This window comes from Anolis carolinensis, chromosome 1 (genome assembly GCF_035594765.1).
Source record: "Anolis carolinensis isolate JA03-04 chromosome 1, rAnoCar3.1.pri, whole genome shotgun sequence".
NCBI classification, from domain to species: Eukaryota; Metazoa; Chordata; class Lepidosauria; order Squamata; family Dactyloidae; genus Anolis; species Anolis carolinensis.
The window spans coordinates 140,621,395-140,729,732 of record NC_085841.1 but is presented as its reverse complement, the minus strand read 5'-3'; the positions used below and the strand labels follow the sequence as shown (position 1 = coordinate 140,729,732).

General features: G+C 39.7%; 4 protein-coding genes and 1 non-coding gene across 14 annotated transcripts; 1 reads left to right on the top strand and 4 right to left on the bottom strand.

Moving 5' to 3' along the window:
* Nucleotides 1-2,556: 2,556 nt before the first annotated feature.
* allc (allantoicase) lies at nucleotides 2,557-17,556 on the bottom strand. 2 transcript variants are annotated; one of them, XM_008118768.3, is made up of 12 exons: nucleotides 17,450-17,556; nucleotides 14,694-14,836; nucleotides 14,344-14,394; nucleotides 13,522-13,609; nucleotides 12,573-12,698; nucleotides 11,571-11,650; nucleotides 10,289-10,421; nucleotides 7,864-8,019; nucleotides 5,846-5,919; nucleotides 5,563-5,671; nucleotides 4,249-4,370; nucleotides 2,557-3,549 (listed from the first exon to the last, which is right to left on the bottom strand). In XM_008118768.3, exons 2-12 carry the CDS (start codon nucleotides 14,781-14,783, stop codon nucleotides 3,400-3,402), a joined length of 1,179 nt encoding a protein of 392 aa, XP_008116975.2. In that variant the 5' UTR covers nucleotides 14,784-14,836; nucleotides 17,450-17,556; the 3' UTR covers nucleotides 2,557-3,399. The 2 variants fall into 2 exon arrangements, with proteins under 2 accessions (XP_008116975.2, XP_003226123.3); XM_003226075.4 differs by lacking the exon at nucleotides 17,450-17,556 and adding an exon at nucleotides 16,640-16,841.
* A 7,060-nt stretch (nucleotides 17,557-24,616) lies between these two features.
* colec11 (collectin subfamily member 11) lies at nucleotides 24,617-55,979 on the bottom strand. Of its 6 annotated transcripts, none has more exons than XM_008118767.3 (7): nucleotides 55,544-55,961; nucleotides 50,995-51,144; nucleotides 44,982-45,053; nucleotides 34,455-34,526; nucleotides 32,599-32,652; nucleotides 29,891-29,986; nucleotides 24,617-29,735 (listed from the first exon to the last, which is right to left on the bottom strand). In XM_008118767.3, the coding sequence occupies exons 2-7, from the start codon at nucleotides 51,131-51,133 to the stop codon at nucleotides 29,326-29,328; spliced, it is 843 nt and encodes a 280-aa protein (XP_008116974.2). In that variant the 5' UTR covers nucleotides 51,134-51,144; nucleotides 55,544-55,961; the 3' UTR covers nucleotides 24,617-29,325. The 6 variants fall into 6 exon arrangements, 4 of the variants coding, with proteins under 4 accessions (XP_008116974.2, XP_003226116.2, XP_062839315.1 ...); XM_003226068.4 differs by having other exon boundaries at nucleotides 24,617-29,717; nucleotides 55,544-55,868; XM_062983245.1 differs by lacking the exon at nucleotides 44,982-45,053 and having other exon boundaries at nucleotides 55,544-55,979.
* A 6,934-nt stretch (nucleotides 55,980-62,913) lies between these two features.
* Nucleotides 62,914-74,428, bottom strand: rps7 (ribosomal protein S7). The gene is made up of 7 exons (NM_001286012.1): nucleotides 74,402-74,428; nucleotides 71,982-72,063; nucleotides 70,770-70,841; nucleotides 69,237-69,380; nucleotides 68,355-68,419; nucleotides 64,754-64,904; nucleotides 62,914-63,040 (listed from the first exon to the last, which is right to left on the bottom strand). Exons 2-7 carry the CDS (start codon nucleotides 72,054-72,056, stop codon nucleotides 62,963-62,965), a joined length of 585 nt encoding a protein of 194 aa, NP_001272941.1. The 5' UTR covers nucleotides 72,057-72,063; nucleotides 74,402-74,428; the 3' UTR covers nucleotides 62,914-62,962.
* Nucleotides 70,452-70,673, bottom strand: LOC134295781 (small nucleolar RNA SNORA73 family). Its single transcript, XR_010002387.1, has one exon. It is a non-coding gene; the product is annotated as a small nucleolar RNA SNORA73 family (small nucleolar RNA).
* A 3,757-nt stretch (nucleotides 74,429-78,185) lies between the features above and the next one.
* Nucleotides 78,186-93,196, top strand: rnaseh1 (ribonuclease H1). Of its 4 annotated transcripts, NM_001286008.1 has the most exon segments (9): nucleotides 78,351-78,522; nucleotides 79,580-79,689; nucleotides 83,484-83,552; nucleotides 85,082-85,297; nucleotides 88,378-88,477; nucleotides 90,269-90,323; nucleotides 90,511-90,595; nucleotides 91,108-91,232; nucleotides 92,743-93,196. In NM_001286008.1, coding segments are annotated over 9 exon segments (972 nt in total). In that variant the 5' UTR covers nucleotides 78,351-78,391; the 3' UTR covers nucleotides 92,824-93,196.
* Nucleotides 93,197-108,338: the final 15,142 nt, after the last annotated feature.

Genomic DNA, 108,338 nt, shown 5'->3' with positions numbered 1-108,338 from the left:
CGTTTCGCCCACATCTATGGCAGGCATCCTCAGAGGTTGTGACATCTGGTAGAAACTAGGCAAGTGGGGTTTGTATATCTGTGGAAGGTCCAGGGTGGGAGAAAGAACTCTTGTCTGTCTGAGGCAAGTGTGGGTGGTGCAATTTGCCACCTTGATTAGCACTTAATGGCTTTTCAGCTTCAAAGCCTGGCTGGTTCCTGCCTGGGGGAATCCTTTGTTGGGAGGTGTTGACTGGCCCTGAATGTTTCCTGTCTGGATTTTCCCTGTATTCAGAGTGTTGTTCTGAATACATCCAGTGGTGCAGTGGGTTATAGCACTGAGCTGTTGAACTTGCTGACCAAAAGGTCAGTGGTTCAAATCCAGGGAGGTGTGATCTTCCACTGTTAGCCCCAGCTTCTACCAACCTAGCAGTTCAAAAACATGCAATATGAGTAGATCCAATGTGTACCACTCCAGCAGGAAGGTAATGACATTCAATGAAGTCAGGTTAGCCACATGATCTTGGAGGTGTCTACAGACAACGCCGGCTCTTCGGCTTCAAAATGAAGTTGAGCACCAACCCCCGGAGTCGGATACAATTAGACTTAATGTCAAGGGAAAATCTTTACCTTTACCTACAGAGTGGTGTTCTTTATTTTCTGTCCTGATTTGAGAGTTTTAAATATTGGTAGCCAGATTTTGTTCATTTTCATGGTTTCATCCTTTCTGTTGAAATTGTCTACATGCTTGTGGTGGATTTCAGTGGCTTCTCTGTGTAGTCTGACATGGTGGTTGTTAGAGTGGTTGTTACATCAAGGGAACCACTGATCACATAGGGTAGCTGATGAAGAAACACAACCTACAAACTATCTACAGACCCACTAAGAAAATCCAACAAATGCCCCATTCACCAAAGGACAAGAGGGATCCTCTCACCTCTGCAGGAGTCTCCCGTATACCATGCAGCTGTGGACAAGTCTACATAGGGACCACCAAATTCAGCATTGCCCAAACATGAATTAAGGAACATGAAAGGCACTGCAGACTCAGACACTACTAGCCCAGAAGTGGCGTACCAAAGAAATCCCGTCCATTGACTCTTGGATTATAAAATTAAGAGATTATATGGATATGGACTCAGTGACCTTTCTGCTAAAAAATCAAAATAGAAGACACAAGACGGACTGGTCACCGGTAAAAGAGTACCTCCAGATCAAATGGCAGATATTATTTGAATAGAGTGTTCTGATGAGCAAGGAGATTAATAATAGTCAGAACAAGAGTGGGAAAGGTAGTAAGAATTTTAAAGAGCTTGGTAGGAAATATGGAAATAATTATCCCTGTGGAATTGACCGGAGGACCCTTTCCCTTCCTTTCTTTTTCTTTTTTCTTTTATTTCTTTTTTCTTTTTTCATATACATACATACATATATATATATATATATATATATATATATATATATATAGGTAATGGAATCACAGCACCGGACAAAACAACTAAACTAAACGCCCCACAACCTTGAAAATTGACAGCACAATCTTTCATCCACGCCTCTACGTTCAAACAACAAAAAGAAAAGTAAAATTAAGTCCTAGCCACAGCAACGCGTGGCCAGGCACAGGTAGTGTGTGTGTGTGTGTGTGTATATGTATGTATGTGTGTATATATATATATATATATATATATATATATATATATATCTTTTTCTTCCTCTCCTAGATCAATGCCCACTATGTATTAGGTTTAGGTATCATAGTTGGATATGTATTGCTTTAGTTGTATATCAAAACCTGGTTGTTTTACTTTTATAGATAGATAGATAGATAGATAGATAGATAGATAGATAGATAGATAGATAGATAAATATTTTCTCATCTGTAATCCCCTTGCCCTTTATGTACACTCATTTTTTTAATAAAGATCATTACAAAAAAGAAAAGAAAGGCACTGCAGACTAATCCAACTGGAGAAGTCAGCCATAGCAGAGCACTGGATGAACCAACCTGGACACAGCATATGATTTGAGAACACAGAAATGCTGGACCACTCTAAAAACCACCATCTCAGACTACACAGAGAAGCCATTGAAATCCACAACCATGTGGTCAATTGATATCATTCTTCTCAGATGCCTCGCCCTCCTCATTTTCTCACGGACCCCTTTCCCAATCTTGCCACCATTTTAACTCCAAAGCGGAGGACTCCTCCTTCCCCATCATTGAGTTCATTTCTGTCCTGATATTACAAGGACTAGCTCTGCCTCCATGCCTCCTTTTGCACTTACAGTCCCTGAGGGCATCTCCACTGTAGAATTAATGCAGTGTGATACCACTTTAGTTGCCATGGCTCAATGCTATGGGATCCAGGGAGTTTTATTTTAATGAGGCTCCAGCACTCTGAGGCAAGGTTCCATAGCATTGAGCCCTGTTAGTTAAAGTGGTGTCAAAGTGCATTTATAGTGAAAATGCACCCACAGTCTTTGGCTGAGTGATCTGCTGTTTAACGACCAAAATTTTGTTCCATAATGATATGGAGTTGAAACCTAAAATATGAAATAATCAATGTGCACACTAAAGGACTTGTAAATATATCTTTATTATAATATAATCCATAAAGGAAAAGGTTATACACAAAGCCATAGCAAAGCACATCCCTAAGTGTGGGCAAAAAAATAAAACACTGATTGTAGTACACAAACTCCAAGTATATTCAAATGCCCAACTGGCCAGATGAAACCATTTCTTTGCTATTACTGTACTTCAATTAGAATCTGTAAAGCTTCTTAACATAAGTACGTTTCTTCCCACTTTCCACAGGAATGACCTCAAAGCATTAATAGAAATAGGCTATAAATCCTTCCACACATAACATCATATTGATCATACATTTTGTTTTTCCAGGTTTTGATATGAGTAACGCATTTTAACAAATTGTCTCCTAAGGATGCACCTACACTATAAAGTTAATGCAGTTTGACACCACTTTTAAATGCTGTGGCTCAGTGCTATGGAATCCTCAGAGTTTTAGATTCATGAGGTCTACAGCATTTTTGGCCAAAAATTGCTGGTACCTCACGAAATGCCAGGATTCCATCACACTGAGTCATGGAGGCTAAAGTGGTGTCAACCTGAATTAATTCTACAGCATAGATGCACCCCTAGACAACAACACTCCCCCAATATTACTTATATATGTTTTATGTATACATGAGGTTATCTTATCACTACTTAACATATAACACAACTTCCCTTATTAGACAGCCTATAAGCAAAAATGCATTTTTTTCATTCAACTGCAGTAATGTTGTTATTTGTTAACAACTGTGTTTGAACTAACAATGAGGAGGAATAACTAAGTGATGATACACATAAAGAGGAACACATTCAGTTTTGTATAGCATTTTTCTCTGAAGATTTCTACTACTTCTCGTCAGACAGAACTCGTGGAAAGCCCCAGAGACGCATCCTACTTATACCTCCATCCGGAACAAGAGTGAGTCTCACATGAGTAAAGGCTTCCAGCACCTCTATGATGGTAGCATCAAAAAAGTGTCTCTTGTGGGGTTTAAGCTGTGGAATAGAAAACCATGCTAAACTCAAAACAATTCAATAATGTGTTCTACTAGCTGTCCTTGCATCATCAACTTTATTTTCCTGGTACTGATATTTAGGGTTGCCAGCTTTTCAAAATTAATAAGGGAGAGCCAACATTCACAACATGTAAGGGTTACAATCAGAAAGCAGCTATTGATATGTTTGTGTTCTGCTTAAATACCAAGTGGAAGTATTGATTTTGGCTCACTCGGCCATGTATTTCTCCATAAAATTGACGTCATCCCTATTCATAAATTACAAGATGCAAACATTTTTTGGTTTCATAATGGACTCATAACCCCAAATATGGATTTTGTTTGAGGGGATTCTCTAGCTGTCTCTATGGAAATAAAAACTTTCCTGCTCCCAAACGGGGCATTCTTTCTAATAAGGGACACCAGCCATTTCTACCTGGAACACAATTTTGGACCATAAATAAGGGATATCTCTTTTAATAAGGGACACCTGGCAATTTATGGAAATTGCATAATTGTAGTTTTTCTAAGAATATATATATTCAGAAATCTGTATCCCTCCTGCTGCCCGATGTCGTTATTCCTAATTTCCATCAATCTCAGCCAATAGGCTAACAGTGGGAACTAGAAACCAACAGCTAAACTTATCACTCATGTATTTTTAAAAATAGCTGTATCGTCTTCAGTTGATCAATCTTACCTTGGTTACAGGCAGCAAAATCTTCCATTTAGGGCCATATTTCCATTTTTGTTCCAAATAGATTTTTTCTTCTTGTATACTCAAAAGGCAGGCTTCAAGTTTAAAGGTATCTGGAAAATTTCCTAATAGATTTTTAAAGCATGCAAAATGTGATAGGTTATTACCATATAAATTACAGTTTCAATTCTATACATCAATTTGGGCAATGACCATTGTGAGGCCACATTTTTGTCCCCTCATTCTATTTTTGAGCTAAAGAAAGTATCAGACCTAGAGAATGTGGAAGCACTTTGCTACAAACCAGAAGTGACTATGGGGGCAGGGCCTATTCCCAAGAGCGTGAGACAGGGCTGAGCCTCTGTATACCTCCCCTGAGGCACTTGTTAGAACACAGGGTATAGAGGTCCAGCCCTGTCAGGCACTTGAGAAGAGGCCTCACCCCCTCCTCTAGCCCCGCCTCCTGTGTCTTGGCAGGCTCCACAGGACAGGGATAGAAGCTCAGCCCTGCCTCAGAGCTCGTAACTCCGCCCATCCCAGTCCTGTCTGCCCATTTGTGGCCCCGCCCACCTCCCCCTCCAAGCCCTGCATCTTGGACTAGGAGAGAGGCTCAGCCCTGCCCTCTTGAGCAGGAGCCACGCCATCCCTTTAAGCCACGCCTGCCTTTCCAGGGGGGTGCTGGGTAGTATTTTTTCTGGAAAGTGGGCAGTAGGCCAAAATAAGTTTGGGAACCACTGGTGTAGAAGTAATACAGGCTCCTTCTATGATGCCATATAATCCAGATTATCAAATCAGATAATCTGCATTATCTGCTGTGAGGTGGATTATATGTGGCTACACTGCTGTATAATCCAGTTCAAAGCAAGAAATCTGGATTTTATATGGGTGTGTAGATGGGGCCTGTGTTTGACCGCACTATAAAAACCTCTACACCTGGTTTGGGCAAACTTGGGCCCTCCAGGTGTTTTGGATTTCAACTCCCACTATTACTAATAGCTAGTAGGCTGTTAGAAATTGTGGGAGTTGAAGCCCAAAACACCCGGAGGGCCCAAGTTTGCCCAAGCCTGTTTTACGCCAACTGATTTATCAGGAAAGTCCCACTGAATTTGGTGAAATCATGTGCAAGAAAACACACATTGGAGTTTGCTGTATAGGCTACCTTTTCAAATACAGAATTAAGATAATGAGTGCTGTGGACACTTAGTTGCAGAACACCATCTGATAAAATATCGTTGCTCCTAAATTTTAGAAGACAGCAGCAATAAATTAAAGGGCAGCAATAAATTCTTTACAGAGCTCTAAAAACAGTTAAATTACCTTTGAAATAAGTAGTGTCTATTTCTATATGGGTTATTAGACCTGAATGGCCCAGTCGAAAGACTGCCCATTCACTACCTGGAATAAGGAGGGCCCCTTTGTCATCAACCTAAGAGGAAGCAGAAAGGAATAACAGGAAGTCAAACAAACACAACATCCACACACTAGAGAGCAAATCATATTATATGTAGCGTCATGGTCCTGGAATCGTTCCCTCTCATAATATGTACAATTACTGTATTTAGAAGTTTGCTATTAATTGTTCAAACTTAGGCTTTCTTACTTTCAAAACTGGGGGTCTTTCCAAATTTCTTCTTGTTTCCCATCCATCCTTCATGGACTTTGGTCTTCCTATTCCTACAAAAAAGCAGGTGATATCTAATAAAGTGGACTTCAATATTTTTAGCTATATATAACCTGGAATTGTTTCTACCAGTTTTGAACAGGCTGATTTACTTCTGAAAATAGAAGTGCTACAAGTTCATGTAACTTGTGCATCAAATAGATTTAGTAGTTTATTAATAATTGATTTATCAAACACTGCTTTGCATAGTTCTGCTTCCTTTAGGTTTACCCAGCTCCAAGAAGCACTGTTGTGAATGGAGATAGCATTTCATGGAGTGTGCCTATGATGAATAGAAATGTATTTTAAAGGGACTTTTGTCATCAGACATGTATCATTGATACAGTCTTATGCTTTCATATTAAATAATTTGAAGTCTAGTTTTATGACTATGGCTAGAATTATGTTTGTGCATTGATGATGGTGTTGAATTTATTAATTCTTCTTTGTCTCTCCCATGGAGGGGTAGAAAACAACAATATATTGAAGTAACATACACAATAAGGTAAAAGCACCTAACTCGTTAAAGCATCTGTTTAAAAGAACACATATACTTAATACATTTTAAAATAATAATACAAGATTTAAAATTCATAATTTAAAAATAATCTGGGCATTTACAAAGAGATAGGTTGTTATTACTATCTTCAATTGAAACAGAGTATTCAGCTGTTGAGTACTCCTTTGGCAAGTCATTCCACAATTCATATTATGACTTCTATGGTAGTTACAGAAGGAAGTATCCTGAATCTCTTTCATGCATTGACCCCTTCTACCTGCATAACTAGCTGTCACGGGGTCCAGTGCTACTCAACATCTTTATCAATGATTTGGATGATGGAAGAGAAGGTATGCTTATCAAATTTTCAAATGACATCAAATTGGGAGGGTCAGGAGGACAGGATCAGAATCCAAAACTACCATAACAGATTGGAGAGCTGACCAAAACTTAAAAAAATGAATCTCAGCAGGGAGACATATATTGACTACACGTAGGCAATAAAAATGAAATGCACACAAAAAGGATTGGTGACACCTGGCTTGAAAACAGTCCATATGAAAGGGATGTAGAAGTCTTGGTAGACCACAATCTGAATGAGTGAATAGCGCGATATGGCACCTTAAAAACCCAATGTATTCTAAGTTGCACCAATAAAAGTATAGTGTCGAGATCAAGGGAATAAATAGTCCCACTATATTCTGCTTTGGTCAGACCTCATCTGGAATAATATTGTGTTCAGTTCTAAGCAGCACAATTCCAGAGGGATATCGACAAGCTGGAATGTGTCCAGAGAAGGGCAATCAAAATGATCCAAGGCTTGGAAACCAAGCCCTATGAGGACGGCTTAGAGAGCCAAGTATGTTTAGCTTGGAGAAAAGAAGGCGGATAGGGAACATGATAGCTGTGTTTAACTATTTGAAAGGATGTCACATTGAGAAGGGGCAAGTTTGTTTTCTGCTGCTCTGAGGACTAGGAAGCTGAACAATGGATTCAAATTGCAGGTAGAGTAGACCACAACAGGAAGAACTTTCTGTCAGTGAAAGGCATTTGGCAGAGAAATATGTTGCCTCGGAGCATGGAGTAGTGTTTTTTTCTGAAGGTTTTTAAGCAGAGGCCATTTCTTGGGGTGCTTCAATTGTATGTTCTTACATGGCTGGGGGTTTGACTGATGGCCCTTGTGGTTTCCATCACTTTGATTCTATTATCCTTCAGAGGTCTAGATGGATGGCCTTTCTTGTGTGCATCCCTCTGCAGAAATACATCTGGATGTTGCCTAGATATTAGCATGGGCACCAGCAGAAGGATGTTGGATGGCGTGAAAGAAACAACAGAAGTTGGCCTGGCACAGCTTTACATTCTGCCAACTAATTCAAGATATTGGCTAGTATAGTATTGTATATGTTACATTAAATAAAATCAAAACAATGGCAGTAATGAAGGTGCAATTTTTTCTTACCTAAGATATTTTGTGGGTGACCCAACTGAGCATCACTGTAGCCAACACAGATACCTCCATTCACCATTGCAGCCAAATCACTAAGATGATTCAGGCCAGAAAGTGACCTGTCTCTCAGCATTGTGCCATAGATTTTTAAGCGTGCAATACCACCGTCTAGGGAAAGAAATCATTCTTAATTTATGATATGGAAGGAAAAAAACTATAGCTGTAATTTAATTGGACGAATTAATAACTATGTACACTGCTATATAATTTAATCGTTATGTTATAAAACAGAGTTTATGAATAATGCAAATATTATAACTACCGAGGGAAGGGACAATAATAGCATAGCCAACACAGCTTCCCTAGCTATGTATCTTTTGAATGAGAAGAGCTTCATCAGGGAAATCCTAACCTAGGCAGACCATGGGCCCTTCCACACAGTCCTATAAACCAGAATATCAAGGCAAATAATCACACAATATCCGTTTTGAACTGGGTTATCTGAGTCCACACTGCCATATATTTCAGTTCAAAGCAGAAATTGTGGGATTTTATTCAGCTGTGTGGAAGGGATCGATGTGGGCAATGTGTTGGGACTGATCTATCAGGTTAGCCTGGTGTAAATCTGGTCCGAGGCTATTGTCCTTATAGCCTAGGACTGTATTGGCTACACTGGACTGTTACCTCCTCCATGTCACTACCACTCCTACTGGCCACAGAGCTCCAGTCAAGTGTTGTGGACACCATGGTTGCACTACTGATATCAGAGTGGGCAACCATGTGATCAGTGAAGCTTCCACATTCTAGCATCACAGACATGACATACAATGGCCAGGCACTTGGTCAGATTTCCATGGCTATCTGGGAGCAGTGGTGGCGAGCTAGGAGTGGTGAATTAGTTATGACTGGGAATAGTTTTGCAGAAATTGTGGGTCTGGGGACTTGAAAAAAGAAAGGGAGATGTGTAAAATGTGGGAGCAAAAGGTGAATGACAGATAATGCAATTTCCTACTACTGGTAACTTAGTTATCTGTTACATTTGTCAAATTCTATGCTACTGTTTTACACCTCAGATAATTTGTGGGTTATTTGTTTATTCCATGAAGAATCTGGGAGTCAGCAATGCATTCAGCAATGTTTTTACATTTTGCCATTGTTTTATGAAAGCCGTTACTTTAAAACAGACATGATTTTCTCTGTATTTAGTTTACTCAGCAATAAATTCAATTTGTTTATAAGGTCTACTGCACAAGACAAAAAAGGATTATTTTGAAAGTGTTCATGCACCATAATAGTGCATTTTTAAAACTATGTATTTATTCAAAGTATATTCCACCTTTCTTCTGACACGAAACTCATTGTTGCACTGAATTCTGAGTCTGCAGCACAACAGACCAAAACACAAAAGCTGATGATGCATCCCAACAGTTCAGGAGGTGTGCAAGGCAGGGCCTTCCACTTTTCAGCCTTGCCTGAAGTCAACAAGGACCCCAGTGCAATACTGCAGCTACAGAATATTGACATTAATTCTGTAGTCAAAGGAAATAGCCCCAATGGATGCCAACTTAAAATAGAATATTTATTTACTAGTGCGCATTCTTATAAAGCTTTAGAGGAAACCGCAGAGTTAGTCTAGGAAAGAAAATACTGGAAGAGTATTAATGCTAACATTGGATTGCTGATTTATTCTTGGGACTGTCAGTGTGCAATCTATGCCCACAGCCATTCAGGTTCCTTTCATAATGATTGAGTAAAGCCCACTTTGTCCACTCTTTTATTACAAGTTCATCATATTCACTCTTGGTTATGTTGTTGTTGTTAATGGTAGTGGTGTCTGTCTTCATGTTGATTCTGACTTACGGAGAACCTAAGGTGAACCTATGATGTGATTTTCTAAAGCTGAGATTGTGTTACTACCCAAGGTCATGAAGTGGGATTCCATGGCCAAGCAGGGAACTGAACTATAATCTGATGCTCAAACCATCATAGCATGCTAACTCTGCTTTATTTTGTAGTGTGAGTTAAATTTTGCTCCATCATTCCAATAGTTCATACTAGGTATTAGACATATACAACTCCTCATACACATACATATTCAAGGGTCTGTATAATAGTGAGAAACACAAATCTTAGAATTACGTTTAGATTGCCATTATCTGTTGATAGATAGGACTGGGTGGAACTAAACTTTCAAACAAGTATCTTGGATCACAAACTACAGATCTTCTTGTTATTGTCATCGTGTGTCTTCAAGTAGTTTCTGACTTGTGATCCTAAGGCAAACTTATCAAAGGCTTTTCTAGGGGTGAGAGTGTGTGACTCCCCTAACATCACCTGATGAGTTTCCATAGGTGAGCAAAGAATTGAACTCTGGTCTTCAAACTTGTAGTTCAATACTCAAACCACTGCACCACTCTAGTTCTCATATAAATCTTACCTGGATATATATTTAGTCTTAGATGTGTCCACCTTTCCTTCGAAGTCACAGAAAAATAGTTATGACCAAGATCAAGATTTCCAGACTTTATTTCTGACATGGGAACCAAGAAAGTCCATTCATCTGATCGCATCTGAAAATAAATATTAGTCTCTTGTTTTTACAACAGTGATAACTTTATTTAGAGTTATTTTAATACATCAGATATAATATGATCCTATGTATTTAAGCTTTTATGGGGCTGCGGTGGTGCAGAGGATTAAACCGCTAAGCTGCAGAACTTGCTGACCAGGAAATTGGCAGTTTGAATTCGCTGGACGGGGTGAGCTCCTGTTGTTAGCCCCAACTTCTGCCAACCTAGCAGTTTGAAAACATGCAAATGTGAGTAGATCAATAGGTACCACTTTGGCGGAAAGATAACGGTGCTCGATGCAGTCATGCAGGCCATATTACCTAGAAGGTGTCTACAGACAACGTTGGCTCTTCAGCTTAGAAATGGAGATTTATTTCCATCATTTCTATCCTGCCCTTCTCACCCGAGGTAAGATGAGAGATGAGAACCAACCCCCAGAGTCGGACACGACTAGACTTAATGTCAAGGGGAAATGTGGAGGGTCAACTACAGGCAGTTCCCAGGTTACAAACAAGATAGATTCAGGAGGTTTGTTTTTAAGTTGAATTTGTGTACATTGAAACAGGTATATTTTTAAATGTAACTCCAATCAAATAAATTCGCTTTGGATAGCATAGGGAAGCATTAACCCTCCCGTGATGTTTGCTTTGCTGTCTGTATTCCTGTTCAGAAGATTTCATTTCACATTCTGTGCCTGTGACAACTGGATTTTGAAAAATTTGACTTGTTGTGGAAACAAAGATTGGTGAAAAAGCTTCAGCTGAGACTCCTTTTCCCCATTTTTATTTATTTCATGTCAAAAGCACTGAATAATACATAAGTTTGAAAGTGATAAAATAAAGGAATCACAAGCAGCTAAATAGTTTTAGACCAAAACCGGGCAACAGGAACCAGATTGTCCGTAGCTTTAAGCATCTTGAGGCAGGACATTGTGGGCAAGCATACATATGTGGAGTTGTTTGTTCTACTCCACAGTCCCTTTTCCCCATGATAACAACTCTTTCAGGGTTGAATTTCCCTTCCGAGAGGCAGATTTCTCTCACTTCCTGTTGTCTCACCCCCATTCTTAACTATGAGTCATAAGCAAGCCAGATGTTTGTAACTTGGGGGCTGCCTGCATAGTCTTTCTGCTTCCCAGGGTCACAATACCTCCTTGGCAACCTTCAACTCTTCATTTGAAGCTGCAGTCCCTATTCTGCTCCCTCTTGGTTGCAGTGCTGGTAACTCCTCTGCAATGACAGGGTGTCCAATAAAATCTTATCAGAGAACAGTCAGAATCCAGCCTGTTTATACTGTATGCCTTCTTCCCAAAAACTAATGTTTTGCAACAGAGATAAGGAATATTTGGCCCTCTGGATGTTTCAGACTTCCAGAAGTCCTAACCATCCATAAATGACAGACGCTTGTGTAAGTTATAGTCCAAAATAAGCAGAAGGCCACAGTTTTCCAACTGTAGTTTAGAATGGCTGTTATAGCATACCCAATCATGCAAGAAATGGAATATCAAACATACAGCTGAAGTTTACTTTGGAGAACTGAAACTTGAATTAGATAGATGAAAAATACATCTGTGTCCTGCTCAGGGACACTGACAAAATTACCCACTTCCTTGCCAGGTTTTCAAAATAGCAGTAAGGGACAGTCAAAATACATGATATTCAGGACTCACAATCAGTTGTTATTAACAAGTTTGTGTGCACAATGTAAATACCAAATAAAAGTCTTGATTTTAATTAACATGCCATACATTTTCCTCCACATTTATATGTTACGTTGTGCACACATTTCTTTCTTTTTGAAAGGCTCGCTGCACATAGGAAGCAGCATTGTATTTATTAGACAATGGTCTCAAAATACACAATATTCTACTGCACTACATGTCCCAATGCATTATGTGTCCTGATGCATAACATGCCCCAATACACAATGGGAGCCTTTACTGCACAATGAAACATCTTGCATGGTGTCCTGTTGTATACCACTGCAATTCATTGGCATGGTTGTATATCATGTCAGTGATCATCATCAAGTTGTGCATCATAACCCCTGATGAAAGATCTAGACTTTGTCTCATAGCACTCTCATTCACAGGAACTGGGCCTTCATTCTTAAAATAAAGTTCTCTGTGAAAATTCTTAAGATCTTAGTTACCTGGCTTCAAGCATGCAGCTTGGACAGATATCTGAGGAGCACAGTTTTCAGTCAGATACGATGTGTCCACCTCAATCCCGTAAATGATACCTGGCACTCCTAGCTGAATGATACACCAATCATGACCTAAAAAACAAAGGCATCTTTTAAAGGACAGCACATGAACTAGTGCTCATTTAGATTAGCATAAGTTTGAGAAATGAGAAATTGTTAATGCAATATACAGTGAGTCTTTGGTTTTCACGGAAGTTTGGTTCCAATAAAGTAATAACTCCTAGAACAGTGATGAGGAACTTATTAACCTCCAGGTGTTGTAAAGCTGTCATTGTTAGCTGTGGCATTGAGGGATGTTAAAATCCAACATCTAAAACATGACAAATGACATGTTTAACACAGCCAGCTATGAGACAGTTATCAGAGACATCTCAATTGCTCTTCATATGCAGTTCCATCTAGTTAGCAGCACTCTTTCACCTACTCCGTACTGATTTATCACAATTTGTTTCTTACTTTTTAGCACTCCATACATTTTGGATATCAGCTTCCAGAATCCTTGATCTATGTTATCTAGGGCCTCTAAAAGTGCAACACATTTACAAGACCAAAGGGTTAACAAAAAAACAAAAAAAATGTAGATTGTTGACTGTCAGCTCTTTTAAATACGAGTTTATCCTAATATAAAAACTACTGATTGAGTTTTCTTCTTCCTTCAATTTTTTCACTGATTTGCCTACTTGTTGGAAAGTGACAATTATACATGAGAATCGACTATCAATCACATATTAAAAATGAATTTACTGGCAAAAGTATCTATAATTTAGGAAGGTCCTTCAAACTTTGCTGATCCATAGTTTCTATTATATGATAATGGAAGCCTCAATAGATTCCATTCAGTCTTTGCAAAGCTTGGCTTTTTATTTGCGACTTACCTACTAAAACAATGCTTTACCTGGAATCCGTCTCCTCCTGGTTTCCCATCCATCCCTCCACTTCCCATAGTCAGTGAATAGGTCTGCATGGAATACTGGCCTTGGTTTCTAAACAAACATATAACAGTCCAAATGGCTAAAAATCAATTACATCAAGACATCGGTTATAAACAAGTAATTTAACAAATTTTCACGTAATTAGAATATGCTTTACTACATCAAGTTACTGGGATTATTTGTGCTCATTTGGCACTCATGGGTACCAAAGGAATGAATTGGGCTATTCTAATAAATTCTCAAATGCATTCTCTTACTCAAATGTTAAAGCTATTTTCTGCCGCTTGACTACTCACTGCTTGAAAAAGTACAGACTCTCCAATAATTCACAAAGCAAACCTGGGGCATGTGTAACCAAGCAATACTGAATGGCAAAATTCAGTATTTTGTCAAGATAGCAAAAGTAATTAATGAAGAATGTACAAGATCACAAAGGATGTAAAAGTTTGCTTTTGAACTGAGAACACAGCAAAGGAACAGGTTTCAAACCCGCCTCTCCTCTTTCCACTACTGAGTTGAGAACAAATTTTGATTTTTAAACTCATTTTGCAGCAATGAATTCAGATGAGGATTAAGGGGGGGAGGAAGAGGAGGAGGAATCTGGGACATTTAAAAGAAGTTGAAAATGGGACAACAGAGGATTAATCAGAACAGTCCCTATCAAATTGGGACAATTGGGCAGCAAACACATAATAGTCTTCATGGTGCCCATTATTGGCCTTTATGAATGGCATGCATTATAATTTGGTTAGAATCCAAAGGAGGTCCGTATGTACTTTACCTACCTTTAAGAGATTTTCTGCTGGAGCAAAAAAGTCATCTGTAGCAAATAAAATCTGTATAAAACAAATCGGAATTAGGAATTGTGAACAGAAACTTATTTACTAACAGCATCTGATCTAACTTATGAACTGCTAGCCATTTTATTTCACATTTGCACGGGTTTACATGCAGAAGTTCCCAACTCTCCTGCAATACAGAAAATAGTGCTCATCTTGATTTCTGTTGATAAACAGCATACTAGAAATAATTCATTAAACAACTGCTATTTTCCATCATTTTGTAAAATTATCAAAGATAACCATTATCTGCATTGTTAAAACTTGCTTGTTTAAACAAATTTCATTGAAGGTACCTTTCCTCCTACAGTTTCACAGCCCAGATTATTCAGATGCAGAAAGTCAGGCATGACACAAGGCTTTCCTTCTTTGTTGTGAGCTGTCATTTCACCCCAAAAGTTGCAGTTCCAATTATACTGGTTTTTTTTCAAGTGTTCCTCTGAAAGAAAATAAAAATAAAATGAGGCTACCCACACACCTAGTGAAGGAAGAGATTTTCTGAATCTTGGGTTGCTGTGAGCTTTTCGGACTGTATGACTATGTTCCAGTAACATTATTTCCTAAAGTTCCAAATCTCAGAGGCTTGTTCAGAGGTCTGTTGGAAATGAGGCAAGTGGTGTGTGTATGTGTGTGTGTGTGTGTACACCCCAGATATATATACATCCCACTTGCCTCATTTCCAACAGACCTTTGAGCAAACCTCTGAGGATGCCTGCCACAGATGCAGTTGAAACCTTAGGAGAGAATGCTGCTGGAACATGGCTATACAGCCCAAAAAACTCACAGCAACCCAGTGATTCCAGCCATGAAAGCCTTTGACAACACATTTTGAATCTTGTCTTTCACTTGATGGAAAATATCTTAAATCTTAGCAAGTTCTGATTTATTATCAATTGGATCTATATTAATTTTCAATTAATACATTAATTTTCACAAATTTAAAAATTATGTTTATTTATATTGGCGAGGCTCATCAGGTAAAGCTGAGAAAATTCAGTTAAGGAAAGCTCCTTGTTTCTTCCTCTATAGCCACCTATTGATATGTAATGTGCCTTCAAGTCACCTGTTGACTTATGCCAACACATGCATTTCATAGGGTAGTTTTGGTACCTTTCTCTGAGATATTGCCTATAGCACCTGGTATTCATTGATGGTCTCCCATTCAAGTACTAACCAGGACAGATTCTGCTTAGCTTCCAAGATCATACACAGTCTGGTGCCTTTTGGATATTTATGTCCCCCTCAAAAGAAAATGGAAACTTCTGAATAAACCTTGCTAAGAACACCCAAGATAGCATGACCTCTGACTGTGGGCCCTTCCACATAGGCATATAATCCAAAATATCAAGGCTGAAAATCCTACAATATCTGATTTGAATTGGGTTATCTGACTCCACACTGCCGTATATCCCAGTTCAAAGCAGATAATATGGGATTTTATTCAGCTGTGTGGAAGGGGCTTGTAATTGCAAGAGACAGTCCAAAATATTTTCTCCATTTTCAACTGTTTTTAAAATATCCCAATTTATCTCTCCTCTTCCCAATTTCCCCTTTTGTCTTCAAATTATTTTCATTGCTGCAAACCAAGTTCTGGTAAGTGCAAAAATAGTTAGCATTCAATTTGCTGGGGAAGAAGAGGCGGCAGAATCATGCTCTTCCTAGAAGTCGCAAAAATCAACTGCTACACACTTTCATAGTTTTAATTTTTACCTTTTGGACCCTTCCCAAAATTGGTCCAAAATGTGGGACCTGTCAGGTGTTTACCTGAGGTGTCCAAATTTGTCTGGTTGTCAGGTTGTCCCTTCAATTTATACATTAAATTAAGAATTTCCCCACCCCTAGTATCTATAAATCGACAGGCAACTCAAAAATACAGACATACAAATGTATCACTTTACACTTACGTTAAACTGCTTTTGTCCATGTATCCAAATTCTGTTAGGACTCTTTGAAATCAGATTAAGTAATGAATATCTTAAACAGAGTAGGTACCATCTACAAATTGGCTACCTCCTCAATACTCTATAGCTAGTCCAGATCATGTACAACGGCTCAAAAAGCAATTATTCTAATACTGATTCTTGTATGAACCCAACTGCTTACTTTACTACATTATACAAACCATTTATTCCAACTTTCTGCTGCCTGCTTAATTAGTAAACTGAACTTTAGAAGTACTTTATTGTTGTAGTGTGCTATCAAGTTATTTCTGACTTTTGTGATCCCAAGGAAAGCCTCTTACCAAGTTTTCTGGGGGTGAGAGTATGTGACCAAGGTTATCCCGTGGGTTTGCATGGCTGAGCGAGGAATCAAACTCTGGAGTCATTGTCCAATGCTTAAATCACTATGTTACATAATATCCTCCTACAAAATAATATCCGAATATCTGATATGGTGTACTCTGAGTGTTCAATTAAACTTTGAAGAGAGCAGGCAGGGAATCCAGCTTGGTGACACTGGACCAGTCATACCATCTCAGCCGTAGGGAACGGAATTGGCAAACTTCCTCTAAAGAAATCTTGCCAAGAAAACTAGGAAAAGGTCACCAAAGGTTGGAATCAATTTCAAAGCCCTGAACATCCATCTTCTCACTAAATCATGGCTGGCTGTTATATTAGTGATGAAAAGGTTATGGAATCAAATCATTTCAGAATTTTCTCTCAAAGTAGGAAACAATTTACTAATTCTGCTGTATAGTCTTAACAATTCTAACAGTTCTGCCTATGTCAAAGGCTTTCATAGCTGGAATCACTGGGTTGTTGTGCATTTGCCAGGATGTATGGCTATGTTTCAGAAGCATTATCTCCTGACGTTTCGCCCACAACTATGGCAGGCATCCTCAGAGGTTGTGAGGAATATACCCCAGAACATCTGAGGATGCCTGACATAGATGTGGGCGAAACGTCAAGAGAGAATGCTTCTGGAAGATAACCATACAGCCCGGAAAATACACAACAACCCAGTTCTGCCTATCTTTGGCATAAGAGCTCAAGTAAACATTTCATTTCACGATACTTCCAAAAAAAAGTAGATTAAAACTGATTAAACTTACTCTTTTTGCCAGTTTTGCCTCTCAGAACCTCTGAGGAATCTGCAGTGGGAATAGATTAATGTTTTAAAGGGGTTGGTTTTCAACCCACAATCTAAAACAAGCACATTGCAAAACCAGTGAGCAATCATTAAGTTTTATTGATTCTGTAAAAGATTCCTCTCCGTCCCACTCATCTTACGCAAGCAAGATGTAAAAAGAGTGGGCAATTTCCCACTAATGAAATGTTCTTATTATAGCTTGACAATTCATTAGTGCACAGCGCCAGTGTAGTGTTTTGAGCATCATACTTTGACTCTGGAGAGCAGGATTCAGTGCCACACTTGTCCTTGGAAACTTACTGAGTGACCTAGGGCAAGTCACACTCTCTCATCCTCAGAGGAGAGGAAAGGCAAAACCACCCCATGACAAATCTTGCCAAGGGGACCTTGTAATTGGTTCATTTTAGGGTCTCCACATTCAGAACCGAGTTGAAGGTGAACAGCGACAGCATTCAGTGGTGATGTTTGTTATTATTGTGATTCAGGGAGCACATCTGAAATCAACCTAGTGCATTCCAAGGTGAATGGCATTCGTAATAAATTTTGGTACACATTTTTGTGTACTATGAGCTTTACCTGCACAAACTTTACTCCTGGAATCATGCCTGAAACAGAAGATATCTGCATATCAGCCACAGAGCTATCATTCCCTTGCAGCATGATACAACCTTCAAAAGAACCATGTTGGGGTGTGTGTGCATGCGTGCGCACACACACACACACAAACACACACACACACATATATATCCTCACCCGATCTGCTGAAATAGGACACAAGACCCCACTTTTTTTTACTCTAGTTTTCTATTAATGGAGATTGCCAGACTTGACTCCAAAGGCCAGGAAATTCCCAAGGTCCCAAAAATAGCATGGCAAAAAGTCCACGGCCTCAGACTATGCTGCCATTCTTTCCTTGGAAAAAGCAGTAAAAAGCACCAGTATCATTGAAATAAGAGTAGCCAGTTTTTATATACAAAAATCACTTTGTTATAATTAGGTAAACACCCTGCCGTTCCACACATAAAATACAGAAAAGGGCAATATATTGCTAGTTTTGCAAAAAAAACAGAGAGAAGACAGGATTCACCAATCGATGACAACAAAACAAAGGTTAAAAGCTTTTAAAGAAATATCCAGCTAAACAAAATACTCAGGAAAGCAAGAATCGTGTAGATAATATGAAATATATATACAGTAAAGTCTCACTTATCCAACGTTCTGGATTATCCAATGCATTTTTGTAGTCAATGTTTTAAATACATCGTGATATTTTGCTGCTAAATTCGTAAATACCGTAATTACTACATAGCGTTGCTGTGTATTGAACTACTTTTTCTGTCAAATTTGTTATATAACATGATGTTTTGGTGCTTAATTTGTAAAATCATAACCTAATTTGAGGTTTAATAGGGTTTTCCTTAATCCCTCCTTATTATCCAACATATTCGCTTATCCAACATTCTGCTGGCCCCTTTATGTTGGATAAGTGAGACTCTACTGTACAGAGAGAGAGAGAGAGAGAGAGAGAGAGAGAGAGAGAGAGAGAGAGAGAGAGAGAGAGAGAGAGAGAGAGAGAGAGAACCATAAAGAACAATAACTACATAATTGCAAATCAAAATGGTATCAACTGGAGCAACTTGGCATAAATAAATGTTTTGCTCCAAACCAGTTATCTGTGGTTTGCTTGACTTTTATTAACAAGAAAAACACACAAACTTATCAATAGTCTAAAACAGCTTTGTGCAGACAGCTACAAATAAAAATAATTTGTTTCAGCTGAACATATTTTGATTCAATCAGCAGGAGTTGACAGATTAGAGAAAAAACATTTCTCCATGGGTGGAAGAATCAAGAGTCTCTGTGACAGGTTTGTCCTATCAGGAGCAAATGATCTAAATGTGGATTTAAAGCCACATATTTGGTTATCAAGGGGGGAAATCCTCTCTTCAAAGATAAGGAGTATAAGTCAGAGACAATGATAGATGACATGTTAAAAAAACAAGTTGAGTAAAAGTATTTTATGAAAGAGAGGGGGGCTGTTATAGACTCAACAACAGATTATTTTCTCAGGAAATCAGAAGTATTCAATAATTTCAAAGGGCTCCAAATGTTTCCCATACCCCTAGTTTTCCCCATATCCCAGTACTGCATTGGGGCAATGCAACCAGATTTTTGTATGTCTAATATAATTTGCACCTCATAACTTTCTTTTCTTCTTGTTGAAACTTTTTCAGCATACCATAATTTGACAAACCTGTTTGAAATCAAGGATGTGTTTTCCTAACAGAACCTGTTTGTTAGCTGTTCTATGTCAACAAACGTGGATCTTTCTTCTTTCTTCCTTTTTTCTGCTGTAATAGACCAATACAGCTACTTCATTTCAAAATATATCCAAGCAGATTTTAACAGTCTTGTCAATGCAGACTATATTACAAGTACACTCTATGTTATATATAACATTCATAACAATATAACAATTGTATTGTCCGCAATTCAATTGTTGTCCCAAAAAATGAAAAAAAAATCTGCAAACTCTGGGACACACACTATAATTACAGCAAATTATGTGGTATATTGACCATGACAGTGTGAATATGACTCCCCTCCCTACCAAATGATTTATTCCAGAATTGGAAACATACCACTTGCTTCATTATAAAGTAACATTAAAAATCCTTTTTTTTCTTTTTTTTCGGCCAAACAACAAATAAAAGAGATCGTTCTAAATTGTTTGCTTGCTCCACAGACACATGCTTTTGATAACGCCAGTGGTTTCATACTTTGTCTTTGCAGAGACTTTTTCCTTGTCCATTCATGTGCTGTCAACATGGCAATAAATAAATAAATCCCAAAATATATTCTAGGAGGCATACTAATTCCACACATTACACTGATCAAGTCTGCATCACTTCATCAACTTGTGTGAATCAAGTGCATGCTTGATAAAATACCCACTTAGTCACAGACTAATAGAATAATAGAGTTGGAAGTGACCCCATGGGCCATCTAGTCCAACCCCCTGCCATGCAGGAAAAGCGCAAAGTGCCCCACCCCAACAGATGGCCATCCAGCCTCTGTTTAAAAGCCTCCAAGGAAGGAGCCTCTGCCACACTCCAATGAAGAGATTTCCACGGTTGAACAGCTCTCATGGTCAGTAAGTTTTTCCTAATGTTCAGGTGGAATCTCCTTTCCTGTAATTTGAAGCCATTGCTCCTAGTCCTAGTCTCCAGGGCAAAGGAAAACAAGCCTGCTCCCTTCTCCTTATGACATTCTTTCAAATATTTATACATGGCTATTATGTCTCCTCTTAACCTTCTCTTCTGCAGGCTAAACATACCCAGATCTTTAAGATGTTCCTCACAGGGCATGGTCTCCAGACCCATTGGCTTTTTAAGCTGTTGCATCACACTGTTGACTCATGTTGCACATTTCTGGAAGTGATAGGAGTGACCCCAACATTAGGTACAACAAGAAGCATGAATGTCACACATGTTAAGCATTCCTCATCATGTATGGGGAATTTGGAGAGTTGTAATCTGACAAAGTCATTTTTCCATACTCTATAATTGCCACTCTCTTATCACAATATGGTTGTGTTTGAATCTTCAGCTGTTCAGGTTCTTGTTCATGATTTGCCTTTCTTTCTACTAGGCTGTATAAGAACTCTTTATAACACATTCAAAATTTGTCAGGAATGTTATCTTCTTCTTTTTTTAAAATCTCATATTCCTTGTAAGTGGTGGATGCTCTTTAGATACGAAATTGGTTGTGTAAATTTTATGGAAGGAAAGCAAAGAGCTATGGGAAGACTAATGCAACCATATTTGTGGAAATGTACTGCAAAATAAATGCATGTGAACAATACAGAAATAAAACAAAACGATCAACACATATAAAATTTCATCAGAAGATGGCTAAGAGATATAAATCTCGCTGTTGAAAGAAACTGATAGCAAGGCAATTGTATTATTCACTGCCATTTTAAATTGAAAAATGTCTCAACTAAATGCTATATCATATTAGATTCATTATTAATTTTTCTTTTAAAGGACATGCCTTTGTATAATAACACCATGTAACATGATTTTTGTCCCTGAGTTATAAATGTCATTTCCTAATTGGTTCTTTGAAAAAAAAAACATAGAAAAGGACATCCTGCAGCACATTTTGCTGTAGTTTTTCAATGAATATCTCATTGAGTTTCAACCAATTCAGCATAGTTTGTGGCAGCCAGAAAAATAAAGTTTCTGGAGTATAACAACTACTTTCAAAGTAAAATTAAACAGGAAATAACATTTTCACACCAGGAACAGATTTTTTTTCAAATTTTGTTACATAGTGTAATGCTACATAAAATGAACTTTTAAAATACTTTATCTTCCTACTGACATTTTGCCTTTAATTCCATTTTTAATTAGACCCTTTATAATATGCCATCTATATATAATCTTGTGCTCCAATAAATTATGTGACAAAAGTTTCAAATCATATATATTAACATTGAGGAAAATTTACACTGTCAGTTACTCATTCGTAACTGTCCAGCAGGATTCTGGTTCATGTACATAAAATTAAGCATATAATATGATGCTTGAAATATGCAGGTATTTATATGCATATATGGAAATTCACATTAAACAGAAACTCTGCCTATGCAGCAGCAACAGGCAATCAGTTGTACTTACACTATACTACTGGTATAAGTAAAATAAGGTACTGTACTCACTTATCGTAGGGGTTATGTTCCAGGACCACCCGCAAAAAGTGAAAATCCGTTAAGTAGGGACGCTATATTGTGTTGTTTACAATGTCACTGGCAAGTAGCATCTTTATACTATTATTTTAGTGTTTATTTAAAAACCGTGAAACAGTGAGGGTGAGAAAAGAGAACTGCGAAGTAATGAGGGAACATTGTATTTCAAAGCAGCCACCCATTGCTTACTGTAAGGCAGTTGCATCCTAAAATGAGCCACTGGGGGAAGCATGATATCATGGAAATGTTAAGATACACATTGATATAGTTAAAACGTGTTACCAAACCTGGAGTCTTCAAATTCTGTAGGATTACAATTCCCATAATTCCCCAGCTGGCATGAGGGGGGGGGGGTCTGTGGGATGCACTGTGACAAAGTTGGAGGGGACTTGATTGGGAAAGGCTGGGTCAGGCTGTATCTTTCTTTTGTCAGCTATGCTTCAAAATTTAGATTGGATCTACACTACCCTATAGCCCAGGATCTGATCCCAGGTTATGTTTATCTCAATTTATCTGGCAGTGTAGACTCATATAATCTAGTTCAAAGCAAATAATCTGGGTTCAGATCCTGGGATATAGGGCAGTGTAGATCCAACCATAGATATATCTGAAGTGTGTTTCATGGATGTGTTAGAATGACAACGTCTGTGGTTCGAAATCTGATGGGAATAGTCCCATATTAATTCACCAGGGCACATAATGCAGGTGTACTGACATATGCACCAGACTGCAGAGACCCAGTTGGCATCCTACACTAAGTACCTTCTCCTTTTCGGGTAGGATGCCATTTGCTTCATGGACATGCCGGAGAATTGTCTTCTACAACTAAGAATGGGAACTTTGCTAAGTAAAATGGTAATCCTGTAAATATCAGTACATATCAGTACTCTGGTGAGACATAGGTTAATACAGCATTGACACCTCACTCTTTCATGCAGTTGGTTCTTCTTTAGTTATTCATGTGAGTTGAGACCTTATAACATGGAGCATTTTCCCCATTCATCTCCATTTCAAGGAAGAAGAGGCATGGAACCCATCACATGACATTTCCCTACTTCCGGCTGTCATCTGTTCCCCTTCATCCTTGAAATGGAGTTGAAGCATGCTGAAAAGAGGGAGTTCAGAACACGGGTGAGTAATCATGTTCTGAGCCCCTGGCATGCACCAGAACCATCACTAATGCTGAAAAATACATGTGATGGGATCTGAAAGTTTCACCCATGTTCTTGAGGAACCAGCATGCAATGCATATGTAGATGCTTACAATCCAAGCCACAACTTATTCTTTGGTTAAGACATCGCTGAAGATTTCTGGTCATTTGCTTTTCAGATGCATTTTTCAATGTATGATGTGAGCATTGTGTTTATAGTAATTGTCATAACCTTAAAACTCATCAAATCCTAGGCAAAAGCCTCAGGCTTTGGTGTGAGTATTACCTGTATCCAAGTTGGAGGCGGGAGTCCTTTGTGAATTTTGGGGATGAACTGGAACTTTTTAAAACCAAGGCACAATGTGGGTTTTTTAATCCTCCTCTTCTGGGATTTTTCAATACAGGCAGAAGTAAAGTTAAGCATTCATTATCTCCATTTCTCCTGAAATTCCTGGGCAATTCCACTAATGACATATTGAAAAGGGGTGCATGAACTTTCCAATTTCTCTGTGGTCTTCCTTTTGGCATTTTGTCCCCACACTACTCTTCAAGCATGCAAGAAATACAGGACTCAAATTCAGTATGACTGTAATGTGGGCTGCGACTCAGGAACAAAATAGCCCAACTTCTCCCAGAACTGCTGGTTGACTGGAAGAACTTTTAAATCTAAAGCTATCTTAAAATGGACAAAATTCATACTTACTATCCCTTCTTGCCATTTACAAAGAAGCTACTCCAGAAGGCCAGGAAATAGTCATGAAGAAAATGGATTGAGATTTGGGCCCCTTCTACACTGTCATATAAAATCCAGATTATCTGCTTTAAACTGGATTATACATTAATGTAGACTCATATAATCCAGTTCAAAGCAGATAATGTGGATTATCTGCTTTGATAATCTGAATTAGATGTCAGTGTAGAAGAGGCTGTGGAAAACTACAGCTCAAGAGATGTATCTAAAACTGGGAAGAAGTCTGGAAAACTTTTCAAAATGATTTCAGTAGGAAACAGCTGTAAAAGACCCTTTCCTTCCATGAATTTATAAAAAGAAATTTGTCTAAGTCACTGTACATCTCAGGGGAGAGATATATATAAAGGCTAAAAGTTTATATGCTGCAGAGCTAAATTCCCAGGATATGTTCCCAGGACACATAGTAATGTTAAAGTATGGGAATTTGTGGCAAGATGTACTTACGCCAAGTAAAAAAAGCTCACAATAAAAATGTTGAAATGAAATTGTTTATTTTCTTAAACATAAACTGATGCAATGATTTCAGATCATAGAATACTTTCTGAGAGCAAAAACAATGATATAAACAAGAGCCATTATTAACTGCAATGCTGTCAATTAATTTGTCATTAGCATTCAGTTCCTAGCTGGGAGCTTACTGGAAGCACATGTATTAAATTATACTTGGTGTACTTTCATGATTCCAACCGAGGACACTGTGTGATGTGATAGTACAGAAGCAAATATTAGATAAACAATACAATGTATATATCATCGGTGTTTATGAGTAGGAAATTAAATCAAATGGACATTTTAAATCATACACCTTTTGTCGCACTTCTGAAGCCCCTTTGGCCCCTTCTACACTGCCATATAACTCAGATTATCAAAGCAGATAATCCAGTTCAAAGCAGATAATCTGGATTTTATATGGCAGTGTAGAAGGGGCCTAGGTTTTGGCACCTAGAATGTTACTATGACAGAATACATCTTAGGCTGGATATCTCAGGATCTGATCTATATCTCAGGATCTGATCTCAGATTATCTGCTTTAAACTGGATTATATGAGTCTACACTGCCAGATAATCTGGGATAAGGAGCTGCAGTGTCACAATAGGTTAAATCCTTGTGCTGTCTGAACTGCTGACCTGAAGATCGGTGATTCGAATCCATGAGACGGAGTGAGCTCCCATCTGTCAGTCCCAGCTTCCCATGCAGGGACATGAGAGAAGCCTCCCACAGGATGGTAACACATCTGGGTGTCCCCTAGACAATGTCTTTGTAAGTCAATTCTCTCACACCAGAAGTGACTTGCAGTATATTCTCAATTTGCTTCTTATACAATAAAAAATCTCAGATAAGCAGGTAATGTAGGATCTGGGATATAGGACAGTGTAGATCCAGCTTAAATTGACTTACATTTCACACTTAATGTTAATTTTTTTTTCTGTTTAATTGCTGCATTATCAATCTTGGCAAACCTGTTGAATTGATACCCAATGAATAGTGCTGGGACATATTTGACTTTAGATTTGTTTGTGTTGTTGAAAGTGTCCTTTAGCTTTTCAGTGAAAATAAAAAGTAACTTTAATTTTAACAACTTCAAGTATATATATTTTGGGCTCTTCCAGACAGGGCAGAAATCCGAGAGAAAGTAGGCTACTTTAACCAACTTTATCCCAGATTTGTGTCCCCATCCCAAGCCAAATCCCAGGCTTTCCCTTAGGGGGTGGCTAGATGCCATCCCAGGTCAGCCAAAGGTTAACCTGGGATGGCATCCAGCCCCTCTCCAACCTCCCACTTTCCCCAAAGACCTTACCCGAGGGGCCTGCCAGCAGTGCAGGTCCCTCAGGATACTCCTGACACATCATTGTCATGTGCTGGAAGCTCTCTTTGGAAGGGCTATATCCTCTGCAGGCCACTCGGGTAAGTTGGGGGGGGGGGGGACAATGGGGGGCTAGGAGGGGAGAGGGGGTGCTATCCTGCTCCATCAGGCTCTTAGAGCCCAAAGAACTGGGATTGCTGTGGAGATTGACCCCAGTGACCGAGGAAGCAATCCCGGGAGTCAACCCCCACAGGGCCCTCACCTGGAAAGATCCAGATCTTAGCTTAAGGTCCTGATCTTTCCAGGTGTTTTATTAATCCAGAGCAAACTGGGAAATCCCAGTTTTCTCCAGATTAATTTGCTTTTACCTGAGGCATCATTTGGACGCTTCAGGGAAAAAACCAAGACAGGTCCCACATTTTGTGCCTGTCTGGAAGGGCTCTTTATTTGTATTTAGGATAGAAGAAAATTCAGTTGGATTATGGTAAGACTTCTTGTTGTAAAGGCCTCGGTAATCACAATTATAACAACAGAACTGCATGAGAAGTTAATGGGCAACCTAAAGGTGTAATAACCACCATCCATGCTCACAAGGGGAGTAGATGGATAATATTCTCTACGACCCCATCTACATTACCATGAATCCAGATTATCTGCTTTGAACTGAATTATAAAGCAGTGTAGATTCATATAATCCAGTTCAAAGCAAATAATCTGGATTCAGAAATTAGATTATATGGCAGTGTAGATCCATGTTACATTAAGTAAACCTGCTGCCACTTAATAGCTTCCATTTTATTTAGCTCTATGAGTGCATCAACACTATAGAATTAATACTGTAGTTTGACAACACTTTAATTACCATGGCTCAGTGCTATGGAATCATGGGAGTTTTACAGTCTTTGCCTCACCAAACTATAAATTGCAGGATTCCACAGCACTGAGCTATGGCACTTAGAGTGGTGTCAAATTGCATTTATTTTGCAGTACAGAAGCACCCTATATCTATACTGAAAAGCTAAAGGACAAATTTCCAAACGTTTTTTTTTCTCTGATAGCAGGTAACAAACACTTTTTCAATTTCATAATAATGGGCTGAGACTGCTTTGATTTTTATTTAACTGCAACAACTTGCAAGCATGCAATTAAAATCAGGTAGCCCTTTATCATCTACTTGTTTGTCCTCTTGATTCCAGTGGATAAAATGGAATCAAGGTAGAATTGGGTTGCTGAGACTATGTAAAGCCTGAACAGGAGAAAATTGGTAAATCATTCTGGTCATCGAACATCTATATTTAAGAATACACAAGGAAACCAGGAAGTTGCTTTATGTTCTCTGTAAATAATCTTGGATTTGTTTTTCCAATTCTGTTCCAACATTATGCTCAATTAAATCAATTTTATTAGACAATGAAACCTAATTTGGTTAGTACAGCATGCCCACATTTGCAAATAGTTGTTCTTCAGTATAATGAAAGACCTGAGAAAATAGTGTTGATTTTCAGAAAATAATAAATGCTCTTTTAAAGATCATTTAAAATTATGGAACAGCATAAAAATACATTTCAGTGCGGGAATTTAATGTTAACAACATCAATTATTTTTAAAAAGAGATACCAGAGGTGCAACTTCAAAAATAAAATCCTAACATCTAATGCTTTCCACCATAGTTGTACATCTCCATTAATCTCAACAAAGATCCAGTACACATCACCTGTTCAAAGACCAACAAGTAATAATCCAGTACAAAGCTAAGAAATTTAAAGTTTGTGTATATTTAACCTTGCATTACATTATGGCTGTATTTCTTTACAGTCATGCAAATCATGTATGTTCATTCTGATCATCCCTTCTGAAGGGTAAATTTGATATTTAAAATACCCAGATTATATTTACACCTGTACAATACAAATATCATATACTTCTAAAAATATCACTATAATACTCTATCAATGAAGTATATTTAAGGTAGGATGTGGAGTAGACTGAAGGACAAGCATCCCCTTGTTGACAATTGTAAAGCTTATTCATTCCTCAGTGTTGCTGGTGCTAATGTATTTCATCCTTACATATGCTAATTTCTATCAGGATTTTGGCCTGTTCTTTTGACATATAATCCATCAAGAAGTTCTTTCATCAAAGCCCTCTTGAAATAAAATGTGGATTCTTATTTCAATACGTTTTACCAAAGAGAACTTCCCAATAGATTGTGCTGAGCCAATCTCCTGCAGATGATAGATGGTTTCAAAGATGCTCCTCTCTGTTTGGTGGAGAAGTAGACATTAGTAGTTAAATGTATTTATACCATTTTTTCCGAGCAGCTCAAGGTGGGACACACAGCACTTATTTTTTCCCACTTTTCTCTCCATGATAAAAGTAAAAGTGGTCAAGGTTGAGTCAGCCAAAGTTATCCAGTGAGTTTCATGGCTCAGTAGGGACCAAAACCTGGATCTCCCAAGTCTCAACACAATACTGAGTATGCTATCTAATGGGTCTCCACTGGTTTTCCACCCAACTGCTACATGTATGCATCTATGAAATGGGTCTGTCCTTCTTGCTAACACACCAGTCTATATAAAACACACTCCTTCCCCCTTTATTAAAGGGAGAAATGCGGTACTACATGTATTGAACACACAAATGACTAAGTGTCAACATGCTATGCCCACTTCATACAACAAGCCGTCCATATTACACGCTTCACCATGCAAATAGAAGTGCCGTTGAAAACGCCAACACCGTCCTTTAAAACACAACACATTAGTGCCAAATGTAATAAAGAAAATCCATGGTATAGTCATACCATACCCTAAAATGGTATTGAGAAGCTTTGAGACATGCTACTCTTTGATCTTGTTGAGCTTCTGCATAGTCCTTTGGCTCAATCTTGTTTTGTAATTCAGCTACCACAATTTCTAACATCTGGTAAGATGGCCAGGATTTTTCGAAGTTGAAGTCCAAAATAACTAGAGGACCAAAGGCTGGGAACTAGTGATCTACACGGACCATAAAATGAAGTTTCAAACTGCATTCTCTGGCAGTGTAATTGACCCTTTTCTCTCTTTTACACATACACACATGATGCAGACAGTATTTTTGTATGATGCGTGTGCATAAAAATAACACTACATACACAATGATAAATACTGTTCCTCTTGGTGGTTGACGGTCTTTGGAGTGCAAGTAAAATTAAGGACATACTGAGATATTTGTCCAGATCACCTTAAGGTAGGTTACTGGAAAGCTAACATCACTGGAACATGGTACAAAAATTCACAGAAAGAAATCCAAGAATGGAGCACTAATCAGGATCACATTTAGACTACAAACTGTATTCATGGTGAGTTCAGAGTAGGGAGAGTGAAAGTATGAATACTATTACACATTTTCTTTATCAAATTCACAAACAAAATTCATTGTGATGTGACAGGCAACATCGTTCCAGCCCCCAGAAGCTGTAATTTCCACGCAGTCTTCCTCATCATAAGCATTGTTTGGTTCACCATTGCTCCATTTGTTGAAGGTCTGCATGGGGGTTCGGTCTGAGTACACAAAACTGCCTTCCTTCTCAAGGTCATTGATCCCAATGAAAACGCGACTGAGGCCAGCTTGGCTGATGTAAGAAGCAATGAGGCTATTGGTGCTTTCGTCTTTGGGCATACTCAGCGTACCTCCGCGTCCTTGGCAGTAGAGCTGGGCGTCCATGTACCTCTTCTCTTCTTTCACCAGCAAGTATGTCTTATTATCCGTCTCGCGCACACCAGCGACAGCTGCGGGGGAGGGCAGTGCTGAAAAGTGAGCACTCGCATTTCTATAAACCAACTCTATGCACACCATATGGAATAGGCACAATCATCCAACTACAAAGCAAGCAAAACTCTTTTATATCTATCTGCAACTGTTTATAAAACAGTGGGAAGAATGCTCAGATGGACATCCTTACCTTTTTTAATGAATTTTAACTCAGTTGTCAGCAGGGTCACTTGGTTATCCATTTTACCAATGGCTGTCCGTAGCTGGCCACATTCACAAGGAATACCTGCAAAATCGAGGGGTAAGTACATACAGTCATTTGTACAACAGCCCTGCCATTCTTGCCAGCCCTTTAGATCACTGCACATTTCACAGCTTTGGCACACCTGTCCTATCACTCCAGGCCCTACAAGGCTTCACTGAAGGTACTAAATTCACAGACCTGGTTGAAACCTTGTCAAAATGTGAGCCAATTGCTTATGTAATTCATCCAGATTGTCACCTCATCATTAAATCTTTGTGAACTGGACTGATCAAGTTTATAGTATCCAGCAACAAGTGTGACTTTGAGGTCTCTCATTCAAAGTTGAAATCAACTTGATGACAGTTAATAATAATAATGATAATAATATAACTTTATTTTTGTATCCCGCCTCCATCTCCCCGAAGGGACTTGGGGCGGCTCACATGGGGACAAGCTCAATCAAACATGGGTTAAAAACACAATCAGCAATTTAAAGCATCATATCGACATAAAATAACATAAAACAGCATAAACAACATCAGCAGCAGTTTAGAACTTGGGTAATAATTATTACTGGACATTCAGAGGGTTAGAGTTGTGCATAGAACTCTGGCTAGGACTAATTGATTGTGTCAGACAGTCATAAGTAAGGTGGAGAGCCATGTCAGTAAAACCCTATAGAACGAGGACTATGATAAAGTGCAGTGGCTGAAAGTGGGGTATCGTTGGGTTGAGCATCTTGTGAGACTACTTACTGAAAGGCACACCGGAACATCCACGTTTCTAGGTCCTTACGAAAGGTGGACAGGGTGGGTGCCAGTCTAATCTCCCTGAGAAGGGAGTTCCAGAGCTGAAGGGCCACCACCAAGAAGGCCCTCTCCCTCATCCCCACCAACCACGCTTGAGACAGAGGTGGGAGCGAGAGAAGGGCCTCCCCAGCAAATCTTCGGGCCCGCTTAGGTTCATAGGGGAGAATGCAATTGCGGAGATAAGCAGGTCCCACACCATCTAGGGCTTTATAGGTGATGACTTGTACCTTGAATTGGGACCGGAAACTTATAAATAGCCAGTGGAGCTGTTTAAACAGGTGCGTTGACCGCTCCATATCGCTCGCTCCAGTTATTCACCTGGCAGCCGATCTTTGTAACAATTGGAGTTTCCGGGCTGTCTTCAAGTAACAATAATTGCTAATAACAATTCAGCAACTATTTCTACTGTGGTACCAGTGCATCCCAGAAATTGCTGTAATGTTGTATGCACATCTATGCACATCTAGTAACACCAACATTCATGTAATTCCATGGCAAACATTGCGTGGAGAAAATAATGATTCCATTTGAGTCATCTGAATACGGGGGAGTAATATACATGCACATGTGATTCTGCTCTTCAGAAATCCCAAAGAAAGATGTGAAGGCCCAGGAAAAAGAAAATGGGAAAAACATTTTTTCAATTTCGCCCAAATACTTATTTCTGGAAATATTGAGATTATTATAAATGTTTTACAAAATAATGACTAAAATAATTAAGCCAAAGTTTTCCCATATTTACTCCTAGAGTTGTGTCTAAACATGTCAGTCAGAGAATTATGTGTAACACTAAGTTCTGTATTACATCATTGTAATTTCTGTTCTCAAATACCTTTTCTCGGTTTTATTAATGGAATAAGTGTGTTTGTGTCTGGTTGACACTAGGGAGAACGAGAGCAAACAAAATTATTTACTAACATTGCTGCTTTTTTATTGAGGAGTTTTCCTGCTCCCAGTGAACTAGCAAAGCCAAAGAGTTCCATACAGTTCACATATTACTTGTGCTTCACAATCAGGGAGTTCCATTGTGATAGGAAACAACAATGACAAAAACAATCCCCAATCCACAGGAGATATGTCCTGAGCCACATATACACACTGTCCATACCTGAAACGGTGGATAATAGGAAACCTTATATTTGGACTGTACTTTGGTTGGAAGTATGCCATAGAATCACACTGAAGTATCTAAAGAGGCCCAAAGAACAAGGAGGGCAGAAATAGTTTTTGGAAATAGATAAGTGACACTGTGGATAGCAGAGCTATGCTGCAAATTTAAATTATAATACTGTAATTGTCTGAAAAATCTGTACTTGTCACATACCAAACATGACAGTTTTGTGCAAAAACAAAGTATACATATTGCATTATATGCTCCTAAAGCAGTGGTTCTCAACCTATGAGTCCCTAGGTGTTTTGGCCTACAACTCCCAGAAATCCCAGCCAGTTTACCAGGTGTTAGGATTTCTGGGAGTTGAAGGCCAAACCATCTAGGAACCCACAGGTTGAGAACCACTGTCCTAAAGTAACAGTCATTTGCAAAGTGTGCTAATATCACATTTTCAATTTTTTTCCAACAAAAGATTAAATCCCACACTTGCCAAAGAATGGGAGATGAAGGTTTTATTCATTTGTTTGTTATGGATTCAAGATTTCCAGATATTTTACATCTCCAGTCCCATTTACCTGTTGTACATTTAGACTCAATGTGTATTCCACCAAAGTTTTGGCATGTAGGAAATTGCTGAAGTTTTCAGTTGCTTCCCCACCATGCTTATAAGTATTGTAATACTTAATAAATAAGTATTCTGAGTTTTTAAAGAATATAATGCTGATACAATTTACCTGGATCTCCATTAGGACCAGGTGGGCCAATGTCTCCATCATCTCCTTTTTCTCCTAAGAAAGTGGGGGAAGACAAGTTAAGCTATTTAGCAAATTGTCAATGCTCTTGCTTTTATCCAAAACAAACATGCTGACATCAGAATTTTAGAACATAAATGTAAAGCCTAATAAAATTAATGCAATTCATTAAATACCTTTCAGGATCCAAATACACCAAGCTCAGATTTATTGATTAGAAACCCATAAGTTTGAGAACCAGTATGATGTTGCAGTTTGAGCGCTGGGCTGAGAGGACAATCCCTCCAAAATACTGTAAAGTAAACCTCCTGATAAGTTTCTTTAGATTTCATTAAATCAGAAACAACTTGAAGGTAACAACAACAATAACAATAAATCCATCAGCCCCATGAACAACTAAGCACTAACAAGGGAAGATTATGCATATCACAAAATGAACTTTAATCCAAGAAAGCTGATATAATAGCCTTTTCTGTATAAACAGATGCCATAATAAATCTGATTATCACTCTTTTAGGTTGTCACTAGTTTTATAACATGAGCAATTAAGAAAACCTCTATTAGAACATGGCTCACATATAAGATAACATTTCAAATGCCTAAGAAGAACACAGGTTTTCAGAGGTAGAACATTTATATTTTTTGTGTATGCTTGCAAATGGTATAATCCGAACCTGGTTCAAAATGCTGCAGTGAACCTGGACAATTCTCAGAGTGTAAACCATTATCAGGAGTGAATGGTATATACCATATATACTCGACTGTAAGCTGAGTTTTTCAGCCCTTTTTAAGGGCTAAAAAGCCCCCCTTGATTTATACTCGAGCGAGGGTCCACACCGGCTAATACTCAGGTTGGCTTATACTCGAGTATATAGGTAATCAGAGTTGGACTGTCTTATCTTATTAAAATCTTATTATCTTAAATTACAGTGTTATGTAAATATTCAAAAACATTTAACCTACCGATGCCTCAAATAATGTGCTTTTATTGGTATCTATTTTTATTTTGGAAATTTACCAGTAGCTGCTACATCACCCACCCTCATCTTATACTAAAGTCAATAAGTTTTCCCAGTTTTTTGTGGTAAAATTAGGTGCCCTGGCTTATATTTTGGTCGGTTTATACTCAAGTGGCTCAGTGTGTTAAAGCGCTGAGGTGCTGAACTTGCAGACCGAAAGATCCCAGGTTCAAACCCCGGGAGTGAGCGCCCGCTGTTAGCTCCGGCTTCTGCCAACCTAGCAGTTCGAAAACATGCAAATGTGAGTAAATCGATAGGTACCGCTCCGGCGGGAAGGTAATGGCGTTCCATGCAGTCATGCTAGCCACATAACCTTGGAGGTGTCTACGGACAACGCCAGCTCTTCAGCTTAGAAATGGAGATGAGCACCAACCCCCAGAGTCAGACATGACTGGACTTAACGTCAGGGGAAACCTTTACTTTACCTTTATATACAGTAGCTTCATTTAGAACTAGCTCCACATTGACCAAGAGACATCCACAATTTTAATAGAATTGGCATGTGTTTATAATCAGTCAAATCAGGTGCCTCAAGATCTTGAAGCTTCTTATTTGTTTACTAGATTTTAATTTTAACCTGTAAAATAGCAGAGATATCAGCAGTACTGGCTCTGGGCTTCTTTTATGAACCTTGCCATTCATAGCAGGATATCAAATTCCAATATTTGACCTTTCATGTTAACCGCAGGGAACTTTCTCATAAGTTTGTTTGTTTGGTTGCCAGAACAGACTTTTTTAAAGAAAAAGTAAACCATTTTTTATTTAAAAAATCAAATTCAACAGATTTAAAAATGTCTGTATTGTACAAAAATAAGATACCTTTTGAACCAATAGGACCAATTTTTCCATGTCTCCCTATGCTGCCTTTCAGTCCTTTGTCACCCACTTCTCCTAGAAAAAAACACAAACATATAAAGAACAAAACGTAATCTTGGGCCCCCTATGCTTCATGGCATTGAAAAAAGGTGATGGTATTTATTTTACTTGTCCTTTGTAGCTGTTGCCTATCCTAATGGCAGCAAAGGCACCTGTACGACTAGGAGAAAAAAGGGGGGAAATGAAGAGGAATTAGGCTCTGATGTTTGACTCCAGCACCCAAGCCTGGCTCTAACACCTGGCTCTGTCATCCAAACTGGGTTTTGATGACTGGAAAGAGCACCAATATCTGGCTTGGACATTTGGACATGGTTCTGACATCTGGCCCCGACATTCATACATAGTTCTCATGCCTTATTTCGACACCCAAACCCAATATTGGCTCTCAGCTCTGAAATCTTAGCCCAATTTCAACAGTTGACTTCAACATTCATGCCTGGTCTGATGTTGGCTCAGATGTCCAGCTCCAGCGTCCATACTTGGTCCCAATGTCCAACTCCAACATCCAAGCTTCACTCCAATGCCCAGATTTGACACACCATGTATCTGCGGAATCCAGACCAGGCTTTGGCATTTTAGTATCTACACCAGGCTGAAGTGTCCAGACCAGGCTGCATGGCTGGAACTAGCTTCTGTATCCTGAATTGTGTTACATAGAGATTAACAAGGGGGACATGGGGCAACAGGTTCTCTATTTGTCAGGCCCCCACAGATTCGCCATGATGTGTGGTTAATTCCATCGCCAATGTGATAAGGTCTTTAGACAGAGTTAGGGTTAAGTCAGGTCTCTGGAGCTCCATGCCTGCTGCCATAGTGACAAAAACAACTAAGGTAAAGGTGACAACCCAGTCTGGCATTAAGCGGCTTATTTAGATAGGCTCTCGGGAAGCTCTCCTGATCAAAACTTGATCACACTAGCAATTGGGAGCCATTACACATCTCTTCCATCTTGTATATAATTGGTGTTTTTCACAGTAAGGAAAAAAGAGAAAAGCGCAAGAAAAACAAGGGAGGTTTACAAATGGAGAATGCTATTTCCGAACCAAACTTTAAGAAGCAACATAAAATCTCCTGACCTACACCATCATGTTTCAAATGATATCAAGAAGATGTTTTAAAGTACAGTACACAAAAAATTCAGACCAGGCTCACCAAATCATCATCAACATGGTAATAATTTCCCCACAAATATAAACTGAGTGACGACCTCCTAATGGGCCTCGGCAGTACATTCTGGGAAAAATTACCAATCCGTTTAAAAAACTAGCTAAACAACTCTGGCCTCTGTTCACTTTAAATTTAATATGGCAATGTACAAATGTATCTTTCTAAAGCTTTCTAAACAAATCAGCTCACCTGGTGTACACATTCAATCATTGCCAAAGTATGACCAACTACCTGCCGTTGCAAGACATTTTCCATGCTATTTGGCTATTTTTTCATTGGCATATACCTGTGGTTCCACAGTGTCAAAAAAAAATAATTTTAACTAGATAGGAGGAAGAAAAGAGGAAAAATGGAAAATTTGGAAAGTATTTGCTGCGGAAAGACGTCTCTACAATGAGACACGATTAGTGGGTGGCCAGTGCTTTAGAGCAATATAAATTAAGAAGTAATTGGAAACAAAACAAAGAAGTACACTGCAACTCTGAACCCTTGGACCTCTACTAGTAGTCTTCAATATGTTGTCTGAGACAGCTGCGGTTGAAATTAAACAGCCATGTGTTAAGCCCATCAGGGAAACTTTATTTATATAAACACAATTAATTTGCTCCCTGTGACTTAATGCCCTTTCTTGTAAACATTATACAGTGCATTTAGCAATGACAGCCAACAAAGGAAGTCCCTAAGCCATTTTCACTTATCTCATAACCTCAAGAAACACAAGTAATTATTGATCTTCTCACACACTGAGTCTCATATTCCAGGCAACTTTCCCATCCTCCATTCTTGAGTTTAACTTATGACAAAACTAGAAGCCGGAATTTTACAGAGTTTTCTGTCAATGTCCTTCTGTGTAGTATGGAATATGGTTTGAGTAAGAAGGCTGCTTGACATATTACAAAATGCTTGCATTAAGACCACATTGGTCTGCCCCAACCTGGTACTTTCCAAAATTCCTGATCATTGATCATACTAACTTGGGCTCATAGGAACTGAAGTCCCAAACATCCCCAAAGGGAAGACTCTTGTATACAAAGCCACACAGTTACTGTGCAGAAGAGCAAACAAGACACTTATAGATATCTGTGTTACCTAGTGCATAGGGTGCATCTACATTGTAGAATTATTGCAGTTCGACACCAGTTTTGCTGCCATGGCTTAATGCTATGGAATTCTAGGAGCTGCAGTTTTACAGGGTCTTAGCTTCCCTGCCAAAGAGTGCTGGTGCCTCACCAAATTGCAAATCCCATGACTGGCAGTTAGAGTGGTGTCAAACTGCATTCATTCTTCTGTGTACATGCACCCATGAACAATTGATATAAGAGACTACTAGATACAAATTCCCAGTATGTATGATGACGTCCAACACATGCAAATCTGAAAGTGCATAAAGTGACCAAACCTCTGGGCTTTTACTCGCATGGGGTTCACAACCGGCATCTCCTACAGCAGCCATCCTTTTTTTTTTTCTCTTTCTGACAATACATATGAAACAGCACCAGCGGGATCTGGATGACCAAAATCTTTCTATTAGTGCTTTTAGTTTCCTGAAATGATCAGAAGCATTGTGCGAAATTCAAGACAGATCAAGCTAAGTTAAGGTTGTCACTATAGTTGTCTTAAGTCCAAAGCAAGGAATAGTTATTGCTATTCAATTACTTTTCTGGATCACGAGGACACATCAAAGTCAAAAGTAAGGTTATATGTCAGAATAATGTGGAGTTGTTCCACATCCTAGTTTCCGTACAAATGATTTTTATTGTGATTTTCTCAACGAACAAACAAATAAACAAACAAACATACATCAAGAACAAAACATTGTGATCCTACCACCATAGTCGTGTGTGTAACCGATTTGGCAGGCAGGGGGGAGGGGGGTGGGGGGGGGGGATGGGGCATGGGTGTGTGGGTTGACTTCCATTTTTGAGTCTTCTTCCATCTATTAATCAATCTTTGCTTACTCGTATCTTATTCTTTAAATAGTCCTCAAAATTAGTCCAGTCAGTAGCTTTCACAGCTGTTCCGTTCGCGCTCTTGATCAAGAAGGATAATTGGTCCATATTTTTGATTTCCAGTAGCTTTTCTAACCATAGTTCCTTTGTTGGTATTTGGGCGGACTTCCAAAGTCTAGCGACCACAAGTCTTGCTGCGGTAATAAAGAGGGTAAAGAGTTTATCTATATTGGGGTCAATCTTATCACACGGGTCATATAAACCTAGTAAGAGCAATTCTGGTTTTTTATCAAATTTAGTTTTCAGTATTGTATTACTCTCTTCTAAGACTACATTCCAAAATTTTTCTAATTTCTTACACTTCCACCACATATGGAAGTAGGATCCTATCTGGGTTTTACATCTCCAACATCTATTACTCATATTTTTGTACATTAGGCCGATCTTTTTTGGTGTTAGGTACCACCTATGTATCTGTTTGAGCCAATTTTCCTTCAAATCTACAGAATATGTATACTTAATTTTTTTATTCCAAATGGTTTCCCATTCATACATCTGAATAGGTCTTTCTATGTTCCTTGCCCATAGTATCATTGAATTTGTTACTATCACACTTTCTGTGTCCCAAGATAATAAGTTGTTATACATTATACTTATGTTTTTCTTATTTGTAAGCATGAATTTGTCCCAGAATCCCTGATCCTGCTCAAAGCCCACCAGATTGTCTCTTTTATAGGCCTCTTTAATTTGGAAGTATTGGTACCATGACACGTTTTTGTTTATTTCTTGAATCGATGCTAATTCCTTTAATTTTGGGGAATTTTTTTCTCTTTATCTATGATTAGTAATTCTCTATATGTAGGCCACTTTCTCCACCCTAATAATCTTCTGTGGTTGGCTTCTACTGGAGATAACCAAAGCGGGGTTTTAGTATAATACCTACATTTGTACTTTTCCCATATTCTCAGAAGGGCAGATCTTATAAAATGATTACCAAATTGCTTCTCAATCTTTGCTTTCTCATACCATAAATACCCGTGCCAGCCTTTTCTCAAATCATGGCCTTCCAAATTTAGAATCTTAAGTTTTTCTAATTTAGTCCAGTCTCTTAACCAACAAAGAGCGCATGCGTCATGATACAATTTGAGGTCTGGTACCTCTAATCCCCCTCTGTTCTTCCGTGAGATCATCGTACTGTATTTTATCCTTGCTTTTTTGTTCTTCCAAACGAATCTCATAACTTCTTTTTGCCAATCTTTGAATAATTTTGTGCTTCTTATAATTGGTATATTTTGGAAAAGGTAAAGTAATTTTGGGAGAATATTCATTTTTATTACTGCTATTCGTCCCATTAATGAGATATTTAAATATTTCCATTTTTCCAAATCGCTTTTAATTTCCTTCCAAATTCTGGTGTAATTTAAATCGAGTAACTGGTTATTCTTTGCTGATATCCAAATCCCTAGGTATTTTATTTTAGATGGTGTTTCCAGGCCTAAGCTGTTCTGTAGTTCTTTTTGTCTCTTTTTAGATATATTTTTAGTAAGAATCGTTGTTTTCTCTTTGTTGATTTTGAGGCCGGCAACCTTTCCAAATTCTTCGATTTTCAAGATCCACTTTTGAGTGTTCTGAATTGGGTTTTCTATGATGCAAATAATATCATCCGCAAAGGCCCGGTATTTATAGTCTTGTTTGTCTAATCTAATGCCTTGCAAGTTTGTATCTTTTTTAATTGCTTTCAGGAGGATCTCTAAGGCCATAATGAATATTAACGGCGAGAGAGGGCAACCTTGTCTCGTTCCTTTACTAATTTTAATTTTATTCGTTTCTTGCCCGTTAATTTGTATTCTCGCCCATTGGTCTTCGTAGATACTATTGATAGCGTTTTGGATTTGGATACCTAGGTCTACTTCTTGGAATAACAATTTAAAAAATGTCCAATTCAAATTATCAAAGGCTTTCTCTGCATCAACAGAAAGAAAACCCACTTCTCTTTGATTGTGTTGTTCATAAAATTCCACGGCATCTATAATTATTCTTACGTTATCATTAATAGTTCTGGAGGGGAGGAAACCTGTTTGGTCTTCTCCTATCCATCCATCCAAAAAATCTTTGAGTCTATTGGCCAGGATTTTTGTAAAGATTTTATAATCAGTATTTAAAAGCGATATAGGTCTATAGTTCCTGACCTCAGACCGGTCTACACCTTCTTTAGGTATCATTGTTATAATTGCCTCCTTCCATGATTCGGGAATGACTTGGTCTTGAAGTGCCTGATTCATTATTTTTTTTAGGAATAGGATCACTTCCGGTTGCTCTAGTTTGTAAAAACCTGCTATAAAACCATCTGGACCTGGCGTTTTATTACTGTCCAAGCTTTTTATTGCCTTGCAGATTTCTTTTTCTGATATTTCCCTATTAAGGTCCAATCTTTGTTCATCTGAGATTTTCTCCAGTTTTTGCTTACCTAAATACTCTGTTATAGACTCTGGATTTATACTATCTTTAGAATATAGATTCTCATAAAATTTTTGAAAAGCCTCTCTTATTTCCTTATCCGAATTTACTATTTTCCCCTCAATTTTAATTTTTGTGATTTGTCTATTTTGTTTCTTCTTTCTTATTAATCTGGCGAGCCACTTCCCTGGTTTATTTGCGTTATCAAACGCTTGTTGCTTAACCCATTTAATTTGTTTGGCCACCTCTTCTAGATCCCGTTTTTCTTTCATTTTAAGTAAGAGCGCTAGGTTTTTTTTTAACTCCTGATTCTTGGGGTTGGTTTTTAATTCTTTTTCTTTTCCCTCAATTTCTTTGTTCAATCTGCTCCATTCTAAATCTTTTTGCTTCCTTTTACTAGAGTTTAATTGTATAAAAAAACCCCTTGCTACTGCTTTGTATGCATCCCACACCGTTTGGGGACTTGTTTCCCCGTTATCGTTTATACTGAAATACTCTCTGGTCATAGCCTTAATTTTGTCAATGTCATGTTCCTTTTTGAGTAGGTTTTCATTTAGCCTCCACTTTTTGGGCACATACCTCTTGTTTATTACCATTATTAGTGGGCAGTGATCTGATAATTCTCTAACTAGTATGTCTATGTAGGATATTGTTGTCAGCAATGATTTGGAGGTCCAGATCATATCGATTCTGGACCATGCTTGGTGCCTGTTTGAGAAATGTGTGTAATCCTTTCTCTTTGGGTTCAATTCTCTCCACGGATCTATTAAATCATATTCATCCTTTACTGCTATAAGATTTTTTGGGAGGGAAGATGTCCCCTTCATTTTCTTCGATTTAGTTGTTTTATCTAATTCTGTATCTAAAACTCCATTAAAATCTCCAAGGAGTATCATATGGTCAAATTCTGTCTTATCAATGTTTTCTCTCAATATTTTGGAGAATTTTGTTTTGGAACCATTAGGTGCGTAGATATTACAGATCAATATTTTTTCCTTTCCAAAATCTATGGTTACCGCAATTACCCTACCTTCATTGTCTTTAAATGCTTCTTTAGCTGGAAAGTTATCATCTACATATAAAACTACCCCTCTTTTCTTTGCATTATCTGCCGCAATAAAAGATTGGCCTAGATAGCCCTTGTTTAGAAGTTTTATATGCTTGAGGTCAATATGTGTTTCTTGTATTGCTATAATATTGTATTTTTCTTTTCTTAATTTGTTAAATAATCTATTCCGTTTATTCGGCGAATTTAACCCATTAACATTATTGGAGAAACATTTTAATTGGCAACTAACTTTACTCATCTCTATGGGTTCTTTCCTCTTCCTGTTGTTCTCCCACATCCGAGTCCTCCTGATCTGTATTCAAATCCAATTCGGCCACTGTTGGGTCGTTTTGTTTGGGTGAGTCGAATCTTCTTTTCTTCGTTTCTTTCGGGTTTTTACCGCTGCCTGATGATGACGATGCTCTGTTTACGTTGACATCTTTCTTTAGTATTCTAAAGAAGTCTTTTGCTTCTTCTTCCGTAGTTATCCAAATCTTATCATCTTTGTATGTTGCCATTAGGCCTTCATATTTCTCCCATCTGTATTTAATTTGTCTCCTCTTCAGTTCATCTGTGAGGAAGTAGTATTTTCTTCTTCTGTTTAGCGTTGACTTTGGGTATTCCTTTAAAATAATCACTTTTCTCTCTTTGTACCAAATTGGGTTCCTGGCATTTCTTTTTAACACTTCATCACGTGTAGTTTTTTTCAGAAAGTGGACAATAACATCCTTAATTGCTTTGTTTTTTTTAGTAAAATTTGACTGCACCCTATAAACCCTATCTATTTGCCCACAGGCCTCTTGCTCGGTACATTGTAGGAGTTGGGCTGTTAGTTGTGTTATCACCCATCCTATGTTCTCATTCTCTTCTTCTTGCACATTTCTGTATCTCAATTGGGATTCTAAGGCTTGAAATTCTAATCTTTCCTGTATTTTTTCCAACTTGGATCCCTTTTCTTCTATGGATTCAATCTTTTCCTGTAATTTACTTTGGGTTTTATCAATCCTTCTATTTGTTATTTTCAAATCACATATGTCATTTGAGTTTTTTATAATTTCTTTCTTCATTACGCCAATCTCCTCTCTCCATTCTCTCTTTAAGTCTGCCATTTCTTCCTGAAATGTTTTATATTGCAAGTCTTGTTTCTTTGCTATCATTTGGACCTCATTCTGTAGTAGGTCCTGCTTCTCCGAGATTTTCTTAATCTCTCTTAAAATGTCTTTTAGACCCCCCTCCTCTGGGAGAGAGGACCTTCTTACATTTATTCTAGAATCCATTTTATCTTTCTCTAATTTCCACTTGGGGGTTGTCATTGCCGGGTTTAGTGGTTTAGTGGTTGTTAAGGACACAAATGGGACTGTGTATATCCGTTCTGTTACCCTAAAGTGTATAGATGACGAAGGGTCTACCACTCGATTATTTAATTAACAATTATATACAACATGCGGCCGGTTATTACTGAGAAAGTAGGATGGGCAGCCCCCCTTCTTTTCTTCTTACCGGTCTTCCGTTTGCCTTAGTTATGGGCCGCTCCTTTTGTTTGCTGTTTCGCCCTCTATTTCTCTGTACCTTCCGCGGTTCAGTAGATCCCCGCCGTGGGAGACGGCACTATGGTACTTAATTTGCTTCCATTATCTATAAATTAACTGAGATTTGCGTTGTGCCACACTAAATGGAGTCCTCACAGGAACATTCACCCCTCCTGGGTTCCTTCCTGTCTCTTCCGGGTCTTTGGAGGTTGCGCTTGCGTCAGAACCCACTTCCTGCAGATTGTTTAAAGAAGGCACTCTCTAGACTAAACAATATGGCGCCAAGGACACCGCAGCTTTTCCAAACGGCACGGATCCTCGTGGGACCTCTCCACTCCGCCTCTGCGACTCTGCAACTCTTACCCCACGGACTCCTCAGTCGCTTCCCCTTCTCTCGTCTGGCACGGAACCGCACAGGTTATTTTATTTATTATGAGTTGTTTGCTAGATTCTTAAATTGCTGGCTACCTCTTTCGGCGCTCCCGCTCGTCAAATCGCCGGCTACTGAGTTTTAAATAGTAATCGTTGTCTCGGACTATTATCTTGTGGTAGCTCTCAGCTACCCTTGTTCTCTGTTGGTTGAAAATGCCGTGACTAGGCTGGCAGATAGTGCAGGCTTGTTCCCGCTTCCCGCTTGTCGACCCGCCGATCTCGGCTCCCCGGACCCACTAGAACCTCACCCTTGAGGGGCGAGGGTCGTTGGGGCCGTCGGAGTTGCCGATGGAACCAGCGTCTCTTCCCCAATCAATCCAAGGGAGGAGAGGGAGCTTACAGCTCTACCAGGTCAGTTAAGCGGTTGGTTCAGCCAGAGCCCTGGTCGAACCCAGCCTGTCGCCATTGTCACGCCACCGGAGGTCCCACATCCTAGTTTCCAGAGTGGCAGAAAGCAAGCTTGCTCCCTCATCCCTATGACTTCCCCTCACATATTTATACATGGCTCTTATCATATCTCCTCTCAGCCTTCTCTTCTGCAGGCTAAACATGCCCAGCTCCTTCAGCCACTCCCCATAGGGCTTGTTCTCCAGACCCTTGATCATGTGAGTCACCCTCCTCTGGACACATTCCAGCTTCTCAACATCTCCCTTCAACTGCAGTGCCCAGAACTGGACACAGTATTCCAGGTGTGGCCTGACCAAGGCACAATAGAGGGGTAGCATGACTTCCCTGGATCTAGACTAAACACTATCTTTTCTTCTTATTTGTTAGACTTTTATCCTTTTTTATCTGAATAGCATACTTTGTGCAACTGTGGCTGATGCTCAAGGTATCAGGCTGGCCAACATTATCAGAGGCTGGCCTTTTATCAGAAGCTGCCCTTTGTTACACTCAGCTTAACAACACCAGGGCTGTGACCTCACAAAGGGAATATTCAGTCTCAGGATATGGCTCTGAAACTGCACGGGATAGCCCCAACCTAGCAACTGCACTTGTAGAGATAATCTACTGTTTTGCTTCAGTTTTAACAAGGGTATAACAAAAGGGCCAATAGGCTGTCAGCACATTTATTTATTGTCAATATATTTTTAACTCAAGGGCAAAGCACCTTGCAGCTTCTTAAATCTCAGAGGCCAAATAGCTTGGCCATGTTTTGGATGCCACCATATTAAATCGATAAGCACAGATAATGCATAAAGCTTTCTGTATAAAGCTCAAATATAAAAAAATCAGAAAAGCAAGGTCTGCCTTTCTGTCAGCATGAGCAAGAGGGAAAGGGGATGGCAGCACTGGTTTATGTGGATGGCAACCCTGTTTTCTTTGGAGCAGGTCATCTACACTCTGCCTGAAGCATAGGGCTGCTCCAAAGTATTGGTGAAACCTTGAAACATTTCAATGGGGGTGAAAAATATTTAGCCCAGTTAAGCACTGTAAGGCCCCATCTACATTGCCATATAAAATCCAGATTATCCACTTTGAACTGGATTATATGGCAGTGAAGACCAATATAATCAAGTTCAAATCTGACAATGTGGATGATCTGCTTTGATAATCTGGATTATATGGTAGTGTTGATCCAGCCTCAGTCTCTGGACATTATTTAAACACTCAGGAGTGACTTCTGGTCCACTTCAGGTTTTAGGACTAGTATAAACAAACGCTCAGAAAGTTTGATATAAGTGACTAGGGCCAATCCACTCTGCCATATAAAATCCAGATTATCAGCTTTCAACTGTATTTAATGGCAGTGTAAACTCATACTATCCAGTTCAAAGCAGTTAACCTGGATGATATGGCAGCGTAGATACAGCCTAAATGTCCACATCAAGATGATATATAAGGTAATATAACATAACAGGAAATATAACGTATTTAGGATTTATACCTTTTTCTCCGGGAGGGCCAACTCGTCCTGGGCGGCCTGGGGCACCCTTCTCCCCCTTTTCTCCAGCTTCCCCTAGGATGTGGTGAAATGCAAAATGAAATAAACAAAATATGCTTTATTCCTTATTCAAGCACACAGATTGATTTGGAGTGAATCCAGTGTCATCCTCACTCTATCTTGTCCTTTCATGATGTCCACCAGAGAATATCTGTATATGGGAATCTCTCCATTGAGCCTTGGTGGAGGAAATTTGCTCAGCAATCTCAGGACCCTTCTACACTGCCATATAAAATCCAGATTATCTGCTTTGAACTGGATTATATGGCAGTGTAGACTCATATAATCTAGTTCAAAGCAGATAATATGCATTATCTGCTTTGATAATCTGGATTATATGGCAGTGTAGATCTAGCCTCAGTTTTCAAAATATACCCATCTTTTATGAGAAAAGGCAGATTTTCCAGAAAGAAGGAGATTGAGATCATTGAAACACAGGGCTCTTCCACAAAACCATATAACCCAGAACATCAAGGCAGAAAATCCCACAATATCTGCTTTGAAGTGGGTTATCTGAGTGCACTGCCATATATTCCAGTTCAGAGCAGATAATGTGGGATTTTATTCATCTGTATGGAAGGGTACTCCCGGACTACCCCGTAGTGAGTCCTCACAGGCCTGGTACCCCATTAGACCCAGGCCTTTCAGGAAGGCCTGGATCGAATGGGGTTTAATTAGTTCGGATCAAACCAGGAGGCATCATTTGAATGCCTCCGGTACAACCAAAACAGGTCTCGGTTTAAAGGTCTGTCTGCATGTGCCCTTCATTAATATGTGGATTTGACATACCGCACCAACAGGCGTTCCCAATACTGTTTACTTTTGTACTAAGGCAGCTTCAGGCTGCATGTGCACTGTAGAATTAATGGAGTTTAACATCACTTTAATTGCCATGGCTCAATACTATGCAATCATGGGAGCTGTAGTATGGTGCTGCCCCCACAGTGTTTGGAAGAAAAGGCTAAAGATTAGGATTTCTCCAGACTACTATGACTCAAGTCTGCATAAGACTACCATGGCTCAATGCTATGGAATCTTGTTATTTGTAGTTTTACAAGATCCTGAGCCTTCTCTACCAAAGTGTGCTGGTTCCTCACCAAATTACCACTTCTATAGCATTGAGACCTGGAATTTAAAGTGTGTCATACTGCATTCATCCCACAGTGCAGATTCATCCTCAAACTGGTTGAACCCTCTGTCCTCTTCAAATATAGTTCTGTGTAAATGGAACATTGCTGGACTGAAGGTCAACTGTGACCAGTAGTGCTGTGGAATTCGAACAGGCACGAATGGAGGGTGAAAGGAAGAAAGGCTTCAAGAGGAAGGCACGTCAAGCCAACTCTGACCGGGACCGCCTTCCATCTGGAAACTATTGTCCTCACTATGGAAGAACATGCAGGTCAAGAATAGGTCTTTACAGTCATCTACAGACCCATTGCCAAGACCCTACACTTGGAAGGCAATCATACTCAGCCACAAGTGATCGCCGATGATGATGATGATGATTTCTGTGCAGAGTGAGAGGGAATCTCAACAAACTATGTTCCCCGATTGGACAAATTCATAAGTATGGCACAAACACAACATAAGCCTGTGGTGTATGTATGCACATGAGAATTAGAATGGTGCTTTCAATGTTGGACTAGGGCTCTACTTCAGTGTCACCTCAGACACAGAAACGCACAGGTCGGCTTTGGGCAAGTCACATTTTTTCCATCTCAAAGGAAGGCAAAGACAAACCCACTCTGAACAAATTTTGCCAAGAAAACACTGTAATAGCTTTGCCCTAGGCTCACCATTAAGTCAGAAATACAGTAGAGTCTCACTTATCCAAGATAAACGGGCCGGCAGAAGGTTGGATAAGTGAATATCTTGGATAATAAGGAGGGATTAAGGAAAAGCCTACTAAACATCAAATTAGATTATGATTTTACAAATTAAGCACCAAAACATCATGTTATACAACAAATTTGACAGAAAAAGTAGTTCAATACGCAGTAATGTTATGGGGTAATTACTGTATTTACGAATTTAGCACCAAAATATCATGATATATTGAAAACATTGACTACAAAAATGCCTTGGATAATCCAGAACCTTGGATAAGTGAGACTCTACTGTAATGTGAAGAGAGAGAAGGGAGACTGGATATGCCCAGGAATAAGCATACACTTTGCTAATGATGCCACTGAAGTTGGGCCCCCGGTGGTGCAGCGGATTAAATCACTGAGCTGCTGAACTTGCTAACCGAAAGGTTGGCGGTTCGAATCTGGGGAGCAGGGTGAGCTCCCACTGTTAGCCCCAGCTTCTGCCAACTAAGCAGTTTGAAAATATACAGATGTGAGTAGATCAATAGGTACTGCTCTGGCAGGAAGGTAACAGTGCTCCATGCAGTCATGCCAGCCACATGACAGATGTTTCTACAGACAACGCCCAGCAATTTGGCTTAGAAATGGAGATGAGCACAAACCCTCAGAGTCAGGCATGACTAAAATCAATGTCAGGGGAAAACCTTTACCAGAGCCGGCCCAAGATAATTTTCAAGTGTAAGCGAATAGAAATTTTGGTGCCCCCCCCCCCACACACACACACACACACACACCAAACCACATGAACGGGCCAGCAGAGCATTGGATAAGCAAAAATATTGGATAATATGAAGGGCAAGTGTGAATAACTGCAGTTGATCACCTTGATTAGCATAGAATAGCCTTGCTAGACATTGTTATGGTTATTGTGCATTATTCCTAGCAGTGCAATAATTGAGGACTTTTTAAGTATTGACCACTGGACTGATTCTGGACTATGATTTTGAACTTATGTGGTTGTAATTGTTGTTTTTAGTAGTTTTTGTTTTAATGTTTGAGTTTAATTGTCATTATATTATTGGAATTTGTATGTCGGCCATCGAATTGTTGCCAGTTGTGAGGCCACCCTGAGTCCTCTTCGGGTGAGAAGGGCATGACAGAAGTATGGGAAATAAATAAATAAATAAATAGTTAAAAAAAAGGACAGTAAAAATAGAACACTCAAAAACAGGGGAATTCCAAACATGAAACAATCAGGGCCAGCTAACACCTCTCAACAAAGATATACAAACCCCACTTGCTTAGTTTCCAACAGACCTCACAACCTCTGAGGTTGCCTGCCATAGATGTGGCCCTCCTCTGGACACTTTCCAGCATTATTTGGCAGAGAAGGAGAAAGAATTTGGGCCCTTCCACACAGCTCTATAACCCAGGATATCAAGGCAGGATAACCCACATTATTGTCTGAATCCTTACTGCCATATATCCCAGTTCAAAGCAGGTAATGTGGGTTATTTGTTTGAAGCCATTCTTCCAAGTTCTAGTCTCCAAGGCAGAAGACAACAAGCTTGCTCCCTCCTCCCTATGACTTCCTCTCACATAATTATACATGATGAGGAAATTCCCAGCTTGATTTCGTCCCCGCAGGCTATATGATTATGTGGGATGCAGGACTTCTTTGGGGTCAGAAACACCATTTCCCGCCAAAGGGAAGGGGATGGGGTCTCAGAAACATAACACATGGGCAAGTAGGAACACATAGACAAGAAACACTGAGCTTTTAGGGCAATTTTATATACATGAGAGATGTAGTTTCCCAAAGTACCCTAGCAAGCCAGACTCCTTGGCACATAAATCCTGGGGGACTCTAAAGAGAGGGATGAAGGAAGGAATGTCCCCAAGTTTGGGAAGGCCAGGATGGCCCTGATAGAGGAAAAAGATGAACTGATTGCAAGAGAGTGAATAAGTATAAGTTCCGAATTGCTATTGTTACAGGGCAGTCGGTGGCTCCCAGAGAGAACACACCCCACTCAGAAAAAGGAGGCTGCGAGTTCGAATCCCGCACAGGGACAAAAATGTCAAAATCAGTTGGAAATGTTTTGCCAGAGAAGGCGAGGCTTGACAGCTCGATTTATTTATTTACTACATTTATATGCTGCCCTTTTCACCCCAAAGGGAACTCAGAGCAGCTTACAAATTACATTCACATACAATACATTATATTATTAGCATAGTAAAATAATAGTATTAAATTACTATATTGTACTAAATCATTACATTGTAATATTATTAGTAATATTACATTTAATATATAATATATAATTAAAATTATTAAATTGTATTATTATCAGTATTATATTGTAATAATAAATAAATAAATAAAGTATTATTATTATTATTCTTAGAAGATAAAGGGAAAAGATGAATGATTACAAGAGAGTGAATAAGTATAAGTTCCGAACTGCTATTGTTACAGGGCAGTCGGTGGCTCCCAGAGAGAGCACACCACACTCAGAACCAAGAGGCTGCGAGTTCAAATCCCACTCAGGGACAAAAATGTCAAAATCAGCTGGAAAAAGGCACGGAGGGTACGGGGCGCACGGAGAGCTGCCAAGGCACATGTTTTGCCCGAGAGCGCCCCCCGTCGACGTGCGCCCAACTCCGAGGCGTAATTGGCGTCCCATGTTGGACCAGCCCTGACCTTTACCTTATGTCAATGATAACCTTTACTGTTTTTATGGTCATGAACTTTTGTATAAGGTATTGTGTGGGGTAGACTCAAAAGGTTATGGAATTGCCTTACAATAGATGATGACAAGATTATCAAGGTGACAGGTAACAAGAATATCAATGCAAAATGATGCAATCATAACTAGGAGATAAAAATTAAAGACATTCAGTAACAACAACCTAATCTGCATTTGCTGAAATACCAAAGCATAAATATTTTGCAATAGATGTGAGAACAATGCAGGGCAATGACTTTTGATAGCAACACAACCACTCACCCATAATCCTTATTCAAATGACATTATCTGGTATCAAATGTGTTAATTAACTCCAGTTGTCTTTTTCGTTTTTCCTTCTTTTAAATACACTGATCTCAAGGTCAGAGGTGGGATATTCTGGCATGAGAGTTTCCACAAACTATTTTAACATGAAGAATGGGGCTAGAGGGCAATATGTTGATGACTGGCCAGAGCTAACCCTGGGGAGAATGACACTCTTGGGGAGTGTAAATATAAAACAATGTTTCACAGAAAGGCATGTTCTTGCTTTGTAATATCTTAAACATTACCAATCTCACTACAGATACATGTAGGGGTGTATCTACACTGTAGAATTAATGAAGTCTGATACTGTTTTAACCACCATGGTTCATATTGTGGAATCATGGCAGTCGTAGTTTTACATAGTCTTTACCCTTTATGCTTCAACAAACTACAAATCCCAGGATTCCAGAGTAGAGATATTTTCAGATTATCCCAAACCATCAGTGGTCATGAATATTGTTTTTAGGGTTTCCTGTTTCATGAGCCAAGAAACTTCCCAATTCCCTTACCAAATACACTTGTCTATCATCGTAGACCCTTTATCTGTATATCGCATTTCCTACAATGCATAGTTTAAACAACAAATAAAGAAATACAGTAACCATACTTGCAATTATAATACAAATAGATAATTTGGGGGACAGGAAACGTTTTGTAATGGTTAAAGAGCCAACAGAACAAACAAAAAACAGGATCTTATGCATTAATTTAGAGAGAGATCAATGTATTGTAGCACGGGGTTTTATGAATTATAATCCACCAGAAACATACGTACAATGCCATATTGTAGTATTAATACAGTTTGGCAACACTTTAACTTCCATGGCTCAATGCAGTTGTAGTTTGGTGAGGGATCAGCACTCTTTGGCAGAGAAAGCTAAAGATCTTGTAAAACTATGGTTTTCATGATTCCATAGTATGGAGCCATGGCAGTTAAAAACGTGTCGAACTGCATTACTTTCCGAATCATCCCTACTCTATAAAGATGCCACTGGAGTCCAGTCTAATTGCAACACAGTGTGAATTGGGGAATCACTGTAAACAAACAGGGAGACAGAAGGATGTATTGGTCATGGGAATAGAGAGACCCTTTACCTTTGAGGCCTGGAACCAGAATCTGCACCGAACAGGATTCATCCGCAATATGTTGAGCATATCCAGATCTTAACAGAGACAGGAATGTAAAGCTAATTACAGAGACCAAGAAAACCAGATCACTCCTCATAATGAGCATGTCCCTGACTCCTAAAGAAAAGAACGAATAAACAGTTAATTAGGATTCCAACAAGTTCCTGCAGTTGCAAAACAGTAAGCAGTCTTGCAAAAGTCAGAGTCAAGCACTTTATCCCATTCGTAGAGTTGTTGTTTTTTTAAGGTGTGCACTAGCTACCAGTATATGTGGAAATTTGGAAAATGTTGCCAGAAAAACTATTCCAAAGGATTCTCAAATTTCATCAGGCAAAAATGCAATAATCAGAACTGCAGGTATTCTACTTTTGTCCTCAAACCAGGAGAAGCCCAGTTTTTCGGTACCAGTGAAATGGAAACTTTTGGAAAGAGAAGGTTAGAGAAACGTAAGGGCTTTGAGGGAACAAAGACGAAGAGATGAGGTGGATCTCACAATACAAAGCATCAACACACTGAGTGGAGGGAAAAGATTGGCAAGCCATCTCTAAACCCAATAAATACATATTGTGGGGACGTTCAGCTCACAGCTCCTCTTGGGAAGCCAGGCTTGCATTTTCACAAACCCTGGGAGGGTTCAAATGAGGGGAAATAAAACAATTTAAAAAGAGATCCCAAGTACAAAAGCAGGAAAAGGAGAATCTGAAAATATAAAATGTTTGTGTCTTTTTATCAGTTGCTTGCTGACTTATGGCAATTGCATTGTTTTCTTAGGCAAAGAATCCACAGTGGTGGTTTTGCCAGTTCCTGCCTCTGAAATATAGCCTGCCAACAGCTTTTATTTTTTTTGTTGCTTCTCCTATTTTCAAAGAATAGAAGTCAAGTTACCCATTTCAAAAAAGTATAATAGAATAACCCATCAGCTATGGGAAAGTGAAAAGGCTTGCCAATACACACACACACACACAGATACAACAACAGAAATGTAAACTCTGGGCCTATCTATACAACTATATAATGCACTTTGAAACTGCATTGTATGGTCAGTGTAGACCAGTGGTTCCCAACCTTTAGTCCCACAGGTGTTTTGGACTTCTATTTCCAGAAATCCCAGCCATCTTACCAGCTGTTAGGAATTGTGGGAGCTGAAGTTTAAAACACCTGGAGGGCCACAGATGTAGATGATGCCTCTGTCTACAACTATCCTTTGCAAATAATTGATTATTCTCAGGGGATGAAAATATCCATGTACCTAGATTTTAAAATAAATTTAAAAAATATACATGCGATGACTGAGTCACGGGACCTTTCTGACTACCATGAGACCACTATAGTGTTGAGGTTTGGAGTTGGGTTGTAGCCAGGAGGACTTTGTGTAGATGCCTTATGTTTCTTGGCCCAATCGAAATCCCAGACCTCTCTATTCTTCCATATGAGCCAACTTCATTGACAACACTTTCTTTGAATCATGGTTCACTGAAGCACAAGATGGGACTCCCCCACACACACACACACACCTTTTGCTCCAGTACATTACCTTGCCATGGACATCATTTATTCCAATGTCAAAAATCAATAGATTGGAAGACTGAAAGAATACTTATCTTCCAACATGATAATTATTTTTAAGACTTTTTAAGTGGCAGAGATGGACAAATTGTGGGATATGGAGATTAAGTTTTATTGTTCATTTTTTATGCAAAAGTTAAAATGTTAGTTTGAATTTGTTTGGGTGTAGGAGCTGAGGGAGAAGGGATGGCTTAATGAATGGTTTTTCTTGCTTTCTCTCTCTCTCTACTGTAGTGTTTCTCTTCTTAAAAATTAATAACATTTTTGAGTGGGGGAAATGCTCTTTCTGGGGGAGAGTATGAATCTACCTGTTTTCTTTTCATGTGATTTCTACTCTGGTACCAAATTTTACATTCAAGAAGTAAGCCCAGGAATGCATGTACTTTGTGAACTAAAAGTAAATCTGTACAGGCATTGAGGACCACAGGTAACCAAATAGAGTGATTATTCTGCCTCTCCATTTAAAGGGGAAAAAAAGTCTTCTGATCCCTAATATATAAGCAGCTTTGAACAGCTTACCACAAGTATCCAAAAGATTAGAAAGAAGATTAATAAGTCAGACAAAGAAAATATGACTGCAGATAATCTAAAATGTGAATATGTAAACAATCTTAAATGTTTCCATTTCAGAGGAACGTGAGAGGATTTCCAATGCATGCCCAGTCTCCTGAACAAACAAAAAAGCCCTGAATTTGTAAGGTGGTATGTACAGATTATCCATCAATTATTGTTACTGATGCCTGTGTGTGTGAAGATAGTCTTTTAAAGGCAATCTGTCTTAACCTCTGGCAATACAAGAGTGAGAACCATATAAAACCCATCTGATGCCTCTTTCTGATGGTCTTTTGCAACACAGTAGAAAGAGAAAGACTGGATCTACATTGCCATGTAATGTAGTTTGGAACTGGGTAAAAATAAAGTAAATAAGTGAAGTAAATAAATAAATAAATAAAATATAATGCAGTTCAGTGCAGTTCAAACTACATTATATGGCAGTGTAGAGACAACCTGAGTGTAACTGTGAAATTAAATAGGATTTAGGATGTCTGAGGAAACAGGATTTAAACTTGCAGCCAAAACTGGAGCAGAAATACAAATTATTCTGGAACACAGAGCCCCATGACAAACCAAAATTAGCAGAAAGAATTGATTATTACAGAAAATACAGGAAATACAGAGATAAGAGAGGACCAGGCTCAGTCCACTTAAACAGAGATCTTGATGAAGGAGTCAGTGTACCGTACCAAGATTCAAAGCACCAAGCTTTTATCTTGAAGGCCCCATTGCCTTCTCCTTTATTTATGCATTGAGGTCTACATTCTGGAACTGAAAATGTCAAGGCTGAACCTTGATTTTAAGCTGAAAAAAACACATATTAAAATACTTACTCTTTTATTCCTGCTCAAACGATTTCTACCCAAATTGTGTAACTACATTTCTAAAATTATTTAGATGTTCTTCATCAATATAGATCCAACAGGTTATTGAATATAAAGATGATTACAATATTAGGTGTAAGACCCTTAAATATCCACTAGTTCCTGGTTATTATATCACTTCAATGCAAACAGACCTCTCACTGGTAGAAAATGACAAGAGACAACTTTCCCTTGATACCTGCCAAGATGCCACAGATTAAAACTGAGATACATGTGGCCGAGCAATAACGAAGTGTAGTCAAGATGACTAAAGATATTACGTAGAAATAACAAGCTAGGAAAGGCTGCAGCAGTTTGCTTTTGCTTGAGTCAATAGGGAAGGGCTTGACTCCCCCATCTTCTCTCCCTTGCTGACAAGCATAGACCAGTTCTCTACTTTGAACTCAGATCAAAGAAAATGAATTAAGAAGGAAAAGCTGAAAAAGTGGGAGAACAGATTACTTGGGATTGTCTCTGACAAACCAATATAGTTGGAGAGTATGTTATCTGCCTCATGCTTGTAGGATGTGGCAGTTGAGTCTTCTAAGTCCTTACTTACAGGAAGTGAAAGAAATCTGCCCCTCGGAAGGGAAACCCACTCCTGAGAGAGTTATTATCATGGGGAAAAGAAGCTTAATCACCAATTCTTGTTTTCACAAGCTGTTTTTTTCAAAATCCAGTTGTTACAGGGACAGAAAGTAACGGGGTCACAGGGGTGTGAAACCTTCCCTATAGTACCCAAATCTAAAATATAAACATTTTTGGGTGGAAATACATTTAAAATGTACCTGTTTCGACTTACATATAAATTCAGCTTAAGAACAAACTTACAGAACCTATCTTGTTCGTAACTGCCTGTAATTGGTCTTGCTTTCCACTTCAGAACTAACCAGAGCTCAAAAACTCTCCTAGCTACAATCCTTTGCCTGTCTTGTCTTCATTTCAGCAGCACTAAAGAGAAGGGAGGACTGTTTTTCTTGTTGTTTCTGCTGTTAATGGGAATCAGAATGCCTTCCCAGTTTCCAAAGAATGACCACCCATCCACTCACCACATTCTCCACAGGAGCCAGGGAACTATTATTTGGTAAAACCACTGCAGCAGTTATGTTATTTTAAAACTGTCTAAACCAAAGCTAGAAAGCATAGTCATATGAAGGATAAAAACTGCTGAAATCCATTTCTATTGCTTAATATATTTTCAGTTTTAAAAACGCAGCCCATCTTTTAGTATCTGATGGATTTAGATTATCTAGCTCACAAGAACAGCTTCAGGCAATACTGTAGGAACTTGGAAATACTATTTTGCATTGGCTGGGGATTCTGAAATGTGCGGTCCCACACAGTAACTTTTCCAAGCTGTGACTTTCTGTCCTACTTTAACTATAGATCCCTCCAACCAACTTCCATTGTAAAAAAAAACAACAACCCTCTGGAGCTGGTAGTAACAGGTAAAGGTAACTGTCCATGATCCACACAGACATCCACAACCCACCCTTTATCTGCTCTTTCAAAACTTTTGAACCTTCACTTACCTTTATGATGGTTGAAAAAACAAACACTGCCGCACAGCCTTTGCCTGGAGGGATGCCACGCAAATGAACCTCATTGCGACTATTTACAAAAGCCCCGATAGTTTTTAATTTGAAGTGGACTTGTCTTTAGCCTTTAGCAAATCAGACCCAACAGTTTCAGGAGCGTTATCTGTAAACAGCTTCCTGTTTGAAACGGCTCAGCTGTCCAGCCGGACAGTAATTAGGAACCAAATGTGTGGGAACTCTTGAGCAGCCCATGATGTAAGCTGCTTCTTTTGGCAATGCACTTTTTTGGGAATGCAGAATGCCTCTCTGTTCACAACTCTCCTTCCCATGAAGAGACTCCGGCTATTAACTGTTTTAGGCCTGGCCTCCTGCAGTAATGTAAACAGGATCCTAGTAGAGCAAAAGTATAGCTTTCCCAGCTACAGCATTCACTTGGACATTTGGGCACATCAAATTCTAATGCAACAAAGAGACATTATTCTCCTAACATACTCCAAGTGGTAAATTCTAGGCTGTATTGATTCCATACCCTCCAATTGTTTCACAGATGAGGAATGGGGCATATGAGGTCAAGAAGTAAATGTCATCAATGAGGGAGAACATATAAGCTAAGAGAGGCTGCAGAATAATGTGTTTGCTTGAGCCTAATGGAAAAGGTAATATTTTACCCTTTCCTGTTCTCTCTGCTGAGTTAACTGAGTGCAAACGACTCTTGCACTTTGAATTCAGTTTGCAGCAATTTAATTACAGAACATACATGTATATATTGACCTCATATATGTCTTGCGTAGGTTTGGGGGCCAAAATTGTGGATTTTGATATGTCCCATGGATCATTCTGCAGAGACAGGAAAGCATCAATAGTGATCAGCCAGACATTCAAAATGGTCAGAAGAAGCACCACAACAGAGTGTAGATAAGGTTGGTACTTCTTTTAGGTTCTCCCGAATGGACTACACGCTTGCCTTTCAACAGTCTACTCAAGGAAGGGTATGGTTCTCTTTAGAATAAGCGTTAAGGTTCAGTGCTCAGATCAATCCATGAATCAGTTGACCCAGATTTTATGGGCTGATGTTTAAAACTAAAATTTCTAAATTTATATATGAGAATATAGGGTAATCCAAGGACAAAGGAGGGAAAGTAGAGGGAGAGAAAGTGTCATGCTTTAAAAGGAGCTAAAAAAAGGGCGAAGACATGAATATTAATAGAGACTATTCCTGCCAAATCGGAACAGTTAGAAGGTATGCAATTCAGATCCAGGCCAGGGACATAAATTCTGCTTCATGAAAGGTGTCCTACCAGTAGTAAAAATGAGCATAGTGCTGTCTCTCTTTTGTTTACTACTAAAGAGTACTGACAAGGACACAGTGTGAAGTGGCACAGTCCAAGATTCCAAGATCTTACATGTGAGCCTTCAAGAGGACTCTCTCTTATGGAGACCCTATCATAGGAATTTTTTTAGTAAGTTGATTTTATACACGGTATTTTTAATTTTGTGTATGAAACAAAGATTGTAAACATTGAACCATCAGAAAGAAAAGGTGTCCTTATATCAGTCGCCCATGTGGGAAATTTTGGGATATTTCAGAATTCTACATAAGGGATACTAAACCTGTACTCACATTTCCATATGGCCTATGGCACATGACTAGGATAACCATGTTGCTTTCTTTAATAAAGATGGGGTGAACAGTATAAGAGAGAAATCCTAGTAAAGTACAAATATTTGCATTTCTACTTCCAGTTGTCGTCCTCACCAATCACCACTTCCTAAGAAGGGTATCATCAGGATCATATTGAAGACAAACTTTCTGAGAAAGAATATTAATATACCTTCCTCTGACTTTCTTGGAGACACTTCACCAGTACTAGGTTCAGAGGGAAAATGAAGTCATAGTGCAGGGACATCATTCTTTGGGGGTTTCCAAAGAATATCAAAAGAACAGCATGATTCTTTATGTGGTGGGACACATTTAAATAAACGAGATTTACCTCAATAATGACTCTTTGAAATCAGTTTCAGTGGGTTTACTCTTAATGTGACTAAATCAACATCTTAGTCCAGAGGTGTCAAACTTGTGGCCCTCCAGATGTTTGGGCCTCCAACTCCCTGAAGCCTTAGCCAGCTTGTCCAATGGCCAGGAATTCTGGGAGCTGAAGTTCAAAACACCTGGAGGGCCACAAGTTTGACAATACTGTCCTAGTCCTTGTTTCTATACTTTTGTTGCAAGGCCTGGTTGTAGCAATCATTTACAAATGAACACTATGGTTGCAAAATACTATAAAAATTAGCATTGTTACTATTTTCATGCCATAATAAAACCTGTTTTCGTTTTAATAACCTGATCCTCAAAACAATTAAATTTAGAAAGAAACACAAAAAGCCATTCTGGAGAAGTAGCTCTTCATAACATTTTACTTCACTCTTGGAAGGACTCAGAGCTGCTGTATCCATTCTAATTCTCCAAGCAAGAGATATGTTTGTGCAGCTACAGGGGCCACTGTTGGGGAAAATCTTATGAAAAATACGTATATACATCCCAGCATGCTCATGCAGGCCTCATGTGAATTATGTTGAGAACTCTGGATTGTAGCTGAAGACTCTCAATGTGGCCATCTAAAAATAAAACATGAAATATTTTGGGAAACTATTATTTAACCCCAGAAACACCATTAATAGTTCAGTAAATAAACAGGAACTTTAACCCAACCAATCTCGCTTGTTTAATTTCTCTCAACACGGCAAAATGGCCTATTTGAGGCTATACCATCCTGACATGTGAACACAAAGAGTGCACTTCCACTCTACACAATTATTATACTGTGACTTCACTTTAACTACTGGAGAAAAACTACTAAATTACAAATACCAGGAATCGATCGGATCCAGCCATGACAGTTAAAGTAGAATGATAGTGCAACAGCTGTGTGCTGTGAGGGAGTCCATGGTCTGAATGTTGATTTTGCTGTGATCTACATAGCCAAGTCTATTTGTTTCCAGAGGTATTCTTACACTATTCCATTTCAGAAAAGAGAGACAAGACCGACAGAACACCACCTTGTGGTAGATTAAAGCAGAACAATTTTATCATGGCATGTATTATGGGCTTTGAAGACTGTACTATAGAATGCAAGTGCGCCATCCACACAGACAGTCCTTAAGACACAAATCTCAGAAAATGTGGAGGAAAAAGAAGAAAGCAAACAGCTCAGGTTTTTCCAATGCAAATAGGAAACTGGAAAGTATTGAGAAGAGAAAGTGTAGACCTGTTCTGCCACTCTCAAGTTTCTTTGGGCATCTTTTGTTACGAGGTCCCCACTTTGTGCTTGATTTCAAAGTAATTTCAGGTAGGATGTCTGTAGGGTAAAGAGCACCTGCAAGGCAGAGATTTCCAAGCAAGTCGGCACACAACTCACACCATCCCTACTCCATTACAGAATATATACCACTTCAATATGTTATTTTTGGGGGTAAATTTATCATTTTAGCCACAAAACCAGCATCCCTTCTGAGGATTTGTGAAGTACATAATGCATGAAGGCATGGGATCACAATATAAAATTGCTGAGGCCTCCTCCCTTGTGCCAAAAATCAAATTCTGCAGATTCTTGATATCAAGCCTAAAGTTTTTATTAAAAGGGTGGGTCAAGGGACAATTATGTAAATGGCTCTAGGGCTCTGCTGAATAGCAGCGTTCCCAGTAGATTCATTAAAAACTTCACCAGATAGCAGACTTCCCACAATGTTATCATGAACTTTTCATGATGGATTTTAAATGATCAATAATTTAGGTAAGTAAAACTATGATAATCTAATTGGAAAATAGCATTATAGGGTATTATGAAAAATAGCAACTTTATGAAGAACTCTGTCCCACAAAAGATGCTTTTATTACATAAAATGTTTACTGAAAAATGCCTTGACCGAAGAAGCCTAAAAAAAAAATCAACCAACTGAATTCGAAGAGTTTCTTTTAGCAGTGGTTCTGGGAAAGATGACAAGTTCATAATGCATGCATCTTTCCTTTTCTATTTTAAGATACCCAAACACTGAAGTTCTTTGATCATCCAATGTGGACACACATAGAGAGAAACAGACACAAATAATTCTTTAACAATTAGCAGGATCCTAACTGAAGTTCAAGGTTCTTTAAATTCTTAGAAAATAGAACATTCCTGGAAAGAATAGAACCGTAACAAAGAGGGGACAAACAAGTTCCAGAGGAGGACTTTTGGGTAGAACCATAGCAATCATAGTGCAGGCCATCCAAATTCAAGGCTAAGGCACATAGAACAATTATTTAAAGTCTAAGAAACATGTGGAATTGTTAATTATAAGACCTGAAGCTAAGCATCAAGGTCCAATGTGATGATGTCGGCGGTGGCTGGGAGGGCCTTTGCACAGCTAAAGCTAGTGCGCCAACTGCGACCGTACCTCGAGAAGTCTGACTTGACCATGGTGGTCCATGCTCTGGTTACCTCAAGGATGGATTACTGTAATGCGCTCTACGTGGGGCTGCCCTTGAAGACGGTCCGGAAACTGCAGTTGGTACAACGGTCGGCAGCTAGGTTACTAACTGGAGCTGCTTACAGGGAGCGGTCAACCCCCCTGTTCAAGCAGCTCCACTGGCTGCCGATAATATTCCGGGCCCAATTCAAGATGCAGGTTATTACCTATAAAGCTCTAAACGGTTCGGGACCTGCCTATCTTCATGACTGCGTCGTCCCCTATGAACCCACCCGATCGCTGAGATCCTCCGGGGAGGCCCTCCTCTCACTTCCACCCTCCTCACAACTGCGTTTGGTAGGGACAAGAGAGAGGGCCTTCCCGGCCGTGGCTCCCCGACTCTGGAACTCCCTCCCCAGGGAGATTAGGTTGGCTCCCTCTCTACCTTCCTTCAGGAAGCAACTGAAGACTTGGATGTTTCGGCAGGCCTTCGGAGATAGTCATTAATTAATCAGCCCCAGTGGGTTTTTAATAATTTATCCTGTTTTTATTACGGTCTTTCCATTTATGTGTTTTAAATGAAATTTTTATCTTGTATTGTTGTTTATATTGATATATTGTATTATTGTTTTATCTTTTTATATTGTGATTGTATTGTGTTGCTTATATTTTGTTCTTATGTTGTTTGGGCCACTGCCCCATGTAAGCCGCCCCGAGTCCCCGTGGGGAGATGGTGGAGGGATATAAATAAAGTTTTATTATTTTATTATTATTATTATTATGAAGGATGAAGCAACATCGCAAAACAGAAAACTCCATGGGCACCATCATCCCTCATCCCTTCTACTTTTTGCCCTAGAGCTGGAAATTTAGAAAACTCAAAAATTAAAACAGATACTAATTAAAAATCCAAGTAAGGTGAAAGCATACAATGATGTTAAAATATAGTTAAAACTATAAATCTAAATACATGTAAAATCGATAAATTAAAACGGGAAAAAAGAAAAAGTACAGCACACTATTAATAAGGCCCTTGTTTTGTAACGTCCCCCAGAGTTTGTCAGAATAAGAAATATTTTGCTGCGGAAAGATATGAGTGTCTGGGAACAGCCAAGACTCTTTTATGTTCCTACTAGATGCTTGTGAGACAAGACTAAGGAAATCTCTCCTCTCACCAAGATTGCAAAATATGCGTGAACTAGAATGTGAGAACATTCTAGGAACTGTAGTAAGACTTGGGTTTTTCCCATAACTGGCTGCCGCTCTTGGGTCAGTAAATCCCTCTCTGCATCTACCAAATGTAGCCACACGGTTTTGTTTCTGACTTAGGGCAACCCGAAGGTGAGCCTATTATAGGTTTTCTTGGAAATCTTTGTTCAGTAGGGGTTAGCCATTGCCCTTCATTCAAGTTTAAGTGTGTGACTTGCCCAATGGGTTTCCGTGGCTTAAGTGGGAATTCAAACCTTAGTCTCCTAGTCAATGACCCGCAGCCTCACATACACAAGACCAAATGGGAGGCAACTAAAACAGGCATCACTGTGACCAGTTGTAAATGAGCAGTCAGCCAACACTAAAGCCTAAGCATGAAGGCTCCCTTCCTCTAAACTTGTGTCGTTGAGTATAACTCCATTCAGCAGAGGCTGAACACTTATTCCCTGCTCTGCCTTTCAAATGACCATGAGCACATGCTCTTGTTTCAAATCATTAACCTCATCTATTCCATTCTTAAAGGCAAACACTGGTCTACAAAAAGTTTCCTCAGATTAAATTAGGTGAAGAAATAGAAGAGTGTACTCTAAAGTATATCTCCCACCACCACTATCTCCATCCCATAAGCAGTCCTGATGCCAGATTGAAAAGGATTGAAATAATGGATCCCCTTTGGAGAAGGTAAGAAATCAAGAAATCCCTTTTCCCTCTCCAAAGACCTCTGCTCACAGAGGAACTGGCCATGCAAATAGAAGTATTACAGCATTAGCAAAATGTTGGCAAACAATGTTTTAAATGTTAATGTGAGATTTGTGTATTGGTAGTGTTTAAATGAAATTTGTGTCTTGTCTGTATTGCAAACTGATTGCATCATCCAGAGTGTACTATAGTCTGGAAAGAGTTAATTGCTGAGAAGCTGTGATGTCCTTGATGTGTGGCTGGAGCTGGGGGAGTATCCAGACACAAGTGTGTGCATTGCTGATTGCATCATTTCTGAGTAGTGTTGAGTGCTGTCTGCCTAGGTGTTAAGTCCTGTGTCCATTGTCTGCAAGCCTGTTTGTCTTGATTATTACTGCTTACAGTAAAACGTTGTATATAGTTTTACCAACGTCACTGGATGTCACTTCGTTCTGCGTTCCACTGATTCCATCCAACTACTGCTGCGCTGCTAATACTCTGACATTAAATGTCCAAAATATTTTCTCCTCCCTTTGGGAATGGTTACAATCTTGGCTACATTTGTTAGAATGCACAATCATTTCTAGATTAATTCTGGGGAGGTCTGAAAACCCAAGGGGTGAATGGTGCCAATGATAAACATTTAAGACACATATCATCATAATAAATCTGAAGAGATGTAAGAGGAGCCCACAGCATACCACCTTCCCAGTGTTCCACCAGAACTGGTTCAAGAATGTGCGGAGTCACAGATAAGCTGTATGTATTAAAAGTATTAAAAGCAATCTTGGAACACCTTTCTTGTCTAAGTACTGAATTATTTCTCCCATTTCAAGAAACACAAACTGAAAGGCAGATTTCCAATTTCTCTTTTGGGGAAGTGCTTAAACACTATGCACATCACACTACAGAAGTAATGGCATTTTTGAGTTGTAAGTTGCCTACCTTGGGACCTTTACTTTCTACGTACTTTCGTGGATAAGCATCCAACTCTCTCACAATGGTTTAATTAACAAAGAAGACATTACTTATAAGATATATGAACAATTAACTCTTTTATTCAGTCATATGTTTTGCAATTTACAACTGAAATTCTGGAAACTCAAACACCACATCTTTGCCTGTGAGCTTCTTGTAGACACCAGAAAATGTTTCTACCTGCAAAGAAGGGACAGAAATCAGAAATGGAATAGAAGTAAAATGAAAGAGACCCCAGTGCTTTCTACAAGACACCAGGTTCTAATGCAAATGTTATATAACGTCAGTCAAAACTATGTCTTAAAACAACCAACATGATTTGTGATCCAGAATTCAAATTAATAACCAGAAATGCCTCTATTTTAATATGAACCAGAGACTGCACACTAATCTTCTTGTACCAACAATCACAAAAACCAGACAATTTTGAAAATGGTTATATTTCTTATCTTCATCTCAATGCATTTTTACTAAATGGATATGTTTATCTGTATTCTAGATCAAGCAATTAAGGCTGGATCTACATGGCTGAACTGCATTATATGGTCATTTTATGCTTGTATAATTAGGAGGACAACAGCCATATCAGCACCGGAAGTTGGCCTAGCAAGGGATTTAAGCACGACTGCAGTACTACAAGGCGGTTGCAAGTCACATGTACCTTCTGCTCCATTTTTAAATTTCTTTCATAAATTTTAATGAATGCTTCTACCTTCCACACTGCTTTAATGTGTGACAGCTGCTACCAATATACTAGCAAGCCAGATGCTCATATCTTAGTTAGCCGTATTACTATTTAGAGGAATGCTTGGAACTCCAAATTTAGAACAGGATTATTATTATATTTATATCTCCCTTTATCTCTCCCAAAGGGGACTCAGTATAGAGGAAGTGACGGTACTTTGAAATATCTATGAAAACTAGTAGTCTTCCAAGATTTTGCTTCCAGGTTATAGCTATCCAAAAAAGATAACAGAAGCCAGCACCACAATGGACTGATAATCAAAAAGATCATAGTTTGAGAACAGCCAGGCTGTTATGCACAATTACAGTAGAACCCCGCTTAACCGAGCTCTGCTCATCTGAGCGTCTGTATTACCGAGGCAACGAAGTTCCAATGCAAGATTTCTTCCCCCCACGCCTTCCTTGTTTACCTTTGAGGAGCTAAAAGGCTCCCACCAGCTGCTCTTAGGCGGCGGACAGCAGGGCGGGTTCCATGCAGAAGAGGGTGCGGAGCTGAAAGGCCCGAGAGGAAGCCGCCGCCGCCATCGCCGCTGGGCGGAGGGAGCTCAAGAGAAGGAGAGGGAGGACTTTTCTCTCCCTCTTCCTCCGGCTGGAAGATGAGGAGGAGGCGGCGGCAGAGGGGAATGCAGAGGCAGCCATGAGTGCGGCAGCGGTGGTTTCTTCCCGGGCCTCCTTGCAGCTCCGCACCCTCTTCTGCATGGAGCCCGCCCTGCTGTCCGCCGCCTAAGAGCAGCTGGTGGGAGCCTTTGAGCTCCTCAAAGGTAAACCAGGAAGGCGAGGGGAGAAGAAATGTTGCATTGAAACTTCCTCTGGAGCCTGCCTCCCTCGAGGCACCTTCTCTGCGGCCTGGCCAAGCTTGGATAATAGGCCCCCCCATTATCCGTCAAATTCAGTTATCCAAGATTGGGCCTGCCCGTTTAACTCGGTTAAGCGGGACTCTACTATATATATGTCTACATTGTCCACATAATGGAATTTCAAACTACAATACATGACAGTGTAGATGTGGCCTTGGTTTCTGCCCATCATTTATCGAGATTTGTCTGTCAACTCTGGCTGTTGAGTCCAGTGATGTGCTGGAGCTTCATTGAGCTAATCTCTACAAAGAGTGCCTTGATAAAGGCTAAACAGCTCCCAACCATTTCCTACCTTGTGTTCAACATTGTTCTGTTGTGCTTTGTCTAAGTGAACCTTTATGAGTCGGCTGCCATCCAGTTTTACGCGGATTCTTTTGCCCACAATTTCACTGGGGAAAACCAGGTCTTCAAGAATGGCATCATGCACAGCAGTAAGTGTACGGCTACAAGTAAACACAATATACATTTTAAGTATTATTTTTTTTTACTAATGCCGGCTGTCTTCCTCTCCTACTGAAGATCACTGGACTAACAGATCAAATACGATTGTTTGGAAGGGGCTCCAGGATTGCCTTTTTTTCTTATTTTTGTTTATCGATTAGGTACCGTATTTTTCACTTTATAAGACGCACTTTTTTCCCCCCAAAATAGAGGGAAAAAGTCAGTGCGTCTTATAAACGCAATATGACCTCACGTGGGCGGAGCTAGATGGGTCCACAATGCCGCAGTGTCTCACGAACACTACAGAAGGAGAAGAGGAGGAGGAAGAGGAAGAAGAAGAGGAGGAGGAGGAGGGCAGCTCTCCATTTGGGGAGCTCCCTTGTCCTCCTTACCCAGGCAACATGGAGCCGTCAGGGCCCCCCGCTGGTTACCTGACACCCACCAAAGAGGGGGGCGCCGAGGAGGTGCCAAACGGGACAGCTGGGCTTCGCTCTTCCTCCTCTTCCTCTTCCTCCCTGGACAATGCCTTCCTGGGAAGCCCCAAGCCGCCTTTGTTGCCTCCAGACCTGAGCCTCTTCGCGGTGGAGCCCCAAACACCCGGGGGGTCTTTCTCCCACCCTCCAAGGCTTTATAGACAGCCCCGTCAGCTTCTCCGTGGAAGACCTGGACTTTTTCACCAGCACCCTCTGTACCCTCGATCTGCCTCTTCTAACCATTATCCTATCCCTTTCCCGACTCATTCCATAGGGAAAGGAATATGGGTTGCTGTGAGTTTACCAGGCTGTATGGCCATGTTCCAAAAACATTCTTTTCTGACGTTTCGCCTGCATCTGTGGCAAGCATCCTCAGAGGTTATGAGGTCTGTTGGAAACTAGGCAATTGGGGTTTATATATCTGTGGAATGTCCAGGGTGAGAGAAAGAACGCTTGTCTGCAGGTGTGAATGTTGCAGTTGGCCACCTTGATTAGTATTGAATCGCCTTTCAGCTTCAACATCTGGCTGCTTACTGCCTGGGGGAATCCTTTGTTGGGAGGTGTTAGCTGACCCTTGTTGATTCATGTCTGGAATTCCTCTGTTTTCTGAGTGTTGTTCTTTTTTTACTGTCCTGATTTTGGAGTTTTTTTAAAAAAATACTTGTAACCAGATTTTGTTCATTTTCATAATTTCCTCCTTTTTTGTTGAAATTGTCCACATGCTTGTGGATGTTTTTTTTTTTAAAAAAAAAAAACCTCTAAAATCAGGACAGCAAATAAAGAACACCACTCAGAAAACAGGAATTCCTGACATGAATCAATCAGGGGCAGCTAACACCTCCCAACAAAGGATTCCCCCAGGCAGGAAACGGCCAGGTGGTGAAGCTGAAAGGCTATTCAGTGCTAATCAAGATGGCCAATTGCAACATTCACACTTCCCTCAGGCAGACAAGAGTTCTTTCTCCCACTCTGGACATTATTCCACAGATATATAAACCCCAATTGCCTAGTTTCCAGCAGACCTCACAATCTCACAGCAACCCAGTGATTCCCATATGTGTGTGTGTGTTTAATGGATCCAGTCCTAGAAAAAAATATTTTGTCACATTATAATATTTGTGCCCAAATATTGCTTCTATCTCGGTTGATTTTGCATCCCACAACATGGGAGACAAAATCAAGTTTTTTCACCCACGATTTGAAATAAAATGAAATCGGGAGATATTTTTCACATTAAGAAGAGAAACCGACTGACTTTATTATTTTTCCCCATTTTCCTCCTCTAAAAACTAGGTGCGTCTTATCATCAGGTGCATCTTATAAAGCAAAATATACGGTATATCCCACCTTCACCATCAAGTTCAAATGCATGCACATGATTGCCCTTCTCCACTGTTTTATACTAGCAACTGTCCATATACAGAGTGCTAGGCTGAGAGTGACTTTCTTACAGAAATAGTTCCAAAGTGGCAGTTTGCTAACAATTTTGTTTAATACATCCTACTCAATTACCAGAAAGAATGTGTTCATAGTTGATATATGCTATATCATGTTTTTATCAAAACCATGTATTCCTGCCCAAAAATGGTTACTAAACAGATTGGAGGAAGTTGAACAGTGAAGCTAATGCCAACCAGACATTTAATGCTTGCTTCTTAAAATACAGTACAGTAAAATCAGTTTCATTTGAAGGACATACTTTATAACATTGCAAACTACATTCTAAGATGAAAATTCATATAGCCACCTCTAAACAACTGTATGGCCCCATCTACACTGACTATTTAATGCTATTTCAAACTTAACATTGAAGAAAATGCTTCACTTGTAAATGATTACAGAGGAAAAACTAGAACCAGTTTGACATCCAGATGACGATGACACATACACAAAAGGAACATTGATGTACACTGATGCACATTAAAAGCTTTCTTTTGATCAGTAAGCAATACTGATTAGATGGATCAGTGGTGCACCTCAATACTGTCATGTTCCTAAATCTATTTAGAAATGATTTTCTCAAGTCTGTGAGGTGTAGACATTGAATATGAGCAAGTCAATTGGTCTGGAGTTTTATGTGGCCCATCAGTTACAGCAACTTCTGCTGTCTGTCCACTATTAAAGCTAGCTTCGAACTGCATGAAGTAATCTGTGTAGATGGGGCCTACGTCAAAAACTGCAAAATTTGGATTACTGTTATAGGAACACCTAAGCTAACTAGAAATTGAAAATTTGGAATGACAACTAAACCAGTGTTTCTGGTGTTTTGCTCCAAACAAGCCAAGATTCATAAAACAAGAGAAAAGACTGTTTTGAAATATTGGCTTGTAAAAACATCAAGCTAAACTGTTACAAACCTTTTTGTTGGATATTCAATGTGTTCGGCACAACTGGCTGAGAAGCTCAAAGGACACTATACAACATGACTTAAACTCTAGATACACTAAATAGCCACAGTACTGATGCTGCCCATGCTCCACCCCTGAGCTCAACCAGGCAAGATATCTAGTTATTCACCATTATGAAAGAAGCCAGGAGTGAAAGAGAAAACAGTTAAATGCTTTTCTAATGCTTTTTAGTAAATTATACCACAACAGAAGATACTGTAACCAATGGCCTACATGCTCATGCTCAACAGAATTTGGTTTGATCACTTGTAGTCTACATCTCACAGACCTGAGAAAATGTCCAAATACATTTAGGAACACACAAAAATTGAACCTCATGTCTAATCAATATTGTTTATTCTATTAGATTTCCATAAACTTGTGAGTTTCCAAACTGTCATATTCCAGATCCTTGCAAACAGATGAATAGCAAGATAAAATTGTTTCCTTTTATTTTTTCTGCAGCACCAAACTTTTAACTATCCATGTCCATGGTATGGAAAGGAATAGTATTTTATTTTAATATGCATGTAAACATTATTGTTTCCTATCAGCAAAAAAAAAAAAAAAAGCATGTTAACTTTGAACTTACCTCCTGGGACGCTTTTGCTTGTTTTTTGTGCGGCTTTTTCTTGTTGGCTTTGGCAAAATTCTCCGCTGTTAAAAAAGAGAGAGTTCTGTCTGACCTCTTGTGGCTCAGAAATAATGCAAATAAAATAAATATAATTAAACATAAACTAGATTAAAAATGCACCAATGGCAGATTAAAAGTCTCATTTTATAACAATTCATTTTGATAGCCAAACTCTCATTTCGACAAAAAGCTATCAACCTGCTGGTAGGACATTTGGAAAATTGCTGCCCACTTACGCTGACCTCCTGAACTTTGCAAGATCGTCTTAGAAGAGCAAGACTAAGTTCTTTGCCAGTTCTTTCCTCTGAAATACAGCATCACTGTAACACCTGGTCTCATTGGTGGTCTCCTGAACATGCTTACCTTCCAAGATCAGGCCAGATTTGGTGCCTTTAAGGCAGTGGTTCCCAACCTTTGGGCCTCCAGGTGTTTTGTGCTTCAGCTCCCACAGTCCTTAACAGCTGGTAAGCTGTCTGGGATTTCTGGGAGTTAAGTCCAAAACACCTGGAGGCACAAAGGTTGGGAACCACTGCTTTAGGGTATTTATGCTAAATGGAATAGTACTTCTGACCAAATAAGAATGCATGAGGCTACAAAATATTGCATAAGCATGTTAACTGTTCTATCTGTCTGTCTGTCTGTCTATTTATTTAAAACATTTATATTCCATCCTTCTCACCCCAAAGGGGACTCAGGGTGGAGCACAACATATATATGGCAAACATTAAAAACCAGAACATAAAATAAACTATAAATATACACAAACAATAAAAACATTATTCTACATCTCTGAATGTTGAATATAAATGAATATTATAGGATTTACATCTTGCCACCTACCTGGGCAATGAACACCACATGCTTCCCACTGAACTTTTTCTCCAGTTCCCGAACTAGCCGCACCTGAATCTTCTGAAAAGACTTCAGCTGAGGGACTGGTACAAATATGATGATGGCTTTTCTACCACCACTCACTTCAATTTCCTAAAGAAGCAAATGCATGGGGTATGTTTAGATTCAGATTTTAATAACTGCTGAAAATGCTAGATTGTATTGGTTCTACAAGCCAGGAAACTATTTGATATCACCTCAAGTCAAAAATCCATCTTATTTACTGCCGTCAGCAAATTTCAGCAGAAATCTCTCCAAAGTTTGTGACAGGGTCATTCTACTTAGATTTTCTGTTCTAATAACAAATTACAGCTACTCTGTTTTGGGTGTATTTAACTTAGTTTTCATTTCTCGTCCAGTCTGAAGCTACTAGGTTTCAGAGGCAGAAATTTGATCCCTACATCCACTATAGTTGCTTACACGGATCCTTGGAATACCAACCACCCAAGGAAGGAAAATACTAAATTACAGGGAAAAAAGGTAAGCAATAAATTCACTTTTAAAATAAATGTATATATGTATGTAGTTTAGACCTATATGTAATTAGAATAGAGATGTGTAGTAGAATGCTTTCATGGCCGGAATTCACTGAGTTGCTGTGAGTTTTCAGAGCGGTATGGCCATGTTCCAGAAGCATTTTCTCCTGATGTTTCACCCACCTCTATGGCAGGCATCCTCAGAGGTTGTGAGGCAGGTTTGCCTGCATAAAGGTGGGCAAAATGTCAGGAGAGAATACATCTGGAACATGGCCATACAGCATGGAAAACTCACAGCAATCCAGAACAGAGATGTATATTGTGTAGTTTGATATGTAATTGCTGTTAGGTATGTTTGTGTTCATGGCTGCGTAAGTATTCTGGCATGTTTTTTTCTGTTAAAAATTAATTAAAATACTGTAAAAAGGGGTACCATTGAAATGACTGAACCAAGCTAAACAGAATCAAGTAGTTCTTTGGACCACTTATATCATTATACTGTATAAAATAGTCTAAATATCAATATCACATTAGCCAATACATTCAATGTTTTTAAAACTAATATGTGCCCCTAAAAACTTCCTAATCTTTAAGGTATTTCTGGAAAACAAAACCTGAAAATACAAAGCTCATGTTAGGCTACAAAAGTAAAAGGTAAGTATCACATTATCTTGAGCAGCTGACGATTGGATGTGTCCTGCATGGTTTGTCTCCTCAGCAACCACAAATACCGAGAAGTTAGAGGAATATACAGGACGCCTCCCCTCAACAGCGTTTTCAGCCGGAAGGGAAAACTTGCTCTCCAACATTGTGGAATGGGAATATACATCATTGCTCCCATGGAGCTAAGCTCCCATGCACCACTTGGGCAGAGCCATGTGAGAGCAACCTCACTGGATACCCATGTTGGACTTTGTTTTGGGCAGCATCTTACATACCTGCCTGCCAATGAAATTTTTCAAAAGAAATATAATCTGCACTGTAGAGAAGCATATATTTGACCTACCTTTGCTGCTGTGATATTAAGTTCTCTCAGTTGAGCTTTCAAGTCAGAATTCATCTCCAACTCCAGGAGAGCCTTCAGGTAAGAAAGGTAAAGAAAAATAAACACATTAAACAAAACTGATAAATGCAAGTCACTGCTTTGACTTTTAGTTACAATAACTGCAATCATTAGTAGAAAAGCTGGAAAATGAAATAATTATTGTAATTAATAGAACAATCCAGCAACAACACTTACTCTTATATACTGAACCTCCAAGTTATTCTGATCAGTAGATGAACTACTACTATATATTCAGCAGTTTGAATGATGAGAAGTTTCGACAATTTGGTGTTTTCCAGATCCACTGGAATAAAACTCTTTAGCACAACCAGAAATTATTCTAAGCACACTACATATATTAGATAACTAAGTACAGTAGAGTCTCACTTATCCAACATAAACAGGCCAGCAGAACATTGGATAAGCGAAAATGTTGCATAAGGAGGAATTAAGGAAAAGTCTATTCAACGTCAAATTACATTATGTTTTTACATAATGGTTTACATAATGGTTTACAAATTACATATGGTTTTAGGCACCAAAACATAATTTACAACAAATCGACAGAAAAAGTTAAATACACAATAACATTACGTAGCAATTATTGAATGTACAAATTTAGCACCAAAACATCTCAATGTACTGAAAACATTGATTACAAAAACATTGGCTACTAACAAATTGACTATAAGAATAGAATTGCATAAAATGAACTTGCAATAACAACATTGTCGGAAATTAAATCCATAAAAAGTTCAGTCCTTGCTGCCTACAGAAACAGCTGTGGATCCGAGCGGGAGGCAGACTGCGTTGGATAATCCAGAATGTTGGAGAAGCGAATGTTGGATAAGTGAGACTCTACTGTATTCCTATTTCAGCCAAAGCATTGTTCAACTGTGCAGGGAAACAAAGTTACAGTGCCTAAACAACTGACTGTGAGCCCACTGCACTGATACAAAAACCTCAGATATTTTTGCTCTGTATTATTAAATTGCAGTAACGTCAATACAGACGTTTTAGTGTGTCTGCACTCACACTGCCATTTAATAATATGAGACATTATGGCCTGTCGTCAGTTGAAATCACAGATTTCACTGTATTTGTTTGGACCAAGGCTCTGCCTGCTGTGTGCAAGCGAAGGTGGCAATATGGCCAGATGAAAGGTGCACATACCTGGGAGATGCCAGATTCAAATTCATCTGGCTTTTCGCCATTGGGCTTCACGATCTTTGCGCTGGAACTGAACATGGCCTTTCTGCATTCAGAAAGTAACAAAGTATTTCAGAGGATTGTTAGAAAAAATGCTTTTCCTACCACCACAGCAGGAGAGCACAGGTGAGAGAAAACCTTGATGGCAGGTGAAGGCTTATAAACATAGGTTTCCTGCAACATTATTTAAATGACAACCCTTCTGACTTTAGCTTTAAATATGCACCCTAAATGGATAATAAATTAATAGCAGAAGTGCAATGAATAGGAATAGGGGATAGTAACTGAGGCCCCTTCCACAAGGCTGAATAAAACCCCACATTTTCTGCTTTGAACTGAAATATATGACAGTTTGGACTCAGATAACCCAGTTCAAAGCAGATATTGTAGAAATTTCTGTCTTGATATTTTGGGTTATACAGCTGTGTGGAAGGGCCCTGAGAGTATGTAATATGAACTAAACCTACATCTATAAGAATATAGTTCAGCAGACTTTGCTAAATAAAAGCACAAGTTGTTTCTAACTCAAGTCCCCACATTCACACATACAGGACAGTAACAAGTGTATCAACCAAAAGTATAACAGTCCTATAAATAGCAGTTAAAGTGAAGCCAAACAGTAATAATTCAACAGTGCAGATCAGGCATAGCCAACCTTCAGCACTCCTTGTGTTTTTGACTACAACTTCCAGAAATCCCAGCCAGCTTACCAGTTGTTAGGAATTGTGGGAGGTGAAGTCCAAAACACCAGGAGTTTTCCATGCCTGGTGTGATACACCCCTAGGCAGGACTCCATAAAGCAAAGTGCTTTAATACGATGCATAACAAAGCATTTTATTAAGCTCTATCATCTCATCTGTATAAGTAAGTCAAAAACTACTATGAAATTTTCACTTAGCACATAATCTTCATGCAGAGACTCTTAAGCAGAAGGTGGGCAAGGTATCAACCTCTAGATCAGTGATTCTCAACCTGTGGGTCTCCAGATGTTTTGGCCTTCAACTCCCAGAAATCCTAACCGCTGGTAGACTGGCTAGGATTTCTGGGAGAACTATATGCTCCCAGAAATCCTAGCCAGTCTACCAGCGGTTAGGATTTCTGGGAGTTGAAGGCCAAAACATCTGGGGACCCACAGGTTGAGAACCACTGCCCTATCATGCCAATGGTAAGGCATGCAAATTTAACTTTAAGGATACTACAAAGCCAGAGGGTGCCCATTCCTGCTGTAGTGTCGCACACAACAGCTCTAGCTAATTTTCAGAAAACCCTACAAATATCACCGTGGCACTATGAGATCAGTTCAGAACAGGCTAGGTCCTCATTTCCCCCCACCACCCTAAATGCCCCAGACTTCTAGCAATATGATACAAGAAAGGCAGGAGAGTACATTACCTATGGGTATATCTCTACACTGACACCACTTTAGCTGCCATGGCTCAATGCTATGGGACCCTGGGACCTTTAATTTTACAAGGTCTTTTCCCTTCTTTGTCAAAGAGAACTGGAGACACATCAAATGATGGCTCTCATGATTCCAAAGCATTGGGCCATGGTAGTGAAAATGGTGTCAAACTGCATTAATTCAAAGTGTATTAACTCTGAAGCTGCTGCTTCCCCATCTACTCCACAAAGCAAGGACACACTGCAGAAGCTTTTGCCAGCCATGTGCTATGGCTGGTATGAGAGAAACCACTCAACCTGTATGGCTTGTTGAGAGGAAAGGGAGAGAAGGGAGAGAAGGTAAGGGCAGAACTGCAGAAGGGTTGTCCTGTCCAATGGACAGAGCTGCTAGTAATCCAGAGGAGGGGGGGGGGGACTTTTATAGAAGAAAAACCTGACATTCAAGAGCAAGGAAAGTATAGATTGAGCATCCTTTATCTGAAAACCCACCAAAAGGCCCACATGGCTGGCTGAGACAGTGCCACCTCCGCTTTCTGGTGGTTCAAGGTACACAAACCCTTCCCTCTGGGACATTATTATTGTATAGAGTGACCCTTAGGCTATGTATATAAAGTGTATATTAAATACATAAATCAGTTTTCAGCTTGAACCTGGGTCTCCATCTCAAAGGTATCTTATTTACATGCCAACACCACCTAAACCCAGACAAATCGAAGCCCGAAGCGACCCAAGGGAAGGAGCCACTTGCCCAGCCTTGGTATGTCCCTCTGCCTCAATGAAGCCCCCATTTCACAGTGAGGCTCCATCTCTAGGTCCTTTTCCCGCCCCAAGCGGCCATCCGAGGCGGAAGGATAGCGAATCGGGCACATCCCTGTTCTCTCGGCCCACGGAAGCATCCTGCCGTTAAGGAGGCTCAATATCACCGGAGCTCTCGAGGAAAAACGCCCCGCGCCCTCCACTAGGCCCAGGCCCATCACACCTACCTCTTTCAGCGCCGGCCCAAGGAAGAGGAAGAGTTCTCGCGAGATCACCACAAGTTCCCGTCCACGGAGCGCACGCGACACCACCCACCTATCACCGCGAAGCCATACCCGGAAGTCGCACACATCCGCCCTGCTGAAGACTCCTGGCGAGAGGAAACTCCTGGCAAAGCGCAGCTGGAGGCGGGGATCTATGTTGCAAAGTGCTATGTGTGTATGTACTGTACACAGATTTCTCAAGTATTTTAGCTGATGTAAATATACTGTAATACAGTAGAGTCTCACTTATCCAAGCCTCGCTTATCCAAGCCATTTTTGTAGTCAATGTTTTCAATATATCGCGATATTTTGGTGCTAAGTTCGTAAATACAGTAATTACAACATAACATTACTGTGTATTGAACTACAGTAGAGTCTCACTAATCCAAGCCTCACTTATCCAAGCCTCTGGATAATCCAAGCCATTTTTGTAGTCAATATTTTCAATATATCGTGATATTTTGGAGCTAAATTCGTAAATACAGTAATTACAACAGGACATTACTGTGTATTGAACTACTTTTTCTGTCAAATTTGTTGTATAACATGATGTTTTGGTGCTTAATTTGTAAAATCCTAACCTAATTTGATGTTTAATAGGCTTTTCCTTAATCCCTCCTTATTATCCAAGATATTCGCTTATCCAAGCTGCTGCCGGCCCGTTTAGCTTGGATAAGTGAGATTCTACTGTATTTCTGTCAAATTTGTTGTATAACATGATGTTTTGGTGCTTAATTTGTTAAAGTCATAACCTAATTTGATGTTTAATGGGTAGCTTTGGGTGTCACACTCTCTCACCCTCTGAGGAAGATATTTGCTCATCCAAGCTTCTGCCGGCCCGTTTAGCTTGGATAAGTGAGACTCTACTGCAGTAGAGTCTCACTTATCCAACATAAACGGGCCGGCAGAATGTTGGATAAGCAAATATGTTGGATAATAAGGAGAGATTAAGGAAAAGCCTATTAAACATCAAATTAGGTTATGATTTTACAAATTTAGCACCAAAATTATCACGATGTATTGAAAACATTGACTACAAAAATGTGTTGGATAATCCAGAACATTGGATAAGCGAATGTTGGATAAGTGAGACTCTACTGTACTTACATCAGCTAAAATAGATATATATATAGATCGACAGATATATATCTTTATATATAAAAGTACAGCCTGCATATGTTTGTGCACACAAACAATTAAGTTTGGTCAGTTAAGTTGAATTTTTGACACACATTCCAACACATGCGTTTTAGAGTAAAATGAGTTTGGAGGAGGGAGAACAATAGATGATGGGATATGCTTTCAATCACCTCAGCTCCCACAGACCACTGTGACTTGCACCAATGACATTTCAGGACCAAACCTGGCACACAGACCGCCCCCGCCCCCCCAATGGCCCACTTTATGTACTGGCATGGTTAGACAGACCACGGATGATGGGATTTGCAGTACCTTCACCCAAATCTGCTTCACCCACAGACCAGAGCAAGACCCACGAACGACGGACATGGACCAGATTTGGCACACAGACACCCCATTACCCACTTCATGTCCTGGTGCTGATAGCAGAAGGATGGACCACAAATGATGGGATTCAGCATCTGATTCAGCACCAACTTCAACAGATCACAGAGACCCACACAAATGACCGACCTGGACAAAATTAGGCACACAGACTCCCCATGACCAACAGAAAATACTGGAAAAGTTTGAGGGATATTGACTTTGATTTACAGGAGTTATAGTTCACCTGCATCCAGAGAAATTGTGACCCCCACCAACAATGGACCGAGGCCAAACTTGGCACACAGAACCCCCTTGACCAACTGAACATACTGCTGTGGCATGTTGGAACTGACCTTGATTACAGGAGTTGTAGTTCACCCTTATCCAGAGTGCACTAAACCTAGCTGACAACGGATCTGGACCAAAATTGGCACACAGACCCAACATGCCCAACATGGCTAACTGATTTATAGAGTATTGTACAGGTTTTATATGTTTGTTTTATTGTAAGCCGCCCTGAGTCCCCTGTTGGGTGAGAAGGGTGGGATATAAATATTTAAATAAATAAATAAATAAACTCTACATACACGCAAGAGTCGAGGGAGATTGCCCTGGGAATCCCACTCATTTTGACCAACATGGCATTCGAGTTCAAACAACTTCAATTACCAATATGCCTTGCATTCTCAATGACTATCAATAAAGCACAGGGGCAATCTTTGCAAGTATGCGGTTTGAAATTAGAAAACAAAAACGACTTTCATGGGCAATTATACGTTGCATGCTCCAGAGTCGGTAAACCATCTAAGGTTGATGTTTATGTAGAAAATGGACAAACCAAAAATGTAGTCAATCCACTTTACAAAACAAAATATTTTGGTAAAAACCTCTTTTTCCTTCCTTTCATTTCATTCCACATAAGACACAGCAACGCAAGGCAGGGAATTGAACTGAATGATGTGTTTTGGTGAATCTATGTTCGCCACAATATTTTTATTTACTTTCACATTCATTACATATCATACTGAGTCATGGCAAAGTATGACCGGGTTTAGTATATTTATAAAAATATGTGCATGTATGTACACACACAGAGTTGACTCTGTTAACTGGCACACATGGGGATTGGTAGATGCCAGATATATGTACTTTCTGGTTGCTTGAGAGTTACTATTTAAAACAGGCCTAAGGTAAACGTAAAGGTTTTCCCATGACGTTAAGTCCAGTCATGTCTGACTCTGGGGTGTGGTGCTCATCTCCATTTCTAAGCCGAAGAGCCAGCGTTGTCCGTAGACACCTCCAAGGTTATGTGGCCGGCATAACTGCATGGAGCGCCATTACCTTCCCGCCTGAGTGGTACCTATTGATCTACTCACATTGGCATGTTTTCGAGCTCAGTGTTTTAACGCACTTCGCCACCAGGGCTCCTAAAACAGGCCTAACTAATACTATATATATATACCCCATACTATATCCCTAAGGAGATTAGGCAGGCCCCTACTCTACATATTTTCCGTAAGGAGCTCAAAACCTGGTGGTCTCAGCAGGTGTTTGAATGAATTCCATTCTGGCTATTCCACCGTCTTGGCATGAAATATACTGTACAGTCTCCTCTTTCCCTGATCATGGTCTATGTTAACCTACGGCATTATTGACCCCAATTGGAAGCTGCTGTGATTTTACTGATTGTTATTTTAATGTAAAATGTGTGTGTGTGTGTAATAATGTGTTTTTATATTGTTGTGTATTGTATGTCTGTATCTTTGTTGTAAACCGCCCTGAGTCCCTTCTGGGAGATAGGGTGGCATATAAATAAAGTTTATTATTATTATTATTATTACTCTGTATTGGCTTGAAAGTACAGTAATATTGAAATACAGCAAGTAAAAGCAAATTAAGGCAAGTAAAGACAGGCCTAGGAGCCCGCGATGGTGCAGCGGGTTAAACCGCTGAGCTGTTGAACTTGCTAATTGAAAGGTTGGCGGTTCGAAACCAGGAAGGGTGAGCTCCTGCTGTTAGCCCCAGCTTCTGCTACCCTAGCAGTTCGAAAACATGCAAATGTGACTTTAACTGTCATGGCTGAATGCTATGGAATGATGGGAGCTCCAGTTTTACAAGGTCTTAATCCTCCCCTGCCCAGGAGGGATGGCGCCTCACCAAACTTCAAATCTCAGGATTCCATAGCATTGAGCTATGGCAGTTAAAGCGTTGTGGAACTGCCTTAAATTTACAGTGTAGGTGCACCGAAGGGGAGACAATGAGCAACGGTAAAAATAACTCCACTTGGGATCAAACAAAGCAAGTCTCCCATCCAGATCGACCTGCGCCTGCGCGACTTTTTGTCGTTCCACTTCCGCCTTGTTTTGTGCGCAGGCGCAGTGCCTTCCGGGATGGGCCCGGGTCTTCTGTGCTGGGAGGGGGCAGAGGGGGTGTGGCTAAGCGGTTATTATGTTGCGCCGCATCCTGGCTCTCCTGGCTTTCCCGCGTTTTCTCCCCAAAGGCGGCAAGGGAGCTCTCCCGAGCGACGGCATGTATTATGCAGTGCGAAAGGGCAGGAGGACCGGCGTGTACCGCACCTGGTAAGCCGAGGAGGGTCCCCATCGCCACTTTCACCCTAGCTTAGGCGTGTCTTTTCCTTGTCTATTTTATCTTTCCATCGACCAGGCTTGGTACAGAATTGGGAACACAGGTCCCATCATTCCCATGCCTGTCTAGCTGCTGGAATTGGGGGAGTTGTAGTCCAACGGAAAGCTCGCTGTCTCCTCTTCTCTACTTATATTGTGAATACTGTGATGTTTCCATGGTCTTTGCTTAGGGTACCTCTGCACTGTAGCGTTAACGCAGTTTGGTAACACTTTAGTTGCCGTGATGCAATGCTGTCGAATTATGGGAGTTTTAGTTTGACCAGGCCTTTACCTTCTCAACTAGTGAAGGCTGGTGCCTCACCAAACTAGACATCCCATTGAGTCAGGGCGGTTAAAATGGCGTCAAATTGCATTAATTCTACATGAAGACACACAAGAGAGGGATGTAGAGGCGGCCATCATCACATCTCTCTCTTGTGTGCCTTCACGTTGTTTCCAAGTTATGGCAGCCCAAATGTGAACCTTGAGCAGGCGTTCCTTGGCAAGGTTTGTTCAAAAGGGGTTTGCCATTGTCTTCCTCAGAGGGTGAGAGAGTGTGACACCCAAAGCTACCCATTTGGTTTCCATGGCTGACCTGGGATTCAAACTCTGGTCTAGAACTGGGCCTATAAGAACTAGAGAGGCCTGTTATTTGTTACTGTTTTATTAATGCAGCAGTAGGGTAAAAAAAAACTATCATAACCTGGAATGTTTTCTGTCTATGATCTGTCATTTAATGCAGTGGTTCCCAACCTTTGGGCCTCCAGGTGTTTTGGACTTCAGCTCCCACAGTTCTGAACAGCTGGTAAGCTGGCTGGGATTTCTGGGTGTTGAAGTCCAAAACACCTGAAGGCCCAAAGGTTGGGAACCACTGCATTAAATGTATGAATCATCTTTTTCTTCAGCTGCTAGTGGAGGGGATTGGGGAGGACCAAACTGCCCAAGGAAGATTTATAAGTGCTTGAATGTGAGCAGCAACATTTTCTTTTATAACTTTTTATCATTTTTCTAGGGAAGAATGTAAAGCACAAGTTGATAGATACCCGTATGCTAGTTTTAAAAAATTTGGTTCAAAAGAGGAGGCTTGGGACTTTGTAGATGGTGAGACATCTTCCTCAGCAGGTAAGCATTCAAATGACTGTGCTGTTGAAGGCTTTCATGGCTGGAATAACTGGGTTGCTGTGAGTTTTCCGGGCTGTGTGGCCATGTTCCAGAAGCATTCTTTCTTGGCTTCTCTATGTAGCCTGACATGGTGGTTGTTAGAGTGGTCCAGCATTTCTGTGTTCTGAATAATATGCTGTGTCCAGGTTGGTTCACCAAGTGCTCTGCTATGGCTGACTTCTCTGGTTGAGTTAGTCTGCAGTGCCTTTCATGTTCCTTGATTCCCCCAGGTAGAAAGCAGCCAAACCTTGAAGCTGAAAGGCTATTCAATGCTAATCAAAGTGGCAAACTGAAACTTTCACACCTGCCTCAAACAGACAAGATATTTTTATTTACTTCATTTCTATCCCGCCTTTCTCACCCGAAGGGACTCAGGGCGGCTTACGGGTCTGGCAAAAATTCAATGCCGATTAAAGCTAACAGGAACAGTAAAACAGATAAACAGTTAAGAATGATTTACATTAAGCATTAATATACATAAGATACTATATAAAACTTATATAAATTGCATAGTTCCATTCATCAAAAAACCTTGTGCATAATTCTTAATCCAGACTGTGTTAAAGCCATAGAAACTTACTCTTTAAACGCTTGTATGTATAGTCAGGTCTTCAGCTTTTTTCTAAAACCCAGAAGGGATGGCGCCTGCTAGATGTCGCTGGGCAGGGAGTTCCATAGCCGAGGAACCACCACGGAGAAGGCCCTGTCTCGTCCCCGCCAATCACACTTGCGAAGTATGTGGGACCGAGAGCAGGACTTTCCCAGGGGTTCTTAAAAGTTCTAGTAGGCTCATAAGAAGAGATGCGTTCGGACAGGTAAGTTGGACCAGAACAGTTTAGGGTTTTATAGGTCAAGACCAGCACTTTGAATTGGGCTTGGTAGCATATCAGCAGTTAATGGAGCTGATGCAACAGAGGAGTAGTATGCTCCCTGTACGCCGCTCCAGTTATAAGTCTGGCCGCCTCCTGTTGTACTAGTTGGAACTTCCGGGCCATCTTCAAAGGCAATCCCACGTAGAGCGCATTGCAGTAATCTAAGTGGGATGTAACAAGAGTGGAACACTGTGGCCAAGTCTGACTTCCCAAGATACGGGCGCACCTGGCACATAAGTTTTAGTTGTGCAAATGCTGCTCTGGTCACATCCAGGAGAACACCCAAGCTGTGAACCTGTGTCTTCAGGGGGAGTGTAACCCCGTCCAACACAGGCTGTAACCCTATGTCTTCTTCGGCCTTATGACTGAAAAGGAGGCCCTCTGCCTTGTCTGGATTCAATTTCAGTTTGTTTGCCCTCATCCAGACCGTCACAGTTGTCAAGGACAAGTTCAAGACTTGAACAGCCTCCTTAGTAACAGGTGGAAAGGAGTGATAGAGGAACATCATTTGCGTACAGATGGAATTGAATTCAAAAACTCCGGATAATCTTTCCCAACAACTTCATGTAGATGTTAAACAACATGGGGGACATTACCGAGCCCTGCGGGATGCCACAAGATAATGGTTGTGGGGTCGAGTGGGTGTACCCCAACAACACGTTCTGGGACGGATCCTCCAGGAAGGACTGGGTCCTCTGCAGAGCAGTACCTCCAAGACCAATTCTCACGAGGCATCCCAGAAGGATACCATGATCTGCGGTAGGGTTCCTCAAACTTTTTAAGTGGAGAGCCGGTTCGCGGTCCCTCAGACTGTTGGGGGGCCGGACTATGATGAAATAGTCCAAAATTAGGATTGTTGTTGTGTGACTTCAAGTCTTTTCAGACTTAGGTCAACCCTATGTCTAAAGTTTAGGATAGGGGCCAAGTAAATGACCTTGGAGGGCCGCATCCACCCCACGGGCCTTAGTTTGGGGACCCCTGGGCTACGGTATCGAAGGCCGATGAAAGGTCCAGCAGAACTAACAGGAATACACTCCCCCTGTCAGGTTCCTGGCGTAGATTATATACTAAAGCAACAAAGGCTGTTTCAGTTCCATGTTCCGGCCTAAAGCCAGACTGCACTGGATCTAGATAATCAGTGCTACTAAGAACCTCTTGAGTTATGAGGCCACCACACATTCCATGACTTTGCCCAAGAAGGGAAGATTGGAAATGGGCTGAAAGTTGACCAATTGAGTGGGTCCAGTGATAATTTCTTCAATAGCGGTTTTATAACAGCTTTTTTTAAGCTCACAGGAATTTTGCCTGGGCGTGTCTGGGCATGGCCCCATGTAAGCCGCCCCGAGTCCCTCCGGGGAGATGGGGCGGGATATAAGAATAAAATTATTATTATTATTATTATTATTATTATTATTGCCTTCCTGTAAGGAGGCATTAACCACCACTTTTATCCATTTGGCCAAACCCTCTCTGTCCTGCTTTACCAGCCAGGATGGGCATGTGGTTGGCCTCCTCTCCAAGGATCTTTCTCCCTCCCTCGACCTTCCACAGATATATAAACGCCACTTGCCTAGTTCCCAACAGACCTCACAACCTCTGAGGATGCCTGCCATAGATGTGGGCGAAATGTCAGGAGAGAATACTTCTGGAACATGTCCATACAGCCCGGAAAACTCACAGCAACCCAATTAAAAGGGTTGAATGAAAAGTAATGCCTTCACCTTCGTAACTCTCTCAACAGATGGCAGTACTGGTATGCGGCAGGTACTGGCTTGTTCAGTAGACTCTCTACAGTTCCATTTGGCAGTCACATTGACCAACTGTCTGCACAGGGTTCCATACTTCGCACTTTAACAACACAGCCGTTCAGTGCTAAGGCTTCCAGCCAAATGGAACTGTAAAGGAGAGTGTACTGAACAAGCCAGTACCTGCCGCATACCAGTACTGCCATCTGTTGAGGAGTTACGAAGGTGGAGGCATTACTTTTCATTCAACTCTTGTAAAAGGACTGTTTAGCAGAATTAGAAGCAGCCTCCTGATAAATAGACAATATGTTATGTACTTTGCTTAATTGTAATAGCCTTGTTAACAAAGGAAACTCGGGTATCAATTAAAGGTGTGGTCTTTCTCCCCAAAAGACTTGTGTCTTTTATTTCCTGTAGTTCTCTTACTTGACATCACTTTAATTTTCATGACTCAGTGTTGTGGAATCCTTGGAGTTGTAATTTGGTGAGACACCAGCTCTCTTTGGAAGAGGGCTAAAACCTTGTAAAACTACAACTCCCAAAATCCCATAGCATTAAGCCATGGCAGTTTAAGTGTTGTCAGACCACATTAATACTACAGTGCAAATATATCCTTACTCCTGTTTAAACTGTGCATATATTGGTAGCTACTCTGATGACTTGGGGATCTTGTTTCTGTTTTGTTATTTGTTTATTTTACTGTATTTTAATCAGTAAAAAACAAAGGTTACAGTTGGAAAAATAAAGTAGCTGTAACCTTCCATTTTTATTGGACTTCCTGCTATATTTTACTAGGGGCAAATAGAAAGATCTTGAGATCTTTCTTTCCGCTCTTAGTTATAAAAATTATTTCAGCTCTCTTCCATAAGGCACTGATAGCTATTGAGTCACATTAAATGACTCCTATTTTTGAGAAGCTGAGCTGCATTACTGTATATACTTCTTTTGGAGTAGAGGCACATAAACTCAGTTGATATTATTTTTGAGGAAACCTAGGCTATAGTTGTGAGAAGTCTGCACTTATAAGAATTTTAGTTTTTGTAGATCCCTTGCTGCGAGCGGTGCACTTAGAACAGCAGGATGTTGTCCTTGAGGGAACCTCTCTGTTGTGTGAAACTATATCTTCCTTTTGGATTAGGCACATTGGTGGAGGATGCCAGTCATGCAGACACAACACCTCCTGACGACCCATCATCTGTTGCTGAAGGTGCTCTTCACAATTGTCCCCATACATAGTGTTTGTTGGACATGCATGACCCACTGTTCTGTGTCCCCTGTTCCGTCCTCTTTGTGCTTTGGCTTCGGGAGCTTTTCTAACTCGCTTTGCATGACTAAAGTACAGCCTGACAGCCTCCCGCTCTAGTTCAGTCTCTTAGAAAGACATGCATTGCCATTTCATTGTTACTTTTGAATTGCTTTTCTGTGGAGTACTGTACTTGTTTAATTTTCAAAATTAGGTTTGGTGGGGTAAGGATAACGTCATATTCTAGAAGCTTGGAGCTAGAAGGAAAGAACAAGAGTATAAAAAGCAAATTCTTGAATAGGAAATGTTAAATCATCAAAAATCATCCAAATTCCTTGCTATGAACCATTTTCTAATTCAGGGATTCCTAATTCAGAGCTAAATCAAACGTTGCTTTTGGGTATGCTATTCTCTTGCTTTCTTGATTTTCTCTAATTTTGCTTTGTTGCAGATTACTGTTCTAATTACATACAGTATTTCACATTAGTATATTTGTGAAAGAGAGCCCTATTACAGGTGTACCTCAATTAACAAAGTTCCAGGCTTTAATAGAAATTAAACCTAGAAATGACTTAGAAGGAATACTGTTAGGTTCTTACATCACAAAAAAGAAGAGCAGGATAATAGGTTCTACCAACCTATTTTCATTCATAAACTTTTCATTCAAAATTAACATGCACATGTGAAATGAGACAAGATGGTTAAATAAAAACATTTTGAAAGTTCTAGAAACCACATGAAAGTGTCTTCTAAAATGGGTAGCATGTAAAACAAGTTAATTGCTTTTCCCATTCTTTCTGTTTTGCTCTTTACACACTCAATAAGTCATTTTGGAGACAGTTTGCTATACCTGTTTATACGTAAGTAATAGTGATAATAAGTTATTTGTTACCTACCTCTCCTCAGGGTTTGAGACCAGGTACAACACAAAATACATCTCTTAAAAACATAACCATTAAAATACATTTATTAAAAAACAAGGCACAATATTAAAATAATAATTTGTACCAATAACATGTGCGTTTAAATTAATAGGCTGTACTTGAATGGCTTGGCCTGCCAAAAGAGATAGGTCATTGCATAAGCAAACATAGATATATTGGGGTTCTGCTCTAAGTGACTCTATTTTTTCCAGATGAATCTTCAATGCAATGTTTATTGTAGATACGTTGCGGCAATCCAACACAAAGTTCGACTTTCTACAACCCTCCCTCACAAAAGAGAAAAAATTACTTCCAGGTAGACAGAAGACAAAAAAATTGGGACTGGCTTGGGTTCCCATAAAAGACTGAAAACAAGCATATTTGTCAAAGGCTTTGTTAACTGAGGTATATATGTATATTGAAGCAAAGTGGCCTTGCTAATTTCTGGTACTAGTAAACACTTACACAAAGTTGGTCTCACCAAGAGGAGACACATTGAAATGAATGGTATGTCCTTCTTGGGTATAAATATTATATTGTGTTTCTAATGTGGTTTTTTATTTTCTCAAGTTGACAGTAGTTATTCTTATGGAAGCCAGAGAAGTAATTATTCCTGGAGTGACACCACAGCATCTTCATCTAGCAAAAGTTACTGGAATGACACTACATCTTGGTCCAATACAAGTTCATCCAAAGGATCTTATGAACAGCCCTCAGAAAATCAGAGAAAACGTACAAAATATACTGATGTGCCATATGAGAACAAAGACAAATTCTCCTACATGGGTCAGTACCTCTGTTTCAGTGACTTAACAATCTATATATATAAAAGAGCATCAGGGCAACCCACAAAACAACAAAAGTACAGGCTGCCCAACCTCGAAATTTGACAACACAACCCATCATCCACGGCTCCAGTAAGATACAACAAAAAAAGCAAAATAAAGTCCTAATTAGAGGGAGAGCAATAATTGTTTTTATCCAATTGCTGCCAGTTTAGAGGACTAATCTCTGCCCACTTCGTCTCCTAGCAACCAACTCAGCCAAGGCACAGCCAGGGTTCAGTTAGGGGACAGGCAGATTTAGGCCTCACCACAGATTATCTAATTTGCACTGGATTATATGGCAGTATAGACTCAAGGCCCTTCCACACAGCTATATAACCCATTTATAATCTTATCTGCTTTGCACTGGATTATCTTGAGTCCACACTACCATATAATCCACTTCATTGTGCATTTTATACAGCTGTGAAGAAGGGGCCTCATATAATCCACTTCTAAGCAGATAATATAAGATTATCAATATGCAGTAGAGTCTCACTTATCCAACATAAACAGGCCGGCAGGATAAGTGAATATGTTGGATAATAAGGGATTCAGGAAAAGCCAATTAAACATCAAATTAGGTAATCGTTATACAAATTAAGCATCAAAACATCATATTATACAACAAATTCGACAGAAAAAGTAGTTCAATGCTCAGTAATGCTATGTTGTAATTACAGTAGAGTCTCACTTATCCAACACTCGCTTATCCAATGTTCTGGATTATCCAACGCATTTTTGTAGTCAATGTTTTCAATATATCGTGATATTTTGGTGCTAAATTCATAAATACAGTAATTACTACATAGCATTACTGCGTATTGAACTACTTTTTCTACCAAATTTGTTGTCTAACATGATGTTTTGGTGCTTCATTTGTAAAATCATAACCTAATTTGATGTTTAATAGGCTTTTCCTTAATGCCTCCTTATTATCCAACATATTCGCTTATCCAACATTCTGCCGGCCCATTTATGTTGGATAAGTGAGACTCTATTGTACTGTATTTACAAATTTACCACTAAAGTAGCACAATTAATTTAAAACACTGACTACAAAAACATTGATTACGAAAAGGCAGACTGCGTTGGATAATCCAGAACATTGTATAAGCGAATGTTGGATAAGTGAGATTCTACTTTAATATGAAATAATTACTGGGATAGAATAATGCAGAACAATATAATTTCTAAAACCAGGACAGTAAATAAAGACCCAACAGTCTGAAAGCAGGAAAATTCGAAATTCCACAAAGGAAACAATCAGGGCCAGCTAACACCTCCCAAGAAAGGATTCTTCCAGAAAGGAAGCTGAGAAGGGAGTGAAGCACTGTGATTAGTCATTATTATTACTATCATTACTATTATTATTATTATTGTGTTGCGGTTAACCTTGAAAATGAATACAATCTGGCTCCAAGTATTCAAAAACACTAAAATCAGAATATATAAAAATTAATGTGGTATAATAAAACAGAACAATACAATCTCTAAAATCAAAATACTAAATAAAGAACAACACTCTGAAAACAGGGGAATTCCACACAGGAAACAATCAGGGCCAGCTAACACCTCCCAACAAAATATTCCCATCATCAAAATCTGGCAAATCCTCTGTTTTCTCAGGGCCACAGACAGTAGAAGCACATAAAATATTGCAAAGAACACCACTCTGAAAACAAGGGAATTCCAGACAGGAAACAATCAGGGCCAGCTAACACCTCCCAACAAAAAAATTACTCGGGGAGGAAACAGCCAGGCTTTAAATCTGCAAGGCCATTACATCCTAATCATTTTTCCTAATTGCAGCATTCATACTTGCCTCCAACAGACAAAAAAAAACCAATCAGAAATATTGTATATTCACAACCTTTAGGAAATAATATCCCCTGATGGCGCAGCATGTTAAAGTGCTGAGCTGCTGAACTTCTGGACCAAAAGGCCACAAGTTTGAATTGGGGGAGCGGAGAGAGCCCCCACTGTTAGCCCCAGCTTCTGCCAACCCAGAAATTCGAAAACATGCAAGTGTGAGTGCATCAATAGGTACTGCTCCAGCGGGAAGGTAACGCTGCTCCATGCAGTCATCCCACATGACCTTGGAGGAGTCTACGGACAACGCCGACTCTTCGGCTTAGAAATGGAGATGAGCACCGACCCCCAGAGTCGGACACGACTGGACTTAACGTCAGGGGAAAACCTTTACCCTTTACCTTAACTACCACCAACTCCTCAATACTTTATTTCCCATACCACCAGACTTCGCCACAGCAACACGTGGCCGGGCACAGCTAGTGTCTTCTAATTTTTGAGTATAAATCAGACATGCAAGAGGACGTTATGCTGTATTTTCTTGTCTTTTCAGCAGTTCTCTCAAGATCCATCAGACTTGTGGCATAATATTTTTTTAGCTGTCAGCCACAGACACTTAACTATCATGGCTATCCCTTTAGAAAAACTTATTTAAGACATTTAAATTCTTGCATACAGTTGCTGTCTAATGTGCAAGATTTGAAATTGGATCTATAATACATTATCTAAAAGGATTATTATTGGTATAAGATTTCACATTGCCATAACTAACATTCATTCTTATTTATACATTACTATAAGCGCTGTATAGAGATTTATATATTTTTAAAGGCAGTCTTTTCCCCTGAGATAGCTATAATCTAAATGTGATAATAAGGAAGACACAAATGAGAGGCAAGTAGAGGAAGCAATAAAAGTGAGCAAATACATTTATTCCTTACAATGAGGGTTAGATAAAAGGTCTCATATTAGAAATCCATTCTAAGGACAAAAAGTTCAGTCTAGTTTCCAGTTTACTTTTCATCTTCGAATCCATTTGAAAATTATTTAATAAATTAAACATTTTCCCATAGTTGCTTGGCTGATTTAGGGAGAAATTGCAATTGTTATTAATATGTTAAAATTAGTTATCTATTTTGATTGTAGTCACTATTTCATTTTGAATATGTGTTGAATCCGTGAGGAAATAAATAAATAAAATGAAATCCCAGTAATGTTTTGTATTTGTAGGAGAGTATACCGTTGTCTATACAGATGGCTGCTGCTCAAGTAATGGGAAAAGTAAAGCACGTGCTGGAACAGGTGTATATTGGGGACCGAGCCATCCTCTGTAAGTAAGATAGAAATGTCTGTCCAGTAGTATGCTGTCAAAACCATTCTTCCCTGTATGCCACCGTTTTGTGGCCTAGGCCCCAGGTTTTTTTTAATCAGCTCAGAGGCAACAGAAGGCTGAGCAGGTGAATAGGATTCTTTCTTCTCCCCCTAGAAAATGGTGGTTGTTCTGTCACTTTAATCCAGGCAGTTTTATTTATTTGCATGTTGAACCTAAGAAGAAAACGTAGGATCATTAGTTTACTTTTATAGATGTAATGCAGCTGTAATATGTCTGTGCTAGGGGCTTCTCAGAGTCAAGAAAGACTATGCTGCTGAGGATCAATAGAACATTGTTCTGGTGGTTGATTGATGCCAGATTCCTACCTAGGTGCTCCTATACCAATTCTACCATGTTTCGTGTATTCAATTATTTTATTTAGATCTCACCTTTCTCCTAGTATGGAACATAAGGCAGCATGCTTAAGAGTTTGTGATTTAAGGGAGAATTGAAGATCTCTCTTGGCATCAATTTCCTGGACTGAGTCAACCTTTTCCCCCCAAAACCAGAAATGAGTTCCTGTATTTCAGGGATGAAATCTTGTAACAACAGGAAACAAGTCCAGAAACATGAATGTTTCATCTAATCTTAGATTTCAGAGAACAGGCAAAGCAAGGGAAATGTTTCTCTTTCCTTAGTCAGCAAATCTGAAGTGCATTTCAGCTCTAATCTGCATGTTCGAGCACATAACATAGTGAACTAAAATAATTTGAACTATTTAAAATATATGAAGAGGCTAACGTGTAAGAATAACATACCGATGTACGATAGTTCCTGGGATAATGCCACCATCACCATGATCATAATTTTCATCTTTTTTTAGCATAAAACTAAATTGGACATTGACAAGCATACCATAACATTGTGTAGCAATCCATGGACAACCTATATTTGTGTGTGGTTTTTGAGGCATCAGTGCATGAACATGTTTGATGAAGAGGAACTAGGCTGTAAATGTTTTAATAAGATAAACATTTAGCATAAAAAGATAAATATGCTTAACATAAGAACAGTGGAGATTAATAATCCAGTCCCTACAGCTCCTATAAATCATGGTGAATTCTCCCCAAATCTCTCCAGTATGTTCAGTTGCTGATCAATTCCTGTTTGCCATGTGCCATTAGGTAAGGTTTAAGGCAGTGGTTCCCAAACTTATTTGGCCTACCGCCCCCTTTCCAGAAAAAATATTATTCAGCAGCCTGGAAATTATTTTTTAATTTTTTTAAAATGGCAATTAAACAGAAAGATATATGTACCTGTGGCCATCACCGCTCCCCTGGATTGCTGCAGCACCCACTTTGTGAATCACTGGTTTAAGGCAAAGGCAGTGGGTGGCAGGTTAATGCAAATGGAAAGAGAAAGGAATACTGGGATGTGTTTGCTGTAACTTTCATTGTCCTTGGAGGGAGTGACTTGGTGGCTCCACAGCACTGGAGACTATAATCTGTGGAGACCGGAGACTGTCTGTGTGAGTGGACACCTGTGCCACATGCACACATACAGATTTTCACCTTTATTATGTGTATAGATTTTGATAGCTGTGGATATAACAATATGTAATGTGCCTGAATCATAATATTGTGGATGTGGTTCTTTCAGACTGTGATTGTAGACTGGTGACATGCAAATTAACAAAGAATTTTTCAAAATGAATTTTTTTGATGGAGGCTTTGTTCACTGAGCTATACCTATAGTTTGGTGAGTTGTCATTTTTTAATTGTTTTAATCATTTATCTGTTTCTTCCACAGAAATAGTAGCGAGAGACTTCCTGGAAGGCAAACTAACCAAAGGGCTGAAATTCATGTAAGTTTTTTTTTGTTCAGGAAACTTGAATATAAACATTGCAAGACCAGGCTGCTTCAGTGCCATTGTTTGGATGATACTTTAATCTAGAATCAAATTGACTTATCTGGTAATCATTTTAAAACTAATACCAATATTGTTTTTTAAACCTCCTGCCTGAAGTGTTTTCTCTTTGGGATTTTTTTAGGCTGCTTGCAAAGCAATAGAACAAGCAAAGAGTCAAAATATCAAGAAACTGGCAATCTATACTGACAGCAAGTTCACCATCAACGGTAAGTAGTTGCTTGTTAGGGAGTGATAAGACAAAAGTCATGTGATACAGGCTTACTAAAGAAAAGTGATTGTAAGGCACCAGTCTATTCTGATCTTGGTTTTGTTTTGAAGCAGCATTGATTATTTGTCTTTAACGAGAATAGCAGGAAATGTGTATGGCTTTATATGCAAGAACCTTGAAGTGGTTTGTAATGAGCGAGCTATGGGAATTTAATATGTTCATAATGTATTCTATAAGTAGTTGGTTCTACACAAGTCTAGTAATTTAAGTCCTGGCAAATAATGAAAATGTGGGTTTTCTTGGCAGAATTTGTATTTCAGTAAAGGAAGCAAAAACTATTCACCAGAGATTATGCTCTTGAGAATAGAACTGTGAAGGCTGTGCTTTTCTGGTAGCTTCTCACATGATGTGCCAGTCAACATAGCTTGACTAGATGGCTTTTTGACAGTTAGAAATAATATAAACTTGATGTAGATGTTATAGTTACAGTCTTTAATTATATTTTCATAGGTATGACGAGCTGGGTTCCAAACTGGAAATCCAATGGGTGGAAAACCTGTGCGGGAAAAGACGTAACAAATAAAGAAGATTTTGAAAAGCTTTCCAAGCTTTCCGAAGGCATGGACATCCAATGGGTAAGTAATGTGGCTAGAAAAACCTAACTAAATAATGAACATTATTTAAAAGTAAATCAAACAAAATTTGAGCCCAAGACAAGTGGGGGACTGAGAATATAAACGTATCCTACCATTATGGTATCAGAATTATGGCTACCATTGACTAACTGGTGCCACAATATATTACATGTGCATACTTGGCAACTCTAATAACAATTATAGTGTATACGTTACAATAATCATTTGTTAAACATAAGCTGAGCAAGCAGTTAATGCTTATCCTGTGTATACAAGTGTATGGTTTCAGAATTAGTTAGGCTTAGTTGTTACTTTTTCACTCATCTAAGTTCTAATTGGCAGCAGTACATTTCACGAAATATTACACTGTCTTCTCAATCCTAGCTTGAACCTGTTTGTCCTAAAACACAGGCTCATTTCCTTCACTGTCATATCACTTAACTTTTCACTCTTCTCTAGTTCGAATCCTATCTCTGATTCACACTTCTCGTTGCCTCACTGTCATATACACCAGCCTTTTAAACAAGGCCAGTCTCAGGGCTCATTCAGTATCCCATGCTCTTTATCTCTCTCTCTGTCATCAGTTGCCAACCTTTGATCCTTCAGGGCATAGGTGTCCAACTCAAGGCCTGCCTCGTCATTTTATGTGGCCCTCCAGATGCTGGACTACAACTAATTAGGCATCATGACAGTAACATCTGAAGACTGCAGTTTGTTCTGTTTAGTCAGGAAAGGAGTTTGGATTTAGACACAAGGCTTCTGGATATGTCTGATTTTAAAATGCCCTTTAACCTTTCCCCAACCTCAGAGCCATAAAGGCTATTGGGTTGCAATTCCCATTATCTCCAGTCCACATGACAGATAATCTTTTTTGAATTAAAAGTTTGTATTCAGTAAATTAATAGCATGCTAAAAATCTTTTAATAAAAAAGGGAGATGATGGGAATTGTCATTCAATATCTGGGGACCAGAATTTGGTAAAACTAAAAACAATATAATCGGTTGTCTGTATCTTCGCCCATGTATGCAATGGCCCTTTGTAGTCAACCATAAAGCTGATGTAGTTTGATACCACTGCTCCAGGGATTCCCAGGAGCCACAATCAGTTTGGTCAATTGTCAGAAATTGTGGGAGCTGAAATCCAAAATGTTGGGAACTATTGATCTATATACTAAGTCACATACATAGGCATGCTTTACCTTAATTTGTCTAGTAAACACAACATTTGTTGTTCAAAATTCCCAAACATAATTAAGCTTATTCACTGTTGCTTCTTTAACTTGATAGTTCCCATGAAAACTCAGCTCCAATGCACTCAATGGATAATATTTAGTTCTTCCAAAGGGTTCTTTTGTCTATTTCAGTTTCAAAAATGGCATAAACAAATGAAAAAATGACTAGGTTTCAAATTGCCCTTGTTAGCATGGAAATTTGAGATTTTGGTTTGTCATCACAGAATGCAGCATGTTAGCCTTTTTAGTCCATTAACTTGGATTCTTGATATCAACAGATGCATGTTCCAGGTCACGCTGGCTTTACTGGAAATGAAGCTGCTGATCGCCTTGCAAAAGAAGGAGCTGGAAAGTCTTAAAGCTGGCATTTTGTAGCTGGAAAGTTGCACTGAATTCTGAGGAGGAAAGGATTCTTTCAGATGAACCTGAGTTGGTGGATTTCCAATGTTCTAGAAAACCAGGAGAGGGATGTGGTTATTTGCTCTTGTTCTAAAGAGGTTATTTTCAAAAGACTTTAAAGTTTGGTTTTAAAAATATGACAGTTGGTAGTTCTGTGCAATGTATTGCTACAGGATAACTTCCATGCCACCATTATTACTTCCTAAGTTCAGAGAGTTGTATAAACTTTAAGGACTGTTAAAATACATGGTAAGGAAAAATACAGTTTGCTTAGACAGCATTATATTTCCTATTGTGCATTCTGAAATAAAGAATTCTATTTTTGTGTTTTAATTCTTGATGATTGCATAGACATCTCCATAGACAGGGCAAATAGCAATCTGGAAACAGGATTAGCAAACAGGTTTGTCTCCTAAAGTGCTTCCCACATTGGTAAGATTCTTGTACTTTTTTCATCTTGAATGAGAAATATTGCCCTGACATATTGAGGCATCAGATAAAGTAAAAGGCCAGCATAAGATAGGTTTTCAGGGATTTTGTTTATCTGTTTTTGCATTTGATGACTTTTTTGTGAAGGGAAATGTTGCAGAAAATGTTTAAGCAGTATAATTTTCACAGAAAACAATATTTTGCACACCATAAGGTTTTTGCACAAAAACGCTTTTTTTGCCTAAAAATGTCGTTTCTTGCAACATTGTTTGTATTTGCATGTGAAAGAAAAATGAATGAGAATCAACACCAATTGGTGAAAACGGTCATTGGTCTAAATCAAATGTAGTGGTCTTGTATCTTTCATGATGGCAATTTCATTATTTCCCTGTTATCAACATCCTGAAACTAGTGAAGAGGAAAAATTGACCCTTTATTTTGTTGATTGTAGAAATTCTATTAATCAGTTGGTCCTCCACTGAATTCTAGCCAAAATACTGAAGTCCTCATACCCCCTTTATGTGCAAGTTATGTTTCAATATATTAGCTATTTTAAGATAGCCTTGCTCTTATATACATGTACGTACCTCTCCTTTCTTGCTTTTTCTAAAACAAAAGTTGAAGGAATGTTCCACATAACTAATTAAGCAATGGACACATCTTAAAGTGAATGCAATAATGCCAAGAATAACTTTACAGTCTTAAGAATTCTGAATTTCCTATGCAACACTTGTAAAAACTGGGGAAAACGTGATGACCTGAAGGAACCAGCAAATACCTAAAAACCATTTACCCCAAATAAGGATAAGTGAAACTGTGGATATGAATTCTGTAGTTAAGGGGATCTCACTGTATGAAATAGTACAGGAAGTACCTGAGTTATGAACATCTGACTTGCAAACTACTACTAGCCAAGAACGGGAGTGACACAACAGGAAGTGAGAGAAGTTTACCCCTCAGAAGGGAAATTCACTCCTGGAAGAGTTATGGGGAAAAGGTGTCTCCATTGAAGCTTGCTCTCATATACACACACACACATTCATTTTTCGCTGGAGTTACAATTGAAAATGTACCTGTTCTGACTTAAATACAAATTGAACTTAAGAGCAAACCTACAGAATTGTCTTCCTCATCATTTGGGGACTACCTGTAGTAGGGACTTCTGTGATGTGTGGCAGGGACAAATATTGTTACCCCCCTTTTTCCATCCTTGGACCATGGGCTTTCCTCTTAAAATAGTAAAACCAACGATATATTATACTTTGTTACATCTAAACAAGAAAAATGCCCTTTAAAGTCCTGGTTTTGCTCCAGTACGAACTGGCTGTATTATAGAGATCTACATTTTTTCCCTTATCTTGAAGTATTTTCAGGGAACTCCCAGCATTTTCAAGGACATTGCATTCCCATCCAGCCCCTGTCAGTTTAAATTCACACACACACACACACACACCTGTTTTCCAGAATTAAATGTAGGATTCCATTGTTCTCTGTATTATACTGGGTCTAGTTAAGATGGATGCCACCATATAACTTTTTTTGCAGACCCCAAATTCAACAGAGATCCTGAAATAAAAGAAGATGCTTCATGAGTATAACGTTAAAGTACTTCAACACTTTGGCTGTAATAAAAATAAAAATTTAAAAGGATGAAAAACAATTTCTAAAATATTGATGAAACATGGGATCAGTGGGAATACAGCGGGGAAAGGGAGGCAAATCCATGAATTAACTTGGATGCAAAATAATGAAGATGCAATTTTTTTTTAAAAAAAATAGTTTTATAAGACTCAATACTTGCAGGGATTTTCGCCCTTTCTGGATCTGGCCTTATTCAAGTTCTTGGAATATGCCATTTTAAAAGGGAAGAGAATACTGAAATATCCAGTTCTTGGTGATAGCTTGTCCACTGTGGGGCAGCATAGTACCATATTTGTGATTTGTTGGACCTTTGCTGTATGGTATGCACTTTCTAGCTGAAATTTGTGATGCTAAACAGATACACAAATATTTTCCCCCATGCACGTTGTAGGCTTTGGTATTAGGAATAATTATCCTTTAAAATAATAGCTACTGTTACTGCTGTTATGGAGAAGTTAATCATGAGAAATTTTCCTCACCTTGGTAACATTTCAAACAGCCTTCATTTATCTTTTCCAAATTGGGTCTTGGTGTTGGTTTTTACATTATTTGTTTCCATTGCTTTTTGGATTCTGGGAGAGAGGAGACATCAGGGTTTGGAATTGTTGAAACATTTGGAATTAGCGACCCGGCTCTGGATCGGATGAAAATGGGAATTCTGTCTTTTATTGCAAGCACAGCAAAATCATGGCAGTGGGTGGTAGCTAAATTTCTTTCCATCTGCAATACAAATTACCACCCACTTTGTTCTCTCTTCATCCTCTCTGCCTTCAGTGTCCCATGTCTGACTTCTACATTTAGGACAGTGATTCCACGTGGGTGAGTTGGAAACAGCAGGGTGGAAGATAGTGTTCAGCATTGTATTGCACCTATAACCCAGTAATACCAATCTCATTCTGGGATGGGGTGGTATAAGTAAGTTTCATTTCATTCATCTCAGAAGAAACTCCTTTCAGGGGAGATACGTAGTGGGGAGAAAGAGCCTTGGGATCTGCAAAAACATGACTGTCAGGACAGAAATTCCCTGACTTTTTATTATTAATGAGACAACATCACCAGCCACACTCCCTTTAGATCATTCAATTTTCTCTAAGCTAAAATAATTTCTCACAGTAGCTGGAAAAGGGAAATGGCTGTTCCTAGAAACACTGCTCAATATGAGCTATATAGGGAGTTCCTGAGTTACAGATATCTGGCTTGTATACGATTCATAGTTAAGAAGAGGATGAGACAACAGGAAGTGAGAAGAAATTACTTTTAGGAAGGGAAATCACTCCTGGAAGAGTTATCATGGGGAAAGGGTGTGTCCACTGAAACTTTCTCACCAATCTTTGTTTCCACGACAAGCCAAAAGTGTCAAAATCCAATTGTCACAGGGACAGAAAGTGAGGTGAAATCTACTGAACAGGTGCACAGACAACAAAAGAAACTACAGGGGTATTAATTCTCTATGCTATCCACAACTCATTCTCTGTGTGCATTTGACTGGAGTTTTACTTCGCTTAAGAACAAACTTACAGAGCCTATCTTGTCCATAGCCCGGGGATTGTGTGTACCTGTTGTAATATACCTTGATACTCAATATTATTATTTATCCATTTTTATCCCGCTTTTCTCATATGGGTGGGATTCAAAGCGGTGTACAGTGGTTAAAAAACAAATATTACATAAAATACATGTTCAACAATAACATGATAAGCCAACTAAAGCAGATAATCCATTACTTAAACAATATACTTTACAACAAATAATTAAATTATAACATATACTATTAAAATTCCATAACCTCAGGCCATTGAGGTTTTCTGTAAAACAGGTTATATTAAGATCTTTAAAAACTCAATTTTCATTAGGCCGTGTCACAACATTAACAGGTCAAATATAACATTCCAAGTTTGATAGCAGCCGCTATCTGGCAGTTGCATATTAAAAGTCATCCAAGAAGGCCTGGCTCCATAAAAAGCTCTTGATTTGTGATCGAAAGGCCAACAACAAGGGGGCCGGTTGCACCTCTTTGGGAAGGGGGTTCCAGAGCTGTGGGGCCACCACTGAAAAGGCCGTCCCTCTTGTTCCCACCAAATGTATATGTGGCAATGGTGGAACTAAGAGAAGGGCATCTCCTGGTGATCTCAGGGTTTGTTTGGGCTTGTAGAAGGAAATGTGGTCCCTCAAGTAGGCTGGGCCTTGTTACGGGTTTGTGAAAAAACAAACTGTGTGCAGTCCTGTCCAGACTTATCCAGCCCTTTTGTGTATCCACAAAAGCAAATTTCTTCTTTGGAGATTTCTTCTTCAATAGTGCAAGGAGACAAGCATAATAGGCTCTCAGCCAGGAACTTACTCTGAGTAAGTTCTGAAGCAAGTGATTCAGTAAGTCCCAAAATGCATTACAAACATTCCCCTAGTTATACCCCATTCAGGGAGTGGTTCAAGCTTGTTATCCTTGATTGCTCTAATTACCTGACTATGAATTGTGATTGACCAAGTATTTTCCCCTTAACACACACACACAAGTGGCGATCCCACAGAAACTTAATCAAATACATGTATATGCAGCAATAGGCCCGAACCATTTAGGCTTTATAGGCTAAAGCCAGAACTATGAATTACAATAGGAAACAAACTGGGAGCCACTGTAGCTGCTTCAGAAGCAGAGACATTTTGTCTCTATCCTGCCCCCATAAGCAGTGTGGCCACTGATCTTTGAAACAGTTGAAGTTTCCGAATGCTTTTCTGGGGCAGCTCCACATAGAGTGTGTTACAGTAATCTAACCTGGATGTGACTAAGGCATGTACTACCATGGCCAGATAGGGCTTTTCAAGGTATGGGCGCAGTTGGTGCACAAGCTTTATCTGTGCAAACACCCTCCAGCCACCGCCAACACCTGGGCCTCCACCTCCAGGGTGAGCGCCGAGTCCAGGAACATCCCCAGACTGAACCTGCGCCTTCAGGGGGAGTGTGACCCCATCCAGCACAGGTTGCAGCCCAACATCCTGATCAGCCCTGTGACTGACCAGTTGTACCCCTGTCTTGTCTGGATTCAATTTCAATTTGTTCATCCTCATCCATATATCACAGCTGACAGGCACCAGTTCAGGGTCAGGATGGCATCCTTGGCATTGGGTGGAAACAAGTAATAGAGTTGGGTGTCATCTGCGTACAGATGGCACAGATATACACTTAAAATCTATTCGCTTTATAGAGGACCTATTCCTGGTAGAGATTAAAACAGCAAAGACTGATTTGTGGATACAGATCAGTACTGCTACCTGCAGTTTTAATTCTTGCTGAGTATGGCTATGAGGATTGTAAAAATGGATTTGGCATTTCAAAATTTACCACTGCATGATTGAGAACTAGTATGATGTAATTTGAGTATAGACTAAAGGTTTGTTTACACTTGACAGAAAACCTGTCTGCTCCATAATGCGCAGTGACTTCCAATGAGTATCCTGAGTTTTCTTGGTGTAGTCCAACTTTGTCCTGCTCTATGCTAAATTGGGGAAAACTCTGGAGTTTGCTGAAAACTCAAGTACCCTGGAACATAATAATAATAATAATAATAATAATAATAATAATAATAATAATAATAATAATAAAACTTTATTTATACCCCGCCACCATCTCCCCAATGGGGACTCGGGGCGGCTTACATGGGGCCACGCCCAAAACAATACAATGTAAACAGCATATAAAAGAACAGCACAACACAATACAATAAACAATACAGTAAATAATATCCATTACAAAATAAAACAAGGAGACAATAAAAACAAGGGCAGACCACATGAACATTAAGTTAAAACTCGGGGTGAGAAAGACATAAAAATAAAAACCACAGCGAACAGGGTCATAAGGGAGTGGGGTATTCTGGAGGATAGATATTAGGGGGAGCAACGGAAAAGAAATATAAAATGGTTACTCTCCAAAAGCGCAGCGAAAGAGCCATGTTTTCAAGTCTTTCTTGAAGGCTGCTAGTGTGGGGGCTTGCCTAATCTCAGTGGGCAGAGAATTCCACAATCGGGGGGCCACAGCAGAAAAGGCCCTCTCCCTTGTTCCCACAAGGCGGGTCTGGGATATCGGGAGTGGGGACAGGAGAGCTTCCCCTGATGAGCGAAGGGATCATGTAGGCTTGTGGTAGGAGATACGGTCACGAAGGTAGGTGGGTCCCAAACCGTTTAGGGCTTTATAGGTGATGGTGTACACCTTGAATTGGGACCGGAAAATAAAAGGCAGCCAGTGGAGCTCCTTGAACAGGGGAGTAGATCTCTCCCTGTAACTCGCCCCCGTAATTAACCTGGCAGCCGAGCGCTGGACCAATTGTAGTTTCCGGGCCGTCTTCAAGGGAAGCCCCACGTAGAGTGCATTACAGTAGTCCAGTCTAGAGGTAACTAAGGCATGCACCACCGTGGTCAAGTCAGACTTCACGAGGTATGGTCGCAGTTGGCGCACAAGTTTGAGTTGTGCGAAGGCCCTCCCGGCCACCGCCGACACCTGTGCCTCAAGCGTCAGCGCTGAGTCCAGGAGGACCCCCAAACTGCGGACCTGTGATTTCAGGGGGAGTGCGACCCCGTCCAGCACAGGTTGCCACCCAATACCCCGATCCGACGCGCGACTGACCAGGAGGGCCTCTGTCTTGTCAGGATTGATCCTCAGCTTGTTCCTCCTCATCCAGTCCGCCACAGCGGCCAGGCACTGGTTCATCATCCGAGGGGCTTCCTTGGAGTCAGATGGAAACAAGTAGTGGATTTGCGTGTCATCTGCGTAGAGATGGCAACACCCTCCAAAACTCCGGATGACCTCTCCCAGCGGTTTCATGTAGATGTTAAATAGCATGGGGGATAGAATAGACCTTTGCGGGACCCCACAGGTCAATGGCCAGGGGTCCGAGCAGGTGTCCCCCAGCTTCACCATCTGGGAACGGCCCTCCAGGAAGGACTGGAGCCACAGCAGAACCGTGCCACCGAGCCCCATCCCAGAGAGCCTCCCCAGAAGGATACCATGGTCGATGGTATCGAAAGCCGCTGAGATGTCCAAGAGAACCAGCAGGGTCACACTCCCCCTGTCGAGTTCCCTGCGGAGGTCATCCACCAAGGCGACCAAAGCCGTCTCGGTACTGTGCCCAGGCCTGAAGCCAGACTGCGAGCGGTCCAGAAAATCAGTGTCATCGAGGAACTCCTGGAGCTGCATGGCAACCACCCGCTCCAGAACCTTGCCCAAAAATGGGAGGTTTGCTGGATTGGGTCTATTTTGGATCAATTCTCTGTCCAGATGGACACTGCTCGCATCTCTCATCTCCATGTCAATGATGCTGTTTTGCTTGTGCCCATATTGCTGCTGCTCTTTGCTGGTCCCGGAACTCTTTGTGAGCACCTTGCCATTTGGGTCATGTCTACTGATGTAAGAATGGTGAATACACAACTAACAAATAGGAGGAGGTTGCCCTTCTTTTGTTCACATGGTTGTCACAGTCTAACAGCAGACACAACAGGCAATAATTGGATTATCATACCTGTGACTTTGTCATAAATGCCGTCAAATATATCCCAGATCACCCTGTCACACCAGGGGCATAGGGACCTGTTGCCCCATGCCCCTTCCATTGTGATTCTTCCTCATCACATGGAAAGCCCTTTTTCAGCAGCTCAACGGGGAGCCTGCCATTGTCTGCCATTGCCATTTTTTGGCAGGGGCAGCACTTTAGGCATGGATCCACCCTGGAAATAGTTATCTGGAGTGTAATGGGAGCTATTGGGCTCCGTGGCTGAACCCTAAAAATCCAGTTTCCACCGTCGAAAACAGGTATGTGTGAAGAGGTCCAAAGTTTCATGACTGGTAGGAAGCACTGGTGGTGATGCAGAGGATGCAGAGGATGTGCTGACAGCCCAATGAGGCTAAAGTCCAAGCCTGTCTGAACATCAGGCCCAGATTCAGCACAGGCTAGATTTACACCAGAGTAGCCTTTCCCAGAGTAGGCCTCTGGGAAAGCAGGATTTGATAGTTGGGGGTAAAGATTACTAGCATATGACACACCATAAAAATCTAGGCATTATCACTGGGCTGTTACAATCTGCTACGTCTCATAATCATCCAAATATGTTGGATCGGATGTGACAACTTTCTGTTCCTAGTTTTGTTATTCTGAATGCTGTGTTTTCTTTCCATTTTTAGACTGCAATTTTCTGGAATCTCTATTTCTTTTGTGCAATTCCTGGTGTCACCCTTCCTCATGTAGGATGCAGTGAAAACTGATCAGTTGTCTAACATCTCCTACGACCTCTTCATATGGGCCTTTTGGGTCCTGCCAATCGCAGGTGAAGGGGAAGTCCCCAGCCCAGACTTAAACCTTTCCTTCCTCTCCCCAATGTGCCAATGGCCAAATGGAGGGAGCCACTTGAGTTAGGATAAGCTGTTTTGGGTTATTTCCAAAGAAGGCAAAGGGATGCAAAGGGAAACAGCCTTTGAACTAATCTTGCCAAGAAACCCCTGTGTTAGGTTGTCATGTTAGAAATTATTTGAAGGCATACAATGGTAACAATAATATCAACTGACATGCCAACCAATAAACAAACAATCTAAAAACAGTAAATTCAAGCAATACAATAAGTTCAAATCCATGCTATATAAAGATATATTTAATGACAACTACATCAGTTATTAATATAATAATAATAATAATCATCATCATCATCATCATCATCATCATCATCAACAAAGGTATATGGAAATGATAAAATAACCTGCATAATTAGTGAGCAAAGTCAGTCTCCTTCTGTCCAAGTCTAGGAATATAGTGCTCAAAGCTGGCCAAGATAGTTTGACAAAAGAGGCAGAAAAACCTGTTAATCTTAGAACTCGTCCTTACTTTTAAAAAAGTTATGGTACTATTAGTATAATGCCATTTTTGGTTCACTGAACATATGGAAAATACAATGTTCCAGAACAGTTGGAGCATCCTGAGCTAAGTTGCGATGTGTGATGCAAGTGACTTCATATATATATAACTTACATAACTTTTTGTAGAATAAAACTGAAGATACACACACACACACACACACACAAGTAAGGGAATTCTTATGTTTTGAAGCTACCTGAGATAGGAGAAATCTGTCCATTTTATTTCAAAGAGTTTTCCTCACCTTCGTACCTAGTGGCCTGGCCCATTTGGAAAGCACCTTTCTTCATAGCTAGACAGCTAGACAGATCTGTATCATTGTTCCAACTCCTACTGAACTTCCCAGCCCAGTCCTGGAATTCCTAATTAGGAATCAATTGGCATCTAAAAACTTCTCTTGTTGTGTTGAACAGGAAGAGTCATTCAAGTTCATTGGATGTGGGAAGACAATTCTCTCATCTCTGTCCTCCTATTCTCTTACGTACAAATTTAGACAAGAGTTTACATCAGATTCTCAATTCCTGTGTTAAATTTAGCCTTAGGTAAAATGAAGGAATACATAGGAGGACTTGGTAAATGACGGTCAACCTCCATTAGGAAGAAGTCTTACAGAAGTTAAAATTTCTGTATTAGTGATTTAGGGTGAGTTTACACAGGCATGAAAACTCAGACCCACTCTGAATGGACTCCTGGCTGTTCTCATGACATATTAATACTTCGTCTTGTGGACTATCCTGGATTATACTAGCTTTGGCTTATTTTGGGAATGTCTGGTGCTTTCAGGACCATCTGGACAGTTTGACTGGATTTCATTTAGGCTGATCTGGTGATGCATCCCCATGCTGATCAGCACAGGGGAAAAGGGATGTATTTCCTTCTTGTTGTTCATGTGGGTACCTCTGCCAATATCAGAGTGGAGCACCAATGACTGGGAGCTCACACAGAGTTCTATGTCTAACTTTGAGCGGTGGTGGTGACATGGAAGATGCATTGACAATCAAGTGGGGCAATGTGGTCTTGGACCAACTGGACTATGTGAACAGCACCATGCCACTTCACTGTCTTCAGCAGGTTGTGTCTGGCCTGTGCCAGACTGTTTACACAATTACCAGCCAATGGAGACTTGCCCTGAATCCCCAGTCTTGTCCTCAATAGAAAATAGGCACTGCTATTCCTCTGTTTTCTGTTTGTTTTCAATAGGAGGAAATGTTAAAAGAATAAATTGAAAGCAGTAGTATAGTGGTTTGGGACTTTGCTGACTTGAGGGTTGAGCTCCTGCTGTTTGGAGTTTCAGCCATCCACCCACCAATCCGTCTTGTCCTTTCCCCAGTTTAGCATTTTAATGCAATTAAAATGTAATGCATGTTGCCAAATTTTGTCATTTTCTCCAGATGTTAATTATTTTCAATGGAAACATTCTGAGGAAAAAATATGTCAAGTTTTGTAAGCAGCGGAATCAAATGTAAGTTTCTTTGCTTGGCAGAGGAACACATAGGAATTAGACCAAAGGTCCATCAGACCGTCTCTAGCAGTGAACATAAGTTAATTCTGGACTGTGTGAAGATGTTATTTCTTTACTCTATTGGAATATTATTATGAAGCATGAAGGTATTTTACATATTATTGTCATCACACCGTTCATGGCTTAATAAACCTCCAACAAGGCTCCTTGGTCCACTGTTAACAGTATAGCCTGAGATTCTAGATCAGCTACCAAGTTAGGTATATTTAACTATTCATATCTAAGTAATAACTCCTGCCCCACATCTTGATGTAGAATCCCAGGGTTGAAAGAGACCACAAAGGCCATCCAGTGCAACCCCCTGCCATGCAGGAATGTACTTACCAGGTAGCAGCTGCTGAGTGACAGTGGCCTATTTTCCTGTAGATCAGAACATAGCAGACTGATAGTGGTGCTCCCTACCACCAGCAGTTTCCAGTGCAACAGTTAGATTTTTGTTGCAACTCCTCATACCAGAGATCACTTACAAGTGAGTGTGTGTGCCTGTGTGTAACATCAGCCCACTGTGTATTGATTTATGAGAGAACAGACCTCCATTGCTCACTGAGGCTGATGCCCAGTAAAGCTAGAATGACTTTAATATGTAGATATTGTGAAAATGAGTCAGTTACAGATACATAACTCTAGGTTATGCTTCTGTAACTGCAAATGCGAATTCCAGCCATGATTTTGTACATACAGTAGAGTCTCACATATCCAACATAAACGGGCCGGCAGAACGTTGGATAAGCAAATATGTTGGATAATAAGGAGAGGTTAAGGAGGAGCCTATTAAGCATCAAATTAGGTTATGCTTTTACAAATTAAACACCAAAACATCATGTTATACAACAAATTTGACAGAAAAAGTTGTTCAATATGCAGTAATGCTACGTAGTAATTACTGTATTTACAAATTTATCACCAAAATATCACGATGTATTGAAAACATTGACTACAAAAATGCGTTGGATAATCCAGAACGTTGGATAAGCGAATGTTGGATAAGTGAGATTCTACTGTATATAATCTGAAGTGGATGAGCAGGATCCATCGTAGGGTTGCCACAGGAAAAGACCTATCTTTCCTGGCCACCAACTCAATAGATCCTTCTGAAAGGAAAGAACAGTGGGCTTCCGTGACTCGTCTCATAGCCAATGAGTACAGCCAAAGGCAGCCAGTCCTTCAAATTACCTTTAAAAGCCTAACAAAGAGCATTTTAATTGTTTCAGGACTCCAGTGAAAGTCACATTGGCACTTTAAATTGGTCCCCCCAATGCAGCAGGTGCAGAATTGTTGTCACGTGTTTTGATTTTCTATATCTTATTACCATTGTGTTGTTGTGTACTTTCAAGTCATTTTGAGTTATGGTGACCCCAAAGTGACTCTATCATGGGTTTCTTTCCAAGATGTATTCAGAGGTTCATTTGTATGTGTTGCTTTTGATTTTCCCTTCCTCGAGATTATGATTTTGCCTAAGATCACCCAGTGGATTTCCTTGGATGAGCAGGATCCAGACCCTGGTCTTCCAGGATCATAGCCCCATGCTCAAACAACACTATGCTGGCTCTCTATAAGGATCTAAAGTTTCTAAACAGTTTAAATAGTTCCAGGTGAAGCCTCTAAACTGTTTTTTAAAGACAGTCCCATATACAAAATATTACAGTAATCTAGTATAAATATGTCTATGGTATAGATGACAGGAGACAGCATTGGTGTATGTGTTTGACTGTTGGACAAGGACTTTGTTTATAAATTGAGGACTGCTTGTATGTCACTTGTATCTCCATGGGTAACACTGGGTTCACAAGAAGTCCCAGGTATAAACTTGATCCTTCAAATCATGCTGATCACCTTCAGGCAGAGCTCAACCTCTTCTCATGCCTCTCTTTACCTACTATTACTGGAATTGTGCCTCTATGTACTTGCTCTAACTCACCTCAAAACTTCCACCAGTGTTTCTGCAGCATCCCGGCCTTCAATTTCCATAGCTTTCCTGGTTCAAGTTGATGGAAATGAGAATGCTGCCTACCATGTCATTTTGATAATACTTGACTGATTTCCTAAAATAGATTTCAATGGAATCATTTGCTTTGTTTGGACAGTCTTTCTGCATCTATTAAAAGTAAGAACACATATATAGGGTGATAAATTAAGACTAAAACATGTCTTTCACATCTGCCTCTCTACACATACAAATCTGCTATACATTTAAAGTGATTCAAGGGCATTTGTGATACAAATGAATTAAGAATCATGGTGCAATTGAAGTACACAGCCTTATATAATGTATTATCAATTTGTGGCAGATTGGGCCCAACAACAGAACAAAAAAAAAAAAAAAGCAAAATGCTATTTCTGTTTCTCATCTCTTCCACTAGAGTGGTCTAAAGGGAAAGCATTGAAATATAACCAATTTCAACCCAGTTTCAAGAGGGATCTGAATCCAAGAGAGGAAACTGATCTTTATTTAGAGTTCTACCTTCCTGCCAACGTTTCCATCAAAATTTGCCTCAGAAGTGGAACTGGTTGTTCCATATGGCTATAGGGCCACGGAGCAATGGGAAGAATAGCTTTGATTTATTTTCACCCCAAAGGTTCCTGCATATTGTTTTTGTGGAAAAGTAATCAATATCACTAAGGCAGTAACTTCTTTAAAATGTATCCATGGTGTGTTTTACTGATTTTATTTTCAACCTACCATTGTATTTTGTCAAATGTGTGTGAAGAAGGAGAAGCATTCTCCTATGCTGCTTGTCAATTCTAATCCCTTTATAGCAGCTTATGGCAATACAACAGGCATTCAGTGAAGCTGGCTGACTTCCTTGATAGCTGAAATATCACTTTTTCAAATGAAGGCCATCAAAGAAATTATATATAGCTAGCAGGATTCAGAGGGTCAAACCAGATGATGCTACTTGTAAGGACAGAGCAACTTGGCATGCAAAATCAAGGTGTGATTCCAGAGCAGACACTGTTACAAGGCAGGTAAGGTAAAGATTTTCCCCTGACATTAAGTCCAGTCATGTCCAACTCTGAGGATTGATGCTCATCTCAATTTCTAAGCTGAAAAGCCAGCATTGTACGTAGACACCTCCAAGGTTATGTGGCCCACTTGACTGCATGGAGAACCGTTACCTTCCTGTCGGAGCAGTACCTATTGATCTACTCACATTTGCATGTTTTTGAACTGCTAGGTTGGCAGAAGCTGGGGCTAACAGTGGGAGCTCACTCTGCTCTCTGGATTCGGACCACCAACCTTTCAGTCAGCAAGTTCAGCAGCTCAGCAGTTTAACCCACTGCATCATCGGGGGTGCACCCAGAAGGCAGGTAGCACATACTTATAAAGAAGAAAGTATCACTGAAATCATTGGGAATAATTTTCTTATTAGTATTGCATGGTTAAGCAAGAAAGGACACTAAGAGCAACTGAATGAATGTTCTTCCAGAGTTAAGATTAGTTGTGGTAACAGATAAAGAGAATAAATGAATGTTCCATCTGGGAGGAAAAATCTCCCTGCACATTAAAATAGAGTATGTCAGAACAAAGGTCTGAACCTCAACAGGCTACTTTTCTGATTGCAAGAAGGAACACTGAGACAGACAAATTTATTTATTTACAGTATTTATATTTTGTCCTTCACATCCTGAAGGGGACTCAGGGCAGATCACAGAACACATATACGACAAACATTCAATGCAAAGGACAAGACAGACAACAGATAAACGTACAGTAGAGTCTCACTTATCCAACATAAACAGGCCGGCAGAATGTTGGATAAATGAAAATGTTGGATAATAAGGAGGGATTCAGAAAAAGCCTATTAAACATTAAATTACATTATAATTTTACAAATTAAGCACCAAAACATCATGTTTTACAACAAATCGACAGAAAAATCAGTTCAATACAAGGTAACGTAATATGGTAATTACTGTATTTACAAATTTAATACCAAAATATCACAATGTATTGAACACATTGACTACAAAAACCTTGACTACTAAAAGGCCAACTGTGTTAGATAATACAGAACGTTGGATAAGTGGAGGTTGGATAAGCAAGATTCTACTGTATATATAGGCTTTCCCATCTTTGTTTGTAAAATTCCTCCTTTTTCTGACCAAAACGCCGAGCCTAAATACCTCCCCACTTTAATGTGGTTCCTATTTATCTACTCAAATTTGTTTTCAAAGGGCTAGGTAGGCAGAAATTAGGCTAAAGGTCAGGAGCTCACCCTGACCTGGGCTTCGAACTGTCCACCTTCCGGCTGGCAAGATTTATTGCAGCTTGGTGATTAACCTGCTGTGCTAAAACCCGGCTCTTACCAACCAGAAAAGTTTGTTATTTGTTTCTTTTGAAGATAAAAATTACTTTGAGTTGAGTTGTATGCTCCAGATGCCAAACTGGCTGATTGTGTGATCCTACCTGGGAGAAAACCTTTCCATCCCCAAACAAGGAGATGTATAAGAATCATGAATGATCCATATCCAAAGAAGTGCTATCACATTGAGGTTTGTTCAGTGCAGCTTCCTTTCTCTTGTTGCAGCATTTCTTGAAAGCCTGGGAAATATATTTCTGTAATAGGACACTATGAACTCTCCCCCAACAAATTCAACACATACGTAAAAATCAGGATGGTAAAGTGACTGAAGACTGGTTTAAGACACGCTGATGTTTTATATTATTTGTTGTAATGTGACTTTCAAGCCAACTTCAACTTATGGTGATTCTGTCATAGGATTTTCTTGGCATGAGATATTGCATTACCTCCCTGTAAGGATGAGTGTGACTTGCACAAAGTCAGCCAGTGGGTTTTCATGGTTCAGCAAAGATTGAAACTCTGGTCTGCTGGATTCTGAATTGGAGATCCTAAATTGTAGCCTTACCTAGCCTTTGTGTGAATCTGGCACTGAAGTGACTCCTTCCCAGTTCTGTTCCAGAAGGTCCCTTAAGTAAAAGCACAGCTGGGTGGGAGGTAATTTCCCACAAGGAAGACCTCACATAACT

Bases quoted from the DNA above. Each gene is read 5' to 3' on its own strand.
- colec11 (XM_008118767.3), bottom strand. From the start codon at position 51,133: ATGCTCATTATGAGGAGTGATCTGGTTTTCTTGGTCTCTGTAATTAGC. The intron at 45,054-50,994 runs GTAAAGGGTCTC...ACCACATCCTAG, and splicing joins TCTGGTTCCAGGCCTCAAAG to GGGAAGCTGGAGAAAAGGGG. The intron at 34,527-44,981 runs GTATAAATCCTA...GTTTTTTTCTAG, and splicing joins TGGCCCTCCCGGAGAAAAAG to GAGAAGTGGGTGACAAAGGA.
- rps7 (NM_001286012.1), bottom strand. From the start codon at position 72,056: ATGTTCAGTTCCAGCGCAAAGATCGTGAAGCCCAATGGCGAAAAGCCA. The intron at 69,381-70,769 runs GTAGGTCAAATA...TTGCTTCTTTAG, and splicing joins TTAATATCACAGCAGCAAAG to GAAATTGAAGTGAGTGGTGG. The intron at 64,905-68,354 runs GTAAGTTCAAAG...GTTTACTTGTAG, and splicing joins AAGCAAAAGCGTCCCAGGAG to CCGTACACTTACTGCTGTGC.
- rnaseh1 (XM_062969436.1), top strand. From the start codon at position 78,201: ATGAGCAACGGTAAAAATAACTCCACTTGGGATCAAACAAAGCAAGTC. The intron at 90,324-90,510 runs GTAAGTTTTTTT...GGATTTTTTTAG, and splicing joins ACCAAAGGGCTGAAATTCAT to GCTGCTTGCAAAGCAATAGA. The intron at 91,233-92,742 runs GTAAGTAATGTG...TGATATCAACAG, and splicing joins AAGGCATGGACATCCAATGG to ATGCATGTTCCAGGTCACGC.
- allc (XM_008118768.3), bottom strand. From the start codon at position 14,783: ATGACAGCTCACAACAAAGAAGGAAAGCCTTGTGTCATGCCTGACTTT. The intron at 12,699-13,521 runs GTAAAGCATTGT...TTTGTTTTTTAG, and splicing joins CAGGAGGAGACGGATTCCAG to GTCATGATTGGTGTATCATT. The intron at 3,550-4,248 runs GTAAGATTGATC...TCTATTCCACAG, and splicing joins TTTTGCTGCCTGTAACCAAG to CTTAAACCCCACAAGAGACA.